The sequence below is a fragment of the Lampetra fluviatilis genome, chromosome 1 (genome assembly GCF_964198595.1).
Source record: "Lampetra fluviatilis chromosome 1, kcLamFluv1.1, whole genome shotgun sequence".
Taxonomy (NCBI): Eukaryota; Metazoa; Chordata; class Hyperoartia; order Petromyzontiformes; family Petromyzontidae; genus Lampetra; species Lampetra fluviatilis.
In genome coordinates, this window is record NC_136275.1 from 20,406,764 (window position 1) to 20,539,617 (window position 132,854).

The following is a 132,854-nucleotide window of genomic DNA, read 5'->3' on the forward strand; positions in this document are numbered from 1 at the left end:
CCATTCCTCTAAATTATACACAAATTATATTTCAATGTTCAATTTAGGATTACGGAGCAAACTAAACTGTGCAAATGAGACAGAAACAAATAGGAACACAAACCAGACGACAATAAGACACAAATTCCACCCCATTAATTAAATGACCCAAAATTCTGAAAAAGACTCAAATAGGCTAGAGGGATGGGGGGGGGGGGGGAGAATTGCATTTGCCTGGGCAAACAATCTTTATGGAAGACATTTGAAGAAAATAACCGTCAGAATGCAAGCAAGTAAAAAAACATTTTCAAATGAAGTGCAATTTTATTCAACAAAAACGCACCATTCTGACAGAAGATAATATGGCGGTAATAATAATAATAATAGTGTAACATTCTATGCAGTGCTTGCAACACAGTACGCAATACAATGTGTTAACACATCCAAAGCATTACCATCCAACAGACTTGTCATTAGATGGCGTTGCTGCATGCTTCGCATTAAATGTGTTTGACAACCATTAGGGGCATTAATGATTTAAGTGAATTTTAAATGCACATAAAAAGCCCATATCCCACATGACCTTTGTCTGCACGAAAACAACATGGAAGGTGGCTTGGAATGTAAATAAATTAATTTATTCCAGCGTTCAAGGACAGTATTGTCCCATGCCAGCCTGTAGCATTGCTAACTGCCATTCTCATCTCGCTACATATTCGAGGATGCCAAACATTCTCAGCGAGAAAATCCACATTTTCTGGATAAATCCGATGAACAACCTTTTTTTCCCTCAAATTGTTTTACCAGTGTATTTCTTCGAGTTTTAAACCCTGGCTTTTTTGGATCAAAATACCATGACAAAATGCACATCGTATCTGCGAAGTATTGTATTATGACTGCAGGTATTGCGGTCTATGCAAACATGACTCCTTGTAAAAAGGTGTCAGTTTTGTTGCCAGATAGAAGGGTAAAAAAACAATTATCATATTTTTACTGGCAAATGAGGTTCCCATAGTGTAGATGCTTGCCCCGAACTCTCATACTCTATGGTGCATTGTCTTTGAGTTGTGCGCCTTTTGGCGTCATCTGGTCCAACCCATGTGAGACTAGACTCTAAGGAAAGCTGTCTCGGGTGTGGACCAATCAACTTCAAGGACAGTGCACATTATCCGAGTTATGTCTTTTTGTTTGTATTATGACTGCAGGTATTGCGGTCTATGCAAACATGACTCCTTGTAAAAAGGTGTCAGTTTTGTTGCCAGATATAAGGGTAAAAAAACAATTATCAAAATAAACGTGAACTGAAAATCACATTGCAGGGTTGTAATGATGCATCGACTTAACACTCGAGTCCTAAAGCCATTAATGCCTGCATCGAATCGCGTGTGTAAATATCAATATTTCACGACTGCACTAGCGCGTGTGTGTGGTATGTAATTGGATTTCCGTGACCTCTGCAGCTGCTACACTCACCATAACGTTAAACTGAAATGTGATTATTAAATTCAATCACAACCCCGAACCATGACAATTCATCGAACTGCCTGCGGGGAGCAGGTGGGAGATAAATCCCTACACGCCGACGAGATAAAACAATTAACTTGTTTACGAAGGAAAGCCTCATTGAGGCTCAAGACCGTTTAGTAGGAGGCTCCTGCCATGTGTATGCAGTAGGGGGGTGATGTTGCGATCATGCCAAATGAGTAATTTGCAATAAAAAAAAAGTTGCATTGTGATTTTTTTTTTAGCTATGGGAGGAAACCAGAGAACCTGGAGGAGACCCATACAGAAAAGGGGAAGAACATACAAACTCGACACAAAAAGGGACCCGAGTCAGGAATTGAATCCAGGCACTTTTTGCTGCGAGATGTCAGTGTAACCACTGCACCACCCTGCTGCATGTGTTACACAGTGTGGAGTGGGAGTGTAGCGGTTCGCGCGATGCGCAATGAACCCCCGCGACCCAGGTTCGTAACCCACTCACGGCCAACACCAGTGATGAATATCTGAACTGTACTGGGCCTCCCCTAGGTCGACTCGACCGCGAAAACATCACCACTGGGGAGACAAAGGTGGTCGGGCATGATGCTGGCCACCGACCCCTTCGTGTACCGTGCCGGTCTTCATAGATGCTTGCTGACAACACTTGCCCCAACAGTCTTTTAAGGCTATACGGAGGATCTTTGTATTTGTCTGTGTTTATTGTCCATAAATACATGTACAAACATTCAGTGCTATGAACATGTTGCACGTAAATGAACAGATATGAAGGATCATCAGGGAAAGTAGTTGCAAATTCCCTGTGCCAGGTGTTTGTGGATTGTAGGGTTACTGTGAATAAGCTGACGATATAAGTACTCATTAATTATGTTTCTCTCTTGGCCTGTGTCTCTAGTGAAACCAGGAGCACACAGCTCCACCTCAAACTGCTGGAGTCCAGCCATTAACCCCAATTAATTATATACCAAGAGCTGTCATGCAATGGCACTTTAAGCACATTATTTTATTTGATTTTTTTTTAAATGAGGCCAACATTTTTTTGTTTCAGATTTATCCAAAAGTAAAACGTCATGAAAAAGTCACATGTTGCATCACATCAGTGATTTTTCTCACCAAATGTGTCAGCATGAAGATACGTTAAATAATTAACGTGTCGAAAAAAATCTAGATCGGAAACATACCTTCCACAGATATCTATCCACCACTGCAAGCATCTTACCCGCACCAATCGGGTACACAAAGGGGATTTTTATTCATTTATTAGAAACACTGTGTCCTGCATTGCAACTTTGGGCATATGGGAGGAAGCTGAAGTATCAGACAAAAACTCACACGTACAAAGGGATGCAACTAAAATCTCCACATTGTTTAAGAACCGAATGCTGTACTTCCATCATCTGGCGACCTCGCAACGCAAACCTACAACACCTGATACTGATAGGAACCTCCTAGTTACACCAGCCCACAGGGGATTATTGTGTCCGTCCGTCCATCGTGCAGGGAGTGGCTGGGTGGGGAGGGAGGGGCTGGGTGGGGAGGGGAGGGTGGGGAGGGGCTGGATGGGGAGGGGCTGGTCACCCCGTGGTGCCCTTATAAAACTCAACGTTTAACCTACTCACGCCGGCTTGTGCCTCCCATCCAATGACTAACCAGGCTCAACGGTGCTTAGCTTGTGTAACAGACTGTTCTCACACAGGACATGGAAGCATTTTACATCGAGTAGGTAGAGAAGGCAACAAACAACAGGCATTTACATAAAAATGAAACAATTATTTTCCACTAACTTGGTTGTTTATAATGACCAAATTATCTTAACTATGCTATTTGGCGATATTAACCACTATCAATAAATAAGTGGTGTCACCAAAGGAGAGAACAGGTTTTTTGAAAAGCCACTGCGTGCTCAGTGTGAGTTATCTACTCTGTATTAAGGCTTGAGAAACTATATTGGCTACATAGGATGCGAAAGAAGTTCAACATACATACATACAAATATACCCCACAAGATCCATCAGGCCATTGTATAACTGCATCACTGATCTAAGATCTGTTACACAGGGTGGCTGAGTTTAACACATCGGCTTTCGCGACCAATTTTATTTATCATAAAGGTTTTTGGGTTAGATCGCGTTATTTATAAATGTGTCGCAACCCTCCACCACCCGACACGGCCAGAAATCAGAGGTGGCGGAGGGGTGGGTGAGGGGGTTATTGTAATTATATAATAGATTAGTAATCAGTTAATTGTTATAATTAGTAATTAGTTGTAGATTAGTAATGAGTTTTAATGTGTATTATTTAATAACTGAACCCAAACACTATACCCAATCATGTGCAGAAATCAGAGGTGGCGGAGGTGGCGAGTTATTGTAATTATATAATAGATATAATCTGCACATGATTGGGTATAGTGTTTCGGTTCAGTTATTAAATAATACACATTACAACTATTACTAATCTACAACTGATTACTAATCATAACAAGTAACTGATTCCTAATCTATTATATAATTACAATAACCCCCCTCTCCGCCTCTGATCTCTGCATCTGATTGGGTTAAATGATGACGTCACCCTGCTGCTCTATTTAAGACCGGGAGCAGGTGGATGGCTTCACCATTCTGGCAAATTGCACGATGATGCTGGATGTAATTACCAGCGAAACATCGTACTCAAACATTTTAAATGTTGTGGATTCACTCTTCAACACACCGGTGGGCTAAAGTAGTGAACTATTTGTCTTTTGTCAACAATTAAGCCGTGTAGGGTGGCTTAATTGTGTAGTATTGTGTTTTCTTTCAATGCCCTGGTTAAGGTAACAAGCAAAAGAGACCTACAAAAACAAGTAGATAGCTAAAAAGCTTAAAACTATTCGTTAAAAAAAACACAATTGGCTAGAGATGTGAAACAACAATATAATTGATTTATTTCCCTGTATATGTTACTTGCGAATGACGCTCTTCCTGGTCTCTTTGAGCTCTCACCTGGGTCAATAACCATGAACTCGCCTCTAGACAGTGCCGTATTGTTTGGTTGCAAGAAAAAAACCCCCAAAAAAATCATTTGCTCAGGTTTGTGAAGCAGCGATCCAAAGTACAAAACTATGAAGATAACCACCCCCTGATGGAATGCAGCAATGTTGGCAGTTGCGCTAAGGCTCAATAGCCTGGATCTTTGGTTTTGACTTTGGCAAGCAACAACAGAAAATGCAGACGTTGTGAAACGGGCACCCCATCAGCCCATGGGGCCACTCCCGTGCGCGCTCAAATTTGATGATTGCAGCAAAACGGTCCTCGCAATTTTTTTACAGAACGTAAAATGTGGAATACATTTAAAAACATAGGCACTCAAAGAGAGGAGATACAGATCCGAGGAAAAAAATCCCAGAATCCAAATAATTATTTAAGGACATTTAGATATATATTTTTTGTAAAAAAAGGAGACCTTTATATATTCCTATAGAAAAAAAAAATATCCCAACAGTCATTGTGTCGTGGAACTCCGTTAGACAATGCCGAGCCACACTGACGCGACCGACGGATGGATAACAACATCAAAACGTGTAAAGTTACGGTCTTGTCTCTCACCACCCCATTCAGCCATAGGACGTGAACCCATTCGGCCTCGTGATGAACATCTTCGCTCGTGAAGCCAACGTAGAGCTCTTCTGGTGAATTACAGTGCGAGAGCCGTTCTATCATTCAGCAAAATAAATATCTGGCTGCTTGCTGCTCTTCTTTATACGCTAAAGAATGTTCGGCATCTGCGCTGCAAAAGGCTTGGCCATGCAACAACAGTCGCGTTGCTCCTTTATGAGTTCCATTCACTTTGATGCAAAAAAAAGTTATCATAGCACTTAAAGCAACAGCAATAGAGTCTGGGAAGGGTTTTCAGACTGTTTCATAAATATTAATTATAATATATGTTTTATCCGCTTTATGGCGCTGTATATTATGTTTAGGAACTTAGAAAATTACCGAAGGAATCCTTTTTGTGTGTTATTTATTGTATACTGTTTATAGCTTATATACAAATAACATGCATAACACACCTTTGAAAAATATGCCCTTTGCATATATATATACCATGCATATTTACTGGAAGTATGCAATTTGTCTTGACATGCCATGCTCATGGCTGTGCTTTTATCTGAATTATGGAAATGGATACACAAGTGCTTCAAATAAATATTTCACGTGGTTAATGTATTATTTGGCAAATTTCTATTATTTTGGCATTACCAAACAGAATATGAATTTAAGTTAGACGCTTTTAGAGGTGAAGGATTTCAGGAAAGGTTTCATACACGTAAAAAAAAGTCTCTGGTAATATTTAAATAATTTTAGACGTTTCTCGCAATGGAACAATATTTACTTTGTTATTTTCTCTGCAATGCCGCTAATGTTTATTTTGAGCTTTGTAATAATGTGGTCGATCTGCTTCTCGTCTGCTGTATCCCCAGTTAATATGTACGTATAACCTTTAATGCAAACATGTCTTTCAATCACACTTGACATTGAGAGCCCTTTTCTGAGGTCCCACTCACGGAACAAGGAGACCCAGCCTCAACGAGTGGCGCAAAAAAAAAAATCCCTTCACGAAAGTTTCCCATCATGGTCAGCACAATTCACATCCGCACATACAATGTTATCTCCTGACGAGAAAGAAGGCAGTGTAACGATAATCTTCACCTTCTCGTTGCCCGTATTGCCGACGTAATCTTGCGGGGCGTTGATGATTGGGGCGACGGCGGTTGCGCCAGCGGTGGCGGCAGCGGCGGCGGGCACCATCATCCCGTCGGAACCGCCGGCCCTGGCCCAGCTGGAACCTCTCTGCAGTGTGGGCGAGGTACTTCTGTTGGTGAGCCGGTTCCTGAACGCGCGCTGGATCTTGATGGCCGCCAGCTCCTCCTGCCAGCGCCGGAGTGTGCTCGAGGTGGGTGCGAGCGTGCCATTACCGGCGGAGCCGCTGTCCATGAAGCGCTCCTCCATCTGCAGGCGCATCGCGTCCATGCCTTCGCCCTCCCCCAGCACGCGCTTAGTGAGCGCGAACAGAACCTCTAGGCAGTGGATGCGGTCACCGGCCACGATGGGCAGGTCGAGGGCGGCGATCGCCAGATGGTTGGGTTTGGGCACGCGCAGCGGGTCATCCAGAGAGTCCAAAAAGATGGAGAGATTTTTGTAGGCTATGAACTGCGTCACCGTGGGATCGAACTTGCCCCACACCTCGTAGAAGGCCTCGAAGTCGTCCTCGCTCAGGGGCTCGGCGCTCTCCTGCGTGGCGATGGCGAAGTTCTCGAGGATGACGGCGATGTACATGTTGACGACGATGAGGAAGGAGATGATGATGTAGCTGACGTAGAACGCCACGCCGAAGGAAGTGTTGCCACAGTTGCTCTCGACCGACGTGCCCGGGTGCTTAAAGGAGCGGTCGCAGTTGAGCGGGAACGTCGGCGCCAGCAGCCCGTCCCAGCCGGCCGACGTCGTGATCTGGAAGAGGCAAAGCATGGCCCCGCCGAACGTCTCGAAATTGAACATGTCGTTGATGCCGGCCTTGTGCTGCAGGTATCCGAAGTTGGACATGCCGAAGATGGAGAAGATGTACATGACGAGGAAGAGGAGCAGGCCGATGTTGAAGAGCGCCGGCAGCGACATGAGCAGCGCCAGCAGGAGGGTGCGGATCCCCTGTGCGCCGCGGACCAGACGGAGCACGCGCCCGATCCGGGCGAGCCGAACCACGCGGATGAGCGTGGGCTCAAAGAAAAAATTCTTCATGGTCTCAGCAAGCCCCATTCCTGAAAGGGTGACCCCCAACACAAAACACATCGCAGCTGTGTATACGAGATGACTGGTCGGGAGGCATTCACTCACTTGCCGTCAGCTTCGGTGTGAAACCGGTCAAAAAAAGGGTACTGGAAAAGTGAGTAATTAAACGTGTGATGCTTCTACTCAGTACCCTTCAAACCTCCAGATAAAAAGTTTAATTGGTGTACACTTTAAAAAACAGAAAGTTCAACAATTTAACCCCCATTTGTGTTGTTTACCTTGGGGGGGAGTTGATGGTCTAAGCAGACTTTCAACCAAGATTAAAGATTAAAGAGTACAAACTTCCAGATTCTCATTCAGGTGCTGTGCTGTTGCCAGAATTTGTACTCCGTGTTGAAGTGAAATGTTGCTTCATTGGCGCAATTGATACATGACGCAGGGTAAAATATTTGAATGACATTTGATTGTATTATCATCCAAGACGTTGAACAGTTTATTCTAACTGAATCACAATGTAGGACTTGTTGTTTTGATTTTGTGCCAAAGCACGACCAATTCAGGTTTCCCACTCCCTTCCTGCCCTCCCCCAAGAAATTAATGGCACCTCATACTTAATTTACATCATCACATTGCTCAGAATGCAAAATGAGACGAGGAAAATGTTAACTACTTTCAAAGAGTCGATGAGCAGGGCACATTACAACCACAGTGATTCCTGTGGTTGTAATGTGACATAGAAAGAAAATAAATTAAATAATAGAATACGACGTTTCGATTGCAACACAAGCAATCGTCATCAGGTAGAACTAAATTTAAGAGAAAGACAAAACACAGACACGGAGACACAAAGACAGACACACAAGCAGAGAAATACAACACAGAGACACACAGAGAGACTTTACCGAAAGACCCAAAGAGTAATTCCTGCAGTCACGAAAGCTTCAAATCACAGTGATTCCATTATGGATACGTTGGTAAGTGGCAGATCACTAAATTGCAAGACGCGGTCTCCACTTGGTGTGGAGTGCATGGTGATCGGTCGGTACATTAGCACTGACTGGTGATTACGAGGACGATTAGATTATCCTCAAAGCACAAAAGAGACGATGTCAAACACCCAAGGGCTCTTTGAGCCACACAAAACACTCTATAGACATTTTACTGCCATTTCCGTTGCATTGACATTTTAAAGTGATAACAGCAATGATGTATAGCCTTTTTGTGTTTGCAGTGCGAGTTATTTTGACAACTTCATAACGCTCGTCATTGAAGGCCGGTGAGACGGCGAGTTTGGGTGGGGTGGCCAGGACCGTTGAATAGGAAATTTGCGCTCAGGCTTTGTATCAGCGATACAGAACTCCATTACAGATTGTGTTACGAAACGGTGACAATTGGAGTCTGCATAACCAAATCGTAATCCATTTCCTTTGTTGGAAAACATATAAGAAAAGCGTTTTAACCACAATAGAATCAATTGCTTTAAATGTAAAGTGCAGTTGTGACGTGTGAAGGAATGCAACAGATGTTTTTGGGGCCTTTTTATGATTGCTCATCACAATTTACAACTGGATGACGTTCCAAAAAAAACTAACGGAAATAGCTCTATCAAAAACACTTGATAGCGTGCGAACATTGAGGTCAACCGTTGCCAATTGTGCAACCTTATAATCTTCCAAATTAATTGGTACACGTCGAGCAATTAAAGAGGAGAGGATATATCATATAAACTGGTTTAATTCACAGCTACTGCTGTGCAAATCAATCCCGTTCTCGTGGTCTACATTTCAGTCTTCACCCAAGGCCGACCAAATCAATTTCTCCATCTGAAGGTTTTTTTTTTTCTTGGCAATGCATTGCAGCGTCTCACAACATTAGCGTCCGATTGTCGTAAATAATACATCGTACACGGGAGAAAAAAAACTCAAAAGAGGCCAACCATCTCCTCACCCACAAAGGACATGACGATGACGACAATGTCAAAAATGTTCCACGCAAACTTGAAGTAGTATTGTCGCAGGGCGAAGAGCTTGAGCAGGCACTCGGCGCTGAACATCGCGATGAAGATGATGTTGATGTAGTGGAGGGCGTTCTCCATTTCCTTGCTCTGGCTGTCGGTCTCGATCATCATGACCAGCATATTAAGGCAAATGAGCGCCATGATGGTCACGTCGAAGGCCTGGGTGCCCACCAGGTCGTAGGCAAGATTTTGTAGCTTATTCTGCACGCCAAATCGACACCACACGAAACGGGAGCATTCATGTTTAATGATTTGTCCCCGCTGTTCTGTTTTTTTTTAATATTATCTCTGTTACAATAAGGAATATTCCTGGTCAATGACCAGATCGGGTGTCACCAATCCAAGTGTAGTTTGAACCCCATTCTGGCAAATACACTAGAAAAAAATAATTCATATTTAAATTATAAACTCTTTTTTGGGAAGAAAAAATAACACAGCTGTCATTACAAATATGTTGACGCATTGAGCGAGTATATCTTTAAAAAATAATAAGTGTATGCAGAAAGGTGTCGTGGATGCATCCTTGCGAGCGACTGGAGTTCAGTAAATACATCTGCATTCAATAGCTTTCGCAAATACTGGAATGTTATCGTAAATGAGCCTCACATTTAGCGTTGGCGCCTACTAATGAAAGGTAGCAGACCTTTGCAGCCAATAATTACTTGGCCAGCCCTGCCCAGACTCCCAGAACTATTTGAAAATTACTCATGATGATAAAATCATTCGACAGCTTCTGACACCTATCAAAGTAAATAACTGGAACATTTGTGGGAGCCGTTTGTTTTTATTTGCATTGTTCTGAAGTATTTTTTCTCATTAAAATGTAACAGTTTATGGAGAACCATTAACTTTCCTCAGGAGCAGCAGAGTGCAAATCGCATGTCAGAGAAGATACCATGGGCTAAGACACAAGTGATCCTCCTGGTGTCTCAGTTAATCTGTCACTTCACCAGACAACCAGAGAGTGCTCTTAAGCTGTGCAAGCACACACCGATAGCACACACCTGGCACGGGAAGGCAGCAACAAGCAATAACTGTAAATGAACAGAATTTTATTTTTTTACATTTGAACATCGCAAACTACTCAAGAACAGTTGTATTTGTCTCAGATGAGGACCTATTAGATGTGTGGCCCATAGGGATTTGAACCAATATATGCCTCTTCGACTGTGAGATTGAAACCGGGACCCAAACACCCCCTTTTCAGAGAAATGCACAATAATTACATTCACCAAAAGCTCGTGCGCGCTAATGAGAAGCCCACCAACCGTTTCACTGGGTTAAAGAGTGAGATCCAAGGCCCTGGAGGAGACTGGTACTTACATGCGGCCTAGGCACAGGCTTTTGTGGTTTCTTTGAGCGGAGTTTCTTCATTGCACTGTGGAATTTCCTTTGTTCTTCTGTCAAGAATATATCTTCCCCTCCTATGTAATGCATCAAAATATATGGCATTCATGTTTTGCATTTAACTCTCCTCTCACTGTAATTGACAAACATGTGAATCTGCCTACTGTGATTTTAGTCAAATTAATAACATAACAGAAATATGAACTAATGACTTGTGAAAATAAAATGAAGAATACTGTGTCATTATGTAAATACAGTTGTAAATTGGTCCACTTAAAACTGAAAGTGTGAATGTAATATGGCGGGTTTTAAATAACAACATGTATTATATGTAATGTTCTAAATGAATAGTGGATTTAATGCTTGGAGTAGTAAATGCAGCTTTTCACATTACTTATAATTCATGGAATTCAGCGGTCATTAAATATTTCCAGTAACCATAAAAATCCCCAAATCGACCACAAGTCTGGTGAGTCTAGCATGCACGCAAAGCAAAACATTCATGTTCAACATATGGAAATGTGAATGTTGATGTTTGTGGAAGAAAACAAGATGCGAAGATACCTATCTTTTTCTTTTGCTGGTTGAAGTTATCAATGATGACACCAATGAAAAGGTTGAGGATGAAAAATGCTCCAAAAGTAATGAAGAAAACAAAGAAACCGTAACTGTATTTGTTTTCCTCAAACTTAGGCTGTTCATCGTACTGTGCGAAACGAGACATTGAGATCAAGGTTATAAAATGCTGCACTGCCAGTTACCACATATCAACAAACATATAAATGAACCTTATGGCGGGACCCCGGGGTTCCCATAGGCCCCGGCTCTCGCATAAACATTATATTATAATGTAAACAAAAAAATTGCTCTTTTTCAACAATGGGTTTGAAGGATGGTGGCAAGTGTTGTCTTTGTTAAACTATGCCTTTAAAACTGAAAACAACTTACCTGCAGTAGCTCTATTTAAATACACTATCGAAAAAAAATGTACACCCCTCTGTCAATCATCGTGTTTCTCAATGTGGATTTGTGAACACACTTTGTAAACAGTACGTGAAATAGTGCGCGTTTTCAATGCGCTGTTCATATTGTAACAAGCGTTTATACCAATGTTACTCTACAGAGTCGTGGGTCATCGCTCCTCTTATCCGCATTCATATGAGCGGTACTCGGGGACTAGGGCTTAACCGCAAAAAAAAAACCTATCTGCACAGATGCATACGGACGAGAGAAGTATTATCAAACAGGAGGAATTAACGGTGCAACGCACCTCATCTGTTAAATATCTGCAGGTAATAGGATTGTCATCGATTGATCCTGGCTGCAGACATTGGTAGGTCTCAAATAATAATGAAGATAAGAGAGCAGTTACACGGTATTATGCATACCGTTATGACAAATAAAGGACTTAAGTCGTGTAGGCAGTTTGAGCAGCTTTGGATAAGACTTATGATCCTTTAGATTTGAAGCTTTCGTGACTGCAAGGATTCATACTCTTAGTTCTTTCGGTAAAGTCACGTAGGTAAAAAATGAAATTAAAATTAATAAAAATAAAACAATAAAATCACGACGTTTCGGAGGCAACACAAGTCTCCGTCACAGCCAGATTTGCTGATGCAGCAAATCTGGCTGTGACGGTCCCACCTGATGACAGAGACTTGTGTTGCCTCCGAAACGTTGTGATTTTATTGTTTTATTTTGATAAAAATTTTAATTTCATTTTTTACCTACGTGACTTTACCGAAAAAACTAAGAGTACTTATGATGCTGCCCATACCCCAGCATGGAGTGCATTCGCTTGTTCAGCTCTTCTGTGCATTCGTCCTCGCTGCGCTTGGACACGACATGACAACAGAATGATCCGCGCCAGGTGGGTCGCGGCGTTTATGTGCGCGTTGGGACGGAGTCGCCAAAAGTAAATAATTTAATGAAGATTTTGACTTCCGTTTATTCGGGACCCCGGGGTCCCGCCATAAGGTTCAAATAACTGAACTATGCGTAAAAACGTTCACATCGTCAAGGGCTGTTAAGTATCTCCATGAGAATTGCAATGCATGCATATCAACATGGCCTTTAAATTTCGATTTAAAGCTTTCGTGACTGCAGGGATTCATCTTCTTGGTTCTTTCGGTAAAGTCACGTAGAATTGAAATAATAAAATAATAACAAATATTTTTTATTATGTTTTATTTTTATTATTTTATTATTTAAATTCTACGTGACTTTACCGAAAGAACCAAGAAGAACATGGCCTTTAATATCTTATGAAATATTTTCCCAGGTTGCTATTAGAGATTGGAAGGAACGTGACGAGGAAGCACAGCCATAACTTCAGCTCTACCAAACGTCGTGTGCCGGGTAAGGAAACATTTTCCAGGTCACTGACACGGGCAAACCCGGTGAAATGAAGCCCTGAAATTAACAAATGTGCATATTAGCATCATCCAGTGATTGGTAAGTGGCTCTGTAGTGAACCAAAGTGTATCACGACTGGTCAGAGAGGCTGTTTCAGGTGCAAACATTGGGGTCAAAAGCTATTTTATTCACAACAGACACAAGATAAAAAAAAATGACTTATCTTCTTGGTGGCATCAACTGCAGCAGACATGATGTCTATCCACCCCTTGAAAGTAGCCTACGGATGCAAGAGCAAACACAGAAAGAAACACTCGCACGCACGGTAAGTTGATCAGTCGCTCGCACGCCACCGCAGGTGGGGGCATTTCTCTTCTGTCAGCGCTGCTGTCAATATCCTCAGAAGGTTGGGGAATTGTATCAAAAAGAGAATTAACATTTTAAAGGATGAAAAATGAGGCGTTCTTTTTTTTTTCGTACTGTAAGTCGTGCAATTTTACGGGACCCTTTCTCTACGTGTAGGCAGATTTGAAAAATGCGAGTAGCATCTAATGTTCCATATTATCTGAGAAAATGTACTTGATTTCCATACCACCGGCAGAGCGAGACTTAAGTAAACAACTGCAGTGGATGTTAGGGTTATGATTTAGTGTAGGGCGATGGAGAGGGGAGTGTGTATATATGCTATCGAACCCTAGGCATGACTGTGGGTGATGACATTAACACAGAGATGTTTAAGTTGCATGAGTTTCAGCCCCGACCTATGCTAACCCGCCAATGCAGGAACATTGCACGTCGATTTGCCCATCTCCAACCCCCACCATTAGGCAGACACATTAACAGACGTGAAGTAAACTATAGAAAATGCACGCTATCCACAGCAAACACTCCTCACCCAGGTGCAAACACTCCTCACCCACGTGCAAACACTCCTCACCCACATGGAAATGCACCCTATGACCCCCCCCCATCGCTTTGCTATGGCTGGGCATAAACGAGCAATCATGCCTCCCATTGTAAACACATGATTTGGTGATTGTACTGCATTGGCAGTCGTGCACAAGCACAAATAACAACATTTTTCAATAACTGCCTTAAATGTAAAAAAGACATGTAATTTGGTGACATTTGGGGCAATGGTCTTTCAAATTACTTAAAGAGAATCCAAAGAGAGAGAGGGAGCGAGTAAGAGCAGGCGAATGCAACTGCCAAGCCCCAAGAGTGTAAAGTGTATTTTCCATCTCTTGTCCACTCTATCTCTCTGGCCTTGCCATAGCTCAAAAAATCGAACTCTACCGTCACCTGGCCATAGGGCATTGCGCAAACCACTGCTGCATTAAATTGGACAATGAGAACGCACACATTGTCACGGGGTGACGTGTGCCACGTGCCCACGACCTCTTAAAAGCGAGCCGCCAATCAGAGGTCGCAAACGGGTTTTGATTCCTTACCCGTACCCGGCCGCACCAGGGTCGCAAACGGGTAGCCGTACCCGGCCGGGCACGGGTAGCCGGGTATCGGGTAGGGTACAGGTATCGGGTACCCGGTTGCGACCTCTGCCGCCAATACAAGCCGGCCCACACTGAGAGGTGCAAGCCAGCTTCAAAGTGGGGCTGCATGGGGGGGACATCGCACACATTCGCCCATGCTACACTCGCCACAACAGCCGCGCTGCCTCATGGGGGTCAATTAGAAACGGAGGCGCGTGGGCAGCGGCATTTATCCGAGGTCAATTTGAGCGCCAGTGCTGTTTAACATATAAATATTTGCCGAGGGTAGCACAACTTAACCACGAGAATACGTTAAACCCTTGTTTTGTTTAAAAACAAACAAACAGTGCGATCACTTCCTTCCAGCTGCAAAGGGAGGGTGAGGGGCAGAGGGAGGGAAGGGCAGAGCTCTTGAAGCATTTGGTTAAGGAACGACCAAATGCTGGAACGTTCCAGAAAGAGTGCGGCACACCTCAGGGTCTGCTTTTCCAATGGTTGTGTAAATGCTGAACAAGGCATGCACGAATAGAAAAAGTGATCATATATATATATTTCGATTTAAAGCTTTCGTGACTGCAGGGATTCATCTTCTTGGTTCTTTCGGTAAAGTCACGTAGAAGGGAAGTAATAAAATAATAAAAAAATATTATTATGTTTTATTTTTATTATTTTATTACTTCCCTTCTACGTGACTTTACCGAAAGAACCAAGAAGACATATATATATACATGAATGAAGAAACACATTTTGTGCATAATGCATCAACTTACAACTTGCAGCAAGGCCAGGTACCCCGTGGCCACGTTGTCGAAATTAACGGGCATGTTAACCCAATCCTGCGAGGCATTCACGTCGCATTCATTCTTGTTTCTGACGACCGAGCTGTTACAGATCTTCATGTCGGTCTTGTTGACGCACTTGTAGAATTTCCCCTTGAAGAGGTCGACGCCCATGATACTGAAGATGAGCCAGAAGATGAGGCACACGAGGAGGACGTTGACGATGGACGGGAATGCCCCGATCAGCGCGTTCACCACGACCTGAATTCGCGCGCGCGCCCAGCGGCAACGCCAGGAGGGAAGAGGAGCAAGCTGAGTGGCAGGTGGCAGGTGAGAAGGCTGCATTCTCTCCCTCTCTCTAACCCCTCCAGAGAAATGGTTAACTTTTCTCTGCACACCTGGGCCTGCCACGGCAGAATGCGTCAAATAGCGGCGCAGGTGCGGGTGTTAATTGTGGAGCGCACCGCACTCTTTTCGGTCGGCGGTATGAACTTGGGCGATAATTTTTTTTGCGAATGGCTTCGAATGTAAATATTAACGGGAACTTTCATAAGCAAATTTCACCCCTGAGCTGTTATTTGTTGGAGTAAAAATGTAAAGTTAAAATGTTTTCTTTTTTAACCCAGGTTAAAACTCAAGAGATAAGCTCAGAGATAAGTTACAACAATGAAACGAAACAATACGAATGCAAAATCAACAAAATAGAAATAAAAAATACCGTACAAAGCATCAATATTATTTTCCTGTAACAAATGGTGGCTATGATACATTACTTTAAACACCGTTAAAATTGTTTATTAGGTCAAATGAACATTTCGGTGATTTTGGCACGAGTATGTAATTAGTACCACCTGGTTTAGCTACAGCACCATTTTCTGCATCTCCAGCAGCACGTGGCATGAATTCATCAGGGAACTGTCAGTACTAACCCAGGTAAAATGTAGCTGTTCACTTTTTAACGATAAGCATCATTTGTACACTGTATGTAAAAAAAAAACATTGTAAGGGACTTTAATACATAAAGATAAAAAAATACACTATCCAGTGATGCAAATCTGACGTTTGTGCGCACACAGCATACCCTCATGCCCTCAAATCTTGATAAGGCTCTGAGTGGTCTGAGAGCCCGGACGGTCCTCAGAGCTTTGATGGCACTGAGCTCATCGTACTTGAGCAACGTGGCAACGAGCGATGTTACGGACACCTGCGCACGACGGGAAAGCGTGTTCAACCGCGAACAAACATCACCGAAGGGTCGATTTCAGAGTGCCCCGATTTTATGGCTGCCGCAACAATTGCACGGGCATTAATTGTCCGCAAACATCCGCTCCGCTGCAGAGGAAAAAATGAATTAGGTCATGGGATGTACATGTCCGGTAAATGCATCCTGCATATTTTCACTTACTTCCACTGTGCCTTCAAGGTGGCATACTGGCACAGTGGTGGCTTTACAGCAAGAAGGATCTGCGTTCGAATCCTGACTTGGGTACCTTTCTGTGTAAAGTTTGTAGGTTCTCCCCTTGTCCTGCACGGGTTTCCTCTGGCTTCTCTGGTTTCCTCCCATAGCTAAAGACATGCGATGTAATCGGTGTTGGATAAACATCCCCAATGCTGTACCGTCTTAAGAATATTTGGATTCGGTGTGGATTTCTTGGGTAAATAATTACTGTAATCATTTAAGGAAATTGGCAAGCACATTCACATAGCCATATAAGTACTTAGTGTTTGAAAGAACTCCATGCAAATCCAAAGGAAATCAAGAGAAGAATTACTGTTCCATAACACAATTCAATTTACACACAGGTGAACTGACTGATTTCGCAACGTTCAATTTTCTCTTTTCAGCTCGCCGCATCAGTCACTGGGTTGCCATTGGGGTAGTAGCAGAATTATCTCAAGTTATTTTCATGAAAATGTCTTGCTTTTATGCCGATAAATTGTATAAGTTATCAAATTCCATCGTGGAATTGTTTCCATCCTGGCACCCTGGGCTGTAATTTAGGCATCGTGTACGCTCCTTCAACGGAGGAGAAAAAACAAAGCAACGCAAACTCTCTCTTGAAGCCCTCTCTCCGCGAGCGGACCTCGGCATTGGCGTCTAGCCCCTGAACGTGTCGCCGTGCGCATGAAACAGAATCTCACCTTGATAGTACCGCGTGCTCTCTGTGCAACATCCTGATACAAGTGTGCATTCAGAATACGTACTCTTTGGTTTTTTCGGTAAAGTCACGTAGGTAGAAAAAATAATAGATCACGACGTTTCGATCGCCACACAAGCATTCGTCCTCAGGTGGGATACGCTTTTCATTGAAGTAGTGTAACAGGAGCATGGCCGAGTGTAAACCTTCTGTATTTTAATTAAATTGACAACTTATTTTGACTTAAAACCTCATTGTGTGCATCCTGGATGCCCTTATTCCACGTATTTTAAAGGACACGTACATTTGTATTCGTCCGTTGCAAACGTTTAAATTGTACAGACCTTTATCAGTCCATTACTGGATGAAGGCATATTTTTCCAGGGGGGTTTGTTTGACTTTACTTTACTACGCTGGCCAGAGAAAGGCTGGTGAACGGTGGGATGCAGGGGGGGGGGGGGTGTCCAGTGATTGCTCGTCACTGACGTTATCCGCGGCTGAAAATCAAACTCAGGTGGGTGAGTTTATTCGAGCAGCACGTGACCAACTGTACCACTTTTTTTAAAGAAATACAGAAATTGAAAAAAGCTGGTGAGCAGCAAGAAGAAAAACAATACAGTGCTAGGAGGGGGGGGGGGGGGGTTGGAGGGGTTGGGTGGCTGGTGGGGATAGCAGCACGTACCCCTACGATTAAGAAGTCGAGCCAGCACCACATGTTGGTGAAGTATTTCTGCAATCCGTACGCCAGCCACTTGAGCAGCATCTCCAGGATGAACACGTAGGTGAACACCTTGTCGGCATATTCGAGCACTATCTGTATCGTCTTCCTCTTAGCGATGTAGACATCTTCAAACGCCTACACGGGTCACAACAACAACAACAACCGCCATTCGCCACTAAGTGGCGGTGACGTCACCACGACGCTTGTGCCAGGCCAAGTGCACCTTGAGGCCACGTGAAGTGTCGAACGCCCGCTGGCAGGAGTTCACGGGGCAGACCCACGTGCCACAGGTCGACTGAACGAGATGACCGAGATGACTGGCTGATGCACCACCTGTGCCCCCTACTGTACCAACTTGCTGTGCTTTAGCCACCCGGCGCTCCGCTCGTTGTTGTGAGCGTCACTCCCCCGCCCTCCGTTGTTGTTGGAGGGCGACTGCCTCCAACTGCCCAGTAGCGTCCTTCACGAGCCTCCTCCACAGAGGCCGATCTTGACACCGCTGGTACCAGTCATCGGCAAGTCCACTCAGCTCCACGTCCTTCTGTACCACATCACTCCATCTCTTCTCTAGCCCGTCCCGCGCCCGTTTAGCCCCCTCGATCCGGCCGAACAAAAGCTGTTTAGGCATGCGGGCTACATGACCCAGCCAACGCAGCCTTGCACGGGTCACGCACACACATACACAAATATCTCGCATATAGCCTTCAACAGACTGTTCTGGCAAGTGTTGTTAGCGAACACCTACGAAGGATGATACGGCCTAATTCATGTAAAATGTTATTTAACCCTTTCCACACAAAGGCCTGCAGACACCAGGAGATAAAGGCTCTGCCAAAAGTGTCAAAATCATAGCCAAAATAGCTACACAAGTCAGGTCACAAATGTTGTACTCTTCAACCAGCTTCCCATCTTCCAAATACCACAAGCCACCTAATTAAACACAAGCAGGGGAGAGATCAGCCAAAAGGATTGGTACTGGCATGAACGTCATTTGGCATGAATCTTGAAGTGTGCTTCCAACTGGCATGGATACTCACCAAGACGCCGCTGCTTAGCAGTATCATGAAGATGATGAACGTCTCAAACCAGTTATGCTCCACGATGATGAAGCAGGCCTTGCGTAGGGTGGACCAGAACATGCCCACTTCACTCGCCTCGCCAGAGGCACAGCAGGGAGAACGAGCTACGCACCCTGAGCAGAACAGTGCCGTGGCAAAAACTCACTCACGTACAAAAAGGAGGGAGTTGACTGAGAGTTCAGGACACTTAGATCCTGGGTTCTAATTTCAGGTTTCAAGTTGAAATTTTGCCTAATTAGTGAGAAACCCCAAAAAATTACGGTGGTTTAAAAAATAAAAAAATTGGCGCAGTCTTCAGTTTTGACCTCAGCCCTCCGCACCTAATCATGGGTGGCTGCCTGGATTCAAACCCAGGACCTCAGCGATACCACCTCAGTGCTCTGACCCTCAAGCCACCAAACCACCTCCCACCAAAACCACTTGTATATGTAATGCTTTGCATTATATCTTTGCTTTGTATAATATACATAAAAACGAATTTAACAGCTCTTGAGGAGCATTTATGGGTAATAATACATATAATCGATTTCCATTAATCTTTTATACTTTAATAATAAAATGGTTTGCCTTATTGGCCTCCTGCACTTACACAGCATCATTTATTTAAGGAAGCAAACTGTGGAATGGTTTCAACCTTCTGGGTATCATCAGGAGAGGCAGGCTTGTTGAGGAAATACTGCAATTTTGCCAACCCTACCTATTTTAATGATAGGCTGCCAAGTTTTAAACCCTTTTCATCATAAACCGATTGCATCTTATTTTCTTTTCTCAAGATATTTCTATCACGGTTTGATTGGCTTTGAAAATCAATAAGCATTAGAAGGGGGTAATAAACTATAAAATATTTTTTTTATTTGATTTGACTATCAAATATTTTTATTTTACCAGGTAAGGCCCACTGAGCTATGAAACCTGGCCACAAATGATAGCCCAATAAAGTGGCTTATCACATGGAAATTTATAGCAGCCATCTTAACGTGGAGGAAAACAACCAGAGGACCCGGAGAAAAACCCACGCAACCACGGGGAGAACATGCAAAACTCCAAATATAGACATCAGGGTGGGGATCGAACCCACGACCGTCCTATATACTAAGCGAGGTAGTTAACATCTTGCCACCGCGGCCGTCCTAAACATCGGCAAGCCTGCCGCATACATCGCTGCAGTTGGAGAAGTTGCTACTGCTGTCATTCCACCACTTCAGGTGTCCACCAGACACAAGGGAATCATGATCCTTACACTGTGGGAAGCAATCATCCAGTCTGTCCTTTTCCTTCTCTTGCTGCTGCTGCTGTTCAGATGGCTCCTTCTCAACTTTCTCATGATTCCTTGCACTGTCCGCATAGTCAGGCTCGTCGTAATCATACTTCCACTCCTGAATCTGCACGTATGGATAAGACACATTGTACGGTTATTATAGCCCTCTCTATGGAAGATAATATGCTGATGATGGTGGAAGTGTTTTCCAAGTGTAAACAACATATATTATTTCTTCACGCTCTAACAGCAACAGGAGGAAGCAAAGGAGAATGTACAGAAAAGGAAAAAGCAGATGAGCAGGAAGAAGAGAAGAACATAAATCTATGCAAAAGTAGAGGAAGATGCAAACCAAGATCAGGAAGAAGAACTGAAAGAAGGTGATGAAGTAGTAATTAAACTAAACTATAAACTAGTTTTTATTTTACCAGGTAACGCCCACTGAACTGTATAGCTTTTTTTTTAGAAGCGACAATGGCCACAAATGATAGCTAACCGAAGTGGCTTATCGTGTGGAAATGTATGGCAGCCAAATACTCTAAACGCATGACGTTGATTCTAAATGTGGAGGGGAAAACCGGAGGACCCAGAGAAAAATCCAAGCGACCACGGGGAGAACATGCAAACTCCTAATATGCAGGCGTCAAGGTTGGGATCGAACCCACGGCCTCCTGCATACCAGGTGAGGCAGTTAACATCGCCACCACGATGGGATCTTATTTAGGGTGGTGACGCGGGCCACTGGTAGCACATTCGTCACTTGTTTCAGAGACCCGCGGTTTGGTCTGGCAGGTCGCACTGGTTATTACTGTGTGTATTAAATAAATAATACGTGCCATCTGCTTCCCAGTGGACAATGACGATCCCGTGATGTTATTCGAAAAGGAGTCGGCCGTCGTGCACTGACGTCACTGTCCATATTTGCGAAATTTGAAAATTGCAGCACAAATTACTTAACTGGGGTTAACACACGTAGCAACTGTGGTTGACACATGTAGCAAACCACCGACCGTGGAACTATCCGCAGGCTGCTGTCTTGATCACAAACGCCAAATGTGCTGGATCATTGACGTGAGTAGTACAGAAATAAGAACATGAAGAAGTGTCAGAAGAAGCAAAAAAGAAGATTCCGAAAACTGTACGAAGAACTAGAAGGATAACAAGAAGACAAAACGTTCTCCCAGCCCCACACCCGGTTCCTCCATTCCCCTCCTCTCCCCTGTCCCTTTAATTTTCCCAGTATGTTAGTTATCTTTCGCCTTACCCTTTTCCCCTCCCCATATAAGCTTTCATGTCTCCCGCTCGTGGTCCCCACCTGGGTGGGGCAATGAGCCGAGTTTTTTGCCGAACTCGGGCTGCTGTTCGCGGAACTTTCTTACAGAAGAACAAGAAGATAGCCTTACCTCAATCATCTCGTGCTCCGTCTCGGGCATGGCGAGCGTCACGTGCTCGGCTGAGCAGCGCACTCTGCAGTTGCCGCCACCGCTGCTATGGGCCGGGCGCATGCACGAGCGTCGGGCCACCGCCACCGTGCAGGGCTGACCCACGCGCCGTACTGGCGTCGTGCAGGCGCCTGCCCTGCACCCGTTGGCGACGCCGTCCGGGCCGCCGGCGTCCTCCCTCGTCGTCTTGGCCAGCTTGCAGAAGAAGGCGGTGAGCGTGGCCCTCGTGAAGGCCGCCGCCCTCCGGATGCGGTCGATGGCCAGGTGCATGTTGGATGCATCGGGCTCATCCTCCGATGCCGCGAACTTATCGGCGCTGAAGGAGCTCAACAACAGGGCCAGGAAGAGGTTGAGCACCTGAAAGTAATGAAATGAAAAATTACTTAACAATAAGTACATTTGAAGAGAAAAGTTGAACTAATGGCAAGCACACGTTTACACCTGAATGGTATAAAACAACTTGGGCATTATTGTTATATAACTGTCCTTGTTGCATCACAGCACCGTGAGAGATGGTGACGCATTGGAGTGGCCTACATCCTGCAGTGGATTGACTATGACTGATGATAGTAGCTTTAATATCAGCACGGCACAGCTTCCAGTTACAAATGCGTCACAAGCATAATACTCGGAACAAATATACCGATCGAAGATGAGAATGGCCCAGTTAGTTGCCTTCACCACCTCATCATAGAAGCTGATTTCCAGCATCAACAGAAAACTGGCACAGCAATGATTGATCTCTCTGCTGCCTATAGCACTGATTGGCGTCATGGCTTGCTTTTGAAGTTGGTCAAAATCACGAGATGCCATTCTACTGTATACCTCATCAGCCAACGTACTGTCAGGGTACATCTTGCTGGTAAACACAGCCAAAAGATAATTACAAAATTGGTTCGGTACTATCACTGTCACTATTAAACATGTATATAAGTGACCTGGCGTGTACGTCATGTCGCAAGTTCATACATCCAGATGACATAGCCCTTGCTGCAAAGTGCACAAATCTCGAGGACATTACCAATATTCTAAGACACATCAAGGGTGGCATCTGCCAATATTCTAAGAGTCGATGTCATTTTGATGGAGGCATATTTCCGTCACGGGAGACTCCAACAAAATCCTTAAAAAAACGACCACAAGTACTTTCCACTTGGACAATCATGCAGCAGATGCCACCCTTGACGTGTCCTTATGTGGTAGCACAGTACGCTGTGACCCCACTCAAATATATCTAGGGATTATAATGGATGGAAGCCAGACCTTCAAGCCCGACGATTTGTGAAAAGACCAAATCAACAATAGCGTTGCTGCAGAAACTGCTACAGTTCGTCAATCGGCCTCGCAGAAGCGACCTGGGGAGCTTCACAGCTGATGTGCTGCGAGCATGCCGTCCTCTCACTGATCTCCTCAGTGGCAGGGGTCACTGTGCTCAAGCGTGGTCCGGGAACTCGTACACAAAACTGGTACGCCCACAATGAAATAACGCGATGCGCACCATAACCAGAACGCTGAGACAGATACCAATCCCCCTGGCTCTCTGTACTGACTACTATTCTGCCACCAAAGACCCGTGGAGACATCGTGCAAACCGCAAGGGAGTTGACACGTTTCATTGCTAACGATAACCACGCGGCCCATCATCAACCAAGACCTCAACAGTGTCCCTCGCTGCCAACTCAAGTCTCGATCCACCTTCTGGGATCGTGCTGCTGTCACCATCCTAGAATCTCTCCCAGATCTGGAAGAATGCTGGCGAACAGAGTGGACCAATGCGGACGTGCAGCCTAAACGCCGAATTCGAGATCCAAACATCATCGCACCTCCTGGCTTTGGCAGTCCTCCTCATTGACGATGCTGTGACCATCAACCGCATCAGAACACCAGCAGTTAGCTGTGCACCACGTCTCCTTCATGAATGGAAAATTAAAGACGAGTCACAGTAGTGTAATTGTGGCCATGCAACCCAAACCATGGACCACGTGGTAAACCACCGTGGTCTGTGATCCTTAAAAAGAGGAAGAAGAGCGAAACTACACAAATTCCTCAACCATATTGCCACACCAATAATAGAATTCGTTCATCGAATCACCCGGGTCGGGTGGCAGAGGTGTTAGTTCTAAATGAGTGAATTATTCCACAACTACTGTAGTTAACACAGCAGCACGCACATGTGACGTTTTTGGGGATGCTGCTGCATTTGCAGTGGTGCACACGCACAAATCACAACAACAAAAATCAACACATTTGGCAATAACACTGTGGCCTAAAAAGAAAAAATGCATAGAGGTTGATGTTTTAGGCAATGGCACTTCTTCATAGCACATTGACAAGCTATGTCAGTCAGTTGATTTATGGTAAGGCCCATCTAAGCCAAAAAGCTAATTTTCAACGGCAATCCGGGCAAAAGGCTGAGTACGTTACATGGAAGGACCATGGTCTGAAACGTCACCTATTACATATTTTCCCTTTTTAGGCCATGAACACGTAGGTCAGGACACACGTGTCTGCTCGCTCACCACCAGGTTGCCGATGATGAGCACCGCCATGAAGATGATGATGCAGCGAGGCTTTCCGTCCAGCTGCATGCATATCCACATGTTCTCAATCCATTCTCCGCACAGGATGCGGAAGACGATCATGAAGGAGTGTAAGAAATCGCACATGTGCCACCGCAGCGGCAACATATCATCGGGCAGCAAGCTCCAATTTTCTTTGGCGTAGCTATTTTTAAAGAGCTGCATGCCCACCACTGCGAAGATGAAAATGATGACCACGAGGATGATCGTCAGGTTGGCAAGGGCTCCCACCGAGTTCCCGATTATCTTAAGCAGCGAGTACATGGTGCCCCAGGACTTGGCCAGTTTAATCACTCGCAGCTGCAACACAAAAACAAATAATTGCTACAATAACAACAACAATGCCAGTGGTTGAAACTGAGTATGGGTGTGTCACACATCTCATATTTAGAGGCTTCAGCCATTGGTGGAAATGTCATGTTCCTTTGGTGGGGTTGAGTTTTTCCAAAAGGGAAATGGAGTTGACTTTCATGCAAATTGGTACATATTTTACCCACCACAAAGAGATAAGACTACGTCTACCCCCCCCCTCCCCGGCAAACCCCAGCCAGGAATTGAGCTCACAGCTGCCATGCACTCTATTCTACCTCTGAGCCTTCCGCTGACGGCTGAGCCACCCAGTCAAATAATCACAACGACATAATACACCAATATCAATAACATAGACTCAACGCAACTGAAATTCAATGCGGACAGAATGGCCATTGCCTACAACGTATCCTATTGCATGATGTTTCCTCTTTTAGGGAAGCATTATTGTCAAATGTGTTGAGTTATTTTTTGTCATTTGCGCTTGCGTGCAACCCTGCCAAATGCAGTATCACGAGTTTTGTTGCTCGATGACAACAGACATTCAGCATAAGGAGAAGACGGAGGATGGGAGATTGATGAAAAAGTTAATTTCAACCTGTAGACAGGGTCCGCCCAACCAATTCTCGTAAATCAGTTTGGGGACAGACATTATTGGGCGGTCTAATGCAGATAATGCTTTTAGGTGCAGTCACGCGAGAGCACTGCAGTTACGATAACTTCCATTTGTGGTATTGGCTTTGCCGCTTGCGGTTACAAATCCTCTGCTGAACAATTTGCAGCACCGAGTACGAAATGCCATCTGTTGGCAGAATATTACAGCTAAACACTTACATACATTTTAAGTTGAATCAACGGGTTAATAAATAATCATTTATTGAATTTGCGTTTCTTTGTGAAGGAAAAAACACACGACGGGTGAGTGTTTATACTCAAACCGCACTTGCGCAGTAAACCTGAGTTGTAAAAAAAGTAGACTGGAAATCGACATCGAAGACCCAATGCTGACAATGAATAAGGGGAATTGGATAAGCAGACAATGATTGATATGCATTTCAAGTCTAGTTCGGCCGCTGAACATGATTATATTTTGCTTGAGGGCAATATATATATAAAAATTCAAACCCAGTTCTCAGCTCTGCGTGTCTGTTGGCAGCAATGAATAAGTGGTGGAAATTCCACATTCCTATGGTTAAGACCAGTCTCTCTGAGGGACAACCACTGGTATCGTCTTCACATGTGGTGCCTCATTTTATTTACCTTGGAGAAATGATGGGCTGAGTTGACCTCCCTAACCCCAAATTTGTATTTTTATTTCACCAATTAAATTTTGCTCACGCTTTCGGCTTCATGTGATGAGATGAATACATTTCCATTCATGACGCTGCAGTGAGCAGTGCACCATCCCGTGTCAGATAATGTGAACTACTGCAAAAACCAATTAAATAGAGCTGTAATAGCTACACCTGGGGTACACCTTTCATAGCCCTACAAACATTGTTCATTGCATCGCAATAAATGCAAAATGTATTATATCTCAGAACTTGAATGAACCAAATAAAGTGATAAACCATATCATCATTTTTATTTAATCATTGGTCAAATGTCTGAGACCTTCAGCTCAATGCAATTGAGAAGCCAGGTTAATCACAGGTGGCTCAAACCCACATTTAAACCAAGGATTTGAAGGCTGCCAGCTCAGATCTCTGACCCCTGAACCAACCTGGCCATTTCATGATCAAGATTTTGCTCTCGTTTTTTTTATTACTCTTGCCTCAGTGTGACCCGGCTGAATGTTCAATAATTGCCCCGTGCAAATTTTCATTTACCAGCCGGAAGGAGCGCAGCACAGACAGATTATCGAAATCTGGCAACCACATCTCCACCAGGCTGACGGTGACGACAACAGAGTCAAACTGGTTCCATTTCTCCTGGAAGTAATAGTAAGGGTCCATGGCGATAATCTTCAGCACCATCTCTGCTGTGAAAGTCCCTGTGAAGAACTGGTGGTAATTGGAAAAAGTCACACTCATCAGTAAGGTTTGCCTTCGGACGCTCGCTTTTTAACAACTCATTACTCACCAAGATGCAGTCACAACCACGGTTAATATTATTGCATTTTCAGTTAAGTATTTTACCAGAATTTCATCAAAAGGTAAAGGTACAGCGCTGAAACTCCTTGCTCGCGCTCCTGTCGGCGGAAGAGCATCCAGAGCTTTAGAGCCCCTCCTGATAGTATTCTTCACCTGAGGACGGCTGCTTGCGTTGTGGCCGAAACGTGGTGAGAATTGTATTTTATTAAGTTTTATTTTTATTATTTTATTATTTTCCTTCTACGTGACTTTAACGAAAGAACCAAGAAGATGAATCCCTGCAGTCACGAAAGCTTTAAATCGAAACAATGGTGCACCTTAGCGCCTCTAGTGGCAGCGGAAATCAAGTACACCTATCACGTACACGCGTGAAGAGGATACTTGAGTTGGTTAAGCAGGATGTTTATTTCCAAGGCAAATCACACCATACTTCCACTCATCATCGGAAACCAACCCCGAACCCTCCAAATCATCTCCCTTATATAGCCCCCACCCCCCTTTTTAACACCCATTCCCTTCTGGTGCTTTCCGCCCGTGTTAACCCTCCCGGGGTTTTCTCCCCCTTGTCAAACCTTCTCGGGTTTTTGCCACCGCTAATCCTCCTGGGGCCAATCCGATTACAGTGTCCTCCACTCAATGATCTGATTGCGTATCGTACACGGCAGCGCTCCCGTGACCCTTAACCCGCATTCCCGTGACCCTTAACCCGTGGTTGTGTGGCGTTTGTGTGAGGATGTCCCGAACATCCTCTACACGTGTATGTACGTTGAACCCGTTTCGCACAGGAAATAACCAACCATGTTAATCGGAGGTGCGAATCGCATACGTAATATACAAATAGAAAAAAATTTACACAATTCGACGCATTTCTCGTGAGCTTAGAAAAAGTTATCGCAAATTCCCTAATAGAAAAAAACCTGTAAATCACAAGGAAACCCATCATAATCGAAAAATAAATGCAGGCCAGAAAACCATATCTTTCGAACCATACACAGAAACATGTGCAATGTATTTCTTCAGTAAATTTGGACCACAATACAGTTCTTCAGGAACTGTCAATACTTTTCTTTTGCATAATTCACAAAGGCTGAATGGTGCTGATCATTTTTTTTAACGCAAATCCCCTACTCACGACATTTCCATTCCGGAGCACTTTCTTGAAGTCCTCGCTCATAGAGTCGTGCTCCAGACTCATGAAGACCGTGTTGAGCACGATGCACAGGGTGATGGCGAGGTCCATGAAGGGGTCAAAGGCCACGAGCTTTGCGAGCCGCTTGATGCGAATCCACATTGGACACCACTCCCAGATGAGGGCAGCGTTGGCAAACGCGTGCCAGCACGGAGGACACTTCTGCTTAGACTCGTGAGCCTCTGCAGCAGTCCAGGGAGTAATAGTTTAGTCATTCAGCTTTGCTTTCCACTTGCACTTGTTATTATTACGTGTATCCAAAGAAAGACTTGAATTTCAAGACTATTTTTTTTCAGAATTGTGTGTTGGCAGAAAAGCAGTTTGCGATAATAATTGGTAGAAAGCGATCAAATCTGTGGGGGGGTTTTCGACTGATTTCCTTGTTTTCTGACAATGGCAGAAAACTAGTTTCTTCCAACAGGCGAACGTGAGCCCCTGTGTATACAGTATGATCATGAGACAACAACACCTGGACAGTCCCCAATCACGTGAGAACATAAGCTCAGCAGAGTTGAGCCTGGATAGTGCTTGCCTGAGTGACCACCGTGCTGCACAAGTTGTTCAAGGCTATGGGGCTATGTGTTGGAGCTGCAGAAAGCAATTCAGAAACATCCATTGTTGTTCTGTACGCTGCCACACGTCCCTGCTCGTCGTGGCTTGGCTCTCCAACCCACCGGTGTGCTGTACTAGTGATGAATTGGCACGTTCTGTTTACGTGACAACCCTTTCTAGTTGGCTGTGTCGGGTAGTGGCGGGTTAAATGACACATTTATATATTTAAGCGATCTAACCCAAATATCTCTATTACGGATAAACTGACTCACCACTGATGTTTGCCATGGCTGGGATACAAACTTTGGTGAACAGTGGTCATAGCGCAGTGTGCAAACCAGTGCTCACCCACAGTTGTGGTATATGTGTGTGCGTGCCGATGCCATATATACATGTATACATTGTATATTACGGATGGAACGATACATTTATTAATTGATTAATATTTCATCTTAATACGACGCACGCATTTAATCGCTCGTGCAAAACTCAACGTTTACTGATATCTGTACATTGGATGTGATGAGTTCCTTGTGACCCTTGCAGCCAATAGAGGACCTACTAATGCATGCCGATGTAAAAAAAACAATAATCAGCTTCTTTAATCGAATCGTGACTTTAAACCGTGACAAGTCATCAAGTCTCTGGAGGTGAAAGAGGAAAGTGGGGAGTGTGGATGCATCATTATGCCCCGAACATATATATTCTTATATCAGCATTCCGTATTTTACCTGTCATTGCACTTATTGTGCTGACTGCCCTCTTCCTATTCACCGGGTCATCAAATATCTCTGACGGCACCTGGATGGAGTTGGACCTCATTCGCAAAGGAATCCCATGGTCCTATTAGAAACATCGGACACATGCACAGCCCGCACGCTCACATTTAGTGGTCAAAAAAGCCAACCCCTGTTGCGATTTAATGACACTAACCCAATTTTCAAGCCTCTCGCAACACCCACAGGGGGAGGCACTGGAAGCTCATAAGTGGCCCCTACGTCCACAAGTAAACCCGTTACGGGCTGAAAACGTAATTTTGTTCTTGCGCCTGGGGTATGCTCCACAGTTGCAGCGTGTGTGTTTCACCACTCACGGCTCATAAATTAGGGGAATGACCTTGTCGGCATATTGCGAGAGAATTTGAAATCGGCTCTGGCACGATGGCGCATCGGGAGAGTGCACGGCTCGAAATTGGAAATTTGCCAGTTTTTAATGTCCAGTTGGGGGGGGGGGGGATTCAGCGTTTCATCCCTCCTGGGTTGATAAAATGATTATCGTTTGTGAGGGAGTAAATCATGTTCGGATGGAGTGACTTGCCCCCACCACAAGAATGTGGAATTTCAACTGAAGAGATAAGCGCTGCACCAGCACTCAAATGATTGTCAGACTTAGGAAGGGAAGAGGAAAGCCGTGGGCCTGGATTCGAATAGAGAAATTGTTTCGGCATTGAGAAAGGAAATTCCAGGATATGGCGGCAGCAGCAGCAGTGACTTTCCCAGGTGAGCGGAAGGTCACCTGAGGGTTTTGACAGGAGAGCCTGGGCCGTTGGAGCAGTGGACATGAAAAGGAGGGAGAAGCAGAGTGACACGAGAGAGCAGACACATACGAGTGCGAGTCCACGGGCGGTAAGACGATGCCGTCGCTGGCCACGCGTCTCCGGCGAGCGCTCACCGGTGAAAGTACGTCGCTGTCCTCGAACGCAACGCACGGCCGGCCTGGCGCTCCCCTGGGAGGCAACCCGACGGAGTCGCCACTGCCGCACTGGCTGTGGAAGCTGCCGAGCCGGTTGCGCTCCAGCCAGACGTGAAACGCCATGTCCTGCATGGACTTCTTCTCCTCCTCCGTCAGGCTCGTCTTCTTCGATCCTCGTTTGCTGACGGGCGAGCCGCTACCGTCGGGGTAGTTGAAGATGTTGCACTGGCCCATCTGTATTGGCGTCGGTGGGAACAGGGGCTGTCAAGAACAAAGGAGGTCACGGTGCGGGTTAGGGCTGGGACGATTGGTCAGGGTAGTAGATTAAACGACTTTAAATTATCCTCTTTTTGTGGCCGATTATGTGGGGCTCCTTTTACAAATGACGGCCATCCCTACATCTTGCCTCCCGAAAGCAAGAACCCCCCTGCATGCCACACATAGCGTGCCACCACCGGCGATGCCAATGACTTCACCAAGCTCTGCAATCACCTCCCGTCCAGCAGCACACTTGAGAACTTCCATAAGTCGACCACTCAAACTGACAAACGGATGAGTAATCGATCACTTATATAATTGGAAAGCCCAGACAGGCTGTGTGATATCAAACACAAACATATAACTGCGCGCGAGTGCAGATGAATACAACGCGCAACCATCACCAATGCCATTCACCCTGCTTTTCTGCAGGGCAAAGTCTCGTAGGCTAATGCGCCTGCATTTGAAAGCAGGATCCTAATGGCGCAAGCTCGATGCTCAGGTGGTGGAATGAAATAATTGTATTGGGATGGGCAAGTGGGTGGTAGTGGGTGATAGACAGACACAAAGAGAGAAAAGAAGGTATGGAGACAAATCTATATTGAAAATAATTTCTTTAGAACTTATTTTTGCGTTTAGTTTATTGTCTTTCCCCCACACCTCCAGTTAGCATGGTTGGCTATGTAGACACTAAAGACACAGGTAAAAGTGTCTGTATCTCTCTCGTTAACACGCTGGTCTCTCCTCGTAGTTGCTCTTGCGGGTTTTTTGTTACATGTTGACCGGTTCACTGACATTAACATTCTCATTGGCACAGCCCCCGGTTGCCGGAGCCGTCTCATATTGCCATGCGAATCTCTTACATTTACGTACAAATTCCATCTCTAGCTCTGCCCCACTTACCCTTGGATTGAGCCCACCTAAAGCCACATTTACATGCTAATCTCTTACATTTACGTACAAAATCCATCTCTAGCTCCGCCCACTTACCTATGGGTTGAGCCCACCTAAAGCCTCTATAACCTCGTGTTGCAGCAGCTCTTTCTCCTGCGTCAGCAGCTCTCCTGCTGTGTTTATCTCACCTGATGACGGTTGCTTGTGTTGCGATCGAAACGCCGTGATCTATTTATTTTCTACCTACGTGACTTTACTGAAAGAACCAAAGAGTGTGGATTCCTGCAGTCACGAAAGCTTGAAATCAAGACGGAATAAAATTGGTAAGAAAAAAAATTTGACAAAAAAATAAACACATAAAAAACAGCAGTGAATTCAAGCTAGAATACTGCATCTAAGCTGGACCCAAAAATTTACCAACGTAGAAGTAAGAAAAAGGTTGCACATAGAAGAAGGCCTGATGATGATGCTGCCAGTGATGAGAAGGAAACTGGCACTATCTGGACACATATGCAGGATGGGCAACAACAGGGAAATTAGAAGTGCGTTGTTCTGAAAAATGAAAGGAACCGGAAAGAGAGGGAGACCTAACAGAGAATGTCTTAACGACGACATCAGAGATTGGTGCCAGAAAGACGTGGCCACTACTTGAGCACACTGGCGCAAGACAGAAGGAAAGTGGAAACCAATGATGAAATGTGCGGTGGCACATCTATCGGATAACTGCCCCACGGATCACGATGACGATGAATTTGAGACTGTTAACAGCTCACGTTCGTCCCCCGATTGGCGTGCGCGCCGAGACTCACGTCGACCACCTCGTCCTCGGTGTAGTCGGGGTGCAGCATGTACACCTTCCGTGAGGGGGGCGCAACAGGGGCTGGGGGGGACTCCACCTTGTCGTCCGCCGCGCTCGCCGCCGCCACCTGCGTCGACCCACCGCGTATGCTCCGTCTCCCCTTGGTGCTCCCCGAGCTGCTGCGTGACCACTCGGACGGCGTGCAGGGGCGGAACCGGCTCTTTCTCCTGGTGAGACCCGCAGCCTGCACCGCCGCGTTGGCAAGATGTCAATTACCTCGCCTGGTTTACAGGAGGTCGTGGGTTCGATTCCACTGTGGAAGCGGACGGAGCTTGTTAATGCTCGCACAGCAATGACCAGCGCGACCTTGCCAGACCAGAGACCCGCGGGTCTCCGGAACAAGCGGCGGATGCGTGACCAGTGGGCCGTGTCAACGCGCAAATTAACATCTCGCCGTGGTGGCGAGATGTTCACTGCCTCATCGCCACTAGCTCAGTGGGCCTTACCTGGTAAAAAAAATCAATAGTTTTATACTCTTAGTTCTTTCGGTAAAGTCACGTAGGTAAAAAATGAAATTAAAATTTATTTTTACCTACGTGACTTTACCGAAAGAAATTACAATTTATTTTTACCTACGTGACTTTACCGAAAGAACTAAGAGTATGAATCCTTGCAGTCACGAAAGCTTCAAATCTAGAATCAATAGTTTTAGTTGAGTTTAGCATGGGCGCCACAGACTTTGTAGAGTGCGGAGTAAAAATAAAATGGGCAGGGAAAAATCACACGCGTGCGTTTGAACGATGCTTTCCAATGCGCGTTTGTCCTTATTATTTTCGTGGGAGATAGCAACGTTCATTTCCAAGGTTAGGTCGTGCCTAGCGATATGTTTGGTGTGTCACGTGGGCGGCATGTGAGATCATCACATTGGCTGAAGGGGATTATATATTTGAGTGCTCTATTTTATCACGAAATGTTGGGCAAGGCTTTGATTAACTTTGAACAGTTTTTGACAGGCTTAGTTCCGAGAAGAAACAAAACTTTAACCTATTATGTATGTTTTTTGGATCCTCTTTACGAGCATTATCGTAACTCCATGTTACAGATGGACAGACAGATGGAGGGATTCCATGCATTCGTGCTTTTAGCCTCAGCTGGGAAGCGAAGTCAAATGTCTTCCAAATCAACAAGTGTGGTGCTCGTCAGCAGTGATGCTAAATTATGGGAATTCAGTGGGAGATCTCAAGAATAATGAGGACACCGAATGGTGCAACTTCCCTGCTTGAAACTTGCAGATGTTGCACATCATCTTACGTTAAAACAATGCAATACAGCTGTGTTTGTTTTGTGACAGAGTTGCACATTAATAGATCATTAAAAGTCAGTGAGAGCTCATTGCCAATGTACGATCAAATATAAGCAGGGAGGCCAGACCTCTGCCCACCCCCGCTCCCCCCACTACCATTTTGCCTGGATAGTCCAGCCCAGGGTACCTGGTGGGGAATATTAATAATATAAACATATTTGGGAGTGTCCGGTCACCCACGACATCCACAGTGGGCTGTGTCCGAGTGTGAGCAGATGGCGACTGTGGACACACCAGAGCTTCCTGCTCCTCCTGCTGCAGCCGGAGCTGCTGGAGCATCTCCTCAAACTCGGCCTCTTTCGCCTTGTCCTTGTTCTGCATCGCCCTGTTCTGGTCCTCGTATGACTTGGCCACCACAGCCAGGATGAGATTGATGAGGTAGAAAGAACCCAGGAAGATGACCATGACGAAGAAGATCATGTACACCTTGCCCGACGATCTCAGGGTCTGGGTGGAACAAAACGATGCAGTGAAAGGTTTTTTTTGTAGGAGTAATTATGAGGTGTAATGATTCCCCACCGCGGCGATTCAATGAATTGGGGTGATCCACTGACCGCTCACCAATGACAAAATACATCATTACAGCAGTGCAGCAAAAGGCTCTTTTTCACAGATGTCTAGGAGACAAGGTGGTTACAAGGTTACCCCGTGGGAGCAAGGCCAGCTGTACTTATATACACAGAAGGGTGCTTTATCAGAAGTTGTCCATTGCCTTCCCCTACCAGCGTAATGTAAGGATGTATTGCTTACATCACAGCTTGACTTATATATCGTGTGCTTATATCGAGATTTTTGCTGTGCTGTGTATGTACTACCACGATTTAACAAACATAATGGTGATAATTACAGCTTTTGGAGCTAGATTAAAAACTCATCGAATTAGAGAGATCCGGAGAAAACAAAATACAGTCAAGAGAAGGGACAAATATTTGATAGCAAATGCCAATAGTAGCAGATGTTACACCAAAGACGCATTCCGGCTTTTGTGCAAATCCATTCCAGGAATCTCAGTGGAATAGCTGTGATACGGCTGGGAATGCTGGCCGGCAAGTTTGCCATGGTGGCGAGATGTTAAACGCCACGGTGACGAGATGTTAACTACCTCGCGTGGTATGCAGGAGGTCGTGGGTTTGATCCCGACCCTGACGCCTGTATATTTGAAGTATTTGCATATTCTCCCCATGGTTGCATGGATTTTTCTCCTGGTCCTGTGGTTTTTCCCTCCACACTTAGAAACGTGCTTTTGTAGTATTTGGCAGCTATACATTTTCACACGATAAGCCACTTCGTTGAGCTATCACTTGTGGCCAGGTCGCTTCTGAAAACGAGCCATATAGCTCAGTGGGCCTTACCTGGTAAAATAAAAATAGTTTCATTTTAGCTTAGTAGTTAAATAGTTTCAATAAATTAATTGAACATCTTGAGTGATCGTCTTTGACCTTTGCGTCTTTCGTGTAACAGGGAGGCAGGCGGACCGCGGAAACAAGCCCAATAACAACACAAAAATGAAAGACACAGAATGAGTCTTTCGACTCACCTGCTGGTAAAGATACTCCCAGGAGTCTTGGGTCATGAGGCGGAAGAGAGACAGGAACGCCCACCCAAAGTGGTCATAGTTGGTGAAACCAAAGTTGGGATTGTCTCCAATCTTGAAGCACAAGTATCCCTCTGGACACTCCCTGTAAGGGACGGCGCAGCCACGGGTTAGCCGACACTGGGGCATGCGGTCGTGGGGAAACGTGTAGTCTTTCTGCACCGGTAGAATCCCAGATTTGTGTTAGTTGCGCAATAACAAACCGATTCGAGACAATGCACTGCATACAGCTCTTTCTCTCCTGGCATTGTGAGATATTCTTCTCACTTGAAAATGTTCCGGTTCTTTGTACCTCGGAGAGGGCAACCTTCGGCAAGCATCCCATCATCACACGTGTCGTGCTGTATATGTACAGCCGGTTTTTTTGTCAGTCCACTGTTGGATGAGGGGGTCTCCCCCACACCGTGCGGTTCTACGAGGCTGTGTCACCATACTTCACGGCGGAGGCGAGTGTGGTTCGCGAACGCGGGGAGCACAGACATCGGAGCGTAGTGCAGGACAATCATTGATTTTTGCTGCGCCGCCCTTTGCTGAGAGTGCAGTCTCCACAGCGGCCTACAGCACCTGTGTGATGCATGTCTGTTCCCCATTCAAGTAGGGTCCAAGCCTAAAATCCCGCTGAGCTCCTGAGATCTGTACCCATTTGCCGCGTGGCCAACGTGCAGTAGGGGCTACAGGGTTTGAAAGTATAAACAGACATGCACACTCACCCGGCCCCTGAGCTGTTTCCACAGAGTATTGGCTGATTGTCGGACTTGTAATAGTTATCTGTAAAAATGCAGTGGAAACAGTTTGATGTGTTAGAACACCGTTTGAATTACGGGCAGATGCAATAATCCATGCAGCAGGCACATTGTACATTGGGAGGCTGATCGATGCATAGGTGAGCATTAAGGCTCCCTATTGATCAACCATATTACATATGCTGATGATCTAGTAATTGCTGCTCACTCTGGGAAGGAGTTGGAGGCTCTGCTGCTGAACCTGGAGCATGTCACGAAAAAGTGGGGCCTTACCTTCAGCCCCACCAGAACTAAGCATCTGCCTGGGTAGTTTTGTGTCATCAAACACTCTAACCCCTCAACTCACCATGAGTGATGGGACAGTTGTGGAGAGAGTGGAGAAGTTTCCGTACCTGGGTAGTGTGCTTATGACAAGCTCCAGTTTGTCAGCAGAGATCTCGCTCCGAAACAGTCGAGTGGAATAATCTTTCCATTTGCTTCGTAACGCTGTGTGAAAGCTACGTGGTCTGTCTCTCCAGATAAAGCATCTAGTCTTCTCAGTCATAGTTTTTCCCTCCTCTATGTTTGCAAAACGTGGACCCTTCTGAATGAACATCTGTGGTGGTTTGAAACAATCAGGTTAGCCTGCCTAAGATCCGTCCTGGGTTTAACCAGGCTGGATTGTGTGAGCTCACAAATCCTTGAAATATTGTGGGAACATTCCCATCGGTGAACTCCTCTGGCAGGCAAGGCTGCATTGGCTGAGGGATGTAGCCCACATGACCCAGCCATCGCATGCCCAAGCAGCTTTCGTTTGGTCGGATAGAAGGGGATAAATGGACGCGGCCCGGGCTAGAGAAGAGATGGACTGATGTGGTACAGGAGGATGTGGAGCTGAGCGTATTTTCCGAAGACTGGTATCAACGGTATCAAGATTGCCCTCCAACAACAGCAGAGGGTAGAGGAATGATGCTCATAACTATCGGTGGCACACTGAGCAGCTAAAATGCAGCAATTTGGCATAGTGGGAAGAACAGTTGGTGTATCCACTAATCATCTCAGTCAGACAACCCATGGCTCCTGGGTACGTCCCATGACCTCGTGCCAGCGAGCCTTCGACACTTCACATGGCCTCAAAGTGCACCTATACTGGCACAAGCACCATGGTGATATCACCGACACTTAGTGGCGATTGGCAGCCTGTATGCACATGCGCTGAATGTATTGGTAACTGAGCTCAAGAGCAGACATCATCTCTCGTCAAGGAGCATAAACCATCACACAAACCCCGATGATCCTCGCAGCAGCATGTGGCTAACCATCGAACAAAGACGGTCACCGCATCGTGCACTTTCAGACGTGCTCTGCGGACGTCTGGAACGCTCTTCCTTCTGATATTCGGAAGCCACTGGAGCTAGGCACTTTTAAATCTAGATTGAAAATTCATTTCTTTAGAACTGCTTTTTATGTTAGTTTGCTGTCCTTCCCCCGAACCTTAATTTAAATTATGGCTAATCGAATATAAGAAATACATGTTAAAGGCTTAATTTGTTCCAAGAGGATCGGAAATTGACCTCTTTCACCATAAAAACATATTTTATAATATTTAAACACGCTATTTTAATAAATAAAGTTATTACAACATATTAAAGCATTCATATTATTAGAAACATTGGTAAATAATGAATAAATAGGGCATAAAAAAGTGCATACATAGAACATTTAATAAAAATTCTTACCTTAGGCTAAGAATATGGATGGCTTAATAGGATGATGGAAAAGTTGGGGTAGGAAAAAATTGCTCTCAAAACGCTCATAAAAGGGCGTCACTGATTGGCTGAGGTCTGCCAAGTCCACTTAGTAGCGATCCGTTTGTCCGAAATTGACAGGTCCACGTGATTATGGTAAACACATCGTTCATCGAAAATGTATCGTTAATAGAAACAATGGGACCCTATGGGAGGTGGGTCGTTAATCAAAATATCGTTCATCGATAGCATCATAAACCGAGGGACCACTGTACAAGCGTACATACTTGTGTCTTCGAGGTACGCGAGGGTTTCGTTGTCCCAGGTTCTGTTTCCGTCCGGCCACAGCACGCACTTGTTCTTCAGATTGCCCATGAAGAGCTGCTGCCCAATCAGAGCGAAGATGCTCAGGCAGAATATCGTGAGGATGATGACGTCGAAGAGCTTTTTCACCGACTGGATGAGAGCCTTCACGATGGTTTTGAGACCTGTAAAAAAGAGAGACGTGACGACAAAAACGACAAAGGGACAAAAGTTACAACGCTTTGAGTGCCGCGATTTACATTCGTGCGTATTCTCATATGTGAGTAGTAGTTTTTCAGATACTTAGCTTTTAAATTGACACACCAGGAAAGACGGAGATGGTTTTGAGGACACGAAGCACTCGGAACGTTTTAAGGGAAGACATTTTTTGTTTCGGATTCACATATGTCACGATCCTAAACAGATGACAAAAAAATAATATATATTAGTACAAACAAAAACAGATTTTGTTTGCAAATTACAAAGCGCTTAATCCTGAAGATGCCAAAATAGCCTAATACATTTCACCAATTGGACACGTACATTTAAGACTATAAACCTCACTACATAATTATTTCCTCTGAGTGACAGTTCAACCTTGTAAGTTGTCATGTTTAACTAACGTCTTCTTCACCATACAGGTTTTACCGAAGCAACACTTTTATACTGGACGAGTAACCAGTGGTCGACTGTGCCCACTATTCAACTCCAGCACCACATCCCAAAGGAGGCACATCACTTGGTTTGCTGGTGATGATAATCACATTTTTGTAAAGTGTTTAGCACAAGAACGATATCATAAAACTTTGGGCTGAACCTGCTCTAGAAGTGCTACTTATAAACCTCAGGACTGGCATATTTTGTGGTCCAAAGTCAATTATTTCAGTTGTTTTGTTACAATAGAAGTACAGTATAGACTGGACAACTTTATACTCATTTTATACTTTAACGCCCTTCAGGAGCAGTGTGGTTCGTAGAGTGTGAAGGCAGAGCCCCTGTGCCATTCTACTAGACGTAGAATGGTCCAGGACAATTCTTTGGCTGGGAAGAAAACTTGTCAGCGGTCGTGAATAATATATTTGGACCATAGCACAGTCCACAAACCACTGTAACGGCGCAGCTTTCATCTCCCTCAAAGCCCACACATAGAGAAGCAAATATAAAGATATTCCGTACGTAAAGATCACCACAAGTAAATCCAACCAGTTCCAGGGGTCACGAAGGAAAGTGAACTGCCCCATGAAAAATCCTCGGGCCAGGACCTTGATCACCACCTCCATCATGTAAATGGTGTTCATGGTGTACCTGGAATTGTAAGAAAATACATCACTTTTGTCAAGGACATCTGCAGTGGGGGATGTTAGACAGTTAGCTAAAATAACACTTGAGTTTCAAGTTAATGAAATACATATTTAAGAGGAGATAATGTTCCACCCGAGATGAATGGGCATAATGGCTAATTCTATTAATCTCACTACCACCTTGCAATTGCTTACTTTCAACAGATGAATTAAGTCGTAAAATATTTAACGTTTTCTCTTTCAATATTCCGCAATATGGCTATAAATATACTCGTAGTTGAAATATTGACACGTCCTTCAAGGCCCACTCACGCAGTCTGACCATCACTAGGTTTTCCCCCTGGTCACTGTTTGTGTCTCGATGCCACTCAATGCCTGTCTCGGTAACTTCCCCTCCCCCACCAGGTCCACGTATCCCACCCATCACAACCTCCTTCACTTCATTACATCTACGGCACTTTGCTGCGATGTTCTATTCGAAAACTTCCACATCGTTATCTCTATCCTGCCTTTGCATTTCTAATATTCCCCACCATGCATCTGGATTTCAGAGGCTAAGAGGTTATGTTCTAGTGGCTTTGTTAAAGTACAATTATCTCACCCAAACGGTAACAGACATTACTTTTAACTCAAACACCCATCTAATAACCTTAAAGTCGACATGTCCATTATTCCAAAGTGGCCTATTCAGTCGATGATAAAACCCACCTTGTGAACGCAACATACAGTGCAGTCTTAACTTACGTTGCTTTGTTGCATTTGAAATCATTAGAATTCATTCTGGGTTAATTATATTAACGTAAAGATATATGAATGTCGATTTAAAGCTTTCGTGACTGCAGGGATTCATCATCTTGGTTCTTTCGGTAAAGTCACGTAGAAGGAAAATAATAAAATAATAAAAATAAAACATAATAAAATAATTCTCACGGAAAACAGAACTTTCTGTTTTCCGTGAGAATTATTTTATTATGTTTTCCGTGAGAATTATTTTATTATGTTTTATTTTTATTATTTTCCTTCTACGTGACTTTACCGAAAGAACTAAGAAGATGAAACCCTGCAGTCAAATATGTTTTATTTTTATTATTTATTATTTTCCTTATACGTGACTTTACCGAAAGAACCAAGAAGATATATGAATGTTTCATGCACTTCACCAAATCCACAAACACTTACACTGAAATATCCGACTCCTAACAACCAATGTGTGAAACAGGATGATCTGTACCATCGTGTAGAGACAGTGCAGCAATTGTAAAACTCACTCCACTGGAACGTAATCTTTGTCCATCGCCATGAACACGCAGTTCGTTAAAATAGTCCCAACGATGACCAAGGTGAAGGCTGTGTGACGGTAGTCAAGGAAAAGGGGTTTCGCTTCACGGAGGAGATGGTGGTAGGTGACACCTGTGAAACTTTGGAATTATTACTGTAGTTTGCCGGCCCTAATCCCATGGTCGAAATGCCACATCCCCATGGTGGAGGGCAGCGTCTCTATAGGACAACCGCTGCCGGCTCGTCAAGGTCATGCTAATTTTATTGACCTGCCCCCCCCCTGAAATATGTTCAGCTGAGTAAAAATGTGAAAGGAGTCCTGTGACCAAGCGCTATGTAGCCTCCAATAGGTTCTGTATGATCAGGGATTTGCAAACTCCAGTCCTCGGGATCCACCGCGTCAAATCTGTGCATGTTCACCAGTCTTCTACGCTTAAATAAATAGGTTGTCACGTGCTTGATCATATCTAAACACATTCCATGTGGTCTACCTAGGTACACCCACCATAACAGTGGGAGTATGGCAGACGCATCTTATAGATGACAAGTCAATGTTCAGTGGGCAGATCAGTTCTATGGTAGGTCCTGGTCTTAAGGACATGGGCCTGCATTTGCTGTTTCGTCACTATATAGTCCATGTTCTTGAACCCAGCGTGCATCCATGATATGTGCATGTGCTGATGCTGAAAACATTTGTTGGTGATTACAATCCCATGGGCTGCAGGGAAGTTTAGCAACATCCTACCATTATTGAGATGATCAGCCCATATTTTACAATCACTCTGGGCCATATCATCACCCACTTGGGCATTAAATTCACCCAACAGGATGACTAATCTCGAGAGGCTACTTTAGCTAGCATCCGTGACAAGTCATAGAAATCATCCGACTGATCAGCCTTGCCTGCGTCCTTCCACTGATGTTCATTTTCGGTGGGGGTGAAAGCCACGACCACCCCATTCCTCACTTATAGTTGATGGGAAGGTGAGCCCACAACAGCTTCCCATACCTCGCCTCTATGCTCCCATTACCCCTGCATGATTTTGTTCATAACAGCCATTCCCTGTTGTTTAGCAGTTTCCTGCCCCAAATGGAAGACTGTCCATCACCCAGAGGTGTAAATGGTACCGGTCCAGCTTCTAAAAGAGGAATGGTAGCTTCTCCTCCACAGTGAGTGTTTTGGTTATTGGCAAGGAGATTAAAGTGGAGGGGTTACCAAGCCCTCACATAAACTAATATAAGCATATACCAACAAAATCACGCAGACTAAAACACACAAAAACAAAGTTCACCCGTATAACTTTCAGCAGACTGCAGAGGCAAGAAATGTTTGCGGACACTTATGAAGATTGGCATGACAAATGAGGAGATGGGTGGCCAGCACCATGCCCGGCCACCTCTGTCTCCCCAGTGGCGATGTTTACACACCGCACCAGGTACTCATTTGAGGCTGAGTCGACCTAGGGGAGGCCCAGGACCGATTCAGATAATCGTCACTGATGTTGGCCGTGAGCGGGTATCGTAGCGCAGCGCGCTAACCGCTACCCGACCGCTCCCCACAATATACACACATACAATCACATGCACCCTACCACACACACACCACGAGACATATGCATACAGGGATACACTGACACACAGATACACACGCACACATAAAAGGATATATGTGTATTAGGATCTTGATGGCAATGCGCCGCACGGGGTTAAATGGACTGAACAAATAAAGGGAGTTTGTCGCATTAAATCTGTAGATCCTCTTTTTTCTGTTCACCGCAATGAACGTCTGCAACACAGGCACACACGCACACAGCTTTAACAGGGAGTGGCAATCATTTAAACATTGTGGTGAATATGGTTGCTTTATGAGAAAAACATGACGTGCAACATGTACGAATCGAAAATAAAAGACAGATTTTCTTACGCAGTATACAGGGATACCTCCTACAACACTCAGTATGCGTTCTTTGTAAATGGAGCGCTGTATGAAACAGCGCTATAGGAGGTCATTATAACATGGTTCCAATGGAGATGTGTCCCTAACCACTATTTTTTTACCTATGAGCGAAATCAGGGCTTCATCGTGGTATCGGTAATAGCCTTAATAATCATACTTGTACACATGATAAATGTATTAAAGCATTTCAGAAAAAAATACTTGTAAAGCTTACGTAAATAAATACAGTCATTAATGTACTCACCAGTGCATTCTGTCGGAGCTTGTGTAAGGTTAACCACCGTCTGCCATGAACACACGCTCCACGGGTAGCTACACTAACCAATGGGATTACTCGATCTGTGGATTGCCAATGAATCGACGCAGCGATTAACCCTCGGTGAATCGATACTCTAACGTGGCTGTCGAATTGACTGTGAGCAGATCGATACAACAGACACCTCGATTCGGCTTCGACAAGACCATATGTGGGCAAAGACAGGCGCCCAATGGGCAACGCCACGTCTATTCTCTTCCATGTGTGTGCTGATCCGCGCAGGAATCGTCCTCCAGGACAAATGGCAGTGTAAGGAAACAGCGTTATAGGAGGCAGCGCTATAAGAGATAAGCCCGTAACATTGCAAGCTATGTTTTCATTGATCCATCAATGACACCTCTGCAATCCATACAATAGAGTAATGACACGTCAGAAATTGTTTCCAGTCATAGCATGTGCATGTCAAAGTTAGTCTACAAACTCCGTTCATTTGTGGAACAGCATGACAGGCCGTCAGAGTTACATACAGCTGTGTGTAAATACCAGCAACAAAAGCTGCAAAAACTAAGATGATATCCCTGCGTTGGGTAAGAGTAGCTAGCAGTATGTGGGCACAGTGCACTCGCCACCCAAATGATAGCCCTACCCAAACCCTAACCAACTAGCCCACCAGCTTATACTACTTACCCCTATCCAAACCAACTAGCCCCGATCCATTAATACTAGACCTACCCCTATCCTAAACGAACGAGCCACCATCCACTAATACTAGACCTACCCCAACCCTTAACTATCCAACCAATTAAGAGTTTTGGCTCTGTCAAGCCAACTCTCGACTAGTACTTGCTCTCTTGCTGACGATAGCCCTAGCCGACCAGCTGCTCTTGATGACACACCGACCCTAGCCTCAAGAATTTACACAACCAGCCACTAGTATTAGCCCACCCACTGATCCTACCTAAAGCTACCTCTAAACCCCACTTCGGGCATTCAAACAGGGCAACTCTTTCACTGTTCAGTTTTCAGTGTTGGTGCTGATAAGAGCCATTATCGGGTTTACAAATAGTTTGAACTCATAGAAATGGCACACCAGCTAATAACGGTATTAGATTGATATTCGTCTCAGTGTGCCCATGTTAAGATGCAGCAAAGGGAAAAAAAAAATTTTGTTCCGAAATATCCACTTACACGGGCTAAGATGTAATTGATTTTTTTAAAGAGCTTGCATTTGACAATATTACATTTTTTTTGTATTAAATATCGGACATAGTACATGCAATGTAATTCATTGAACGGGCCTATGCCAACCACGCTACTCCGTTATGTTAATGATTAACTACGGGAGCAGTCACTGGTGTAAAGGAAAGCCGCAAGATAAAAGGGACTAATCAATTTAAAATAAACACAACAAAGGGTAGAGATCAAAAGGATAAAAAACGTGCAATATACATGGCAGACTTATGCCAGTTTGGACAGGGAGTTCTGACTACACATGCAAGGGGCCCCTGGGAGTTTTTCACATGGAGCCGAAGATGCGAGGGTTTGTTATCCAAAGTTAATTCTGATACATGTGTAATTAGTGACTTCCGACACACAACGTGTAGAGGGCTTCTTATTTATTTCTGACACTTGGGCACAAACACTGGGCGATATATAGAAACGTATCTACATAGGTACCCACAGCCGACCTTTCTACACAGCCCCATCGTTGGCATCTAACTATATAGCTGACTGACTAATGTAGCGATGATGACGATGGGAGCCATGCAGAGGATCGGCCATGTGGCCGGATGATAAAGAGAGATGACGGCGAGCAGCGACTCAGCCAGGACCCAACGACAGCCCCGAACCTTCGGTTATGTCTCCCCTATATACTTCCTTCTAAAACCTTCGAGCAGTTTCCCGGAGTTTTCCGAATGACCCCGCCTTTTACCTTTAACCCAGATATGCCCCCCTTCTAGTTGGTTATTATATAACGCGCCCATAACAGTGATTACCCCTCCTGGCCGACAGGTGGCACCCTGTCATTACACATGTTAGAGTTGGTGAGGTAGATTACAATTGGGAACTTGAGTGAAGGAATTGTGACTGAAGAGGCTGCGCAGCTGAACTAGAGTTGACACTGCATGATTCTACTCTTCATTCAAACGAGCAAAGAAACTTTTCATTACCAGAATTTCGACCCCACTGATGTCCTCTTCTCCCACCCCTTCCCCCATGAGTGCAGATACTACTGACTCTATAGTATGTAGGGTGTGGAGGCATTAGATACTACTCAAACTATTGTATGTATGGTGTGTAGGGAAATATGCCTACAAAATAAATTTCTTTTTGGGGGGTGGGGGGGTCGACAATTGTTGTAAACCTGTTGGATAAACTTTTTACTCCCACATCTGGGCGGGGGGGTCCACTTTCTATAACATTTTTTATGCAGGCCTCCTGAAAGGCTCATCATTTAGCTGACGGACTAACTGAAAAACGGAATGCATAGGGCTTTTATGATAATAGATTGAAGGGTTTGTTTGTCCGTTACCTAATATGTTACTATGAAAATGCAAACTTAAAACTAATATTAATTCTAAAACTTTTTTTTATTTTTATCAGGCCCCATGGTGTATAAGAAGAGCCTTATAGCTCAGGCAGTATAAATATTCTAAATCTGTAGAGTACAGTCTCCAACTCATATCCACTACATCTTTCTCGCCTCTCTTCACCATGTTGGTCAGTGTGGGTTGGTGAATGGGGTTCAGGTACTAATACTTGCCAATGGTTGGAAGCAATATACGAGAATCGAACTCGGGAACCGGATTCAAATGGAAGGGTGCTAATCGCTGCGCCACCGCTCCACCCCATTGCTCTTTATAATTCACGTGAAATGTACTAAACTTTATACAGTAGATACATATTACATACAACACTACGGCAGCACTAAAGATATTTGATAATTGAGAAATATAACTTTCTTTATGTATGTACGTATAAGACTTCCAAAAGTTTACATTATTTTCCATACAGTAGATCAACGGGCTTAAAGACGGAGTCAGCTGTCTGTTCAAGTTTTCAAGTTTCAAGTTTCATTTATTAGGTATAGCCCTGTGAGCCATTCGGCTCTTGAATCGGGTGCAACCGCAACAAACAAAAAAACAAAAACATGAACAAGAAAACATCTTAAAGTGACTATGTGCAAACAGAAAATCCAAGAAAAGACAGCAAAATATTGTTTGGTAGCTGCGAGTATGTCGCAGTGTACACTTGTTTTCAAACTAAAATAACTGCAGCAATATTATGAATACGTTCTAAACTTTACAGGCAATCGATATGGCCGCGTACGGGTTTATCAAGCCAGCACCATGAGTTAGATTCCCGGCCACTGCTAGCGTCAGTGATATCTGAACAAGTCCTATACCAACCAGGTCACACCGCCTGCGTGCTGACGTCTGGTCTTGCACCTAGGATTAAAAAAGGGCTGTAAATGCAGAATGTTATTTTTGTTCATCACAAGTGATGTATGCATTTTGAACTTCTTTCACACCGTACGTAGCCAACCGCGTTGATATGACCATCACTAGAAACCTCGAGAAATGTTTTGTATCGGAAGGTATTGTCAACATTTCCTGCATCATTGTTGGTCAGTCAACATTTCAATTGGTTAAATACAACGTTGACTGTACAGATTGAATCTTAATTTGGAGCTTTCGTGACTGCAGGAATTACTCGTTGGTTCTTGACTTTTACCGTATAAAGATAAAATAATAAATTAAATAATATGCTATTAATTATTTTATTACTTTATCTTTATACGTGACTTTACCGAAAGAACCAAAGTGTACAGATTGACTCCACCAAACACATTCGCTCAATTCATGTTGAGTGTTGTCATCCTTTCCCCGCACACTCCCGATTAGCACGGTTAGCTACGTACGGTGCGAAAGAAGTTCATAATCCAAACGTATGACAACAGCAATTATTCACAACTGGCCGGTGGCCTCATCCTTGGCACTAAAACCTCTCTGCACATGATTTGATTTCACACTAAAACTCAACAGCGAAGTTCAACCTCTGTAGGCCACCACCTCTTTCCTCTACATGCCCCTCCCCAATACTCCTTAGGCTCCGCCCCTTCCTGAATAATCCCCTCCGCCATCTCTTCCTATTCTGGCTCTGCGCCTTTCCTTTTTATGCCCCGCCCATTCTTGTTTAGGTGCCGCCTCCTTCTGTTTAGACTCCGCCCATTACCCCCCTGCCCCTCCCATGGGACACGGGGAAGAGGGGCTGTGCACGTGCAACAGGGGTAGGGGGAAGGGTCGAGATCAATTCCAGCTCACGGTCAACACCAAGTGGCGATTATCTGAGCCGGTCCTCGGCCTCCCCTAGGTCGACTCAACCTCAAATGAGTACTTGGTGCGGTACGTAAACACATCACCACGGGGCGGGGAGGTCTTTTGGCTACCCACCCTGTCGTGTGCCGTGCTGAACTTCATAGGTGCTCGCGAACAGCACTTGCCCCCAACAGTCTGTTCAGGCTATATGGGGGAATCTTTAGGGCAGGGGTAGGGGTGGGGTAGCTTCTGGACGATCAAAATCCCTCGTAGAGCAAGACAAGAAAAGACGAGGAATGCTCGTGCATTTTCTCAGGATACCCGGCCGGGGAGCATAGTGCGTTTGGGGGAGGCGTGTCGTAAGCATGCACAAACCTTGCTCAACGCTGTGGGATGTGATTCATGTGTGCATGTATGTATAACTTCTTTCGCACCGTACGTAACCAACCACGCTAATTGGAGGTGCGTAATCCCGCAGATGTGCTTGGCAATGTCACCGCCACGCACTTTCCCGTCTGAGCGTCATCCAGCCAAGAGGCTAGCCAGTCAGAAAACCAGCCAGCAAAACTTTTTTTATAATACAGTATGATATGATTGTTAAGTCCTGTATATGCCACCTATAGTGGATAGTGTTTGCCCCCTCTCACATGTGGGTTTTTGCCGGGCTCTCCGGTTTCCTCCCATATGCGTAAACCACTCATTGCTTTTCTGAAAATATCTTAAGATGAAATCCTGATGCAGGACCCTCCTTAAAAAAAAGAGTCCTTGGACGTAGTGTTGCTCACAATTATGCACAAGTCGATATACGTCCATTCGAACACAGCGTAGCTCAGTGTTCTTCACTAATTTTCAGAGGGGGGGGCACTTTTGCCGATGAGGCTTCATCATTGGTGAGGGCCGCAGTACGATGATGGTGGGGTGTGTTTTCACATGTTGTGTATTGTCGGGGGCCGCACTAAAGGCCACCAGGGGCCGGCCGCCAGTGGCCCGCAGGCCTTGCATTGAAGAACACTGGCGTACTCATAGTAGTAGGTTTTTACCCTTTAAACTGGTACAAAACTGACACCTTTATACAAGGCATCATGTTTGCAATAACCGCAACACAAGCAGTCAAAATGCAAACAAAAATGAACAACTCTGATAATGGTAATGATATGCACTGTCCTTGAAGTTCATTGGTCCACACCCGAGACAGCTTTCCTTAGAGCCTAGTCTCCATTTGTGTTGGACCAGATGACGCCAAAAGGCGTACAACTCAAAAACAGTGCAGTATCAGAGTATTGAGAGCTCGGGGTAAGCATTTACACTATGAGACCTCCTTTACCAGTGGCAAAATATAGTAGTAGGTTTTTACCCTTTAAAACTGGCGTAGCCAAATTAAGCTTCAATGGGGTTGATGCGTGTCATCTCTTAATACGAGCAACAAAGACAACAATTTATGTTCATTGCGTGCTGCGTGTATGAGAATCAAGACTGTTAGGATACAAAAAGTGAGCTTAATGTATTGTGAAAATCACGTGCAGTGTTGACATAATAAGTCACAGCCTTTTATCAGTCCATTCGGTCATGGCGGATGTTTGACCATACTGTGCCTCGCTGGTTAGTATGGGTTGGTGAACATAGGAAGGCATTGAAACGGTTCAGATGGTGGCCGAGAGTCGAACTCATATGTTACTGGGTTAATTGCCAAGTTATCTAACCACTGCGCCACCGATCCCCTAGTTTCCTCGTAGATGAAAAACGTCAAGCAACCCACGACTGTAATTGCCGCACAAATTCAACAAGAGCTGGCGAAGTGCTTTGTTAGAATGTATGAAGTTAGATACTGGCGTCTTTTATGTTTAAAGCCACGTATCCTCAAAGCTCTAAGGTCAACCATCCACATGAAGCATTGTCCTGCAACCTTAATATGGTCCCTCGGGTTCCAGTAGGACCACATTTGTCAATTTCCCCTCGTCGGTACAACATTTGCTATATTCTCTGCACAACAAGACGCACGTATTTAACCCTGTATCGTACTACATTAGAAAAAAAAAGTTTTGCTGGCTTGCTCGCTCGCATGCGGGCGGGCGGGGGAAATGCAGATTGGTGACGTCACGGTGCACACTTACGTAATGACGTCACCTGCGTCCCAAAGCGTTGAGCCCAGGGCTCGTGCGCTTCCACCCACCCATGCCCGCACACTGGCCGAGTTTTTCAGATAACATTTGGAGTGCGTTTTATAAACTTAATAGGCAGGATTTCGCGACCAATATAATCCATGATAGAGGTTTTCTTGGGTTAGATCGCGTAAATATATAAACGTGTCACTAAAATCCGCCACCACCCGACACAGCCAACTAGTAAGGGTTGTCATGGGAACAGAACGTGGCTAATTCGTCACTAGTACAGCACCACCGGTGTGTTGGAGAGCTCAAGTGACGAATCGACATGTTCTGTTTACATTACAGCCCTTACTAGTTGTCTGTGTCGGGTGGTGGCGGGTTTTAGCGACACATTTATATATTTACGCGATCTAACCCAAAAAAACCTCTATTATGAACTTAAACAAACTTAGTTACTACACTTGGGGATGAGAGTCTTACTTTGCATAGCGTCTTATGATTCGGCGAAATAGCGTAACTCTATTTACCCCACCTCAAAATACGCTCATATTTCCGCCCCTGTAATGATTCGGAGTCAGGATTCTATCCAAGGCATTTTTTTATTTTCTCATTTATGTGTGTCCTTTGTACGGTGTCGTTTGCGCCATTAGCCTAAACGACATATACGTAACACAGACAAAGACCCCCCGTATAGCCTTAACAGATTGTAAGGGCAAGTGCTGTTAGCAAGCATCTATAAAGGCCGGCACGGCACACGAGGGGGTGTGTGGCCAACACCACGCTCGGCCGCCTTTGTCTCCCTAGCGGCGATGTTTACACATCGCACCATGTACTGATTTGAGGCTGAGTCTACCTAAGGGAGGCCCAGGACCGGTTCAGATAATCGTCACTGGTGTTCGCCGTGAGCGGGAATCGAACCCGGGTCGCCAGGTTCGTAGCGCAGCACGCTAACCGCTACAACCACCGCTCCCCATAATACGTAACACCCACAGCCTCGCAAACAGAGACCCATAGAGTCCCATAGACACGCCCAGACTGGGAATGTGGAATGCGTTGGCAGTGGCTTTATCATCAGCACGTACTGACAGGCGCTCACGCAGCCTACCCAGCAGCTTCCCAAGAGGAGTGATCTGGTGGAGGCCAACGCTGGTGCATTATCCCCCACACGTTGCCTCTGCATTACAATTACCAATTAGGCCAGCTGCACGCATTATCACCTGCATCTGGTCTGGACACCCTGGGGAGGACTCAGTTGGCCCTCCTCGACCAGGTGTCTCGAACCTCAGAGTCCTTCTTGATAAAATATTTAAAAAAAATTGTCAACACATTCGTCAATAACACTGTGACCTCGAAAGGGAAAAATATATATATACATAACATGTTTCCGTCAATGGCGCCTCTTCATATAACATCAAAAGATATACATCTGACCTTCCAATCAGTGTGCTCACTCTTCCTCCCCATGCAAATGTTAAAACTACCTCGCCTGGTACACAGGAGGACGTGGGATCGATCCCGACCCTGACACCTGTATATTTAGAGTTTGCATGTTCTCTCTCTCTCTCCTGGCGGTCGCGTGGATTTTTGCCTGGATCCTCCGGGTTTTCCCTCCAAATTTAGAATCAACGCGCGTTTCCAGTATTTGGCCGCTATAAATTCCACGCAATAAGCCACTCGGTTAAGCTATCATTTGTAGTGGCCAAGTCGCTTCTGAAAAAGAGCTATATAGCTCAGTGGGCCGTACCTGGTAAAATAAAATTAGCTTAGTTCATAGTTTTAGTAACTTCCCCGCACCCATCTCACCATCTGGTTCCTGTAGAAGGGATCCAGGTCTTCTAGGGGCTCCGAGATGAGCTCCTTGGGCACGTCCCCGTAGACGAACGGCAGCTTCCTCTCGGCCTCCAGAAAGCTGAGAGGCTTGAGTTCCTCCTCAACAAAATCCAGGAGGCTCTTGTCTCCCGCCTCCTTGTTTGCCTTTTCCTCGGCGATCTGATCGGCGATTTCTTTGAGCGACTCCTTGCTGAGACGGCGGAAAAAGCCGTCGGACAGAGGCAGTGCCAGTGACGATGCCATTGTCTTAAATGTACCTCGTGTCCACGTCCTTGTGAGTGCACGCGCCTTAGTCCAGCACGGGATAACAGCAGCAGATCGCCGGTCTATCCCGCGGACAAAGGCAGCCCTTGCGATGACAAAGGGTACTCATTTGAGTCTCACTTCAACCATAGACTAACGATAGCTCCTCGTCTTTCAGCACGAGTTGACGCTGGGTACTCATCTGCGCGATCTTGCTACGCGAAAATGTGCGCTATGGTTTGGTTTCGGGTCGTGGTCGTTGTCGTTGTTGTGGCTGCGCTAGGAGCTGGTACTGGTAATGCGTGCTTCGTTTTTCCAACACCACGGGAGGCGAGTTACTTGGTTCATCGATTATGGGTGTCGTGCGTTTGTACGTGGTAAGGAGCGAGCACAATGTTGAACTTCAGGGTGCCGCTCGCTGCCTTATTTCTGAGGGGGAATAACGCAACAATTTAAATGTTTGTAATTCTTCGAATTATTTGCGCTCAAAGATAAAAACTTTCTGACCTTTCTCGAGCATCATTAAGATGTGCGCCACTCAGTCACGATCGTCTATGTATGTTTGTATATTGCATGCGAATATAATATGTGTGTGTGTGTAAAGTCCTTGATGATTGTACCCGCGCAGTGTGGTTTTGCGAAGCTACCGAGGATGAAATATATTTGTGGAAAATGTTTCGTCTCAGTTTTCGGATGTATGCATTGCAGTTTGGTGTGGAAACGGCTGTGTAATGTGTGCGCGGCGTGTGTGATGTGTGCGAGGTGCGTGCGTTTAATATTTTAAGTGTCCAAATCGTGCGATGCACCAGCGTGCTCGTTCACGCGAAAGTAATGTCACATCGATGCCTTTGCTTTGTAAGAGATGGAGAGGGATCAATAAACCATGGGTGGATGCCACCTGCCGTTGCTTGCGCTCTTTTTATTTCTAGAAGAAGGGGACGAGAGGGGCGGGGGAGGGGGGGCAGGGAAAAAAGAAATAACCAGCGTTAAGAATCATATAACAACACCTGGTTATGTCTGTTGAACTTCTTTCGCGCCGTACGTAGCCAACCGTGCTAAAACACAAAAAGCAACTGTGTGTGTGTGTGTTGTGATTTGAATTCATCACGAACGGCCATGGATGAAGATCCATCGCCGTCTCTCACAATCTTCCCGTTTAATACTCCATGTAATCGAGCACCTGCGCACGAGCTTATTTCATCGCTCCATCTCCTCGGAAGTCGAGGTCCTTCGGAAGCGTTCCATCATTTAGATGATTTGGCTGATAGACATTTTTTTTGCCTGATAGGCCACTTAGCTGAGCTATCATTTGTGGCCAGGTCACTTCTGAACAAGTAAACCCGTAAAAACAAAGTGTTTGACTATAAATCCTTAATATGCGTGATGGCTAGAGTCTTCTCGTCCTCTGGTTTGAGATGGCTGCCACCTATGGGTCAGATGATTGTCTGCCAGTATTAAGCAATTGGTAATTAAATATTTAATTTGTTTTCCCTAAACAGTGTAAAATTTTGGGAATTTTTTCACGAACATTAATTGTCTCGCACAACGAGTCTGTGTGGAAAATGTCAGCTCGATTGGATCACGGGAAGTGGGTTCAAAAACGACCGAAAGATTTGCACGGTCGTAAGCAAGCAAGCAAGCACGCAAGCAAGCAAGCACGCAAGCAAGCAAGCAAGCGAACTTAATATAAAGGATTTAAAAAGAAGCTAATACCTCAGTGGGCTTTCCCTGGTAAAATAAAGCGTAGTTTCGTTTTACTTGTCTATTTTGTGCCATTTGCTTACCATTCCTATACTTTGCACTCCTATCGTATGTTTTTTTTTTATCCTTAATATTAAGTTCACGTGCTTGCTTGCTTGCTTGCGTGCTTGCTGGCTTGCTTAGGACAGTGCAAATCTTTCGGTCGTTTTTTAACCCACTTCCCGTGATCCAATCGAGCTGACATTTTCCACACAGACTCGTTGTGCCAGACAATTATTGTTCGTGAAAAAGAATTCCCAAAATGTTACACTTTTTAGGCAAAAAAAATTTATTTTACATATATTCAAATAGAACGCATTCATGGCTTTGGCTGAACGTCAGAGTGTAAGAGCCCAGAGCGTAACCCCTCCACAGGCCGTGGCGGAGTAGCGCAGTTGGTAGCGCCCTCGCTTCCCATGCCAAAGGTCGCGGGATCGATCCCCGCGTCCTCCACAGGCGAATATATTTTTTAATCCTTTATATTAAGTTCGCTGCCACGCATATAAAGGATTTATAGTGAAAAACTTTGTTTTTACGGGTTATACTTATTATTGTTTGTAGTGGTAACGTGAGCTTGATAGCTCATTGGAGTCCTCCAGTGTCTAAATACATATTCCGATTTTTCTGATTCTGACTCCGTCACTATTTGTGACCATCGGCCATCGTCCCTTCTAGCGACAAATCCTACGAAATCCCAAGCCAAGTACATGCATTAACCATTTTAATAATGCCATAGACCTCTGGCTTTTTCCTCATCCATGTTTTCCGAACGGGCCTGGCCGCACTTCAACAGGTCGGTCAGTGCGGGTTTGAAGACGGCGAGCGTAGACGTCGTTGTATAGTACAGCACAACATATTCTTAGGTTTTTTCGGTAAAGTCAAGTAGGTAAAAAAATAAAAATAAAAATTAATAAAATAAAAAATAAAATAGAAATCACGACGTTTCAGAGGCAACACAAGCTTCCGTCTTCAGGTGGAACCGTCACAGCACGAAACGTCGAGATTTTTATTTTATTTTTTATTTTACTTTTATCAATTTTAATTTTTTACCTACGTGACTTTACCGAAAAAACCTAAGAATATGAATCATTGCAGTCACGAAAGCTTCAAATCTAGAATTACAGCACAACAATTAATTTTGCTAACTCTGCCCTCCTCTGCTGCCCGCAGCGTTAGCCCCGCAGTCACCTACAACACCTTGTTCTTACTGACGGCGGTCACATATTCAAGCGCTATCCAGGCCTCAAACCTGATTAGCTTCCGAGATCTGACGGACGATTTAGTAAGTAGGCTACAGCATAAAATAATGGCGTATTTTATTCATGAAAGCAACTGTTAACATTAACGCCGATGCCGTTTAAACCCTAATGGGGATAATTAAGCACGGAGCTAAAACCATCGACATCTGTTAAAAATCTGTGGTTGTCCGCTGGGGATGTATTTGTTGTACCTTCTATATGTTTGCTTTTGTGCTGAAATATGTTGACGTGCTGTGCAGTTTTTTGCTTAGGAGCCGTCCATAAATGACGTCAGACCCCCCCCCTCAAATATGACGTCAAAAAGCTCTGCCCCCCCCAAAAAAAAAACATGCTTAAAATCGCTTTAAACTATTGTCATTGTAGTGCGTATTTAATGTGGCGCTGCACTCTGATGTTGTATGAGAACACATTTATAAAAACAAATCTATTTCATTAAGTAAAACGTGTTGTCTATATTTATTTAAAGTTGCGCATTTTGATGTGACGTTACATTTGTCAAACCCCCCTCGTCACACATCGTCACAAATGTCTGACCCCCCCCCCCCCCCTAGGTGCGTGACGTCATTTATGGACGGCCCCTTACTGCCCAAGACTTCCGTTGCAAGGAGTAAGGATTTGTGACTCGGTGCCGTTTCGCCTGATGACACTGTTGGGGGTGGTGATGATGACAGCGTGAAACAAGAGGCCCGTTGTAAAAAACGCAGTTTTGGGAATAGCGTCTGTGCGTGCGTACGCTCGTGTTTGTCTTAACGTGCACCTAGCCTGGCACAAGTGCCGTACACCGCCACTTGGGGCGAACGACGGTTGTGGTTGTTGGTGTTGCCCGAGTGTGTAAATGTCACCGTTTGGAGAGACAAAGTCGACCTGGCGTCATTCTGGCCCACATTAACCCCCGTCCGTGCGCCGTAGATTGACAAAACGCCTGCCATTTGTTTCGTGATAATATTGAAATGGTGTATGTGTTGCGAAACGTCGTGAGCGATGAAATCAACTCGTGTACAGGTGCGAGGCAGAGATATTGTTTCTTCACAGGTTGGCGAGAGATGACAACGGTTGGGCGAAGCTAATATTACGATTGATCATTTATTGTAAAATATCACGAGGATTCTATATATATCGCGCAAACGAGATTACGCTGAGAATTTCATCCACATTTGCAAGCGAAATCTCTGTGCCCGTTAGAGGGCAGGAAAGGGCACACTTGCTATTAATGTGGAAATTTGTAATTAATGGAGAATAAATAATAATATGAAGAGAGAGGAAAAAAATCGGAAATGTGGACTTTCCATCCCTGGCTCAGGCTCATCATCGGAAAAGAGCGCCGTTGCCAGTTTGTACACGAGACAAAGATCCCCCGTATAGCCTTCAGCATACTGTAGAGGCAAGTGCCGTTAGAGAGCACGTTTTGGACACGAAGACAAAAAAAAGACAGAGATCCCCCGTACAGGTTTAACAGACTGTTGGGGCAAGTGCTGTTAGCGAGCACCTATGAAAGCCGGCACTGTGGCACACGAGGGGGTGGGTGGTCAACACCACGCCCGACCGCCTTTGTCTCCCCAGTGGCGATGTCTACTCACTGCACCAGGTACTCATTTGAGGCTGAGTCGATCTAGGGATAGCCCAGGACCGGTTCAGATAATCGTCACTGGTGGTGGCTGTGAGCGGGAATTGAACTCTGGTGGCCGGGTTCGCAGCGCACCGCGCTAACCGCTGCAATTATCGCTCCCCACGAACACAAAGACACGCGCGCACGCACGCGAACAGCTCTGATTTGCCAAAAAAATGCGGGTAATTTTCTAACAATGGCAAATTGGCCTGTACGATTTGGGGACACGGGCAGCGGCACACTTTCTCTTTGCGAATCCAAGATTGACGGCTTCCCTTCCTCGCGTTCTCCCTCCTGATTAGTGGCACGCACATGCGTGCGAAGCTCGCTTGCATCATCCCAGTGGTTGTCTGTTTTTCAGAAGCATAACGCTTGCTCAGATGGCGCTGACAGGAACAGGTTGCGGTCACGCGCCGTTCGGGGGGCTCGTTTGAATGGTTCATATTGTGAAGAACTCCCCATAGTTGCTGATTAAAAAAATATTAATCACGATCGACCTTTGGCAATCAACTTCTGCATGAAAGCCCCCCCCCCCCCCCCCCCGTAGATGCGAACGAGTCGTAGCTCGTATAAGTAGAAGTGTATAATTACGGAACCGATGTCCCTTTACAAAATCACTACAGCTACGAAAATCCCAATGGTATTGTTCCTAATTATGCTGCCAATTATGCACACTCAAGGAACAGGGTCATGTGTATTACGCGTATGTGGATTCATACGCCGTTATGTAAGTCAAGCTATACATATTTCATCGGCGGTGCTGTTTGAAGGGCCGAAGACATTCACAGTAAACTAAAAAAAACGAAGACATGCGGTAACACATTTGAGAATTACCCCTCTATAGGACATACATATGCGCTTTACGTATACGTGTATACGTACATAATCGCGTATATCAAAAGTGCATCGCGAGTACTCACCAACTCGTCGGCAGAATCCCAGAAACTGTTCCACCTCGGATTCTCCGTGTCGAACATCCCATGCGACTGGGTGGAGACGAGACTAATGCACGGCGCGCGCACACACACATACGCGCGCGCGCACGTGTACAACGGACGCGTACGTACGTGTACTCACCCCGCGTTCCACATACTCCAGTGGCCGTGTGCAATCCCAGTCACTGTGAACACCAAACATCCAAGCTGGCGGGCGCCAGCAAGCCGTCGAGACAACGGCTTACATCGGGCGCAAGAGGCTCAGGGCCGACACATTATCGCGGCAACTAATGGAAAAGGTTGGGGTTCGGGTGGGGTGGTGGTGGAGGTGGGAGTGGGCGGCTATAGTAGATGGAAATTCGAGGAAGAGCTCAGCTCATTCGCAGGGGGTGGGCTCTGCTGCCTGCGATGGGAGATCGTAGACTTTGCCTGCCTCGCGGCCGTTAGCGAGAGCGAGAGGGAGTTTGTGATTGGCGGCAGTCCCTGGATGCGCGCAGATGAAACGGGGGGGGGGTGTCTGGGTTGAGGAGGATGCGTGAGGATAGGGGGCGGGGGGTGACGAGGGGATGCTTAAGCGACGTGGGGAGGGAGTGATGGGAGGTTGAGTGAGCCAAGATGTTTAATGGTGGTGGTGTTGGTGGTGGGGAGAGCTGGGTAGACTGAGTGGTTACTTCGCAATCGGATCAACCCTGAACGCGCGCAAGCGTCGTCGCATGACGGGAGCTCAACGAAACTGAGCCATTTTTATTTCTGTTTGGATGGACGACTGCCTGAGGATGCCAGGTGTGGTATGCTTGGGCTGCAAGGTGTTCGCCAGGGGATGCGATCGAGCGATGTGTGAATGAATTTACCTGGGCGGAGACTCGAGTGCCATCTCACTCAATACGCGTGGTGGGGTTTTCTCCGGATACTCCGGTTTCATCCCACATTCCAAAAACACTCCTGAACGGGATTGGCCAAGCATCCCAATGCAGGAGCCGATTGAACAAGGAATCTCGAGACTCTTTGAGGTCTGTCCCGGGATAAATAAAGTGTCGTATTACTACTGCAGTGACGCGTGTGCTTGGAGTGTGTGGGTTAAGGCCAGAAGTCACGTGCTTTTTAATACAATATCGTATTTAAAAACTGCACTTGACTACACACCATTTCGGATCATTAATGTATATACATAGTACGTACACGTATATGACAGTTTGGTGCATTAGTAGTTGGCACATATGCTATCTGTGAGTCAATACACTAATCAATAATGATGATTTCTTTATACGGATAAAATAACGTTACGTGGAAAGGTTTATGAAGATTAGGCGCATGTAATTACATTCATGCACATGTCCTGCCCCATATACCAATACACTGCGGGATGGGTCGTGGGGGGAGCTTTATGTGACCATACATCACAACGCTTGTCAGTACGGGTTGATGAAGGTGCCTCGACACGGCGTATAGAAGTACAGTACAACAATGGATGTTACTGTGCAACGCTTGCCGACGACCAAATAGCGCAGCATGCAGCCAGCCAGCCACGGAAATCACGTTGGTTACTCATCCAAGCCCTTTCCAGGCTCAACTCTGCTAAGCTTCCGAGATCTGATGAGATCGGATGGAATACCGCGGCGCCACGATGGCGAGATGTTAACTACCTCGCCTGGTGTACAGGAGGCGTGGGTTCGATCCCGACCCTGACGCCTGTTGCATATTTGTAGTTTGCAGTGTCTCTCTCTCCCCGTGGTTGCGTGGATTTTTCTCCGGGTCCTCCGGTTTTTCTCTCCACATTTAGAATCATGCGTTTAGAGTATTTGCCTGCTATAAATTCCCACACGATAACAAGCCACTTCGTTGAGCTATCATTTGTGGCCAGACCACTTCTGAAAAATAGCTATATAGCTCAATGGGCCTTACCTGGTAAAATATAAAACAGTTGAGTTTTTATAGATCTGGTCATTTGAATATGACTTCAAGATAATCTTGACTTCCGCCGATTTCCATGGGCCGTTATCATGCTGAACGTAAATAATTTCGCGTGTCTGTTATTTTTTCGGTTTCAACATCTCCGGCTCGAATATGCGGCAATCATTTAGTTTCTCTGCACAGAGAGAGAATGAGTGGCGAGAAGCATTTATCCACTCCAAACAATCCAGAATTCACCACAGGGTTGGGGATAAATGTGAATACATTACGGGGTGGGAGAAAAAAATCAATGAAAATGGTTCTCTCTCGCTGACGAGTCAAATACAGACATCGTTAAAAAATACATTCGTTTATCATGATCAGCCATGGTCAATCCACTGCTGGAAAATGCCCCCAGCTCCTCAAGCTGACAGCTGTTTCTCTTCCTCTGACAAAGTCAAATGCAGACATAATTTGAAGTGCATACATTCACAATGAATTATTAATAAATTGCCTATTCACCGCTAGATGAAGGGCACCACGGTGCCGTGACGGTCATAGAGGTCACTTGACCATACTTCACCGCGATAGGTCAGTGCACGTAGGTAACGAGGCGGGGGGGGGGCGCCCCTGATCTTAGACGTGGAACGATATCGAACCCAGGTTGCCGATTTGATAAAAAAAAAAAGTGAAAAAGGGCCCCGGCTAATCGCTGTAGGTGAGATAAGAAGTATGGTTATGGCCAGTGAAATGTTGAGTACGAGCAGCGAGTACTAGCGGCTGGTTCGCTAGACGGGTACGCTTTGCGATAGAGTCTGCTCCAATGTTATCGCCTCGTCAGTCTCTGGCCGCTTCTCGTTCCGTTGTTCATGGCGGCGGCCACACAAAGCCAACACACTCACCCTTTCCGTTCACATGATTATTTCGCAGTCAAACGCATGCGAGTTTACACTGCAAATCGGGCAAACTGTTCCATCCTATTAACATCCACGCTCGTATAGTTACCCGGCGATGACGCAGAGTGCGCACGAGAGAGGCCCCTTGTTGAATTTCCACGCAGGGTCATAATGGCCCGATAACAATTCGGCCGCGCAAATTACACGCCAGTTCTTCTGAACCGATGTAATTGACCCCGCGCGAGGCTGACAATGGGCCCTTCTTTGTTGGTGTGCTCTCGTCAACAAAGTTGCAACAAAGGTCACTCACGTCCACACGCATCGTGTAGACCTCCCTACCGACACACACACACAACGCCGCTCGGCCATCGCTTGACTGCCGTGGAGATCACCCATTGATAAGCGCACTCGGCGCAGCGACCGTTGTGATAGCCACCCCTCCTCGTTGGGATTGAACGCTTTTTTTCTCATAATTCAGGCTCTCGATTTTTCTCTTCCTCCGCACGCGAGGGCAGACAAGCACAGTGCGCCCTCTTGATTCTTCGCTTCGACTTCATCCTCCCCCCACCCCACCCCCCTGCTACTCCTCCGACCCCATCCTGTTCACTTCGCGAAATCAGAACGTTTGTTTTCCTGCCCGCGCGGCGGTGATGGTGGTGGGTGGGTTGGCTGTTAACCCTCGCACACCTGGCCAGCCACCCCACCCAAAGGCGCACGCGGATCATGCGGCACATTGCGTGGGTGCGGGGGTCTCCGCAAGCGCACACAATACAAATGTTTACCATTGCTATAAGGTTGCAAGTCATTTCGTAATCGGAGACTGTGCATTAATTTTAAGTGGACGAAAGCCCCCACCCCCCACACACACACTCACACACGCACGCCTCCCACCCACCAACCCATTTCAGTTTTGATTAATTCCCATCCGTGCTTAAGCGACGTCACAACGAAAACCGGCCGTGCTTATTGAGTTTCATTCGCCGTTGTACTAACGTCTCGATATGAATATACATACAGTACGTTATGAAACACCGTTCTCATAGCTCGATGAACGCAACGTTCGTCATTCGCACTGCCTCATGACGGACAATGTAGAGTAGACTAACGTTTCAGGCAATGGTCCTTCGGCAGAAAAGACCGAGGGGGGACGAAAGGACTGACCTTGTCAGTCTTGACAATGTCAGCCTGATGTCATTTTGTACACACGTTCTAGATTCTTGCCGTGGCTTATAAAAAGACGTTTAACATCGTATTACATGAAAGGGATCATCATCAGTAAGTCACCCTCTGTGAGTAAATCTACATCTTTGCCTCGACCCCGTTCTTCCAGACGCGACCCCGAGAGGAGTGAACGGAGTATCACGGTGTTTTGCATCACAGGGTTAAAAGACAGCGTGTAATGTGAACGTGTTCTAACATTAGCTCGTGTCAATGATACCGTCAGTAGTGCTGTTCGATGCTGGCCGTTTGGCGTTCTGACCTTTGGGCCTGTGTACAGCAGCCGACAGAGAAGTACATTTATAAATAACTAGGCGGACAGAAAACGCTCACCCGATAGGCAAAAGGCGGATCGATTTACGTCAGCAATGTCGTCTCTCGCCTCTTTAGCCAGGTTTGTTTAAGGTGCGATCATTGTGTTTGAATGGAATGAAGAGATTTCCCCCCCCCCACCCCCGCGGTGTTTGCATGCATCGTATCTGTGTCTACCTATCTATCTATAGGCACACGCAGGTGTGTTTGGGAAGAGGGGCATCCGTGTGTTTTGTTACCAAACTCGCGCTGCTTTCTGGACCGAGTTTGACAGCTCCCCTAGGCGTCATGTCGGTGCGTGGGGACAAAACGGGGGGGGGGGGCATTGGCCCCAAACTCAATAAAGGGCACCCATGATGACCGCTTAATTGTATTGTCGTTTAAATATGAGCAATATACAGTACACCGAACCAATACTGTCGATGAGCGTGGTTGGCTACGTACGGTGCGAAAGAAGTTCAATATACAGAGATGGATACGTAATACTTTTACCTAAAGTGGAACTGATAAAGGTGCAATCCTGAAATTGCTTGCTTATAACCACTGATTGCAGAAGGGCCTCAACTCGAGGGAGCTCTAGAGAGCCGCTCTACGCGGAACCCTTGGCCTATTCTTCCACGCTGGTCAGACACCTTGGAAGAGGTGGGAGTAACCACATGTCACCCCATCACACGCCGCCTGCCAATGGACGAATTGTGCTCCCTTCACTGCTCATGATAACGGTTTTTTTTTTGGGGGGGGGCTATATTGATTGTTACATGACCCCCCCCCCCAAAAAAAAATAACTTTCTCGTGAATAATATTGGTCGCGAAAGCCTACGTGTCGAATTACCTTCACTACCTTAATGTGTTGGCTAACGAGGGGGAGTAGAGGTGTTCAGAAAGGGGTAACGGGGTTGGGGGGTATTTTCTGTTCTGATATCCCGAGGGGGGCAAAGACACTTCCTACATCTGGCCCTGCGCGCAAGCGAGTGACACTGAAGCTGTTACCGCCCCCCCCCCCCCCCAGGGACCCGCGGTGTGAAATTCAAGCTCAGAGCAAACACAGGGGGGCCAATTTACACCTGCTGCTCCGCTCACTTCATTAAGAGGCGCTGCTGCTGCTGCTTCGGCCACCGTTGTTGTTTGTCGTTGTGCATCACGACCAGCAAGCGGGCTCGTGGTGATCACATTTCGGCCAATAATCACCGATTAGCACTTCAACAGGAAAACGACAACACAATTATGATACACTCAGACACTGTGGGTCTTAATTTAAAAAAAAAAACGTCGCTAAATAGATATCGCGTTTAAACGTACATGACCACGCTGGTCAATGCGAGTTAATCAAAGGTAGTGGGGGGGAGCGCGAGTGACCAGAACACTGTTAGTGTAATTATCTGCGCAACGAAAGGGATGCAGGTTTCATTGTTAAGTGCATATACAGTACATTATACGTACAGCATACATGGCAATTGTGCAACAGGAATATGGCCGAACGCCCATTAATGTAATTAGCCAAATCAATCCCACTCCAGAACGTCCGTGAATAATTCTCAAGACAATTTGAGGGCTGTTCTGCGTAAAGAGGCCACTGTTGTTATAATTGCCGAGTATCTATATATATAAAATCGCAAATCTGTCTGTCTGTCTGTGTGTGTGTCTGTGTGTCGCCGGACCATGCGCAGTTTCATTGGACGGCAGTTACCCCTGGCAACGGGTAGCGACGCATTCGCTGCGGGGTGGATGCCATTTTTAATTCCCGTTAAAAATATGCGCACGCATTAACACGCGACTCTGAGGTAAATTCATCAAAGTTTCACGTCCTCTTCACTCCCCTCCCACCTCAATGTGTGCAATTACTATTATAGGTTCGGTAGATAATAAAATTATAGCGATTACACAGTATTATTGTAGCGCGGGGGGGGGGGGGGGGAACGGCACCCGTACCCAGCCTCAGCCGGGTGGGCAATTTAGGCGAGGCCGGAGGCTCTGCACGGTACTAGGCCTCGACACCCACCACGCGACTCTGAGGTAAATTCATCAAAGTTTCACGTCCTCTTCACTCCCCCCCCACCACAATGTGTGCAATTACTATTATAGGGTCGGTAGATAATAAAATTATAGCGATTACACAGTATTATTGTAGTGCGGGGGGGGGGGGGGTAACGGCCCCGGTACCCAGCCTCAGCCGGGTGGGCAATCTAGGCGAGGCCGGAGGCTCTGCACGGTACTAGGCCTCGACACCCCACCACACTATAGGCCGTACATATTACTGCACAGCGGCCGAGGAGATCGTGCCTGGGGGGGGGGGGCAGGGGTAGCAGCCCATCTGTGTATATATGTAGGGTTATTAAGAAATATATTTTTCACCCGGGCAACGCCGGGTACTTATGCTAGTAAAATATAAACCGTGCGTAAACCACTCCAACACATTTCCATTCAACCTCTGGAGGCGCTTTGGTTCTCATGACGTGACGGCCAAATATCACGATTGTAATTTAGTAAAGTAACGCCCAACAACTCCATGTGATTATTGCACTTGAGCGAAGGTCGTCGCGTCTCTGATTGCTTCGTGTTGACCAAACGCGCGTATAGGCGTACACGGGGCAATTCATAACGGTTCACCAGGTCAGCCACTAACAACAATTTTTTTTTTATATTTTAGCAGGTGAGGCCCATTGAGCTATTTAGCTCTTTTTCAGTCGCGACCTGGCCGCCACAAATGATAGCTAACCGAAGTGGCTTATCATCGTGTAGGACATTTATCGCAGCCCCAATACTCTCAACGCAGATTCTAAATGTAGAGAGCATCCGGAACAAAAATCCACGCGACCACGGCGAGAGAGAGACGCAAACTCCAAATATGCAGCAGACGTCAGGATCGGGATCGAAACCACGACCTCCTGCATACCAGGCGAGGTAGTTAACATCTCGCCACCACTGCATCCCTGATTACGGGAGCAACGGTTCACGTGAACCGTTACGGACGACCTCTTACGAATGGAAATGGTGGAGCGGTGCCAAAGAAGTTAATGCAACTGTGATGTGAACCCGGCTGCGGTCGCATCCCAAGCACGGCTAACATGCGTGGTGGATGATGTCTGAACTGGTCCAGACGCCTTCTTGGTTCTTTCGGTAAAGTCACGTAGAAGGGAAGTAATAAAATAATAAAAATAAAACATAATAAAATAATTCTCACGACGTTTCGGCCACAAGTAGACAGACCTGTTCTCCACCTGAGGACAGCTGCTTGCGTTGTGGCCGAAACGTCGTGACTTTACCGAAAGAACCAAGAAGATGAATCCCTGCAGTCACGAAAGCTTTAAATCAAAATTTGGTCCAGACGCCTGTCCCACTCAACCCCAGAAGTCACCAACTCGCATTGAGCAGCGAGGTGAAGTATGGTCATCATTCTAGATTTGAAGCTTTCGTGACTGCAAGGATTCATACTGTTTGGTTTTTTCGGTGAAGTCACGTAGGTAAAAAATCAAATAAATGAAAACAACTAATTTAAATCACGACGTTTCGGGCGCAACACAAGCGTCCTTCTTCAGGTGGGGACAACGTAGCGAAAGCACAACCGATTTAGTGTGTCAGACACACCCGAAACGTCGTGATTTAATTTAGTTGTTTCATTTATTAAATGTTTTACCTACGTGACTTTACCGAAACAACCCAAAGAGTATGGTCATCATCCAGCCGTCGTTTAACAAAGGGGCTGAACATGACTTCGTACAAACCGAAACGGATCTCGTATTATTATTAGACACGTGATTCGATTAAATAACATAACCTGGGCGTATGAAACATCGATATTCTTCGATGAATCGATGCATCCATCGTTCGTTCCGCTCTCGACACTCAAGACAGAAGGAACACGACACGCGATGCGGGCCAGACCGCGATTGTTAGCGCGTTTATTGGGCTATAGGCGATCAAATAGACTACAGCACGGCTCGTAAACGACTTCACGCGTCACGCCTTCGACATCTTAAGCGCAATTTGCGGTGGAAATAAAAGCCCTCGCAGTGTATGGCGCCAATTAAACAGGCGAGGGGGCAATGTAAGGCCCGAACGTAGCCGATCACGTCGAATCTTCGTCAGATATTCAGATTTGAGCCTGGTTCGCATTTGGATGGGTGACCACGAAGGGAGGGTGGGGAGTGGAGGTCGCAATCGGGTACCCGATACCCGTACCCTACCCGATACCCGGCTACCCGTACCCGGCCGGGTACGGGTACCCGTTTGCGACCCTGGTGCGGCCGGGTACGGGTAGACCGTGAGTCACTGGTGAGTCACCGTTTGTCACTTATTTCCCAACGTCTTGTCTCTTCTCACAATTCAAGTTCCTCGAATCAACCCACCCGCGCCTGCAACATGGCTTCATCCCAGAGGTCGCAATCAGGTACCCGATACCCGTACCCTACCCGTACCCGGCCGGGTACGGGTAGGGTACGGGTAGGGTACGGGTAGCCGGGTATCGGATACGAGTACCCGTTTGCGACCCTGGTGCGGCCGAGTACGGGTAAGGAATCAAAACCCGTTTGCGACCTCTGGTGGGGAGGGGGGGGGGGCTTGCCAGGTGTTGTAGGTGTGGACCGGAGGTGGTAGTGCCGAGCGCCACGCCCTTGAACGACGTGGTGGTGTTTCTCAAGCTACTCCGGTTTGTCTCTCACTTGGAAGCAACTTATTCATAGAAATGTCCAAACAATGACACCGCTGTTGCGGGGCACCTCGTGAAAATAGGCCTTGAAAACGGAGCGAGGCTTTTATGGGCAACTGATAGGTACTGTGTCGAAATAATGGCGTTATTACGTAAGTCAAACGTTGTCTATTTCTATTTTAAGCCTCCAGATAGATAATTTATTTAAACCAAGAGAGATCGCGTGGAGAATGCAATGGGTTTTTTTTTTATCAAACGAGATTTGGGGCTGTGGCTGTCTGGAAGTTGTCAGTGACCTTCTTCTTGAGATTATTCGAAACAGGTAAACCGCGTTATAGACGGAATGGAAACATGTGAACTGTCTGGTGTCACAAATCTTTTGTAATCGGTACTTAAACATTTTTTGTATTAATACTAAAAAATAATAAAAAGCTATCCTAAGCTAAACTATTTACCAGGTAAAGCCCACTGAGCTTTTTGCTATTTTCCAGAGACGACCTGGCCGCACATAATAGCTCAGCGAAGTGGCTCATATCATCATATGTGCGACTTTAGAGTAGCAGCCAATTCATATAAACGCATGTTTTTAAATGTGGAGGCCAAAACCGGAGGAACCCAGAGAAAAATCCACGCAACCACCACGGAGAGAAAAGAACACGTGACCTCCAAATACACAACAGGCACCGCCAGGGTCCGAAAGCGAACCCACGATCTCCTGCGTACCAGGCGAGAACGATGAAGTCTCCTCACTACCGCGGCGCTCCAATATTTCGTGATATATTTGCCGCGAGTGGGACGGTGGAACAACGGTTAGCGCACGGCGTTATGTTACCCGGCTACCCTATTTCCACACCCGACCACGGCGAACATAAGCGGCAGGTGAATCTGAACTAATCCGGCTTGCCCGCCACCTCCCCACCCCCTGGGCACGACCCACTCATTCACCAAGCCGCATGGACGAGTGTGGTGAAGTATGGTAGAACAACAACAAAACATGGCGTGGGACGGCTTTCATCCATTGGTGGATTGAGAAAGGATGGAATTTTTTAAAAGATTGTATACATACACAGGGCCGTCCACAAGGGTTGCGGGGCCCATGGCAAATCATAAATCTAAATATTTATTGATGCTGGAAGAATAAATAAAGAGATGTTGACTACCTCGCCTGGTGTACCAGAGGTCGTGGGTTCAATCCCGAGCTTGACGCCTGTATATTTGGCGTTTGCGTGTTCTCTCCGTGGTCGCGTGGAATTTTTCTCCGGGTCCTCCGGTTTTTCCCTCCGTATTTAGAAACATGCGTTTAGAGCATTTTGCTGCTGTACATTTCCATAGCATGATAAGCCACTTCGTTGAGCTATCATTTGTGGCCAGGTCGCTTCTGAAAACGAGCTACATAGCTCAGTGGGCTTTACCTGGTACAATAAAAAAAAACATAGTTTAGTTTTTATTTTAGTATAGAGCACAGCAAGACCGCCCCATTTATTCCATCAAGCCAAGACGTGCGCTCCACATAAGGGGGTCCATGACTTGGGTACACACACAAAAAAGAGAAATCTATTTCCATATCCACCCCATATCTAACGCTCTGACAAGCCATCAGCCACGAGAAACTCGCCCTCTTGAGTCTCCACTGAATTCCAACGTTACCTGAACCCAAGGCCGTAACCATGGAGTCAACATTGGGGGGGACCAAATCTTCCAGGCTGTCTGGGGGTCCCAACCCAGAAAAATAATCTAAATTTGAAAACTCATTTCCTGCCTAAAATATTTAAAAAATCACTAACACATGGGATGGACTTTTTATTTATTTTTCACAATAATGTCTAATAGTGTATTGTATTACATTGCTCTGTTTTACCGTTTTACCATTTCTTGTTTCATTGTATGTAATGGCAGGGATTAGGGATTAATAAAGTACAACCATAACCACAATCATATAAACACAAATCTATGCATTGATTTATATCAAGACAAGTCCAGATATTGTGGCAAATTGTTTATTTTTATTTACATAGAATCATAATTATTTTTTTCTATCAATAGATTGGGGGGGGGACATTTTGAGCATATTTAAATATTGGAGGGGGGGGTGTGTCCTCCCCCAATATTTATTATAATTACGGCCTTGCCTCAACCCTTACTTCCAGCGACTCGATCTCCAAGGACCATTTTCACTTCTTCCTTAGAGATTTGCCGTTGTGCTCTATAGCGCTCTGATTTGATTTCGAGTTGTGTGGCGTGATGTCCGATGTTTCGCAGCACACGCTGGAAGCTTCTACGGCAACTGAATTAAGCAGGTGCTGTGTGGCATTTTTTAACGAAATGAGTTCAGCTCCTTAAGAGGCTCGCGACACGTGCGGCGAATCGTCGGAATATCGCGCCGAACGACACAGACCCAGGCCACATAGGAGGGATGGTAAACGTTTCTGTTTGGGGTTCTTTCGTTGTTGTTGTCAGTTTTGGCGTTGACAGCGCGGCCTGCTAGTTTCGCATGGAGGAAGAGCGCCGCCCACCACCATTGTCGTGGAACTGCACACCGCTTGCATCGCCCGCGCAACGCCAATGTGCGGGACACACACGGTAAAGTCACGTAGAATGGAAATAATAAAACGCAAGCAGCCGTCCTCAGGTGAAGAACAGGTCTGTCGAGAAGACAGGTCTGTCGAGAAGACTCTGTTCTTCACCTGAGGACGGCTGCTTGCGTTGTGGCCGAAACGTCATGAGAATTATTTTATTATGTTTAATTTTTATTATTTTATTATTTCCCTTCTACGTGGCTTTACCGAAAGAACCAAGAAAATAAAAATAAATAAAGTTTTTAAAAATCACCTACGTGACTTCACCGAAAAAAACAAAAAGTATGGATCCTTGCAGTCACGAAAACTTCAAATCTGGCTCTAAGTAAGTTAAAATTAAACGTGGAACGTACATTAAAGCGTTTTCATAAAAAAAATAGCTTTAAACCGCTTTTAACATAGATTTGTTGTTCTTTTACACTATTGTTGAAAACATATTTCAGAGTGGTTGTCAAGGGGGCTCCAACTCGTAGCTTTGTCCATCGGGGGTGGAGGGGGGGGGCATCCCCTGCCCCCACGCACGTTACGCTACTGCCTCTCCGGTGTGTTTTCTAATTGTGTATCGCGTGTTGTTCGGTGCGATGTCCCACGCATCGCTCCACGTGCTGCAAACGCTCAGTCGCCCCGAGTCTCAACGACGGGGGCCCTGAGGCGGTCCCGCGTGTGGCTGGAGGGGCGAAACTTTTGACGGAACCTCTCTCTGTACAAGCTCGCTGTCGTGCCGACGCGTTTCTCTTCGGTGCCGATTTCATCCGATACAGTGTCAACGTTGAATTGTCGGTGATCGAGGGTGGAGATTCATGTCGGGCATGCTTGTTTATAACAATGAAGCGAGACTACGAATTTAATTTAGATTACGTCGAAGTGTGACCACATCTCAATGTGATGAGCAAAAACAGTGGACACGTGTTTTATTGAGACGCAGTCAAAGATAGAGGAAACAATAAAATGCATGGTAGCGTATGGATTGTGGAATGCTTTCAAACGTGCAATTTTCCTCATAAACCATATCGTTTTAACGAAAGCGTATTATTTGCTGACATGAACTAAAAAACGTGGACATTGAGGAAAATGTAACACAAACTGAAACGTGTAACGATGCATGTGTAATGCGAGCAAGGACAGGGTCACGTGAGTGTGAGCGGAGTCAGGGTCACGTGAGGAGGAGGAGTCAGGGTCACGTGAGGGGGAGGATATAAGGGGAGAACCGGAAGGGGATCGGGAGTGGAGACAGAATAGAGAAGGAAGAGGCCACGTGGAGTGCTGGCGAGGAGTGGCGCGATTGCCACGAGGCAGGAGTCACGGCACCGTCGGCCAGCGGTGTTCGTGGAGCAGCGGGGGTGTCTGCAGAGTGTGCGGGAGCACACGGAGCAGCAGGGTGGCTGCTGGGTGTGCGGGGAGCACACGGAGCAGCAAGGGGGCTGCGGAGTGTGCGGAGCACACGAGCAGCGGTGTGGCTGCAGAGAGAGAGAGAGTGGGAGCGGAGGACTCAGACGACGTGCGGAGGCACGAGGCGGAGAAGGTGCGGGTCGGAGCGGAGACATCGCGGGGTGCGAGCGAGAACCCAATAAAGGACACGGAGAACAACATCGTCTGAGAGTCCTTTATTACACATGCTTGGAACACACTGACAAAAAGGGGATATACGCAGGTATAACACGTTTTTACTGTTATGAAAAGTGGGCTTGGGCAGAGGGGATGATGGCCATTGTCCGAGACTAACAAAGGAGAGGCAGCCGAGGAAGGGAACGAGAAACTGGGTAGTGGATCAATGTCGCGGCAGTGGCTTGCAGAGGTCTTAATTCAAAAGTGGATCTTTTTTTTAAAATCCTTTATACAGTGATACCTCGGTTCACGAACACTTCGGTTCACGAACAACTCGGTTCACGAACAGAAAATTTCATAAAAATATGCTCCGGTTCACGAACACCGCTTCGGTTCACGAACAGGAGCCGCGGCCATTTTTATGCTAATTCCAGGCTGTCACATGGTCGTGACTTCCTGTAGGAAGATCGTGGAGAGAAGCAGAGACACAGAAAGAAGTACTGTGAGTACTGTGAAGACACTTTCAGTGACTTTTGATTTTTGGTGTGCTTTTTAGCACATACAGTACTGTACAATACTGTACTTACTGTATTGTACAGTTCATCCGTTTGAGTGCTTACTGTCTCCCACCCGCCTCCCACCTGCCTTCCTCCATGCCAGAAGTCATCTCAAGCAAGGTTAGTGTTCTCTCTTTATACATTACTATACTGTACAGTACTACAGTAATGTGTATTGTCATTTGTTTCATATTTTTGTGCTTCAAAAAAAAAAAAGGTCAGAACGGATTAACCGGATTTACATTGAACCCTATGGGAAAATGTGCCTCGGTTCACGACCAATTCGGTTCACGACCAGAGTCAGTTCACGAATTAAGTTCGTGAACCGAGGTATCACTGTATTAAGTTCACTTGCTTGCTTTCTTGCTTGCACGCTTACGACCGTGCAAATCTTCCGGTCATTTTTTAACCCACTTCCCGTGATCCAATCGAGCTGACATTTTGCACACAGACTCCTTGTGTGTGACAATATATTTTCGTGAACATTTTTTTCCAAAATTTTACACTTTTTAGGAAAAAATAAATTATATTTAATTACCAATTGCTTAATGGTGGCAGGCAATCATCTGACCCATAGGTGGCAGCCATCTCAAGCCAGACGACGAGAGGACTCTAGCCGCCACGCATATAAAGGATTTATAGTGAAAAACTTTGTTTTTACGGGTTAATTTTTTATATATTTAGCTCAGCATCGCCAAGCTTTGGTGAACCTATTGATAAATTTGTCCAGTTTTCTATTAGGCACCGTGACCTGCTGCCACAGACAGATAAGGCAGGGCCGATGCATCCTCACTTTCAATCAGAAAAGAAAACATTCAAAAGGATTTGAGCCTCGACTTGAAGGGAGGGGGTCGACAGCACAGGTGGCTGGGGGCATCCCAGACTCGTCGGGACGGGCAGAGGAAGTCACCTACCACTCAGTCTATGTTTGCCGAGGGCTTTGACAGAGAGCCTCGGTTTCTGAAGAAGTTGTGTATTAAGAATGTGGTTAAAGGCATGTGTGGATAAACGTCACTGAACGTTGTTCAGAGATTTCGTTTCAGTAATCAAGACCTCTTCTTTCAAATGCACAGCTTTCACCAGCAGGATTCGGGTGAACCTATTCCGGTGCGACCAGGGCAGTGTGTGTGCTGCTTAAGAACATTGATTGGGCGGGGGGGGGGCACATATGACAGCCCCGCTGTGTGAATGCGGTGAGCAGGAGACCGTGGCGTGCATCGTCTGCGGCTGTGGAGTCCACCACGGCGCGGCCGGCACTGATTGGTTGTTGTGGTTGCCCTGCACGTGCTGGAGGAGGCTGTTACGTGGGCTGACGTGCACTCACAATAACATAGACATACGTGTGTATTGAATCATTGTTTCTTGTCTATTTGGCGCTGTGTAAAGGCCACGTGTAAAAGCATTCGCTAAATACAAAACCCAGCAGGAAACATACTCAAAGCTGAGTTTCATAGCAATGGACACAAAATTCGTAGTCAGGAATGCAGAGTGTGTCAAATCTAATTCGTTTATTAAAAGGAAAGCATTCAAATAATCATTATTGTATAGCGATACACCGTACAGTCCGTTCTGCTACAACGCGTGTTTTCATAACGCGAAATGGATATAACACGATGGATGTATTGGGGGACGCATTTTTATGACGCGGATGGGAATTGGCAGTAACGCGATTGGGTGAACAGAACTACGTCGTGCGAGTAGGGAATAAGCGGGTGTACGGCTGCATCGGTGTGGCATCATCACACAAGGCAGGATGCTGCTGGATGCTTTTAAATGCTACCGTTGCGCCTCAGTCTTTGTTCAGCCTGCATACACATCTCACGTGTCATCACGGTCTGTACTTTACCAAATATCATGCAATGACCCTTCTAACCCCTAAATTGAATCAATGGTTATTAGAACACGAATTTTCCATAACGTAGCGTTCTTCAGAATCGTAACTACCAAGTTATAGGAGAACAGACTGTACATTATTTGACTATTTTTCATTAACAGTAATAACAATAAGAACCAACACGTGTTAAATACATTGAAGAGGCAAGGTTGACGTTTCGTGCCAATGGGAACCAAGGGTCTTTGCCACAAACGTCAACTTGCTTTTGAAAAACGTGTTGGGTTTTCAGAGATAAAAACGAACACAACCCGATCAAAATATAAAACGAATGCAATAAGTGGCGCGCACAAGCAGAGGTTAATGCTGGCGTTCACTTGAAATGTTTTATTTTAAAAGGCGTCAGCATATACGCTTCAATTGCCTTGCCACACGTTTGAGTTTGGTGGCAGCGATGGTCGTCGCAATAATTGTTGTGGTAGTGGTCATCGTTATGGTGATGGTAGAGGCAGTAATCGTTGTGGTACTGATGGTAGTAATCATTGTGGAAAAAGTGGTCAACATAGTGGTGGTGGTTTAAACCCCAATGGAACTGGAGGACTTCACATTCAGTGTAAACCTCCAGTTTGAAAGTTGTTCTGTATATCTAAACACGAATGGCTTTAAGTGAGATGATATATTTAATAGTTGACAGCCATGGCTTTGAGCTTATTAGGTGTCACGAGCTATTCAGATGACGTTTGCAGAGTGCATAGTTTGTTCATAGATTCCTCATCAATTATACCAATTGCAAACATTGTGCAGCTGTGGTCGCGACCTCACCCTGCAAATCTGTTCCTGATAAAAAAAAACGTGCATCCTGAGCAAAGCGTTTTTCTCTTTGGAGTCTTTGCTCGCATCCCCAAAAAGTGCTGCACAGAAAATCCCAGACACGCGGTTCACCGTCTCTGATGGGACAGCTGGTCGCATCGTCTACCCAGTCACAGATGCTCACCACTGTTGTTCACTGTGTCTCGCGAAATATGATGTCCTCGTTCTATTCACACCTCCTTGGATCCCAGTTGTGTGAATATGCCCTCTGGCGATAACATCACTGTCACCTCTGATCACTTGCGAGTTTCTGTTGTAAGTGAAAAGTAAGTTTGTACAGCTGCTCTGCGAAAAGGCACTTTGTGGTGCATTTAGTCCCAAAAGACTGCAAAGTGAGAAATGTCCAAATAATAATGCAGAGTAATAAGCAATGGATCTCATAAATTCATAAACAACCCGGTACCTAAAACAAGGAAACATGCCCCATGATCCATATAATTCAAGCAATTTTAAGGGAACGATTTTGGCACGGAGCTCATGATATCTTGTAATCGGAAAAAAGTCCATTACATTGAAAATGGCTGTAGAAACACATTAGATAATGTGCTTCCTTCATTCCCTGTGAAAACTTAATGCTAATGATATATTTCAACACACTACATTCATAGTCAAAGCAGAGCAATTACCGAAAAAAAAATCTGACGAAATATTAAACCGCCTCAGGTAATGAAATGAACATTACCTTAACACAAATGAATGACTCATCTGCCTCTCAACTGCAGTATTTAATATTATGTAAATGTTAACTTCTCCATTGTGTTCAAAATTTCTATGAAGTTCCCTCCTTGAAGCTTAATAAACAAAAGAACAGATGGCACTAACTTCATGGCATTGTTTTAAAACACACCAGTCTGGAAAGAACAACACTCGGTTCACGGACCGCGAGGGTTGTTGTCGACACTTGAACTCGTGGAGATTCGAATGACTCAGAGGCGCGAGGAACCATAGCCTAGCGGGAAAAGCAGCCAGGTGGTTAGCCGGCGCCGAGGAAGGTGTTATCGGCGACAAATACGGTGTATTCGGCCAAACACAGGGAGCTGGTAGGAACGTTGGGTTGCTCGGTCAATGGCCAGGGTCAACGGCGGCGTGGTGTATTCCGCAAATATGGCCGACTGTGAGGGCGGGCACAAGCCGGCGTGAGTAGGTTAAACGTTGAGTTTTATAAAGGCACCACGGGTGACCAGCCCCTCCCCACCAAGCCCCACCCCTCCCACCCCCCACCCTCCCCCCCAGCCCCTCCCTCCCCACCCAGCCCCTCCCTGCACGACGGACGGACACAATAATCCCCTGTGGGCTGGTGGAACCAGTGGGTTCCTACCAGTATTAATGATTGTTTACATGTGTAAAGACAGTATATGGGACTAGCGGTCACAGGGGGTAATGGCAGGGGAATTAGCAACCTGCTTCCGTTGCTCCCTTAAAACCCATATCTTTCCCCGAGCCCATCCGACTGCTACTCACTGCGCCCCTGCCCCCAGCTATGACCAGCACTACCCCAACCCGTCAATACCCCAGCCACTATCACTACTCCAATCCCTCCTGAACCTCTTCCGCCTGTTCTTCAAAGCTTTCACCATAACTCCACCACAACTTTTCATCACCCCACTCTTTTTCTCAACCACATCTAGATAAGATGGAACAGGTGGAGTCCACATGCTGATGAGAAGAACACCATTTCTGTAATCCACCAACCCTCGCCTTTACAGTGATGGATTACAGGTGTGTGCCACCACCGCCCAAAAGCTCTGCTACAAGGGAATTCGCAGAAGATCCACCACGTCGCCCGTCAGTTTCTCAGATCCAAGGAGGGGTTCGCCACTGAAGGCCACCAGCCGGAATCCTTCAAGCTGAAACAAACAACAATCAGAATATTTATTTATACTGGTGGAATCAGATGAGCTATGAAGCTCTTTTTCACGGATGTCCAGTAGGGGCGGGTAAGAACATTGTTGATAACGCATTACAGTACAGGTTTCTCTCGCTTTATGCGGGTTCGGTTTGTCCGATGTCGCGCTGTATATGCAGCTAACCTATTTCTACCCAAAATTCACGATATGCAGTTTGAATTCACTCAGATGTGGCTATGTGTTAGGACGTGGGACAACATTGTGTGTGCATACTGTGTGTTTGTACTGTGGGGAGCAACCCAAGTTCGGTTCACGCTCGCAGCCAACACCAGCGACGATTATCTGAACCGGTCCTGGTCGACTCAGCCCAAAATGAGTACCTGGTGCGGTGTGTAAACATCGCCACTGGGGAGACAAAGGCGACCGTCGTGGTACTGCCCATCCACCCCCTCGTGTGCCGTGCCGGCCTTCTTAGGTGCTCACTAGCAACACTTGCACAAACAGTCTGTTAAGGATATATGGGGGATCTTTTTCTTTGTGTACTGTGTGTACTGTATGCGCTACTCAGGAGGCAGCTGTCTCCTCGTGCGGTTTCGCTTCGTGCACCCTTTTCTTGGAACATATCTACTACTACTACCGCATGGAGCGAGGGAAACCTGTACTCTCAATACTAGCTTCAGTGGCAACTTTGGTATCATCTCACCCCCACCATAACCACCACCACCACAAAGACAAAGATCCCTCGTATAGCGTTACAGACTGTTGGGGCAAGTGCTGTTAGCGAGCACCTTATGAAGGCCGGGGGTGGGTGGCCAACACCACGCCTTTGGCTCCCTAGTGACGATGTTTACAAACAGCACCAGGTACTCAATTGAGGCTGAGTCGACCTAAGGGAGGCCCAGAACCGGTTCAGATAATTGTCACTGGTGTTGGCCGCGAGCAGGAATCGAACACGGGTCGCCAGGTTCGTAGCACAGCACGATAATCGCGACACTACCACTCCCCTCCCCACCACCACAACATCTATGTACACACTCATTCTGATAGAACTATTGGCTCTCCAGGTAAAATTGGAATGAAAGCCCCTCCTCCCACCACCTGTTAGCACGCCCGCAATTGTTTGATGCAGATTGATGCCTCAAGTGTAAAAAATAGTAAATCTCATTGGCTTTACTCAATGCCAATTCGCGAAAACACTTTGAATTTTTTCTCCAGGTTAGGTCACGCCCTCTCAAAACAAACACATTTCCATTGAATTACTCGTCCTTGTACTACTTTTGGTTCTCAAGTTATCATCAGATTCACACACATACATCAATAAACGGAATGCCTTATATTACATTGATTTGTCAATGTCAATTCGACAAACCAAAAGAAAACACAACACAGTTTGTACCCGAGAGGAAATACATCAATTGTTCTCCCATGTGTGACCACAAGTGAGAATAGTTACACGCAAAAGAAGTTCAACATACACACAAAATCAGCACGTGTGTGGGCCATTCAATGGTAACAGGCATATTACACGTGGTGATGTGATGGTCTCATTTATGTATCACACACAGACTTGCCGTGTGATGATATTTAGGTACTATAAGAGCCCTAATGATGCTAATGTATGTTGAACTTCTTTTGCACCGTACTTAGGCAACCGTGCTAATCGGAGGTGCGGGAGAACGACAACATACTAAACACACGCAAAAGCAGTTCTAAAGAAATTAGTTTTCAAGTGTTAAAACGTGTAATTCAGCTTGTGTCAATGCTGTGCGTAATCCCGTTACCGGATAAATCCCCGCACATAAACACGTTTGAATGCGGCTGAGAACAGGCCCTCTTAGGCGTAACCACTGTCACGCACCTTGTGTCTCAGCTTATCACACACTTCATCCACGGTGACATGCTGACGCTCGTTGATTTTGTACAGAAGAGTGCGATCTTCAGAGATGATGTTGATCGTCAATCCTTGCTCTGCCGTCATTCATATCAGAACAATAAACACGAGTGAAACATGTAAGATGTGTATTATATAACTAGAGCAATCCCACAGACAGGTTGTACGTATGTTCGAACTTCTTTCGCACCATACGTAGCCAACCGTGCTAATCGGAGGAAGGACAACAAACTAAACACAATCAGCAGTTATAAAGAAATTAGTTTTCGAACATGTTATCAGCATAAACAAGATTCAAAATGACAAACGAGTAGATACTCTTGCCGTTAACACAAATACCATGAATACTTTTAGAAGACGATGAGCTATTATTTTTTCTTGAATTGACGTAACATTTTTATGGAATTGTCGATTAGTAACATAATAATACGTGTTATTTCACAGTAACAAACACTGACGTTTGCAAATAATTAAAATATTCCACACATTTCAAAACATCAAATGACATCCATAGCTTAAAGGTTACAGCAGTAAACCTTTCAAATGCATTATTTATATGGCACTGTGCGAGTCACGTTAGCCAAAAAGCACTTTTGGATTTAAAGCTTTCGTGATTGCAGGGATTCATCTTCTTCATTCTTTCGGTAAAGTCACGTAGAAGGGAAATAATAAAATTTAAACATAATAAAATAACAAATTTAAATAAAAATAAAACATAATAAAATAAAATATTATTTTATGTTTATTTTTATTATTTTATTATTTCCCTTCCACGTGACTTTACCGAAAGAACCAAGAAGACGAAAAATATTTCTTGACAGCTCTGTTGGACTATGCATTGCAATATGCCTCCCCTTGCAAAAAAAAACACTCCTCGGTCAAACCTAGTTTCAAAATATAATTGCTACCGTCGCAATATATTAAGTCCGGCCTATCAATTGTTACCCTTACAACTCAAAATTACTCGGCTTTATTTTTAGAGTGGCTTTTCTCGCCGTTATTGCAATCGTGTACGCATTTAAACACGTGCGTATTTAAACACAAATTAAACATTGAAAGGTGCACACAGAAACATGCAGAGATGCAGAGACGCATGCTTGGAGTGACATTGAGTGACAGAAAGAGCAGCACATGGATTAGTAGCAGCAAACTGATCATGGCTGATGTATTTGGCACTTGATATATTCAGAACAAAGTGGATCATGCATACGCGATGATAATTTAAACGTTTGCTTGATGTTTATCACATTCAATATAAATTCTGAAGCTCTTGGATGCATACATCAAATTGCGATTTGTTGGCATTCGTGTATATGTTGTTAGTAATTAGTTCACAGCTCTTGTGCAGCACATAGAGACAATACCATTCACCGTGATTTAAACAAAGTAATCAAATCGCAATAATGTTTTGAATTGCCAGGTACGTATATCGATCCACTCCAAGTATATATCCTGTTTTTATAAGCATTTGTGCAAAATAGAAGTCTATCATTAATAAGTTCTGCTTCATTCAAAATGAAAATGCATTTAACTGTGGACTGCTGCTGTTCAACCGGTGATCGTATTTTTTCTTCAGTAACAATGAAAAGCCTGCGTGGTAAGTGCAGACAGACGCTTAAAACATACGTGAGCTTGACCACGTGGGATTTCATGCACGTGATCAGTTTCTACGAAACATAATGTTCTTGCCAGTTTAGACTCTGCAAAAAGATTCACTGCTGGCACTGTGAATGCTCACCTATAAGCCAAAAATATAAAAAAATTTTGAAAGGCCATCATGAAAGAACACTTAACATCTGCCACACAATATAAACATATCCTGAGACCAAATCTCTATAAATGTCCGATCGTGGGAGACTGCTTGGCAGTAAATGATAGGTTTAAGCAACAAAGTAGCCAAAAGATGAAAGCACAAAAATTAATTCTTGAATCTATAAGTGCAGAACTTTTGGGTGTTTCCTCCTCGCATGTGTGGGGTTTCTCCCACGTGCTTAACAATCATGACTGGAGTTGTCTAAACATCCCAATGCAGGGCCCTCCTGAAAAATAGTATTGAGACTCAGTAAGGTTTTCCTGCATTCCTCGTATTATCATTAAACAGTATTACAAGACAGTAGGTATTAGCCTCAAACCCAGCTGCTTTTGAATACTGTCACGAGCCGTGAGCATGGCTCCACCCTCAGTCTGGTATGAGCCATCGTATGATTAGCACAGTTGGCTATGTACGGTGTGAAAGAATTTCAACATATATACATACTGCAATACTGGTAGGAACCAACTGGTTCCACCAACCCACAGGGGATTGTGTCCATCCGTCGTGCATCCAAAAATGGGAGGGGTGGGGCTAGGTGGAGAGGGGAGGGTAGGGAGGGGCTGGGAGGGGAGGGGCTGGGTGGGGAGGGTGGGGCTGGGTGGGGGGTGGGAGGGGTGGGGCTGGGTGGGGAGGGGCTGGTCACCCCGTGGTGCCCTTATAAAACTCAACGTTTCACCTACTCACGCCGGCCTGTGCCCTCCCTCACAGTCGGCCATATTTGCGGAATACACCACGCCGCCGTTGACCCTGACCATTGACCGAGCAACTCAACATTCCTACCAGCTCCCTCCGCAGTAATGTGTTTTACGCTCGGTGACACATTCATTACAAAGTTGACCCGTTGAGTAATCCACGCTGCATTCTATTCCTTTTGTTTCATTTACGCTCCCAATCTCGACTCTCTCTTTCTGTGCCTCCCTCGCCCTGCGCCCAGTCTCGCTCTCGTTCATTCTTCCTTCTTGCACCCCTTCATTTGAACAAACTCCCACTGCACATAAAACAGTGACCTTCACTAACCTGCTTCGACTCCTCCCTTAAAACCACCTCCATCTCTTCTCCCCTAGCCCTGCCTTTCCCCGCCCCTGCCCCTCATCTACGACCAGCCCTAGCCTAACCCCTATCACTACCCCTATAGCTACCCCTTATCACTACACCAACCCCTCCTTAACCACTCCCACCTCTTCTGCTGTCACCATAACTACACCACCACTTTTAATAATAATCCCACTCTTCGTGTCAACCACTTTTATCTCGTGTTATATAAATGTTGTTTTCAATACTACCCACTGTATTTTTTGAGTCGCTACATAAAGTTTTCTTCATATTTTTTCTTTCAATACCCTTATCAAAAGTTGTATCAACGCATACACTCATAATTTATTTCAGCTCTTTGAACTGCCGTTAAGTCATTGCTTTTCAATAAACTTTGTTGTTCAACACCTTTTCAATTCAATCGGAGGATGAGCAGGAAAACATGATTCCTAATAAGGTTTACGGCTCCGACAAGTAAATTACCATCAGTTTGCTACAATATAAATATTTGCCAATGGGCATGGCCTGGAGAGATCTGCAGGAATTAGCTCAAGGGCTGAGCTTCGCTTCAGTGTGTCTGTTACCTTGTGAGTGTCGCGGGCACGCTTCAACACCTGTGCTGATTATAGGAGCGCATGCTCCGTCTTGCAGCAGCGTCTGGGAAAACAATGGCTAAGTTAGGGCCGTAACGGTTCAGGAAATCATTCTATTCCACCAACCTTCAGTTGCCGTGACTTTTTGCGGCGATTTGTCCGTCCATATATTCAATAAATAAACTGAGAACGGGGAGTAGCGATAACGGGGTTTATGGGAACAATCTTAACATTTTCACTCAATAAGCGTATGACGTATGGTTCAAGTCATGCAGCCTCACTGCGAAATATTCACCTCTCTGTGGGAAAAATGCAATTGGGCTCAATTAGAACTTAAATGTACCTGCTATATTAAAAAGAAAAATCCGGTGGTGGCTAAGACTCAAGACATCAGAGCCCCGCTGAGAATACTGATCTGAAAACAGGTATCAACCACCTGTAATTGAACCAGGTTTTCAGAAAGTGGGTTTATGGTCTCAGCCTGGTCACTAATGACGGTAAAAAAATCCACCCCATTTAATTTGCATTTCACTTCACGTGGCAAAAAGCCAGGTCTGAGAATAAGAAAAACGGTTGTTAATCTGTGTCCATGGGCCATTATCAAACCTAGAATGATGCAACTGCCCTGAAAGATGTCCGAATGGACACTTCGATTCTACAACACCGAAAGTGCAATTGGATTAAAACTGGGAAACTATACAGCTGTGGTTACAATGCTACAAAGAATCATCGAACATTTAAAAGTAAAATTCGGGGGTTTATTGATCCTTTTGTGCCTCCAGCATCAATAAAATAACGACCGTTTTGTGGGATGTAGTCAGCGGTTGTCCTTTGAAGGGGGAATGGCCCTCTCTTTGGACGTATGGACGTTTTAGCACTTGTTCACAGAAGTCAAAAGATATCCTGCCTGAGCAGGGAAACAACAATGTTTGACGCGGATGTGACGCTGCATTTTACGTGGGCCCTTACTTTCTCATGGGGAACCATGATGCAGGCAGGATATGGCATTCCACAGATCATCTGCCCAGGTGGCTGTGTTTCCATGATGGGATATCCACCGGCCACACAAGTGCGGCCTCGTTGCTGTATCCCGGGTTGCTGCAAAGAGAAAAGTGTTGGTTGGTTATAGATGCGCTCCTAAACTTTGTTTAGTAAAGAGTCTCTCTCCACGCTGCTGCTCCACGTTTCTTGAATACCCTTGCCGCTCATCTACACCTTAGTTCCCTCCCTTCACTCCCGCCTCTTGGCTTCCCCGTTAAACCAAGAGCTTACTTGCTCCTGTGCCTAAAAGTCCTCAACCCTTTCCTGTTCCAATGACGTACAAGTATGTCATGAATTTTTCTTCTGATTCCGGAAGAAAAGCTGAAATAAAATAACTTTATCGGTACCTAGGCTCCCACGAGGCCACGCGGGAGGGCGTTTGGCAGAGTTTGGCACCAGCTATCGTAGAATGCGGTCGTGTCGCTACAGTTCTTTGCAGTGGGTACAGTACAATGCCTTTAAAAACAACGGCGGTATGCCTCTCTAAATCAAAATGACGCTAAACCGCTTGCGGGTTACAAGATTCAGCGATGAACGGGACACCCATCATGCAACTTGCAGTTGTCTCGAAGCGGGAAAGGGTTAAGGACCCCGTTTCATTCTATGCAATATTGATATTCTTTGCGTGATCTCCGAATGCATTCCTTGTCTCACGACGAGATGGCGATAGGACAGATTGGAATAACATTGAGGGTAAAGATAATGAGGGAATTTGCTCTTATGGCAATATTTATTCGAGTTTACGAGCAGGAAGATGCTGAAATACCTGCGGTGGGATGTTAAATGTGCACGCAGGCTTCAGCATGGTTCTTTTTGCACGTGCGGGTCTCTGCACCATCTGCACGTTCTCCTGAGACGCATCTGCCCTGCCCGGTGGAGGTGCAAGAAGTTGCTGTCCTTGAGCTTCAGGCTCAGATGCATCCTCTGAGAACCCACCCTCCAATTCAGACAAGGGGCATGGTTCAACAGCAGCCGTGGACTCTGGCAGGTCATTACCTCCGCTTGTTGGTAGTCTGCCTAGGAAACACAAGATGGGTGATATTTTTTATATAGGTATAGAGAACGACAATTAGCATAATAATAGTTACATAAACCTTTTGGTGCAAGCAGCATTCATGGCGGCAACTTTGTTTTCAGAGTAACAATTTCCGGCATATAAATCAATGCTCAGCTGCTATTCTTTTCTTTTACTGTTTAATTATGTACAGTATATGTATTTACTATTTGCAGTACAATATTACAATTATCACAATAAACTCAGAATGGAATTGGCTAATCATCAAAAGCAAGACTTCCCTGAAAATGACATTTGAAGACTCTCCAAAGCTTTCCAGGGTAAATCATTCAATTACACTTATTTATCAAAATATTCAATGACTTATAAAAAAGCCTGATATTTCAACATTATTATGCTACGAATGCTTTCAATGCATTTAACACAACACTTACTGTTTTCGAGCCAACTCTGAGTTTGAGTTTTCAAGTGTTCAGCAGTTTTGCGATTTAAGGGATCTGGAGCCAGGCCCTTTGTGAGAATATTCATAACTTCTGGGCTGAATTTCTCCTGCATCTCATCGAGAGGAGATTTTTTTGCCAGGAGCTGCACAAGGCACACAACCAGCAGTTAGAAAGAACAGCCATTATAAAAGTCAGGCACAGACTATAACGATCACTCTAGGGTATAGAGAGATAGATTCCCTTTATTGCAGGACCAAGTAACGGCCATTTGACTCCCAAAAGTTTATTTTTCAAGAGAAGCTTTAGCAAAAATAATTATATAAAATAATGTTAGTATTCAGAGCCCTAATGGTTTAAATACAGAATATTTAATCATATTTTAGAAGAATAAATAAGATAAGAAAAAAACCCACATCCGAGCGTAATCAAAAAAGGCAAATTAAACATCGCTAAAACATAAATGTTTTTACTGTATACATTATTGAAACTATTTAAAATGAAATACAATTACAACGTTGAAATACAAATCAATAATTAAGCTAGAATGTTAAGATGTACGGTCCCAATTTTACATAATACAATTTTTAAGATGTATTAGATTGCGACCTGAAATCGCAATTGCATCCTTTAATTGCACTTCATTTGATACATGTGGAGGTAGGTGTAAGTTTAAGTCTGTTTGATTTGTTACACGGATGGTCCCATTTAGCCAGTTCCCCAGCTATTTTACGAGGGAGATCCGTGGTGCGTGAAACACGGTCCCAACAAAACAAAGACAAAAACGTCAATATTGCAGAGAACAAGTACGGACGCCCTTAAGGAATATTGTAATAAGAAAGTGAAGTGTGAAGTGAAATACGACTTTGGAATTTACCCAAATCCCGCTTACCTGCTTCCTTATTTCCTCTTTATTATTTCCATGCTTGGCCACCCAGGGTGGCCTGCCGGTGAGCATGTGAAGTAAGGTGCAACAGGCGCTCCACACGTCCACCTTGCACGAGTACGCCTTAATGAGCACCTCGGGCGCCATGTGTGTGATAGTGCCGGCGACCCGCTCGTCCCCGTGCCCGACTATCTTCACGAAGCCCATGTCGCAGAGGACCAGCTCCCGCTTGTCCGGTGACAGCAGCATGTTCTCGGCTGGACATTGATCACAGAGGGCAGTTGCACGATCAGTGTGAGAGTTGAAAATTAGCAGGGGACAAAGACAAGTTTACTACCGAGCATACGTTTTCGTGGCTGCGCCGCGCAGTTCTCCGATATATTTTAGTGGTCGTAAATGCACCTTTGTTCAGCTATGTTGTCCGGCGTTTCGCTCCAAGTACTGGCAGCATCTTCAGGATCTCGCAGCAAGTAGAGTCAAACGTTGGACATGCCAAACGGCGGGCGGTATCCGAACACACATTGGAGAGCGATAATACGAGACGAAACAAAAGTTTTGCTGGCTGGCTGGCTGGCACGCGTGCGAGCGGGCAAGAATGCGGCGGTGGTGACGTTACTGTGCACATCTGCGTGATAACATCACCTGCAGCGGGGTTAGTGTATTGCGCAAACGTCATCACGCCTCCCCTCCCACCCACCCTCTGCTCCAGCTGTGTATCCCGTGTCCAATGATACAAAGCTGATACACAACAAGGGTAATTCATTTTTCTCATTCTACATCCCATTACAACCGTGCTGTATTAGGTCACTGAAAACTCTCGCAGAGCACTGCATTGGCCATTCTGCAAATGGCCAGCAGTAAAGAGACATGAGAAAAACTTACGACAGAGACCCGTAAAGTGACCTTAATCTACAAAGCAGGGGTTACACTTAACCCATGTGTCCCGCCACAGAAAAATGTTCCTCGCATGGTAAATCAAACAAATATTATTAATCTTGAGAGCTGGAAATAGGCAAATTTTGTGAAAAAACAATTCGATATTTTACGTAGTTTTGAATAAAAAAAATATGAATTACTCTCGGGAATTACAATTCAGAGACCATTCCATATGTGACAAAACAATAAAGGAAAAGTAATCTACTGCTCTACACGAATTGGGTGCTGCTTTTGGAATGTTATTGTTTTTGAGCCACAATGAATGTTCAGTACTGGTTGGCAAATGCTAACACATGCACTACGATTATATTCTTGCGTATAGGGCATCACCTTCCGTCGTCTAGGTGAAACGAACGCCGTTAATTCGTATGCACTACAACGCTTAATCCTAACATGTGCCGTAACAACATGTGCTTTGGCCCGACAGCAACCAAAACTTTCTTTCAAAAGGAAAATGCTGCTCATAGCATAAACAAATATACATCTTAAAAACCATGAGATTGATTTTGTTACGAGTGTAGTGACATAGAATAGATCACTACGGCGCGTAGCGCTAGGTACAGTAGAATGAGGGAATGTGGGTGTAGCAGCCAGCACAGCATGTAATGCCACGCAGCGGGTCACTAGGGTGCATGGTGCTGGCTACTGGCAGAGAGGGGCATAAGAGTCCTACCGACAGAGCATGGTATAGCAGCTACACCGCCAGCACAGCAGGTAATGCCACGTAGTGGGTCACTAGGGGGCGTGGTACTGGCTGCTGGCGGAGAGGGGCGAAGCACGTGATGGGTCGGGGTGAGGGATGTAGGGCAAAGGTGACCGAGGGGACAAGGGGAGCATGGCCCAGGATCTTCTGGAGGGTTTCAGATGGGGGCGTGGTTAAGGGCGGAGCTGGGCAGGTGGCACGTGGAAGGCGGCCCAGAACCTCTTGGATGGTTCCAGAAGGGGGCGTGGCCGAGGGCGGAGCCAGGCCACGCTAAGGGGCATACAAGGGAAGCCCCGAGTCTGAATCTGGGCTGTCTACAGGTGGAATGGAACCCGAGGTGCTACGTCTACGTCTTTATTTAAGGCATCGTGGGTCAGACAGCATGTTGGCTGCTCTGACCTGTAAATAGTTATCTCGTGTGTGAACAGTGTGTAAAAGTAAACGTTGCTGCCTCCTATAATAGTGTCTCAGAAGTGACTCACTACAAGAGTATCGGAAAAAGAAAACAACAAATGCCAAAACAATGCTATACAACAGAAAAAAATATGCAATTACATGATGTCAATGGCTCTACCGTGGAGTAAGAAAGAAGAGCCATTACTGAAAACATCAGCCTATAATTAGTGCTGTTGCAACAATTCCAACGCAGTCTCAATTTTGTTTTTACGAACCAGAGACAACACATCCAATTAGATTAATCTTGTGTTCGAGGTACAATGTGATCTTTGTGATGTCAGATTGGATGAGTAAGACCTGCCTTTTATGTCTCGATGAATGCAGCGCTTATTGTGCATGTATTCCAGGGCAATCAGTATCTTCTCCAGGTAGTGAAGGGCCATTTGCTCATCGAGTGAACCCTTGTTGATCAGCTCAGCAAGCGTGCCACCTGTACATCAGGGGTGCAGACAGAAGAAATATAACGAGTGGAACTCCCGTTTACGGTGGATGTATGGAAATTGTTTCGAACGCAGAATAACATTAACCCAATGCTGAAACGCGACCGTTGTATCCATTGCATATTTTAAAATATATTGAGGAACACAAAGGAGATTTCCATTAAATAAATGTAGTTATTGACTATTTTTCAGATTTTCAGAGCCACATTTTGTGGACCACATGTTTTATAACAGGTGGACGTTTTGGGCAAAGGCCCTTGTTCAGAGCAGAAGAGTGAAAGAAAATGGCCTGACATGTCAGCCTATTGATAATTTACAACCCTTTGTACATCCACTGCTGGATGAAGGCTTCCCCATGAGGTGTCGGGTAATGGGGAATATTTGACCCATACCTCACTGTGCCAACTAGTGCAGTTTGAATTTCGATTTAAAGCTTTCGTGATTGCAGGGATTCATCTTCTTGGTTCTTTCGGTAAAGTCACGTAGAAGGGAAATAATAAAATAATACAAATTAAACATAAAATACAATTCTCACGTTTCGGCCACAACGCAAGCAGCCGTCCTCAGGTGAAGAACAGGTCTGTCGGAAAGACAGCGTCTTTTTTTTAATTATTTTTATTATTTTATGATTTCCCTTCTACGTGACTTTACCGAAAGAACCAAGAAGATAGTGCAGATTGGTGATGGGGGAGGAGGGGGCGAGCCTGATTCAAACATCACTCGCCACTGATTTACTGTTGGTGAAGAATTTTACTCGGGTTTGCCGTGCATTCAAAAGTGCAGTGCCCTAACCACTGCCCCTCACCTATTACATACGCATTTTCCCCATTTATAGGAACAGATATGTATTTAAAGAATCATTTAAAACTTGTAAAATCTAAGTAACTGAAAATAGTCACGTGTGCCATTGTAATTGTATCTGCACACAATGTATACCTTCAATGTATTTCATGAACATGAACACTTTGGTCCTTTCTATGACAACCCCCAGGAGTGGCACAATGGATTGGTGGTTCAAGCCAACCCAGATCTCGAGTTCATCCTTCCGAAAGTCCTTCAGATGCATCTGAAAAGCACAGTAACAGAAACCGCTCGATCAGTAAAACGTAACCAACAAGGGGAAAGGAAAAAGTGAAAATATTGCATCATGCCCTGAGAACTACTTTCCCTTTGAATGTTCGCAAATCAGTTGTGGAGTATGCAATAATGAATATCTAAATAAAATGCAGCCCTTGCTGAATGACGGCTTTACCGCACCCACATGATTCATCGGAGGTTTTTAGTTTTGCGTGACCACTGAGTAAGGTTACAGTGGCAGCCAACAAAGCCATGACAGGGTATTAAAGTTTGTATCTCACGTGGAGTTTGGGGAATTTGCATTTACTCGGGTTTTGTTAATAGTCCACATAATTAAAATTGTTAACAATAACATCCATTTTTCAATCCAATGCTAGAGGAACGCATCCCCACGTGGGCTGACCATACTTAACCAAGCTGTGAAAAAATAAGACTATGTTTTACCCTTTCTGGCAATAAAACAGGTGTTAAGATGTTCAAACACCAAATAGAAACCTTTTGCAAGGAATCAAGTCTGCAGTAACCACACGTACTTGTGGTGAACATGCAAACAAACATGCTCTAATAATAGATGCATTGTCTTTGAAACTAATTGGCCTACACCAGAGACAGCTTTCTTTAGAGCCTAGTCTCAACCAGTGTTAGACCAGAGAACACCAAAAGGCGAACAGCACAAAGACAATGCCACTATCAGAGCATTTATAGCTCGGGGTGAGCATCGAAAACACGGGAAATTAGAATAAGTTTTACCCTTTCTGGCAATAAAACAGGTGTTTAGATGTTCAAACACCATATGTTGATACTGGTAAAAAAGGGTCATTGACCAAGCTGGTCATTGCATGTGAGTAAAAGAGGGGACCCAGGAATGTATCAGAAATCACTCGCTACCTGCGTTACCCCTGGCCTGGAATAAAAGACAGGTCCATTAAGACTAGTGTGGTACACAAGGGAGTGCATCACATTGGTCACCTTAATTTGTGCCAGGGCAAATATTTACGTGCACATTAGGTGCTCAGAGCCAACCTAGGGGAGATACCAGTGCCACATATGTTACCCATGGCCAGGAATTTTATTCAGTTTTCCAGTCTGCTAGTCACCGTAACACCGCTCCATCACACACACCATCCTAATGCATTAATTAGGGAATTGCACGAGTTTGTTTTAAGGACAATAATAGTTTTACGAGGCATCCCATGTGTATGAGCACTGCTCATTTTATATATACATAACCAGTGTCAACATGCCCACACGGGTGTACGACTGTGCTGCAAATACCTCTTTCACAGCAAATGCGTTTCTGGTTTCAGCATCTTCTCCCACGTGGACGGTCCCAAATTTTCCTCTTCCCAGCAGGTTACCTCTATGCCATTCCTTTCCTTCACGGTAATTTCCATCTTTAGCTTTGAGCCACTAAGAAGACAACATTCGTGCCATTAACACAGGCATGTCCAGCAAAGCGGGGCGGGGGTGGGGCAGGAGCTGCAGTGCGATTCACCCACAAGTGGAAAGATGAGAGTTCATATCTCGGCTGGAGATCAACTAAGCATTTTATCATCCCCTCCAGGGTCAATTACATAAGAACCACTGCTTAGCAAGGCCAAAATTGTATTGCTATAGAGTGATATGTTATCACAATAAGAACATGCCATTTTTACAATTTAGATTTGAAGTTTTCGTGACTGCAGGGATCCATGCTCTTTGGTTTCTCTCGGTAAAGTCACGTAGGTAGAAAATAAAATAAATAAAATCACGATGTTTCGATTGCAACACAAGCAATCATCATCAGGTGGGAAAACCACAGCAATACGTTTTTTGCTGAGGTGGGAGAGAAAGTTGCCGTGGTAAGAGGTTATACAGGCCAGGAAGGGGGAGGAGCAAGGGGGGAGAGGGAGGGGTAGGGGGTGTGGAGTAGGGGGAGGGCGAGCACTGCGTGGTGTAGTAGTACCAGGTGGATATGATAGACGACAACCAATACAAAGCAGTTAGGGTTTTACCTGGTTAATAACATCCTTCCAATGATTGCTCAATTCGTAGCCATCTTCTCGGTTTAAGTTACATCCATGTTTATATATCTGAATGGCTTCATGAACACCTGATGATGATTGCCTGTGTTGCAATCGAAACGTCGTGATTTAATTTATTTTATACCTAAGTGACTTACCGAAAGAACCAAAGAGTATTTTTACAATTGCCTCAGGATGACTGATAAGAGTACGGCCCAATGGTCATTTGAACACGAAGACACTTTTTAGTGTCAAAATTTTTTCTCACTTTTTTGTCACAATATTTTCTCAATGGGGCAGTACTCTCCTGTCAGGAGCCCTGAGCCAGTGGTGGAAAGTCCACATTCCTATGGCAGGGACCCATCACTCCAACTCCAGAGGGACTTTGAAGTCAAATGTGAAAAAATGTACCTGTAAAAACAAAGTTTTTCACTATAAATCCTTCATATGCGTGGCGGCTAGAGTCCTCTCGTCCTCTGGCTTGAGATGGCTGCCACCTATGGGTCAGATGATTGCCTGCCACCATTAAGCAATTGGTAATTAAATATAAAAAAAAATTCCTAAAAAGTGTAAAGTTATGGAAATTTTTTTCACGAAAATAAATTGTCACGCACAACGAGTCTGTGTGCAAAATGTCAGCTCGATTGGATCACGGGAAGTGGGTTAAAAAACGACCGAAAGATTTGCACGGTCGTAAGCGCGCAAGCAAGTGAACTTAATATAAAGGATTTAATTAGGATTTGAAATTATGAAAAAAAACTTTTTAGACAGGCGCATTCTTCAAAAACTCTTCCCCCGTTTGATAAAAGCATGTAACCTTAATATATTTTTTTTATAAAAGGGAAATTTGTAAATATGTGTGTCTGTTCGAAATGTTTAGCGTACTTCCCGACATGCAAGAAACTTGAAATTTGCCATGTGGGTACTTTCCAGACTGTACATTATGTGTGGGGGGAGCGGTAGTTTAGTGGTTAGCGCGCTGCGCTATGAACCCGGCGACTCGAGTTTGGTCCTGGGCCTCCCCTAGGTCGACTCAGCCTCGAACGAGTAACTGGTGTGGCGTGTGAACATTGCCACTGGGGAGACAAAGGTGGACGGGCGTGGTGAATCCAAGTCCCGGGCGAAGCTGGGTAGTAAAGCTAGTATACATATATATTGAACAAAAACATGTTTTTTTTTTTTATAACGGCTCCAAACCTGATTGAGAACACCACAGTAAGCATTGTCGTTATCTTGAAACTTGCGATCGGCGATTTGGCGTCCCAGCTTCCTCACGTGTTGCGCATTCCCGTCGATCACGCCAACGATTAGGTTAGTTTTCAACGGCTGCTCAGGTGCCAGAACAGTCTTTAGCATTCGCTTGTGGGCATTCTCATGCTTCGGTTTTGCACCTTGCCCCTGGAAATTTAAGCAGGGAGTGCTGCCACTTGGTGCATCTGTTGGAGGTTCGTCGAGAGATTCCAGTCGCTTTCCAGTATCTGCTCCACAGGTTTCTAGAGGTGCCTGGGTGTTGAAAAGATGTGAAGCAATAATGGTCAGGCATTAACAGTAATGATGCAATATTTACACACAGTACATTAGTGATAAATATTTGTTGCTAATGTAAAGACGTCTTCGATGCACTTGTCTTGAGATGGTTTCTTTATTGAGGAGCCACTTGCTCACACTCTGAGGGCCGGAGGCCCCCACTGCAATAGCCCCGAGTCTCTTGCGCATCTCCCTTATATACGGTCCGAGGCAACGCCCCCATTCCTGAACCTTCTCGCTGGTTCTAGACCACTCGCTCTCCCAGCTGACTCCCCTATCATTATCTCCCTTGGCCACTAGTCCACTCACACCGTAGGTTGACTACTGTCATTACACTAATTTAGAATAGAAATTAAGTGTTTTTATGGAGCATTGAATGTTGTAAAATAAAACGTCCGTCTCTCCACTTAAATATTTATATTTTTAGTCCATCTGCCTATGTGCCTGCTTATTATCCAGTAACCTTTTTTAAACAAGTAATCTCAAGGCTGGTTTTGACCTTCTGGATCTGATTATTCTGGGCATCAGTCTGGCCCCATCTCATGAAACCAGATGAAGATCAGATGGTCAAACTAATACATAGTTTTCCTGCTCAACCGTTGCTCAATGATATTCATCTGGATGGACTGAAACATTTAAATAATGTATTGCTCATGTAATTATATATACATCGATTAATTGCGCGTAAAATAAAAGATGCACTGACCGTATCGTTGCAACGGTGCTGTTTGGATAACTCTGCATTGGCGAGTGAAAAACTACGATGATCCCAGGGGGTATGAGATGCAACGGGTACGTCTTTCTCTGGGATCCCAATAGGAATGTTATCATCTCCATCCTGAGATCTACTGCCAAAGTTAGGACGTTGGCTGCTTCGATCGCTTGGCAGAGATGGGCATCTGCCTCTGCCTTTGGAGTTGGAGTTGTCCGGAGATTTTCCAATATCGTCATCACCAGAAGCCTCACACGCCTGCTTAAGTTTAGGGACGAAAGGTCGCTTGGGGTCATCGCCATCTCCTCGGCCATTGCCTAATGGCCCGGAGGCTCCAAGAACTGCGTCGTGCATGGTTCCATTGGATCTCGAAGCCTGTGTCAAACAGCACAAAAAATTATGAATTTACTGCTTTGACAACATGTACAAACCTACTACAAAAGCTACGCTATTACCTGTAGCATATAAAAGGTATGTGGAACTCTCTTACCCATGAGATCCAACCACAAAAAAACTAACACGTGGCTTTTGTGACCAATATTATTCATAATAAAAGCTTTTGGGTTCGATTGCGTAAATGTGTGTCGTTAACCCACCACCACCCGACACAGCGAATTAGTAAGGTTTGTGATGTGAACAAAATGTGCCAATTAGTTACTAGTTCAGCACTACCGATGTGATGACGAGTAAACCTACAACATTTACAATTGAGTACGTTTCGCCTGTAATTACAACCAGCTTCACCAGGCGATATGCCAGAATTGTGAAGAGGTCTTTCTGCTTCTGGTCTTAAACAGAGCAAGAGTATGTCATCACTGCGAGCCTTAACATCATTCAAGGTAATTTATAAGACTCCAATAAACCCGCCTTGTGATCTTTGCACCTGATAGGCTCACAGTGATGACGTCATCTTGCTCTATTTAAGACCAGAAGCAGGAAGACTTCTTCAACAATTCTGGCAAATCGCCTGATGAAGCTGGTTTTACTCAATTGAAAAATTTTGTGGGTTTACTCGCCATCACAGTGCTGCAATAATAGCTAATTGGCATGTTTTGGCCAAGGGATAAACCTTACTAATTGGCTGTGTCAGGTGATGGCGTGTGGCCAACACATTTATATTTACGCGATTTAACTCAAAACAAAATAAAACTAGGAATCTTATTGGTTGTAGTAGCGCCCTTTTTTGTCAATCCACTGCTGGATGAAGGCCTCCCCAAGCCGTGCAGGTCATGAGGGGTTATCTGACTATACTTAACCGTGCTATTCAGCGTGGGTTGGTGAAATCTGTGAGCACAAATTTATCAAAGTCAGAAGTCAAGAGGCCAGGGTTGTCTCATTTGCAAGAGTAACCTGGGTCACCAAAACAGCAACAGCTAACAACATCAAATAGTGTACAATAATGAAAACATTATAAATCAGAGCAAAAAAATCGAAAATATATAACAAATGATCAACTACAGCATGGACACAAAATGCATGGTGACTATGCAAATGTATTACTACTCACATATTTTAATTCTTTTTTCCTTAAAATAATTTAGGTTCACATGACAAGCCTTAAGCCACCGGGTTAGGTACTCTTTTCAAATCGTAGGTAACGATGTGTGCTTGGACATCCACCGAGGAGACGTAGCGATGAAGTTGGTCCGTGCACAGGTAACAGGTGGAATCATGGGACCACGAGGGATGGTGACGGCTTGGGAAGGCCTTCTTCGTGCAAGCAGTGGGACGATCATGGCTGATGATGACGATGATGGCCTGTGCTCGAGTGCCAAGAAAGTCTGACTGCTAAATGAATTAAATGTCCGCAGAAATTTACTTTAAAAAATGAGACGCTCATTTACCTGTGCATCGCCGGTCTTCTGTGATGCTGGCAAATGATTACCTCCAGCCGCTTGATTTCCATCAGAGCAGGATCTTCCTGCCTTGTTTTTCCTTTTTTTCTTCCTCTTCTTTTTCTTGCTAACTTCATTAAATCTGCTTTCATGACATTTATCCACGGATGAAAACAAATATAAAAAAAAAACACTCTTAAACCGCCTTATCTGCTATTATAGAATGGCGATGCTCATCGCTCAAACCCTCCCGTGAATCACGTGACTCCTGCATGGCCACTCCGAACCCTCCCCTTTCCTCGCCGCCCCCTGTGAAAACAGACGCTGCTCCATCATGCATCTTACTTCTGCGTAAGTTCAGAATCAGAATCTTTATCTGAGACTGGAGGAATCCGACGAGCTATGAAGCTCATTTTTACTCACGGACGACTATTGGTCAGTCTGTCCCAGGTGACTTCTCTTCACAATCCCTGCAATGCCCATACACACCTATCCCCCGTAGTTATTTCCAACACCGTATACATATACACACGAGGCCCTTATGTAGCCTCTTCCTCCCTATCCTCATCTTTCGTGTTGCTTTGGTCCCGTTCCTCTGTTCCCTTTCCATCATTTTCCTCTCATTTCCCATTCTTTCCCCTCTCCGTTCACTTTTCTGTCCCTTTTTACATAACATGTATTGCATCTTGATTTGAAGCTTTCGTGACTGCAGAAATCAATACTCTTTGGTTCTTTCGGTAAAGACACGTAGGTATAAAAAAAAAAAAATCACGTTTCGGGCGCAACACAATTAACATGCTAATTTCTCACATTAACATCACTAGCCCCAGCCACTCCTTTATGACCCTTGAGCTACACCCATTTCAAACCTTTTAAAACAGTCTGCCTCAGCAGCAGACCATCACTTTCCCACCTGATGATGGACGCTTGTGTTGCGCCCGAAACGTCGCGACTTATCTTATTTTATACCTACGCGACTTTACCGAAAGAACCAAAGAGTATGTATTATATGCTTGATTTTACTCCCCTCCCCGTGGTGTGCCACAGGGAAAATGTTGTAATTATTATAACAATAAAAATTTAACGTTGCGTATTTGTGCATGTGTTGGTTGCATATTGTTACAATTTTTCACGATTGTGAGCTTCGTCAGGTAACCTAAGGTGTGTGAAGGGTCACATTTCGCCTTCCCCAACATTCTCGTGAATTATCCAAAGCAGGTGGCACAATTTAACTTAAAAACATGTTATGTTTTGTCTCCTTTGTATTATTTTTCTTTAGTTTCTTTACTTCTTTAACCTAAATATAACATTGGCATGTAATCAATATAACTAGCATGTCATTTGCATACATCATAAATAGGAGATTCCCACACACAAAGCATGTGTCATGAGCATAACACTCAAATTGAAATGATGAAGTGATGCATTGCATGCCTCGTTAGTGGAGTGGTGTGTGGGTTGTCAGAGTGGTAAGACTTATGCTTGTAATGATCAATAAAAAATCGATTCCTATCGTGCAAGGATCAATTGTTTACAGTTTATAAAAAATAATGCAAATGGGATGCTCATGTTACATTTAGGCGAACTGTATAAACAAAACTACAATTGAGATTAAAACATTAATGAGACACAAAAGGGACGACGGACATGTGACCAAATAATAATCAATTTTGGAATTTAATTGCAACTGCAAATTGGTGGGGTGATTTGGTACACTCCTAGTAATGGTGCAAGACCCTGTGTGCCTGGGCGGTGTGCGGGTGGGTGGGGATTTCGAAGGGCGAAGAATCAAAAGGATATTTTACAATCTTAATTTGGGAGCTTTCGTGACTGCAGGAATTATTCTTTGGTTCTTTTCGGTTAAGTCACGTCTAAAAATAAAATAATAAATCAAAATAAAACAACACATTACGACGTTTCGATTGCAACACAAGCAATCATCATCAGGCATAAAGGAAATAGCAACAAAAATCTAACTAGAAAACTATAGACCGACATACAAGCAGACAGACATCACAACGGCACACATAGAGAGGAGTATACAGGCACACGAAAATTAAATAACCTAGTAAAATATTGAAATGTGATGTAATACAACACAAAGAGTCGGTTAACACACAATTAACGCATGGCCTGGTTGACTACGTGTTTCAAAATTTGCTAAGTTAGAATTTTAAGTGTGAGCAACAAATATCTAACTAGAAAACTATAGACAGACATACAAGCAGACAGACATCACAACGGCACACAGAGAGAGGACACAAATCGGCTGTGTGAGCAACAAAAATCTAACTAGAAAACTATAGACAGACATACAAGCAGACAGACATCACAACGGCACACAGAGAGAGGACACAAATCGGCACAAAGAGATGGTCGTTTCTGTGACGGTCCCTTAAATATAGAGAGGAGGGGGAGGGGACGGGGGGAGGGAGAGGGCGGGGAAAATCAGCATATCAATGAGTGCACGCCAACGTACTCCCATTGTAAGTGAGATGATAGACGCGGCACGGGAGGCAAACCAGAAAATTAGGACAAACGCGGTACGGGAGGCAAGCCTGAAAATTAGGAGACAAGCACACGAAAATTAAATAACCTAGCAAAATATCGAAATGTGATGTAATACAACACAGAGAGTCGGTTAACACACAATTAACGCATAGCCTGGTTTATTACGTGTTTCAAAATTTGCTAAGTTAGAATTTTAAGTGTGAAATTTCAAGGAGAGGACACAGGCAGAGAGAACAAATAGCCAGAAAGAAAAAAGGATAAGTTTAAAACTTCCCCGTAGAAGTGGTTCAATCTTAATTTGGGAGCTTTCGTGACTGCAGGAATTATTCTTTGGTTCTTTTCGGTTAAGTCACGTCTAAAAATAAAATAATAAATCAAAATAAAACAACACATTACGACGTTTCGATTGCAACACAAGCAATCATCATCAGGCATAAAGGAAATAGCAACAAAAATCTAACTAGAAAACTATAGACCGACATACAAGCAGACAGACATCACAACGGCACACATAGAGAGGAGTATACAGGCACACGAAAATTAAATAACCTAGTAAAATATTGAAATGTGATGTAATACAACACAAAGAGTCGGTTAACACACAATTAACGCATGGCCTGGTTGACTACGTGTTTCAAAATTTGCTAAGTTAGAATTTTAAGTGTGAGCAACAAATATCTAACTAGAAAACTATAGACAGACATACAAGCAGACAGACATCACAACGGCACACAGAGAGAGGACACAAATCGGCTGTGTGAGCAACAAAAATCTAACTAGAAAACTATAGACAGACATACAAGCAGACAGACATCACAACGGCACACAGAGAGAGGACACAAATCGGCACAAAGAGATGGTCGTTTCTGTGACGGTCCCTTAAATATAGAGAGGAGGGGGAGGGGACGGGGGGAGGGAGAGGGCGGGGAAAATCAGCATATCAATGAGTGCACGCCAACGTACTCCCATTGTAAGTGAGATGATAGACGCGGCACGGGAGGCAAACCAGAAAATTAGGACAAACGCGGTACGGGAGGCAAGCCTGAAAATTAGGAGACAAGCACACGAAAATTAAATAACCTAGCAAAATATCGAAATGTGATGTAATACAACACAGAGAGTCGGTTAACACACAATTAACGCATAGCCTGGTTTATTACGTGTTTCAAAATTTGCTAAGTTAGTATTTTAAGTGTGAAATTTCAAGGAGAGGACACAGGCAGAGAGAACAAATAGCCAGAAAGAAAAAAGGATAAGTTTAAAACTTCCCCGTAGAAGTGGTTCAATCTTAATTTGGGAGCTTTCGTGACTGCAGGAATTATTCTTTGGTTCTTTTCGGTTAAGTCACGTCTAAAAATAAAATAATAAATCAAAATAAAACAACACATTACGACGTTTCGATTGCAACACAAGCAATCATCATCAGGCATAAAGGAAATAGCAACAAAAATCTAACTAGAAAACTATAGACCGACATACAAGCAGACAGACATCACAACGGCACACATAGAGAGGAGTATACAGGCACACGAAAATTGTGATGTCTGTCTGCTTGTATGTCGGTCTATAGTTTTCTAGTTAGATTTTTGTTGCTATTTCCTTTATGCCTGATGATGATTGCTTGTGTTGCAATCGAAACGTCGTAATGTGTTGTTTTATTTTGATTTATTATTTTATTTTTAGACGTGACTTAACCGAAAAGAACCAAAGAATAATTCCTGCAGTCACGAAAGCTCCCAAATTAAGATTGAACCACTTCTACGGGGAAGTTTTAAACTTATCCTTTTTTCTTTCTGGCTATTTGTTCTCTCTGCCTGTGTCCTCTCCTTGAAATTTCACACTTAAAATTCTAACTTAGCAAATTTTGAAACACGTAATAAACCAGGCTATGCGTTAATTGTGTGTTAACCGACTCTCTGTGTTGTATTACATCACATTTCGATATTTTGCTAGGTTATTTAATTTTCGTGTGCTTGTCTCCTAATTTTCAGGCTTGCCTCCCGTACCGCGTTTGTCCTAATTTTCTGGTTTGCCTCCCGTGCCGCGTCTATCATCTCACTTACAATGGGAGTACGTTGGCGTGCACTCATTGATATGCTGATTTTCCCCGCCCTCTCCCTCCCCCCGTCCCCTCCCCCTCCTCTCTATATTTAAGGGACCGTCACAGAAACGACCATCTCTTTGTGCCGATTTGTGTCCTCTCTCTGTGTGCCGTTGTGATGTCTGTCTGCTTGTATGTCTGTCTATAGTTTTCTAGTTAGATTTTTGTTGCTCACACAGCCGATTTGTGTCCTCTCTCTGTGTGCCGTTGTGATGTCTGTCTGCTTGTATGTCTGTCTATAGTTTTCTAGTTAGATATTTGTTGCTCACACTTAAAATTCTAACTTAGCAAATTTTGAAACACGTAGTCAACCAGGCCATGCGTTAATTGTGTGTTAACCGACTCTCTGTGTTGTATTACATCACATTTCAATATTTTACTAGGTTATTTAATTTTCGTGTGCCTGTATACTCCTCTCTATGTGTGCCGTTGTGATGTCTGTCTGCTTGTATGTCGGTCTATAGTTTTCTAGTTAGATTTTTGTTGCTATTTCCTTTATGCCTGATGATGATTGCTTGTGTTGCAATCGAAACGTCGTAATGTGTTGTTTTATTTTGATTTATTATTTTATTTTTAGACGTGACTTAACCGAAAAGAACCAAAGAATATTTTACAATGTTAATCAAACCGTGAATTCTGGAAAGAAACACACGTCGTGTTCTATATCAAAGGATGTATATTTGGTTAAATAGAATTTGCTACAAGAGGTATGTATGCACTACGTTCGGTTCCACAATTTAGTATCCTGTCACTTAATTGTCAACAAATTAAAATTATTGTACAGTCAGATACATAAACAATGTAGTCACATGGGATGAAATCTTAACATTTTTGCTCCATGAAATTGTAATTTCATAAATATTTCAGCCATTAAGTGTTTCCCTACATGCAAGTGCTTCCACACCATAACAGGCAGTGGTGGTTTGGGGGGTGGTTATCCAAACTTTTTCACGAAGGCCACATGGCTGGGAAGACTTGTGGGCACTCACACGTTACACCCCTATCTAGGTCACCACCAATCAATAACAATAACACTGGAAGGCAGTCTAAGGCAGAAAGGAAATTACGTATGGACATGTGAAGGTGTAAATCACCATTGTTTCCTCCAAAATATCACCAACAATTTATTTTATGACATGTTTTTGCTTTTCTCTCCAATTAAATTATGCTTATTATTGCATGTGATGAAAAAATGCTATCCGAAACTCTACATATAGTTGTGCATCACCCTTTGTCAGAAAAGGCAATAAATCTTAAACCATATAAGAAACACACTAGTGTGGCTACTCAATCACACACCAAACAGAATGGTTTAAGTCTGAGAGTAAAAATAATCCAAATTAAGTGAATAATCTAATGAAAGAGATTTTCTTTTAGCAGTCATTGTTGACAGCTGAGAGCTGAAACGTGCTTACACTTCGGAATCTGGTATAATCACGGGTGTCCGAGACCCAGATTCCAACCCAGCATCTCAGTGGTGCCGGTTCATTGCTCACTTATCTAATTTTGTTGAAGGAATATTTCAGTCACTGGAGACTCGGAGTAAATACTTACAAAACGAGCGCAAGCAGTTTCCTTCTGTGACAACCCAGTCAGTGCACAATGACCCTTCACCAAGATATCTAGGGGTGATCATGAATAGAGGCCTGACCTTTAAGCGCCACATAAAACATTTCTATTGTAAGACCAAATCAAGAATTTCCTTGCGAGAGAAACTTGAAGGAATGACCTGGGGTGCCTCTGGCTGGAGAGCAACACACTTCCCTCCAGCCTGGTCTCGGAGCCAGTACGCAAAATTGCCAGATGCACAATTAAATAACCCAATGCACATCATTACCGGATTACTGCAACCGATACCAATGCCCTGGCTCTCTGTTCTCGTGAACATTCTTCCACCAAATTTTCGCAGAGGCATGCAAACTGCAAGGCAGTTCACACATTTATTGCCAACGACAACCATGCACCCATCATCAACCAAGATCTGAACAATGTTCCTCGTCGTCGACTCAAGTCCCGATCCCCCTTCTGAGATCGTGCTGCGGTCAACATCCTAGAATGTCACCCAGATCCAAAAGAATGATGGCGAATTGAGTGGAACAATGCAGACCTCCAGAATAAACGGCTCATTTGAGACTAAATTATCGCACCTCCAGTCGTTTGACATTCCTCGAAGACACTGGTGTGACCGTCAAATGCATCAAAACATCAACAGGGCGATGCGTACATCTCCTCCATGAATTTAAAATCAAAGACAAGCCACAGTTTGATTGTGGCCATGCAATCCAAACTATGGACCATATAGTAAACCACTGTGGTCTCGACATTGGCATTTAGCTCTTGAACATATTGCCATACCCAAGAACAGAAATTGCTCAGACTTCTGGGCCACGTAGCCACCTGTCACCAACACATTTTACCCTTAGATCAGTGTGACTATGTTCTGTATAATATATATTTTCATGAACATTTGCCGACATAGCATCTAGACCTCATTTGAACATAGCCACCATCAGCAATGGAGATCTGAGAGTGGAACGTTGTTGAAATAAATATAAAACACCCTGCAAATTGTAATCGGATGGAGCAGTGGTGCAATAGTTAGTACATTGTGCCTTGAACCCGGGTGACCTCAGTTTGATTCCTGACCTCATCAACACGCACAGGGCAGTGTAGTGAAGTACTGTATGGTCAAACAACCTGAAACAGCAATATGTACGTGGGTAGGCATTCATCGAGCAGTGGATTAACAAAGGTCTGCAAAAAATTATAGATGAGGCAAACTACTTTGTCTAGCAGTCTTAGAGCCGAACACATATTTCTTGTCAAACAGTTTCCTTCGTTCACAATAATTATTGCATCTTATGAGTTACCAAAGGATGTAAGGAAAGTGATTGTCGGTCATGAGCTCCAGTAGCAATCAGTGTGCATGGCAATAAATATGATGCATCGCATGGCCAGAATGCAAGTGTCGTGCAGTGTCTCCTGTTATTCCAATCACCTCTGTGGTAGAACGTCCGGAAAATCTGTCTGTGTACACTTATTCACAGATACCACTTGTTCTTCTGTGTCGGCCATCTCGCTTGTTTCTGAATAATTACAGTGGCAGTGCATTGCTTCAAATACCATAACCAGGATGTACACAATACATATTAATTGTTCCTTAAAAGGGCGAGCAATAAGGAATATTTAATTATTAAACCATCTTCAACAACAATGCTCGACCTTTTAAAGAAATAACAAAGGCCACATTTTGGAATGTGCTAGAAATACACCAGTCAGAGTAAATATTTTAAAATAAAGGAAAACACAATTCTAATAATAATAATGATTTATAGACATTTGTCAATCCACTGCTTCGTTAAATCATCCCTATACCATGCTGGTCATGGGGGTGTGAAGCAAACTGGTTCAGATATCACTCGTCACTGGCGTTTTCCATGAATTTAACTCAGGTTGCCAGGTTCAAAGAGCAACTTACATTTTCAATAAATGGAACTTACATTTTTCATAAGTCGAAAACATGTACAAATATATTATTACGATTTCCAATGCTTAAAGGCATTAAAATAGCGCACCTTTATAAAGCAAGATACAACGACCTATGTGCATGCTTACTGCATACGTACCAGTAACTTTCGTAGAGGCCTTAAAAAAGGGAAATGTTGCGAAACATTTGGAGGCCATAAATTCTGCGAATAGAAACGAGAATCGTTATCATAACACTGCAGTGACTGGTTTTTCCAGTGTGTTAAATATACGGGTTGAAAAACAAGTATCACAAATGTTTTGGCAAGACTTTCATTCCATTTATAATGCAATTGGAGTGGCCATTTATCCATGTAACGGTATTTCTTTTTTTAAAAGCTCTTTATTTTTTATTTAAATTTTGATTTAAAGCTTTCGTGACTGCAGGGATTCATATTCTTGGTTCTTTCGATAAAGTCACGTAGAAGGGAAACAATAAAATAATATAAAAATAATAAAATACATTTTTTTTTGTTTCCCTTCTACGTGACTTTACCGAAAGAACCAAGAATATAAGCTCTTTATTGTTTCTGTTAATAAATGTTCGTACTTAAAGAGACAAAATGATGTAGGGCAGGCCCAAGTGCAAAATAAAAAACCCCACTTCCGTTCTTTCGAGATGACGCACATGTGTACACACAGCGCGAAGCAACGCAACAGGTAACACACGTGAGTGACTGCGAAGCGTACGAGTTCGAACGCCGCTTAGGAAAATTATTCTACCATTCATCCACCCGGCGTCAATACGATGAGCACCGATTTGTGAAAATACGATCTTTGCTGTACAATGGAATGATTCATTCTGCAATATGAATAGGAGGTTTCAACCACCGAAGAGGCATTTACACACAAGATGTGTGTCCCTCAAGGCTGAGTTTGAACAGGACTTTACTTTAATTATTTTTGTTAAAAGAAAGTGAGAAATCTATTTGTACTAGAATTCCGGCAACCTACGGCCGCCTTATTCTAGCTCCTGCGGAGAGCTTCTCGCCGCCACCGATGTCCTCTTCTCCTCCGCCTCTCCCCCATGTGTGCAGATACTACTGACTCTATAAGTATGGTGTGCTGGCATATATGGTGGGCAATTTGTGCATTTTGCAATCACCTGTTAAACTGTACTTGGCTTTGTGTATTAGTAACTGTTATTAACCTCTGTGAAGACAGTTACAAATTATTGAACCACCTCACACAATTTCCAAACAATTCCATTAAATTCAGCCAATTAAATCAAGTTGTCACGTGGGAAATGTTCCAGTTGAGTTTCTATTATTAGAAAACCGGAATGTAGCAAAATTTTTAAGTTTGATTGCCTCTCTTGGGTGGTGGAGGGTTACAGTGTAAACACTGTCATACCTGCACAATCTAATCCAAAATAAACTAATGAGTCCTGTATTAAATTGTACTGCCTGGAGGACAAGGTACATGCTGTTCTTTCAAAGGGTTCTTGTGCTTCGTGGTAATTTTATTCTGATTGTACTCAGTTTAACACGTAGCAGGCTTTCGCGACCAATATTATTCATAATCAACGTTTTTGGGTTTAGATCGCGTTATTTATAAATGTGTCGTAACCCTCCACCACCCGACACGGCCAATCAGTAAAAAAGTGTCACGTTGACAAAAGACAAATAGTTCACTGCTTTAGCCCACCGGTGTGTTGAAGCGTGAAACCACAACATTTACAATTTGAGTACGACGTTTCGCTGGTAATTGCATCCAGCATCATCATCAGCGTGAAACCACAACATTTACAATTTGAGTACGACGTCGTACTCAAATTGTAAATGTTGTGGTTTCACGCTTCAACACACCGGTGGGCTAAAGCAGTGAACTGTTTGTCTTTTGTCAACGTGACACTTTTTTCTAATTGTACTATCGGTGTCAAGTCATGGAGCGAAGCATCCATCCAGAGAACAGCCTGCATGGGGACATATCACAGAACCACCCATGCCATCGAGTTGTATTTCTATATGCACTCGGTGCTGCATTTTGTTAAACTATAAATCCTTTATATGCGTGGCGGCTAGAGTCCTCTCGTCCTCTGGCTTGAGATGGCTGCCACCTATGGGTCAGATGATTGCATTGCACCATTAAGCAATTGGTAATTAAATATAATATTTTTGTCCTAAAAAGTGTAAAATTTGGGGAAAATTTTTTCACGAACATTAATTGTCACACACAACGAGTCTGTGTAGAAAATGTCAGCTCGATTGGATCACGGGAAGTGGGTTAAACAACGACCGAAAGATTTGCACGGTCGTAAGCAAGCAAGCAAGCGCACAAGTGAACTTAATATAAAGGATTTTAAAATGTAATCGCATGGCAGTCAAACCAACACTTTTTTTATTCTCACTGCTGAAATTTTGCGAAAAAATATGTGAAAAACCAAATGTTACGTCATAATTGTTTGTGCACAGTCATTAACAACTAGAGTGAGGCAATAAACTTACTACAATTGAGAACTTTGTTCAATCACAGGTGAGATCCTGGACTCAATCACAGGATCTCAGCTGTGCCACCTCACTGCTGTGACCCCTGAGCAGCACCGTATTTCTCATAATTATTTTGATGAAACATCAATACATTTGAAAGGATCATTTATGTTCTATTGGTGTTGCCAGAACATATCACTCACCCATCACCTCTTCAAGCAACTTTTCAACATTGTGGTAGTTCTGATCTTCTTTGCACAAGTGGTGATGGTTCCCGTGACACAGGAAGGCAACGATTTTCATTATTTTCAAAATCCAGTTCACGTCAAGGATGCTGCATCTGTGTATTCGAAGAAAAGATGTGGACTTTTTACTGCAAGTTTAACCTTCATAAACACAGGTAACACACGACTCATTGTGTATGTTTTAAACAAACTTATCAAGCCTTTATAAGCTACTTTGTTAAGTAGGAGAATCAATTACCAATTAGGTGAAATGTCACAAGTGAATTGGTGATTAACAACACAGAAATATCATCCGGTGCTAAATTCCACTCATCACAAATATTAACATGAAAAATATATATTCTATACTCTTTGGTTCTTTCGGTAAAGTCACGTGGGTATAAAATAAATCACCTAATGATGTACGCTTGTGTTGTGCCCGAAACGTCGTGATTTATTTTATTTCTACCTACGTGACTTTACCGAAAGAACCAAAGAGTATGGATTCCTGCAGTCACGAAAGCTTCAAATCAAAATATATATTCTATTGTTCACGAACTTGCACGTGGAACTTTTAATTTAATGTTAAGATTATATTAAGGTTCATTTTGTACATGTATTAAAAAAAAAACAGAAATACTTCACTGCAATGTCTCTATCACCTGTTCTAGATGATTGCTGCCCATGCTATCACTATCCAGGCTCAACACCGCATGCCAGGTGACTGGGTCAAGGTGGGTAGCAGAGTGACGTGTGGTAAAACATATTGCTGCTGTGTACTGCCATACTCCCAAGTTTACCAACCCATACTGACCATCGTGGTGAAATATGGTCAAATAACTCCCACTACCTGCACAGCATGGCTGGAGAAAGGCCTGGGGGTATCGTGCACATACTATATCTTTATCTATAAAAGGGAAATTTGTGAATATGTGTGTCTGTTCGAAATGTTTAGCATACTTCCCGACATGCAACTTGAAATTTGGCATGTGGGTAGCTTCCAGACTGTACACAATGCAAAAAGTATAAAAATAGACCTTTGTATTTTGGGGGGGGGGTGCAATAATGCATGTATTATTTTGCACGGCAAGTGAGCGGTGACGTCACATCTGTGATGTCACCCGCATGCGGCAGCGTTACGCAGTGTGCCTGCTGACGTCACGCATCCCCCCCCACCCTCCGCATAGGCCGTGTATTAATCCAAGACAAGAATCCAAGTCTCGGGCGAAGCCGGGTAGTAAAGTTAGTGTAATCATAAAATAATAGCTAAGCAGAATATTTTAGCACGTAAAAAAGATACACCCAAGTAAATCGTCCAGGGGCTTTCAAGACCAATGTTTACCAGTGGCATTTGATTGGACCAATCCAGTGTTTGGTGTTCGTGGAGTACATTGAATAAAATGTCAGTCAACCCAACAGCATTTGCTAAACAGATCCCAATTGGCATTGAAATCATACAACAGTCTTAAGCCACCGGTAGCTTTCTTGGTCACAATTTGATCGATACATTGGCACATGTAAAATAATCTTTGTAAACAGGACAATCTTGTTGAGTGGGCCAGGGCTGATTAAGAGAATTTGAGAATAAAACTACCATGGGGCCAAACGTAAAAACAAATACGTATCAGAATTGTAAACCAGTATAGAATTTGCCAAACATAAATGCTGAAAAAAACACATTATAAGGCACATAGGCTGATTTGTACAGTAGTGAAATGGACCCCCTGTCTTTTTATCTGAAACTAGTGGGAAGTATTTTTGGCTTAAACAGCAATAAATTACTGTCACGATCCACAGGAGGCCCAATATGGGGCAGCTTTCCTAGCTTTGGAACAATCAAGCATCCAGGAAACACGCTTACTTTGTTTGAGCCAATTATACTCGCTTAAAATTCGAGTAACTCTGCCTGTGATCAAAAAACAAAAAAGACATTGCCAATGTAAAATGTAGCATCTCCAACCAAATGCACTCATCCATCCGTTGGACTGCAGTCACACATTCCATTTTAACCAAAGGTTGACATGTGCCCTCATACCTTACAACCGAAAGACGTGGTCGTTTCGTCCAATTTCTGCAACTGTAATTCTCAAATTGGGACACTTTAAAATGAAAGAGGAGACAGAGGAAGCTTCAGAGAGTCCATTACCTGTTCTCTCCCCGCCACTTGCATCTCTTCGATATGTGAGACGTCTCCTCTTGGTGAAGAAAAAACCCAATCGCCATGCTGCAAAGTAACAAGAGGGCTGTTAATATTGTTTGTCTACAAACAACACATCATTAATTTGCGAACGTTTTTTATTGGAAATTGATCTATAAAAAAAATATTCCAAAAAGGTAACATTATTAAGAGGTTTCTTTGTAATAATGCTAGCAAGTCAAAGGGTAAGATTGTCTCCCTGCCAATGATTATTTAATGGCATTCGACTCAGCTGATTGACTTGAACCAGTGATGGAAATTCCACATTCTAATGGTGGGGGGCCAGCTACTCTACAGGACTGTCCTTGTTGACTTCCCACAAAGTGGTAGTAATTTTATTGACCCTCGAGAGGTGATGTTTTGTCAACCTCAACTGGCATTTCAACTTAAACCTTTCCTATTGTGAGTCAATCGGTGTGTGTAAAACTTAGGTTTTCAAAACTGATCACTGGTTCCAAAAGTCAAAATCTGGTAATCGTTTTCAGCTTAACTTTACGAATGAATTCAGAACGCACTGTCACGCGCGAAAATTCACACAGCAGGGAAACCCGAGATAACGCGTGGTAAATTTACCCTGGTCATTCTCAGTGAAAGGGTATAGGTGTAACCCTGCTATGTCTTGTTTATGCCACTGCTGGCCGAAGAGCCTCAACTCGAGGGAGCTCTAGAGAGTGCAAACCCTACGGGGAACGTTTTGCCTACTCTTCCATGCTGGTCAGACATCTTTGGGAGAGTTAGGAGTATCCACACGTCACTCCATCACACGCGAAAAAAACTAAACTTTAGTGTGAATAGTATTATTCACGAAAGCCTACGTGTTCGGTTACCTTCACTACCTTTATGTATTAGGTGGGTGTAACCACACTTTATTCACCGCACGTGACCTGCTGACTAACTGTGTTGATCCCATGTATACTTGTGGGTGGATTTAGGAAGATTGCCCACTTTGTGGCAACTGCCGTACAGGGATATCGAATTGAATTGGCAACCCTTCTGGATGGCAAGCCCAGTGTGCAAATGATAAACCATGTTACCACGTCAGAGCCCTGAACGTGCACTCGAAACTCACTTCTAAAACGTAACGGCAAAGTTACAAATAAAAATGTTGAGGTAAAATAGACACAAAAATAGGATTATATTGTGTGCAGTGAAATAAAGTAAGCAGTACTGCTGCCACAAATAATGTTAATGTTTATGTGTCTGGTCAAGCCACGATAAAATGGAGGCGTCAACCATTTTATGAATGTCTTCAATGTATATGCAGTCGCCTGCTAACAGGAAGTCTTGGAAATAACTGCAATCACTGTGAGATAAACATAGCTAACCTGATCTCAATTAAAGTCTAACACACGATAGATGTAGGTTATATACCATGTTGTTGGTCTTTATTCCTGTGGTAAATATTCATTATGTGCAAAGTCACCTTTAAAAAGGGCTCTATAGCTCAATGGGTTTTACATTGGGAAATACACTTTGGACATTCAACACTGACCAATGCCATGTACTAAGTTGGTGTTAACGATTTAGAACTTAAAGGCGATACTATTATAAATGTGGACCATTTTAACTTGCTTCAAATAATTACTAACCCACTTTGGGTATTATAAACCGTGAACATATATTAAAATTTTCATTCAATTTCACATCTCATGGTTATTATATAAGGACCACTGCTATTATAAGCGCCACTATTATTTTTGAATTAAGATTAAACTTTTGATATAATACTGGGAGTACAGTTAAACAGGTTCAACAGGCAGGCACTTATTCTTGCTGCTCCTATGTGTTTGTATCTTTCATTAGTGTTTATTAAAGATGTAAACGCTTTTATACATGGTTTTTCCATTCATAATCGTTTAAAATTACTGCTATTCCACACTATTATTTAACTTGACCTGTTGTCTGTTTATATTCTTTCAAATATTTCATGCTTAATATCTTCGGATATACGCGTCACAATTCAATATTTAATTTTAAGAACCAGTCCAGGACACACCGATCCTGGGCCTCTTCGTGTTTTAATTTGTATTACACTATTTACAATATATAAGAATTATCCCGACAGTATTGAACTATTATTATTGTCTGGATTGAGATCTTAGAATGAACATGTACATAGACAAATAATTTTTACAATATTTTTATTATTTGTTTAAAAAAATGTTAATGCACACACTTTTATTTCCACTCAAACGTAGAAAGTAAATCATTCTGACCCCAGGATTAATACAATTTGATGTGCTGAATAAATGTGGGTGGCTTTCATAAAGAAAATTAAACATTGAAAGGAAACCACCCACTTTTATTCAGTACGTAAATTTGATTAATTCTGAGGTCAAAATTACGTATTTTCTACTTTTGAGTGCAAATACAATTGTATGCATTGAAAAACTTGTTTTTTAACAAAAACATTTTCTTTTATTTAAATAGATTTAGCTAAAACGGCTGTTTTTTTGTGCGGCCTTCTTGTGTTTCTGCAACAAGCAGCCTGGACTTGCCTTGTGGCACAGCCACAGCAGTGACAACAGCAACAGAAATGGCAGAAACAACATAAGCAAAAGCAGCAATAACATCAACAATAGCAACAACTAAAAACTCAAATATCTTACATTTTACTCCTTGGTTCTTTCGGTAAAGTCACGTAGAAAGAGAAAATAATAAATTAAATAATAGCATACGACCTTTCGATTGCAACACAAGCAATCATCATCAGGTACATCAGGTACATTTGACCAGTTAAGGCCCACTGAGCTATATAGCTATTATACTCTTTGTTTTTTTTCGGTAAAGTCACGGAGGTTAAAAGAAAACAAATAAATTAAATCACGACGTTTCGGAGGCAACACAAGCTTCCGTCTTCAGGTGAAACCGTCACAGCAAAATTGCTGTATCATTGCTGTGATGGTTTCACCTGAAGACGGAAGCTTGTGTTGCCTCCGAAACGTCGTGATTAAATTTATTTGTTTTCTTTTAACCTACGTGACTTTACCGAAAAAACCCAAAAAGTATGAATCCTTGCAGTCACGAAAGCTTCAAATCTAGAATATATAGCTATTTTTCAGAAGCATCCTGGCCACAAATGATAGCTCAACAAAGTGGCTTATCAATGTGGAAATTTATCTCAGCAGTTGATTCTAAATGTGTAGGGAAAACCTGGAGGACCCGAAGAAAAACCCACGCGACCACGGAAAGAAAGAACATGCAGATTCCAAATACATAGCAGGTGTCAGGCTCGGGATGGAACCGACGACCTCCTGTATACCAGGCGAGGGACATCTGTGAAAAAAGAGCATCATAGCTCATCGGATTCCTCCAGTATAAATAGTCTGATTATATACTTACTCTACAGCATATTCAGTCACTTAGTTTTTTGGGATGACCGATAAAAAGATCAGATGGTCGATTTCAGGTTGCTTAGCCACTATATTGGGTCACCCGTTGGATTGTGGGGTACACGACAGACATCCCTCGATGAAAGTTGTCCATGAAGTGGCATTCCAAACATGTCGAGTAGCCCGTCAACCTCAACTGGCATTTCAAAGCAGTACGTCGTCAATTGTTCCATCAATAATAATAATGCTTTCATTTTATATAGCGTCATTCATGTTAATAGCATCCCACAACGCAATACGTTTTATTATATATGAGGACCAAATCCCATAGACAGCCCCTACCAAGCGAATGAAAACCCCTACTTTCAATCAAAATACGTAACAAATTAATAAATGGCACCAAAACAAAAGCCACAAACAAGTTATCACAACAAAGAAATTAGTCAATTAGGTCTACAACATCCCAGCTTGCCAAACCAAGCCAAGAAACCTTCACAGGAGGGGCAGAGTGGTAGAGGGCCTAAAGGTTACAACGAATTTATATCAATCGATATGGTGGCCACGATAAGGGCCGTCAAGAACAAGGTTTTACTATCAATCGCCATTGTGGGTTGACAATGGAGCAGTGCACTAACCACTGGGCCACCTGTAATACAGTACTGGATCTTAGATAAAAACGACACGGGGTAAAATTGGCACAGTAAAACAATGACACAAGTTATAACGAGGGTAAACACATGGCACACGGAAACGGCACTGTATTAACAGTTAAAAGTCCTGTACTAACAGTTATAGCTAATGTGGTAATCGAAGTACTGTGCTAACAATTACATACAGATCTGAATGGAATAAGCTGATTAAGCCTAACCCTCTGATTATTATTGTGCCATTTTTTCTCCAAGTTTTCACTTGTGCCATATTTACCGGCGTCCTGTAATACTGTACTGTAAAACATGTACGTTGTACTGTCATATAATCGGTAAGGATATCTGATTTAACACGCCAAATTTGCCAAATACGTCTCTTCATTGTCTCATATAAACGCACCCATTCCACGACCTTTGTGAACTTTAGAAATTTCCCTTGGCCCAATAACAAAAACTATGCAACTGCAATAATCCTCTACAAGGAATATAACTGCTGTGATGTTATCATGGTTAGCAGCAGCAGCAGCGAGGCCTTGCTGACCCATAGGGTCACCGGTTGGATTCGATTCCCCGGCGTGGCAGCTGAAACAATGTGGCAAGCTTGATTGTATAGAAACATTTAATACCCCCCCCCCCCGATTACCTCTGTCCACGCAGCGAACATGGGTCCTTTCTTGGCAGTATCAAAGTCTAAGAATAGGTTTTACTCTTTCTTGGCAAAATAAAACGGGAGGTGCTAAGATGCTCAAACACCAAACAGAAACCTTTTGCAAGGAATCATGTCTCCATTAACCACACGTACTTGTGGTGAACATGCAATATGTTTTATCAGAAAGAGTAAAACCTATTGTTATAGTTTGATACTGGCAAGAAAGGTTACAGTGTAGCTGCTCACCTAGAGCTAGAAATGTCCTGATAGTGGCATTGTCTTTGTGCTGGTCGTCTTTTGGCGTTCTCTGGTCCCTAACACTTTGAGACGAGGCTATAAAGAAAGCTGTCTCTGTTGTGTTTCAAAGACAATGAATAGATTATTATTTGAGCATACTTGCTCTAATAATGATTTAAAACTTTAGTGATTGCAGGAATTCATACTCTTTGGGTCTTTCGGTATATTCACGTAGATAGAAAAATTAAATTAGTATGAATTCCTGCAGTCACGAAAGCTTATCATTAATGGAGCATGTTTTTTTTTGCATCTTAACACCTGTATTATTGCCAGAAAGGGTAAAACCTATTGTAATATTTTGATACGGGCAATAATTCATACGGGTGTTAAGATGTTTGCTTGTTCACCACAAGTACGCGTGGTTAAATGCATACAGGATTCCTCGTAAAAAGGTTTCTATTTGGCGTTTGAACACATTAACACCTGCTATTTTATTGCCAGAAAGGGTCAACCCCAATTATTCTAAAGCGCAGTTAATGCGCTTTAGAAGTGTGGGCACCGCAAACCTCTCCCAAGTGGCATTTCAGGCCTCCTCCTCCTCGAGGAGGCCCTTGCTACAGTAGTGGATGGTCAGCAAGCACAAAGAAAGAAGGGCCTTCTCGATTTTCTCACAACAACACCGCCCCATGGCATTTCGTGGATGGTCAGCAAGCACAAAGAAGGCCCTTCTCCATTTTCTCACAACAACACCCCCCATGGCATTTCGTGGATGGTCAGCAAGCACAAAAAAGGAAGGGCCTTCTCCATTTTCTCACAACACTCCATGGCATTTCATACATTTCCCGAAACGCCAATTACAAAGTTTACCAGCTTACCATTTTGTTTATAATCAATTAATGTTGGCGCATAATCTGATCGATGGTGGGCCACGGCCTTTCACGCTCAAATCGACAAACGCACATGACCGAATCGTTACGCATTCTGCGTTTAAACATGCAGTGGTTAATGTCGCATTGACACCTCCAGCGTGTTGTATTAATGCTACAATCCCCACCACCCTCTTGCTAACAAGGCCAACGTTGTTACAAAGCGATTGGTGGGGGGGAGATGAAGAGACTTTGACTCCCCAAGGAGGGGCGATGTTTTACACACCGGGACCGGTTCAGATAATCGTCGCCGGTGTTTGTGGTTTTAACAGAATGTTGGGGCAAGTGCTGTTAGCGAGTAGCACCTATAAAGGCCGGCACGGCACACCACGCCCGACCACCTTTCTCTCCTCAGTGGCAATGTTTACACATAGCACCGAGTACTCATTTGAGGCTGAGTCGACCTAGAGGAGGCCTAGGACCAGTTCTGAGCGGGGAGTCGAACCCGGGGTCGCCAGGTTCGCAGCGCGCTAACCACTACCCCACCGCTCCCCAATGATGTTACCAAACGTGTAGAGACAATGACTCTATGTAATGTCCACGGTAGCCAATTGCAAGCAGATTAATAGCATTACGTTTTACAACTTTGAAGAGTTCTACTTACCCGAAGGAGCCGGCAAAATTGACGTGAATTTTCAAACCGGAGGAATCCGAAGAGCAACGAAGCTCTTCACTCTTCGTCACGGACACCTTGCTCCCACGCTCGCCCCGCCGTCAATGCAACGTGCAAGTTGTGCACCGTGAACTACGACTTAAAGGTCCGCCCACCGTCGTAATCACGCCACTTCAACGGACCAGTGACAGATGATGAATAATTGTAACTTCCGTGCCCATAAAATTTCCTTCCCCGCCACCCCTCCTCGAAGCAGGAAAGTCGCTTTGATCGGAGATTTGTTATTCGTTTGGACATTCGCAGCAACAACAACAGCAGTGCACGTTGAGAGCAAATTCTGGTTGTCTTCAACATCTTTATTTAGATCGCAGGGGGAATCCGATGAGCTATGAAGCTTTTTTTACCCCCCCCCCCACCACACAGATGTCCCAGTATGGGCATGGGGTCAGCAAAGTTAGAACAGCAAACAACACCAAAAAAAAACCCCTATAGGAGTACAAAATTGAGAAAATGGTAAGCAAGTCCCTAAATTTAAATTAATTATTTAAGTTCGATGTATCAAGCTTGGGCAAGGCAGATAAAAAAAAGTCACAGACCACGATACCACAATGTAGTAGTCTCCCAATAAAATTCGCAAATGCGACCGCTGCATCCAGCACTAATCTCCCTGCTTTCAGGATTCTTTTCAAGGTCAATTTACGATGTTAAGGGGGGGGGGGCTTCGTCACCGATTCCAACGCTTGTTCTATAGATATTCTCTGGATACCAGAGTGTACTTGTTAACCACCTTCGTTAGGTCAGTGGGTGTAGGTGCAAAGGGTGGAACGTAGCTACGCTTGCTCCGATATTCGTCTGTTGGGGCTACACGGGTGGAATTTTGTCTTTGTGGGATGGATTTCACTTTGCTGGAGCCACTTAAGTGGGCCGTGACCGGGAATTGAACTCGGGTCACCGGTTGTCAATAACGCAGTGCGCCACCCAACTTGTTTACATTTGCAAAAATAAAAAAAAGTTCCCTGCCAATTGCAAGTACTGTATCTAAAACTGATGTCAATTTTTTTAAATTTCAAATTAGTATTCTTCTGCGTGCACTGTATGTCACATGCCTTCAACTCGCAGCGACTATCTTGGCGAAGTATGGTCGAAAAATCCTGGAGAGGCCTCATCCAGCAGTGGATTGACACATAAAAGGCACGAGGTTGTGCAGTTCTGAATACAGTCAGGGCCAGATTAAGATGTTGTAGCTCCCCCCTGGGCTACAGGTAACGTGAGGCCCTCCCCCCCAGTAATATTTCCAAAAGGAAAATAAATTTAAAGAAAAATCCAATTTATTTTTTAACAAGGCTAACAACAAATACAAATTCAGCATCCGCAAACGAAATAACTTTTCGCTTAATCTCTGGAGGCCCTTCAGGCCCCCTGGGATGCTGCCCCTAAAGCCACCCCACGCCTTACAGTACGCACATCCCAGCAGTTCAAATGGCTACACCCGCAAAGCTATCCGGGACCTGAGGGTGTCGTGTGGCAGTGGTGAATATACCGCAATGAGGCAAACGAACAAACACCAAAAACACCTACCTCCTACCTCCTCGAAAGATGTCTTGCCAGCGTTGAAGAGTATAGACCGAGTTGCCAGCGTTGAAGAGTATAGAACGAGTTATCCTCTCGAGGCTCTAGCTCCCACTTGTCACTAGCCCTTCTGGTGTCAGAGTGTGGGAGGGTTTTGTGGGTTTGTATGAGCAAAACGCAGTTTGCAGGGATTGCCTCTGCAGCGTCGTACCCATGTGACGTCACTGCCGAGAACACGTGCAGTCGATGGTAAAAGGGGGTGCGGTGCCGCGCACGTGCTTTCATTATTTACTTGTTGTACAGTTTCCAAGTTGCCTGTCAACCAAACAAAAACAAGTGGCCAACTCGGCACCGGAGTTACTTCTCGCAAGGCTGACTGCCGACGAGACGAGCCCCAGAGTTTGATTCGCACGAAATGAGCGCTGTTTGAAGAGATGCGTTCGCAAAACGATGTTTGGGGGCCGATGGGTTGCGCAATAATGATGATTATTCATACACAGTACACGGTACTCTTCATTTAAAAATAAAGCCACTCACACCTCTGCAATAGGGTGTATCATATACAGTACATGAAGAGTACATCACGTGTGTCAATCTACTGCCGGATGAGGGCCTCGCCATGCCGTGTTGATCTTGGGGGTTATTTGACCATACTTCACCAAGGCTGGCCGGTGTGGGTTGAAGGCAGCCAGCAGAGGGTTTGCCATATGTTTCAATGACCAAACCAGGACATTTCTCGGTCAGTGTAGGTTTATTAAAACTGTACTGTAATACATTGCATCACACGACTGCACCGCTAACATAAATTCCTGCCACCAGACCACAGATCAAGTTCTCGACTGAGGGGTCAAATCAGGACATGCGGAAACCAACGCACGGTACAACAATGCATTGCACGATATTAGCGACATCCTACGGCACGCGTTTTCTGAATTAAAAATTGTCAGCGGCGCAAGGGTTCAAATTAAAACACTACTTTATAAGGAGAAATATAGAATCGGTGACGTTGTAGGATAATTAACCTTATTCATAGCACGTGATTGGTGTGGAGCAGTGGTATAGCGGTTAAGCACGCTGCGCTATGAATCTGGTGACCCGAATTGGACTCACGGCTCTAAACACGAGTGACGGGTGATATCAGAACATGTCATGATGGGATGAATATCAGACCCATGATAGATTATATTATTGGTTGAAGTGACAGTTGTCTTTACGCGTTTCGCAGATTGTCCAGCAGGTGGCAAAGTAGCTCCATGCACAATATGTTCGATGTGTTTAAATAGCTTAAACAGCAGACGAACATATACGTACTGGACAAGCAGAACTCCCTCCTGTGTCTTCATATATTACGAATAGAGATATTTTAATCAATTTTCAGACCATTATACAGCAGCATTTTGTAAGCGAGCAAAATGGACCGGTTTTCACATTGTGGATCTCAGCAGAATCATGCTCATAAAACTAATGCTGTCTCGTTCGATATTAAAGTTAATCTGTTGCCAGAACACTGAATACCATGAGCGTATCTGTATCATACTCAAATAATGAGCATACATTCAAAGTATAACTACTAGAACTTCCTATATTAACTAAAAAAAGAGGTCCATGTTATTCTAGATTTGAAGTTTTCGTGACTGCAAGGATCCATACTCTTTGGTCCTTTCGGTAAAGTCCTTAGCCCCGGAATTTCTCCCACTTTAATACAATTTTCTAGCTGTGATTTTCACAGCTGATGATGATTGCTTGTGTTGCAATCAAAACGTCGTGATTTTTTTCTCTTTATTTTATTTTTTACCTACGTGACTTTACCGAAAGAACCAAAGAGTATAGGATCATGTTAATCCACTGCAGGATGAAGGCCTTCCCATGCCATGTTAGTCAAAGGGGTTGTTTGACCATACTTCACCACGATGGTCAATATGGATTGGTCAAGGAAGTGGACCCAAGCATTGTCCAGATATCCCTCTCCAGTGAAGTTAGGTGTGCCTGGGAATCAAACTCAGTTTGACGGATTGAGTGCACCATTACTCCATCCTAACATCCCAAAAGATCTATTTTATTGAAAGATATACACAGTAGCGGCTTGTGGGTCAGGACCATGAGTGATGGTGATGGCGTGGAGAAGCATTCATTCAGCAGTGGCTAGCTCATGGCTTATAACAATGATATGTTAATACGATAATGTTTTGGCAGCAGACTAAAAATGCAGATATCTCCTCTGCCATATACGTACGCATAAAATATTAATGCACCATTTACAGGAAGAAATGCAAAAAAATAATTTACCCAAGGAACACGTGGTTAAAGACTGGAACAGTGGTATACGTATTTCTTGGGTTCGTCATTAGGTGGACGCTTGTGTTGCGCCCGAAACGTCGTGATTTAATTTTATTGTATACCTACGTGACTTTACTTTAATAGACTATTGGAATATTTTATTTTCAATGTTATTCTAATTGTGCTATCGTCATCTTGTCGAGAGATGAAGTGTCCATCCAGCAGTGCGTTGATCCTCATTAGAGAACTCCTGCTGAGGTGCCTGCAAGTGATCTGCTATCCACATTAGCGATGCTGTACTTTGCCATGCACTCTGCTATCGGGTAATTGTCAAGCGGATTTCAATTTTACCACAGTAGGTAATATACCAATTTTGATATAATGCATTTCGTACAATCATTAGAGATGACTGATGAGAAACGTGCCACACTTGAGAACTCAGTTTAATTGCAGGTGTTTGTAATATCAAACTCAGGCCCAGGATGTCCTTGGTGTTTCATTGTTGAGAAAATTCTTAAATATTTTTGCATTACGACTGCGTAAGTTTTGGCGGTTGTGCTGTGTAGTTCTGTTATGCATTTCCCGGTTGTACTGCGTGTTGTTCGGCATGATGTCTGACGTTTCGCTCCACGTGCTGGGAGCTTCTACAGGAACTGAGTTCTGTTCCTAAACAAACGTCAGCAATCATACAGAACAACACGTGGTACATACCAAAAACACAGTATGAAGACTTTCAGTCCTGTCCCCTAAATGCACCTCATTGGTTGATATGAGTGGAGTGTTTAAACTTAAAACATAATAATAATGTACCTTTTGCAAAAACCACCGTGGTATGCGGAATGACCTCAGCTATATACCCAGCCTGAATATGTTTGTCACATCTACACCGATTTCTTAATGCGTTTCCGCCGTTGCCATAGGGTTCAAACACTAAGCCATTAGTGTCTTGACATTCTGTGGAAAGCTGAAACCTTCGGTTGATAAATGTAATAACTGATAGGACACATTACCCGGATTACTTTCTGCTGACTGGTGCTACTTTATCCAAGGCTGCCACTCCTTCCCTTTGTAGTCGTTTTGTGACAGCAGCCCTGAGTGGTGTCACGTTTGGTTGTAAGTGACCGAGTGAGGGAGGGGTGAGCATTGGTGAGGATGGAACAAACGCAGAGATTGTGCTGTTATCAGCACAAGTGTGATGGCACAGTGGTTCTCGCACTTTGCTACAACACCAGTCACTAGAGTTTGACTCCCAGCCGCAGATAACGTGGGTTGTCCTGGGCCTCTGCTACATAAACTCAACTTGAATGAATCCTGGTGCAGTGTTCTCGAGAGAGACGATGCAACTGGTTAAGGTGCTGGTCACATCACCCCCTCATGCGTGTTTCAAGCCTCAATAGGTGCTCGCTAACAGTCTCTAAGATTAAAAGGTAAATGTTTGTGTTTTCCCCATTTGCATATGTGTGGGAATGTATACGTTTGTATGTGCAAGGGTATATGTGTGAATGTATGTTCATTAGATTACTGTACTGTATGCAAGAACGACTGGTGCCGCAGTGACGAGATATTAACTATCTCGCCTGGTGTACACGAGGTCGTGTATTCGAGCCCGACCCTGACGCCTATATATTTGGAGTTTGCATGTTCTCCCCGTGATCGCGTGGATTTTTCTCCGGGTCCTCTGCTTTTTCGCTCCACATTTACACATTCGGAGTATTTGGCTGCTATACATTGCCACATGATAAGCCACTTCGTTGAGCTAACATTTGTGGCCAGGTCGCTTCTCAAAAAGAGCTCCATATAAAATGGAAATAATAAAATAATAAAAATAAAACATAATAAAATAATTCTCACGACGTTTCGGCCACAACGCAAGCAGCCGTCCTCAGGTGAAGAATAGGTCTGTCGAGAAGGGAGGCCCATTCAGACTCTGTCTTCTCGACAGACCTATTCTTCACCTGAGGACGGCTGCTTGCGTTGTGGCCGAAACGTCGTGAGAATTATTTTATTATGTTTTATTTTAATTATTTTATTATGTCCATTCTACGTGACTTTACCGAAAGAACCAAGAAGATGAATCCCTGCAGTCACGAAAGCTTTAAATCGAAATTTAAGAGCTACATAGCTCGGTCGGCCGTACCCGGTTAGAATGAAAATAGTTATATTTTTTTGTTTAGACTGCATGTGCGTGTATATTAAAGTATGCACAGTACGTGTGCATGTGCAAATGTAGAGGCACAGGTGATGTTAGATAAGTCGCTTTCAAGTTTGGTGTGGCCAGCACCAACCGTGGCTGGCCACCTTAGTTTCTCGAGTTCAGATGTTCACAGACTGCACTTTGTACTGCATTCATTAAAGGCTAAGTCGGCCTAAGGGAGGCCCAAACACATTTGCTGACTTGACAGCCAGACGCTTGCATTAGACGTGTACACTGTGGAAGATTTTCACTGACATGGCTTAAAACCCTTTCACCTTGTTTATTTACTTTGCCTATGGCTGCTTCTCGATATTAAATATTCCCACGGTTTTCTACAGCATCTGGAGATGGAACTGTATTTTTATCCTATCGCAATCCGTAATCTTTTATACGAAAGTTTTAAGTCAAAATTATAGATCCGTTTCCCTTACCACTCCCCTTACATGACCATGTAGGTTCATCGGTCTATAGCGGGTATTTTGCGTACCATTTTTTACATTGGAGTGCCTCCAAAGCTGAACGTCATTGTCAAATAACCTCAGTTCAGTAAGACATGGGCTTTTGGTATTTAGAGTACGTTTCTGTGTTGAGATGACGGTGTGAGTTGCTGTCAGCGTTTCTGACATCATGATGCGAGTTGGGAATCGCTCACCTCTGATGTTCTCGCACCATGAGCGACTGCCAAAAGACCAACGGCTCCACATTGACACCATGATGTCTCTGTTCTGCTGCGAAGTAAAATTGTTTTGTGACACTTAACGTTGGCCGTGGTACGTGAGCACGCGTAACACAGACCTCAACACATTTGTCAATCAAGTAAAACATGTCAGTGGCAACATCAAAGAGAAAATCTCTTTGTTATGAAGAAGGGCAATTGCCCGAAACATTACTTGGATATATATTTTTAATTTTTGGGCAATGTTATTGTCGAATATGTTGAGGCTTTGTTGTGAACTAGCTCTGTTATGTATATTGTGGTGTTGAGTTGGTCCCTATGTGTTTTTTTTACAGCCGCATTGCTCATCTTCTGACGCCTGCCCACATGGCTCCTGCATTGTGGGTTGCTGTTTCAGTCCCCTACACTTTGCAGCGGTCCCCAGCCTTTTTGGCACCAGGGACCGGTTTCGCGGAAGACAATTTTTTCACGGACGGACGGGGGGGTTCATCATTGGGTCTTTCCCCCTTTTCAAAGAAGCTCTCCAGCGACGTTTGTTTTTTACTCATTCTGGCTAGGGGTTAGCAGCTTGTGGGCAGTGTGTGAAAGAGGCGCGGACGTAAGTGGTAAATAATAAAACAATGGGGGCGGGTTCCACGCGTGGACTCACCGCTCTCACCTCCTGCTGCCGTGCGGCCCGGTTCCTAACGGGCCACGAACCGTTACCGGTCCGCGGCCCGGGGGTTGGGGACCCCTGCCCTACAGAACTCGGATTTAGTTTATATATTTCCTGGGTTGTTTTTAAGTCATAATTTAAGTTGCGGTCATTGTTATTGTGGTTTGAGGGCTATCACAAGATTATACTTGGCCATTTGTCCCGTGTTATGATTGATTATATAATATTCTGATTGTATAAAAATATAATTTAAATTTGAACTTGTTACTTGCACACAATATTCACCCTTTCTCGTAGAGAAAGAGAACAACTCAGATGCGCAAGGAACCACAGACAGGTGGGAAGCCAGCCACGCGATGAGCTGGTGTCAACAACGACTCATTTTTTTAGAACTGCTTTTTGTGTTTCGTGTGTTGTTTTCCCCACACGTCCGATTAGCACGGTTGGCTACTTACAGTGTGAACGAAGTTCAACATAGAATCAGTGAGTGTATGCACCAGGATCCCAGGGGTCGGCAAATAAAATAACAAGATGAGCAATTTTTTTCGAATTCTGTGGAAAAAAAACCTTCAATATTTCAAGAGCCGCAATGCACTTGACGGTCCTTCTATCCCAAAAAGACGGAACACGAATTTGTTCACAATACTGCCTTTTCCTGGCAAGCCACATACGACATCTCGATGCCCCCGCAAGGGGACATTTGTGTGATCCACCAACCCTCACCTCCACAGTGCAGCGTTACAGCCGTGCACCACCACAGATATATAGTACAGATTTAGTAGAGATATAAATCTGATATATTTAAAATATTACATATTAAATTGATAGTTTCATCAGAATGAGTGGTTTCAAATGTTTTAAGAAACTCAACGGTCTAGAAGCATGTTTACTGTGAAATTTGGCAACATGCCCCATTGCTTCGTCCCAGGCATATTGTACAATATGCAATAACACGCACGGTGCTATCCACTGGTTTTTCATCTCGCGGCTGGCAAGTCCCGCACCTCCGATTAGCATGGTTGGCTACGCATGGTGCGAAATAATTCAACATACATCCATGCAAGTCTCGCTCATTGCACATGTGATGCACACAATCTCACTGAGAGCACGTGCTCTTCGCATGGACACACGCCACACTCCTGCACAGAGTTGCCCAAAACACTGAGACACCAATCCCACTCGATCACACACGATTCCCACACTAACACACACAACCACACAAACACACACAAAACACAGAAATCACACGAAAACACACGATTCAAGCACTAACATGCCTCACTCACATGCAAGGTAGCCAAAAAAAATATTACAACAGCAACCACAAACGTCTACGTAACATAAATCATAGTTTTCTGGCATTAACGGTATTTAAAAAGAAACGTCAGCACAGGTGGAAACAGCAACAGAATCAGAATATGTATTTATATTGGAGGAATCCGATGAGCTGTCAAGCTCTTTTCCACATATGTCCAGAATGAGACAAGAGGTCCAAGAAAACACACGTGACGACTGAATGTTATAGCCATATCAAATTAGCAAACATCCAACATCTAAACAAATACGAAAACCAGAGCTTCTTTATCAAAATCTGCTTTACTGCTATGGTGTAAAGGTGCCCCAACCCCAACAGTAGCTTTAACCCCTCTTACCAACGAATACATCTCACACATTGGCCAAATCTTTAAGCGTTGAAACCACACTCACAAACACAATCTGTCACACTAACACGCAGCCAAAGATATGTATGTTGAATTTATTTCGCATCGTACGTAGCCAACCGTGCGAATCAGATAGTACAGTACTGGGAAAGCTTGTCTCTGGGGTTCAACATATCAGAATCTGTATCAGAATGTAAATTTAGACTGAAGGAATAATCGGATGAACTATGAAGCTTCCTTTCACAGACATCAAGTTAGGGGCAGATCAGAACGTCAGGAGGGTCCGGTAAGAAAACATATTTACTTCTCCCTCCTGAAGGAAAGATAGTCGATACCTTGCATGATCTTTGTTCAATAGCTTCACATGAATGCATATGCCTTCATAAGCACCTGTACATTGCACATCCTTAAGCTGTTTCGTCAATTGCAAGACTATTCAACACAGTAAATCCAATGTGTATTTTTTTTTAAACTGTTATCTAATTACGCCTTAATAAAAGTTATTAAATCATAAACTCCAGTACGTTTACGATATAATACAGTGCAGTCGAGTGTTTTGCACACGTACAGCCCCGTTGTCAATCCACTGCTGGATGAGGGCCTCCCCACAGTGGAGGGCGTGGATTACTTTGATGGATTGGGCAACCGTCGTGCATTAAACCGGTGTTATAGGCTGCGGAGGGATATTGTGGGCAACAAGGCAATGCAGCAAAATCCATCGTTGTTCGCTGTTTCACTTTTTACGTTTTAGAATCTGTGCTGCTCACCCGAATAAACCTGCATTGTCCAATGCAGCCGATGAACATACTCCAATTTAATTTTTTTACCGACGTGACTTTACCGAAAAACCTAAGAATATGAATCCTTGCAGTCACGAATGCTTCAAATCTAGAAATAAATACTCCAAATGGCTTAAAAATGCAAGCACGGTGGGTGTCAAGGCTCCGTTGTTGCTTCCACTGTAAAGCCAACAAACACGTCACACCCCGCAAGGTTCACATTTCAGGATTAATCTCTGGACCACTTGTTTGGGTTGATCGGGTGGCCTGTCGTGAAGTGTCACAACACGCTCAGCCGCTCTCTGGCAAAGAAGCTGTTGGTGTGGATTGCCTCGTATGGCCCGATAAACCTTGTTTAACTTTGAAATGAATCAACAACCACGTGCTGCCATGGGAAATTAGAACAAATTGGTTCAATTCCCTGTATCATTTATAAAACCAACACTAATATTCCATGCAACCCACATTTCGAACAGGCAACAGATGTTAATAGAGTATGAATGTACCGCACAAGGGATGAGTTTCGGATTTCATTTTTTTGGATGCCAAGTTTCAGGCTCAATTTGGGACCTGATTTTGAATTTGAAATCATTATTGTTGCAGTTAATTTAATTAAACAAAATGCAATAGTTGATTTTCTTTAAAAAGTTCCACAAGTTAAAGAATAATATCAACTCGAACGTGTATCGCCCTTTTCTTATCAAATAATACTGTATCGTCAATATTATGTCACATGATGGAATTTTGATGGGAAAAGCATGGAAGCGTTGAATCAAAATTTTATTTTTATTACAATCTTTTCGGTCCAATTTTCATATTTTTTTTGGTTATATGTCTCACACTAACACAGCCACCGTCGCTCGTGTCTTCGATATGGCGGTGGCTCTGCGATCTTACATTGACATGCTAATCTCTCACAATACAATGGCCACCTCCCATGGGTGGAAAAAAAACAATTTTTCCAGCGGCAGGCATCGGGTTTTTTCTTTAATACAATTGTAATGCGGGCGTAAACGGCCTCGCGGATATGACGTCACGGGGGGAGGGGTTAGGTCACGTGAGAGAGAGGGGTAAGGTCTTAAGGGAGAGAACCGGAAGAGATGGGAGGAGAGTTTGGGAATAGAGACAGAGTGAGGCCACGCAGGGCGGAGAGTGGAGAGTGGCGAGATCGCCACACGGTGAGACTCGGCACCGTCGGCCAGCGGTGACCGAGCACGGAGGAACGGGGAGCAGCGGTGGAGCTGCAGTGAGAGCAGCCGGAGGACTGCACAAAGGGAACCTGCAGCGGAGCTGCATCGGAGTGGAGAAAGGCTACGGGAGCGACGGCAGCTGTCGAGCTGCCAAGCAGGGAGGCTCTGAGCGAGGGCCGTGTGGGACAAGTGTAAAGAACCCAATTAAGGATAACGGAGACAGACCCAGTGAAAGAGTCCTTTATTACACTGGTGTCAGAAGTGAAACGGCATGTCAAAACAGCTCAGAAGAAAGAATATTCCTGCGCCATCATCTGCTACATCGTCCGACGACGACGACCTTCCTCAGGTGGTGGACCTGCCTGCGATGGAGGAGGAGATCCGTGCGGGAACGAGTACGGGTCCGGGTGTCCAAGATGTCGCCGCGTCGGTGGACCCGTCTGCGCCGGAGGACGCGGACTTACGATGGAGACAGATGGCGGCGCAGCTGGAGACCTTGAAAATCGTGCTGGCGCAATTGTGCGAGCTCGTCACGCCGAGGACGGCGTTGGGGAGGGCCGATGGTGGTCTGCAGGCCGCCGCCTTGCCTGCGCTGTCGGCGCCATCGGCCACGCGGCACAAAGACGCCATCTTGGGCGTGGCAGGGGAAGAACGGCGGGAAGCCGCCATCTTGCGCTCTCCGCGGCGGGAGGCCGCCATCTTGGACACGTTGCGATGCGACGCCATTTTGAATATGCCGCGTGATGAGTCATCTGCTGAGGACGGCGCAACAAGGAGTCGCAGTCGTCATCTCACAACCGTTAAATAATTCTCCATCGGTGGCGATTGGAGTGCTTTCGCCTGCAGATTTTTGGCGGCGGTACGCTCTGCAAGGTGGACTGACGCTGAGGCATTGGAGGTTCTACCGACTCTTCTCGACGACGAGTCAGTGAGATTCTTACGTTCTATAAAGGCCGAGAAGAAGAAAACGTTGAGAGGAGTTTTCGACGAGATGGCAGATGCATACGATGATGCTCATCGCCGGTTTGTTCAACGCCAGCGAGCACCCGAGGAGTCGCCGGTGGCATACAGGGGTGCTGTCTTGGAGTTGGCCATGGCCACATACCCGGAGACGGAGCCTGACCTACTCGAACCTCTCATTTTGGGAAAAATGCTCGAGCTGTCCCGGGATTTGGGGATCCCTATGCCGGTGTGTGGCTACGAAAAGCTGACATCCCGGGCGGCCGCTAAATGTCTTGATGCCCAGTTCAACCTACGCCATTGGAAGCAAGTCACGGCGTGGACGGGGGGGCCCATCGTCGAGGGAGGTGCCGTGGGTTGGGATCCCAAGAAGGCGGTGTACGTTCCTGATGGGGGGGGCCCGCAGGAGCTGACAGCCGCCTCTGCTCAGTGGTCGGCCCGCAGTAGGCCGGGGCCACGATCTGCGCCGCCGACACGGGAGCGTCGGGACGGGGGGCCTGCGGCGCGGCGCAACGACATCGACTGCTTCCGCTGCGGTCGTAAGGGCCATTACGCCAGGGACTGCTGGGCCCGTATCCCAGGTCCGCCCCAGCAGGAGGCCTCGACAGCGGACGCTCCGCGGAAGGATCCTCCAGGACAGGCAAGTCGGTGCGCACCAGACACCCGGCAAGGCTTGACACCTCACTCATCACCGTTGTCGCGCGATCCGGGTGTTGTTAATAACGAGAGGCCATCGACTGGGCCATGTCGCTCGGTAACGCAGTGGCGTAAATTGAAAAAACTGGTTCGTCCACTGTACCTGGTTCTATACAGGGGGTTGACGTGCATATTTTAGTGGATTCCGGAGCGTCCGCGACCATTATATCGGATGTAATTTTCCATCTGTTGGGCATCCCACCAGAGGTCGTGCGTCCGGTTTACGATTCCTGCGTCGCTGCGAACGGGGGTAGCATGGGCATTGTGGGCCAGGTGGACGCCAATATATCTATTGGGGGAGTGTCGGCCTCGGGAATTGTGTTAATTTCGAGGTCCCTTGCAGTTCCTTGTTTGTTGGGAACTGATATTCTGGCCAAGATGCCCATTCTAATTAGAATTAATGAAAACTGCATTGAATTACCGGGGGGTCATAAATTTACATTTCTGCCATCGCCCTGGGGGCGACCTGCTCTGGTCGGCCAGGTCCAGGCGCTGTCCGAGGTATCTGTGAACATTCCACCTGGCTCACAGATGCTTATCCCCTTGCGATATCGGAAACCTGTGCCTGGTCGTCAAGGTGCAATTGGGGTTTTGTTGTCGCCGTCCTCCACCATAACGGGCGGATCGGCGCTCGTCGGGGCGCAAACTATTGTCCGGCCGGACCAGCAGCCATTTTTGCAGGTGCTTAATGGAAGTACCGAAAATGTGTGTGTACCGGCTGGTACGGTTGTGGCACATGCCACTACGGCGTTTACGGCACAGGATTATCTGGGCAGCCAGGTCATGGTTGGTGGTGTTTCGGGCCCTGGGGCCGCAGATAATCGCTGGATCGCCGAATTGTGTGGGGAAAATCCTTCCCTTTCCGGGGACCAACGTTGCGCGCTTCGTAAGTTATTGTTGAGTTATTCTGACGTGTTTAGCTCCGACGATTTGGACTTGGGACGCACCTCATTGCTTTCCCATCATATTGATACAGGGGACACTGCCCCTATTCGGTTAAACTTGCATCGGATGAGTCCGGCGGAGCGAGATCATGTTCGAGGGGCAGTGGATGACATGTTGGCTGCGGACATAATATCTCCATCTAACAGCCCATGGGACGCGCCTGTTGTTTTGGTTAAAAAGAAAGACGGGAAATTGCGATTTTGTGTGGATTTTCGGAAATTAAATAAAGTGTCCGTGGCAGATGCGTACCCCCTGCCGTGTATGGACGACTCCCTCGATGCCTTGTCAGGGGCGAAGTTCTTTTCAATGCTAGATCTCTCTTCGGGATTCTGGCAGCTTCCCCTTGACGAGTCCTCGCGGGAAAAGACTGCTTTCCGTACGCCGCAGGGGTTATTTCAATTTAATTGTCTTCCGATGGGGTTGAATGCTGCCCCTGCAACATTTCAAAGGTTGATGGAGCTGGTATTAACGGGGTTGCAGTGGGAGACATGTCTGATATATTTAGACGATATTATCGTCTTCAGCCGCACATTTGACGAGCATTTACTGAGGTTGGAGGCTGTGTTCGCCAGGATGCGTTCCGCTAAATTGAAATTCAAGCTTAAGAAATGTCACCTACTGCAACGGTCCGTGCGCTATTTGGGGCATATCGTTAGTGTGGACGGGGTGGCCACGGATCCGGACAAGACAGCGTGCGTCCGTGACTGCCCAACCCCGGCCACGGTGGGGGATGTGCGTCGCTTTTTGGGGTTTGCCTCGTATTATCGCAGGTTTGTTCCAATTTTTTGCGACGATTGCGAGGTCCTTGCACCTACTTACGGGTAAAGGACGGAAATTTGCTTGGGGACCGCCAGAAGAGGCAGCGTTTCAAGGCCTGCGCGATCGGTTGGCTACGGCGCCGACGTTGGATTATCCAGATTTTGATCACCCCTTCATTCTGGATACGGACGCGAGTGACACGGGCATTGGGGCCGTGTTGTCTCAGTCCAAAGGTGGTGTGGAGTGCGTGGTGGCGTACGGTAGCCGGGTTTTGTCTCCCGCAGAAAGCCGCTACTGCGTCACTCGCAGGGAACTTTTGGCTATTGTTTACTTTCTCCGCCAATTTCGACCGTATCTCTACGGTCGTTCGTTTATTGTGCGCACGGATCATGCGGCCTTGCAGTATGCTCTCAAGGTGGACCAACCATCCGGCCAGCTGGCGCGGTGGTTGGACACGCTGCAAGAATTTTCCTTTCAAATTCACCATCGGAAGGGGGTGCGTCACGCGAATGCAGACGCGCTTTCTAGGTTGCCGCAGCGATCCCCTTGCGCGTGCGCGTCCGGGACGCATAGGTGTGCGCCGATCCAGCATCCCCCTCAGCCTGTTGCGTTGGCGGTCGAGGTGCCTGAAGCTCCAATGGAGCCGGGACCGGCTGATGGGATTTTGAATCTTCCAAGGGCTGTGTGGATTCGGGAACAAATGCTGGACGATTCATTGGTGACCTTACGGAATCGGCCTGCGAAAGAAAGTGGGGGACCGGGTACGGGGGTACGCCGGAAACCACTCTCCGCGATAGTCTGCTGATGTGGAGGGAAGGGTTACAGGAACGCTGGCGTCTGGTTGTACCGGCATCCTTGCGGTACGAATTGATTAGGACTCTGCATTGCGACACGCTCTTACATCTGGGGGTGCAGAAGACCCTATTGACGTTGCAGCGAGATTACTTTTGGTATGGCATGATAACAGATGTCGTCGGTCACGTTCGCGCGTGTCCCGATTGTGCCCGGCGGAAGCCACCTAAACACCCATATGTGCCGCCGATACAGTCTATTCAGGTGTCTCGAGTTAATGAATTGGTAGCGTTAGATATTTTGGGACCCTTCCCGCCATCCGCTAAAGGTAATAAATACTTGCTGGTTGAGGTGGAGTACCTCTCCCGCTGGCCGATGGCCTGGCCGTTGCCTGACCAGTCAGCGGCGTCCATTACAGACGCCTTTCTATTTGGGTACGTTATGGACAAGGGGGCGCCGGAGAGGCTCCTCACAGATCAAGGCCGAAATTTTTCTTCTAAATTGTTGGGGGAAGTGTGCGCGGCTCTTGGAACTAAAAAGATACGGACATCTCCCTCCCACCCACAAACGGATGGTATGGTCGAACGGCTAAATCGGACTTTGTCCGCCATGCTGTGTCACACGGTGAGTGAAAAACAATCAGATTGAGATTTGCATATCCCTGGGGTACTTTCGGCATACCGGATGATGCCGCATGCGGCTACAGGATATTCGCCGTTTTTCCTTATGTACGGTCGCGAAAACGTGCCGCCGATGGATGTGCAGTTGGGAACAGGAGTGAGGGGACCTGCTAAGCCTCTTCCTGATTACATTCAGGACACCGTTCGCCGTGTTACTGAGGCGCGGGAAGGGGCCCGCATGGCTACGGCCAAAGCCCAGGCCCGGAACGAACGGTGTGCTCGACGCTCTAAGGGGGAGTGCCCCTGGAAGGTGGGGGGCATGGCCTGGCTCCATTGCCCACAGGTGCGGCCAGGTACTTCTCCTAAATTACATAAACCATGGCAAAGGCCGGTTCGCCTCATCGAGGTTCCCAACCCACAGTCTGCACGTGTTCGGTTTGGATCTCGGCGTTGGTTCGTTCACACGTCTCGCTTGAAACCATATGTGGCCCCTCGAACTGATGCGTCATCTCCTGATGTTGCCTTGCCGGGGTCTGTTGCTGCCGACTCACCCTTGCCTGTGCCTGTTGACCCTGCAATAGCGCCTATTGTGCCTTTTACAGACAAGCCAGCCGTGACACTGCAGGAGACAGGGGACTCTGCTCGGGGTGTGCCTACCACGGCTGCGGGGACTCCGAGCCCCGCCGCCCTTCCGACCCCGCCGCAGACACGATTGCGGGACACCCCCGACTCTGGGCCTTCAGGGATACGGTACCGGGACGTTGGCGGGCCTCCAATAGCGACAGGAGGACTTCATCCTGTCGCTCTTAAACCCCCCGTCACGCTCCCGGTCTGCAGGAGGGCCGCCGCCCGTCCAGGACGGACCGGCGACCCGCACGCGGTCGAAGTCCCTTACATTTCGTTGATTTATACTGTTCGTGTTCTTGTTGTTATTGTTATATTTATTGAATGCTTCGTTGTCCTTGCATGTGTAATGTAGTAACTCGGCGGGAGACGACTTCACGGGTAACACACTCTTTTATTTTACCAAACTCGTTCACAGGTGACTAACACCCACTTAGTATCTCGGGTGACTAACACCCACTTGGTTACTCGGGTGACTAACACCCACTTGGTTACCCGGGTGACTAACACCCACTCAGCTACTCGGGTGACTAACACCCACTTAGCTACTCGGTGACTAACACCCACTTGGTTACTCGGGTGACTAACACCCACTTAGCTACTCGGTGACTAACACCCTCTTAGCTACCCTGGCGACTAACGCCCTCTTAGCTACCCTGGCGACTAACGCCCACTGAGCTATTCTGGCGACTAACGCCCACTGAGCTACTCGGGTGACTAACACCCTCTTAGCTACCCTGGCGACTAACGCCCTCTTAGCTACCCTGGCGACTAACGCCCACTGAGCTATTCTGGCGACTAACGCCCACTGAGCTACTCGGGTGACTAACACCCTCTTAGCTACCCTGGCGACTAACGCCCTCTTAGCTACCCTGGCGACTAACGCCCACTGAGCTGTTCTGGCGACTAACGCCCACTGAGCTACTCGGGTGACAAACACCCACTTAGTATCTCGGGTGACAACCACCCAATTAGTATCTCGGGTGACAAACACCCACTTAGCTACCCTGGCGACTAACGCCCACTGAGCTACTCGGGTGACCAACACCCACTTAGCTACTCGGCGACTAACGCCCACTGAGCTACTCGGGTGACCAACACCCACTTAGCTACTCGGCGACTAACGCCCCTGAGCTACTCGGGTGACCAACACCCACTTAGCTACCCTGGCGACTAACGCCCACTGAGCTACTCGGGACACTCCCTGCCCGGGGTGTCCGTCTTGACTGTGGGTCCCCAGCCCGACCCACGTGGGCGTCGGACCCCGGGTCCCACAGTCTCGCCTCCGAGCCACACAGGGCCCCGGTCCCTACAAGGACGGCGGGACTAGGGGTCTCGGGGCACTAGGTCTTCAGCTCCGTCTTCTGGTCTTCAACTGGGTAACTCTCCCCGAGTGCTCTCGCGCGTCCCCCTTTATACCCCACCTGCGGACGTCGCTGCGAGCACCCATCCTATTCGACCAATCACTGGGCGCTGGCTACGATCCTGTTTTCCCACATCTCAGCGTGCCTCACCACCCACGCCGCGCCGCCCCGTCATCTGTCACTCCCGGCGCGCGCGTCCACACCACGCCCACAACGCGTGCCCAACCCCGCACCCCGCGCCGCCCCGTGATCCATCACTGTCACAGTCGGCGCACGTCAACACCACCACTACACATGTATGATGGTTGTGTTCGCTCGCATTACTTGTTGTAGTTGTTGTTCAGCCGAGGTCGGCGGGAATTTTCTCTACGGGGGAGGGTGGTGTAATGCAGGCGTAAACGGCCTCGCGGATATGACGTCACGGGGGGAGGGGTTAGGTCACGTGAGAGAAAGGGGTAAGGTCTTAAGGGAGAGAACCGGAAGAGATGGGAGGAGAGTTTGGGAATAGAGACAGAGTGAGGCCACGCAGGGCGGAGAGTGGAGAGTGGCGAGATCGCCACACGGTGAGACTCGGCACCGTCGGCCAGCGGTGACCGAGCACGGAGGAACGGGGAGCAGCGGTGGAGCTGCAGTGAGAGCAGCCGGAGGACTGCACAAAGGGAACCTGCAGCGGAGCTGCATCGGAGTGGATAAAGGCTACGGGAGCGACGGCAGCTGTCGTGCTGCCAAGCGGGGAGGCTCTGAGCGAGGGCCGTGTGGGACAAGTGTAAAAAACCCAATAAAGGACAACGGAAACAGACCCAGTGAAAGAGTCCTTTATTACACAATTAAACCCGATTTCGGGGAATAAAAACCTGGTTTAATGAATACGAAACTCCGATCCAAGGCTTAGGCTGCTTCCTCGTCGGTGCTGCTATCGTACTCGGGGCCGTCGGGCACGGGGTAGTCGTAGAATGCGGCGGGCAGGTTGATCTTGATGAACACGAGCTTCTCCACAATCGTGGGCGCCAGTGAGTTCCCTAGCTTGGAATGGATGAAGCCCATCGTTGAGAAGTTGGCGGTTTTGCAATTAGAACCAATGAAACCGGATTACTCCCAATCTCAGATGATCGGGTTTAATATAAAAAGACAATTAAACCCGATTGTAAAAAACCCAACTTCGCCACCCTTGCCACCTCCGCACCTTCGTCGTCGTGGAAGTAGCTCTCCGATCTTACACTGACATGCAAATTTCTCACTATAACATCACCAGCCCCGCCAACTTCGCTTATGACCCTTGGGCAGCACCCATTTCAAACCTTTAAAACAGCCACCCTTAGCAGCTTTCCCGCTATGTTTTTCTCCTGATGACGTGTTGTAATCGTAACGTCGTAGTTTTTTGTTATTTTTGATATTTTATTTGAACCTATCTACGTGATTTTACCGAAAGACCCAAGAATATGAATTCCTACGGTCACGAAAGCTTTAAGTCAAGATTTAATTATTATTAAATAAAGCACTCATGTGATGTTCATCATAATTAGATGACTGACGTGTATACATGATAATTAATCAGTTAATTGTCCCCACAATTGCAAATATGCAGCACAGCCTAGACAGCTTAGTACGACAGCTCACTGCACACCAAGCACTCGTGAGTAAATGCTAATAAGCATGCAATATACCAAGTATGTGTCATAGTGATATATTTTATTGTAAGCACATGCCTCATCAAGAAGGGGACCGATATGATGCAATGACTGCGTATCTGTCAACCGTATAGCCACAAATGAGAAGCTTCGTGGTAATTTGCATGAGCATGATACAGTCGCAAAAATGTAAGCCTCTACGCTGAGCCGTACAGCCTCTAATTACAGTGCTGTGTTTATAATTACACTTGGCTCGAGCAGTGCCCAATCAAAAATAGTCCCATCGGTTAGTTCACCCAGCATGACTCAACGGGTGGTCGGCGCAGTAACTGTAGCTTGAGCAATGATGGACCGAGAGTTAGCAACGTGCTGGGAAAGTGTCCAGCGGCCACACAATTCTGCCAGGAAGTATGAAAGGGGGCAACGGTGGTGAGATGTTAACTACTTCGCCTGGTATAAAGGAGGTCGTGGGTTCGATCCCAACCCTGACACCTGTATATTTGGAGTTTGCGTGTCTCTCTCCCCGTGGTTGCGTGGATTTTTCTCCGGGTCCTCCGGTTTTCCCCTCCACATTTAGAAACATGCGTTGAGAATAGTTGTCTGCTATAAATTTCCACGTGAAAAGCCACTCCGTTGTGCTATCATTTGTGGCCAGGTCGCTTCGGAAAAAGAGCTATATAGCTCACGGGCCTT

General features: G+C 45.0%; 4 protein-coding genes across 4 annotated transcripts; all 4 read right to left on the minus strand.

The window, feature by feature from the left end:
• Nucleotides 1-341: 341 nt before the first annotated feature.
• Nucleotides 342-40,603, minus strand: LOC144933847 (sodium channel protein type 2 subunit alpha-like). The gene is made up of 24 exons (XM_078859057.1): nucleotides 40,535-40,603; nucleotides 39,142-39,270; nucleotides 38,290-38,381; nucleotides 37,950-38,150; nucleotides 35,903-35,960; nucleotides 35,136-35,277; nucleotides 33,833-34,045; nucleotides 32,246-32,479; nucleotides 30,264-30,545; nucleotides 29,324-29,435; nucleotides 27,984-28,222; nucleotides 26,588-26,761; nucleotides 24,390-24,749; nucleotides 21,832-22,227; nucleotides 20,411-20,552; nucleotides 19,129-19,283; nucleotides 18,053-18,226; nucleotides 16,314-16,436; nucleotides 15,224-15,493; nucleotides 13,187-13,243; nucleotides 11,173-11,311; nucleotides 10,585-10,685; nucleotides 9,192-9,462; nucleotides 342-7,273 (listed from the first exon to the last, which is right to left on the minus strand). The coding sequence occupies exons 1-24, from the start codon at nucleotides 40,564-40,566 to the stop codon at nucleotides 6,075-6,077; spliced, it is 5,295 nt and encodes a 1,764-aa protein (XP_078715183.1). The 5' UTR covers nucleotides 40,567-40,603; the 3' UTR covers nucleotides 342-6,074.
• A 1,244-nt stretch (nucleotides 40,604-41,847) lies between these two features.
• Nucleotides 41,848-57,245, minus strand: LOC144936581 (sodium channel protein type 3 subunit alpha-like). The gene is made up of 4 exons (XM_078863804.1): nucleotides 56,937-57,245; nucleotides 50,985-51,683; nucleotides 42,198-42,330; nucleotides 41,848-41,855 (listed from the first exon to the last, which is right to left on the minus strand). Exons 2-4 carry the CDS (start codon nucleotides 51,252-51,254, stop codon nucleotides 41,848-41,850), a joined length of 411 nt encoding a protein of 136 aa, XP_078719930.1. The 5' UTR covers nucleotides 51,255-51,683; nucleotides 56,937-57,245.
• A 17,637-nt stretch (nucleotides 57,246-74,882) lies between these two features.
• LOC144936588 (uncharacterized) lies at nucleotides 74,883-82,926 on the minus strand. The gene is made up of 6 exons (XM_078863817.1): nucleotides 82,801-82,926; nucleotides 82,118-82,368; nucleotides 81,280-81,408; nucleotides 80,302-80,374; nucleotides 76,840-76,949; nucleotides 74,883-74,981 (listed from the first exon to the last, which is right to left on the minus strand). The coding sequence occupies exons 1-6, from the start codon at nucleotides 82,919-82,921 to the stop codon at nucleotides 74,883-74,885; spliced, it is 783 nt and encodes a 260-aa protein (XP_078719943.1). The 5' UTR covers nucleotides 82,922-82,926.
• A 2,437-nt stretch (nucleotides 82,927-85,363) lies between these two features.
• LOC144936598 (mitogen-activated protein kinase kinase kinase 14-like) lies at nucleotides 85,364-90,663 on the minus strand. Its single transcript, XM_078863828.1, has 5 exons — nucleotides 90,505-90,663; nucleotides 88,580-88,714; nucleotides 87,164-87,293; nucleotides 86,085-86,217; nucleotides 85,364-85,478 (listed from the first exon to the last, which is right to left on the minus strand). Exons 1-5 carry the CDS (start codon nucleotides 90,661-90,663, stop codon nucleotides 85,364-85,366), a joined length of 672 nt encoding a protein of 223 aa, XP_078719954.1.
• Between the last annotated feature and the right edge of the window lie 42,191 nt (nucleotides 90,664-132,854).

Bases quoted from the DNA above. Each gene is read 5' to 3' on its own strand.
- LOC144933847 (XM_078859057.1), bottom strand. From the start codon at position 40,566: ATGGCGATGGACAAAGATTACGTTCCAGTGGA. The intron at 26,762-27,983 runs GTGAGTAGGGGA...AATTACCACCAG, and splicing joins TGCTCCGGAATGGAAATGTC to TTCTTCACAGGGACTTTCAC. The intron at 24,750-26,587 runs GTAAATGAAAAT...TTTGTGTTGCAG, and splicing joins TGCTGCGCTCCTTCCGGCTG to CTGCGAGTGATTAAACTGGC.
- LOC144936581 (XM_078863804.1), bottom strand. From the start codon at position 51,254: ATGGCATCGTCACTGGCACTGCCTCTGTCCGACGGCTTTTTCCGCCGT. The intron at 42,331-50,984 runs GTGAGATGGGTG...CCTGTGTTGCAG, and splicing joins CCTTCTACAGGAACCAGATG to ACGTTCATTGCGGTGAACAG.
- LOC144936588 (XM_078863817.1), bottom strand. From the start codon at position 82,921: ATGCAGGAGAAATTCAGCCCAGAAGTTATGAATATTCTCACAAAGGGC. The intron at 82,369-82,800 runs GTAAGTGTTGTG...TGTGTTTCCTAG, and splicing joins TCAGAGTTGGCTCGAAAACA to GCAGACTACCAACAAGCGGA. The intron at 74,982-76,839 runs GTGCGTGACAGT...TGTTTGTTTCAG, and splicing joins GTGATAAGCTGAGACACAAG to CTTGAAGGATTCCGGCTGGT.
- LOC144936598 (XM_078863828.1), bottom strand. From the start codon at position 90,663: ATGCTAAAGACTGTTCTGGCACCTGAGCAGCCGTTGAAAACTAACCTA. The intron at 87,294-88,579 runs GTATTTGCAGCA...TGTGCTTTTCAG, and splicing joins ACGCATTTGCTGTGAAAGAG to ATGCATCTGAAGGACTTTCG. The intron at 86,218-87,163 runs GTATACATTGTG...CCTGATGTACAG, and splicing joins GTTCATGAAATACATTGAAG to GTGGCACGCTTGCTGAGCTG.